Source organism: Lichenostomus cassidix, unplaced genomic scaffold (genome assembly GCF_008360975.1).
Source record: "Lichenostomus cassidix isolate B80296 unplaced genomic scaffold, HeHo_3.0 HiC_scaffold_35, whole genome shotgun sequence".
In the NCBI taxonomy this organism is placed as follows: domain Eukaryota; kingdom Metazoa; phylum Chordata; class Aves; order Passeriformes; family Meliphagidae; genus Lichenostomus; species Lichenostomus cassidix.
This window is the reverse complement of record NW_028147256.1, coordinates 651,776-791,832: the sequence shown is the minus strand read 5'-3', so window position 1 is coordinate 791,832 and position 140,057 is coordinate 651,776. Positions and strand designations below refer to the sequence as shown.

The 140,057-nt window shown below is 48.4% G+C and overlaps 5 protein-coding genes and 1 long non-coding RNA gene across 17 annotated transcripts in view; 2 read left to right on the top strand and 4 right to left on the bottom strand.

Moving 5' to 3' along the window:
* LOC146423987 (signal-induced proliferation-associated 1-like protein 3) overlaps positions 1 to 19,496 on the bottom strand; it is a 79,347-nt gene extending 59,851 nt beyond the window's left edge. Inside the window, exons 1-7 of the mRNA XM_085044009.1 lie at positions 18,046 to 19,496; positions 16,162 to 16,292; positions 11,943 to 12,131; positions 9,944 to 10,118; positions 7,263 to 7,366; positions 4,203 to 4,360; positions 1,231 to 1,852 (exon numbers count right to left, since the gene is read on the bottom strand). Of these exons, the coding sequence (XP_084900135.1) occupies positions 1,231 to 1,852; positions 4,203 to 4,360; positions 7,263 to 7,366; positions 9,944 to 10,118; positions 11,943 to 12,131; positions 16,162 to 16,292; positions 18,046 to 19,189 (2,523 nt within the window). The 5' untranslated portion in view covers positions 19,190 to 19,496. The remainder of the gene's footprint in view (positions 1 to 1,230; positions 1,853 to 4,202; positions 4,361 to 7,262; positions 7,367 to 9,943; positions 10,119 to 11,942; positions 12,132 to 16,161; positions 16,293 to 18,045) is intronic.
* Positions 19,497 to 29,947: 10,451 nt separating this feature from the next.
* BLVRB (biliverdin reductase B) lies at positions 29,948 to 47,727 on the bottom strand. Of its 4 annotated transcripts, XM_085044171.1 has the most exons (7): positions 47,653 to 47,694; positions 44,499 to 44,583; positions 38,662 to 38,835; positions 37,016 to 37,105; positions 35,777 to 35,908; positions 30,846 to 30,874; positions 29,948 to 30,091 (listed from the first exon to the last, which is right to left on the bottom strand). In XM_085044171.1, exons 2-7 carry the CDS (start codon positions 44,578 to 44,580, stop codon positions 29,948 to 29,950), a joined length of 651 nt encoding a protein of 216 aa, XP_084900297.1. In that variant the 5' UTR covers positions 44,581 to 44,583; positions 47,653 to 47,694. The 4 variants fall into 4 exon arrangements, with proteins under 4 accessions (XP_084900297.1, XP_084900298.1, XP_084900296.1 ...); XM_085044172.1 differs by lacking the exons at positions 30,846 to 30,874; positions 47,653 to 47,694 and adding an exon at positions 47,706 to 47,727 and having other exon boundaries at positions 29,948 to 30,120; XM_085044170.1 differs by lacking the exon at positions 30,846 to 30,874 and having other exon boundaries at positions 29,948 to 30,120.
* Positions 47,728 to 52,828: 5,101 nt separating this feature from the next.
* Positions 52,829 to 121,547, top strand: SPTBN4 (spectrin beta, non-erythrocytic 4). 9 transcript variants are annotated; one of them, XM_085044159.1, is made up of 37 exons: positions 52,829 to 53,003; positions 57,706 to 57,857; positions 60,851 to 61,024; positions 62,219 to 62,310; positions 62,398 to 62,478; positions 62,567 to 62,682; positions 63,756 to 63,868; positions 64,599 to 64,786; positions 66,121 to 66,238; positions 66,997 to 67,155; positions 68,283 to 68,585; positions 69,425 to 69,575; positions 70,672 to 71,542; positions 73,412 to 73,549; positions 74,532 to 75,291; positions 76,268 to 76,470; positions 77,813 to 77,903; positions 86,632 to 86,787; positions 93,060 to 93,323; positions 94,128 to 94,352; positions 95,030 to 95,119; positions 95,502 to 95,780; positions 97,651 to 97,781; positions 103,299 to 103,503; positions 105,967 to 106,589; positions 107,553 to 107,691; positions 108,274 to 108,358; positions 109,574 to 109,770; positions 111,169 to 111,542; positions 111,636 to 111,708; positions 112,799 to 113,082; positions 114,502 to 114,675; positions 115,841 to 115,883; positions 119,868 to 120,058; positions 120,581 to 120,602; positions 120,883 to 120,914; positions 120,989 to 121,547. In XM_085044159.1, exons 1-34 carry the CDS (start codon positions 52,868 to 52,870, stop codon positions 120,012 to 120,014), a joined length of 7,335 nt encoding a protein of 2,444 aa, XP_084900285.1. In that variant the 5' UTR covers positions 52,829 to 52,867; the 3' UTR covers positions 120,015 to 120,058; positions 120,581 to 120,602; positions 120,883 to 120,914; positions 120,989 to 121,547. The 9 variants fall into 9 exon arrangements, with proteins under 9 accessions (XP_084900285.1, XP_084900286.1, XP_084900283.1 ...); XM_085044160.1 differs by having other exon boundaries at positions 111,639 to 111,708; positions 120,883 to 121,547; XM_085044157.1 differs by having other exon boundaries at positions 120,883 to 121,547.
* Positions 92,534 to 93,048, bottom strand: LOC146423985 (uncharacterized). The gene is made up of 3 exons (XR_014847193.1): positions 92,985 to 93,048; positions 92,751 to 92,803; positions 92,534 to 92,569 (listed from the first exon to the last, which is right to left on the bottom strand). It is a non-coding gene; the product is annotated as an uncharacterized LOC146423985 (long non-coding RNA).
* Positions 121,548 to 125,884: 4,337 nt separating the features above from the next.
* On the bottom strand, positions 125,885 to 127,545 carry LOC146423983 (uncharacterized). Its single transcript, XM_085044169.1, has one exon. It carries the CDS (start codon positions 127,397 to 127,399, stop codon positions 126,371 to 126,373), a length of 1,029 nt encoding a protein of 342 aa, XP_084900295.1. The 5' UTR covers positions 127,400 to 127,545; the 3' UTR covers positions 125,885 to 126,370.
* Positions 127,546 to 131,438: 3,893 nt separating this feature from the next.
* Positions 131,439 to 136,437, top strand: LOC146423982 (uncharacterized). The gene is made up of 3 exons (XM_085044167.1): positions 131,439 to 131,541; positions 133,749 to 133,827; positions 134,006 to 136,437. The coding sequence occupies exons 2-3, from the start codon at positions 133,776 to 133,778 to the stop codon at positions 136,018 to 136,020; spliced, it is 2,067 nt and encodes a 688-aa protein (XP_084900293.1). The 5' UTR covers positions 131,439 to 131,541; positions 133,749 to 133,775; the 3' UTR covers positions 136,021 to 136,437.
* The last annotated feature ends 3,620 nt before the right edge of the window (positions 136,438 to 140,057 follow it).

Genomic DNA, 140,057 nt, shown 5'->3' with positions numbered 1-140,057 from the left:
GGAGATTTTGGGGTAGGAGAAGAGGTTTTGGGGTGGGATGAGGGATTTTGGGGTGGGATGGGGAGGTTTTAGGGTGAGGTGAGGGAGTTTGGGTTGGTATCAAAGATTTTGGGGTGGGGTGGAGGGATTTTTGGGTGAGATTAAAGATTTTGGGGTGGGGTGGGGAGAGTTTGGGGTGAGATAGGGAGATTTTGGGGTGGAATGGAGAGATTTTGGGGTGAGGTGAGGGGATTTTGGGGTGAGGTGAGGGATTTTGGGGTTAGGCAATGGTTGGGGTTGGCCAAGGGTTGGGATCAACCAACTCTTGGGGTCCTTCAATTCTTGGAATCCCAAATTTTCCCCCCATTTTTCCCCATTTCCCTTCATTTTTCTCCAATTTTTCCCCCATTTTCCTCCCATTTTTATGCAATTTTTGTGCAATTTTTGTGCAATTTTTCCCCAGTTTTCCCCATTTTCCCATTTTTCTCCATTCCCCCCATTTTCCCCCAATTTTTCACCATTTTTCCCAATTCCCCCAATTTTTTACCATTTTTCACCATTTCCCCCCAATTTCCTCCCCAATTCCCCTGTTTTCCCCAATTCCATTCCCCACATTTTTCCCCATTTCTCCCCAATTTTTCCATTTTTCCCACTCCCCATTTTTCCCAATTCCCCCTTTTTTTCCATTTCTCCCATTTCCCATTTTTCCCAATTCCCCAATTTTTCCATTTCTCCCAATTCCCCCAATTTTTTCCACTTCTCCCATTTCCCATTTTTCCCAATTCTCCCAATTTTTCCATTTCCCCCATTTTTTCCCAACTCCCCCAGTGTTTCCATTTTTCCCATTTCCCCCCAATATTTCCAATTTCCCCCAATTTTTCCCCCATTCCCCCCATTTCCATCCCAATTTCCCCCCAAATTTCCCCATTTTTACCCAAATTTCCCCCAATTTCCCTCAATTTTCTCCATTTCCATCCCAATTTCCCCCCAAATTTCCCCATTTTTGCAATTTCCCCAATTCCCCCAATTTCCCTCAATTTTCTCCATTTCCATCCCAAATTCCCCCAAATTTCCCCATTTTTACCCAAATTTCCCCCAAATTCCCCCAATTTCCCTCAATTTTCCCCATTTTTCCCCCAATTTCCCCAAATTTCCCCCAATTTCCCTCAATTTTCTCCATTTCCATCCCAATTTCCCCCCAAATTTCCCCATTTTTACCCAAATTTCCCCCAATCCCCACCCATCACTCACCTTCAACCTCTGCACGATCTCCCTCACCTCCTCCGCTCCTCCCTCTCCCTCCGCCGCTCCCGAAATTCCCAAAATTCCCGGAGAGATTCCCGCCCTGACGCTGACCAGGTCGCCGCGGCCGTGGTAAATCCTCAGCGCCGCGCCCTCGGCGCTCCAGCCAATCACATCCCCCGTGAAGCAGTTAAACACAACCTCCTTCGCCCCCAAATCCATCAGCACCACGAACTCGTTGGAAATCCCCAACACGCAGGGAATCTCCTCCCCTCTCCCGAAATCCGTGGCGGAAACCCTCCAGGAGACAGCGCCGGCGCTCTCCAGCTCCGCCCAGGGCCGCGCTTTGCACTTCTCCTTTTTTTTGGAAGCCAAAGAGATCAAGTTGAACTTCCCCGCCGTGTCCAGCGGGGTGTTGGTGACGTAATTTTCCGCCAAATCCCGCAGGTACTCCTGGCGGGTGCGAGTGGCCATGGCGCGGAATTTCTGGGATTTCTGGGCGGCGTTCTCGGCGTTGATGGCTTTGGCCAGCAGGAAGGCGCGGAACAGGTCGGAGCGGCGGAAGGTGACGCCGGCGGGTGGCACCGGGGGGCCGAAGGGGGGGACGTCCTTGGAGCGGGTGACGGCCACGCTGCGGGGGGAACGAGGGAAATTTGGGGTTGGAAGAGTTGGGATTGTTCAAGATTTGGGGTTGACCAATCTTTGGGTTTCCCCAGGTTTTGAGATCCTTCAATCTTTAGGATCATCAAACTCTTAGGATCATCCAAATCTTGGGATCTTTCAACTTCTGGGGTCCTTCAGTTCTTGGGATCATCCAGTCTTTGGGATCACCCAACTCTTGGGATTCTCCAACCATTGGGAGATCAGCTAATTTCTGGGATTGGTCAATCAATCTATTTCTGGGATTCTCCAACCAGTCTTTGGGATTCTTCAACTCTTGGGATCAACTAATTTCTGGGATTAATTAATTTCTGGGATCAACTAATTTCTGGGATTAATTAATTTCTGGGATCAACTAATTTCTGGGATTGGTCAATAAATCTCTTAAGATTCTCCAACCAACCTTTGGGATTCTTCAACTCTTAGGATCTCCTAATTTTCGGGATCACCTAATTTCTGGGATCACCTAATTTCTGGGATTAACTAATTTCTGGGATCTTCCAACCAACCTTTGGGATTCTTCAACTCTTGCGATCAACTAGTTTCTGGGATCAACCAATTTCTGGGTTTGGTCAATAGATCTTTGAGATTCTCCAACCAATCTTTGGGATTTCCCAAGTTTGGAGATCCTCCAACCCTTTGGATCATCCAAATCTTGGGATTCTTCGACTTTTGGGATCCTCTAACCCCTGGAATCCTACAAATCTTGGAATCCTTCAACTTATGGGGTTGTTCAAGATTTGGGATTAGTTAATCTTTGGGATTCCCCAAGTTCTGAGATCCTTCAAACCTTGGGATTCTTGGACTCTTGGAATCCTACAAATCTTGGGATCCTTCAACCCCTGGGATCCTTCAAATTTTGGGATCCGTCAATTCTTGGGGTTCTTCAACCCCTGAGATTCTCCGATCTTTGGGATCCTTCAACCCTTGGAATCCCATAAATTTTGGGATTCTCCAATCTTTGGGATCACCCAATTTTTGGGATCATCCAACCCCTGGAATCCTACAAATTTTGGGATTCTTCAACTCTTAGGATCCTTCAATTCTTGAGATCGTTCAACTCTTGGGATCACCCAAATCTTGAGACCACAGAATTCCTTCTCCAATTCTTTCCCCAAACTCCTCCAACACCAGTAACTTTTTGGGATTCCTTCCCAATTCCTCCCCAGTTCCTTCCCAAATTCCTCCCCAATCCCAAATCCAACAAATCCCCAAAAAATCCCATTTTTTCCCAGATTTTCCCACCTGTATGACACATTTTCGGAGCAGGGCTGGTGTGCGCGGACGATGATGAAGATTTGGGATTTTCAGGATTCCTTCCCCAATTCTAACCCCAAAAAATCCCAACCCCAACAAATCCCAAAAAATCCCCAAAAAATCCCCAAAAATCAAAAAAAAATCCCCAAAAATCCCCCCAAAAAATCCCTAAAAAATCTCAAAAAAACCCTCAAAAATCCCCAAAAATCCCAAAAAATCCCCAAAAATCCCCAAACTCTCCCACCTGTATGAGATGTTCTCGGAGCAGGGCTGGTGTGCGCGGACGATGATGAACATTTGGGATTTTTGGGATTCCTTTCCCCATTTTCCCCATTTTTCGAACCTTTCCCCATTTTTTGAATCCTCCTCCATTTTTCCCATTTATGAACCTTTCCCAATTCTGAATTCTCCCATTTTCCCTATTTCTGAACTCTCCCGAGCTCCTCCAACCCCAACAACTTTTTGGGATTCCTTTCCCAATCCCAACAGATTTCTTTCTCAATCCTAACCCCAAAAAATCCCAAAAATTCCCAAATTTCCCCACCTGTAGGACACATTTTCAGGGCAGGGCTGGTGTGCGCAGACCATGATGAACATTTGGGATTTTTGGGATTTGGGATTTTTGGGATTTGCAATTTGGGATTTTTGTGATTTTTGGGATTTGCGATTTGGGATTTTTGGGATTCCTTTCCCCAATTTCCCCGTTTTTTCCCATTTTTCTCCCAAATTTCTCACCTGTAGGACACATTTTCGGAGCAGGGCTGGTGCGCGCGGACGATGACGAAGATTTGGGACTTTAGCGATTTTTGGGATTTACGATTTGGAATTTTTGGGATTCCTTTCCCCATTTTCCCCCATTTTCCCCCCAAATATTCCCAAATTTCTCACCTGTAGGACACATTTTCAGAGCAGAGCTGGTGCGCGCGGACGATGATGAAGATTTGGGATTTTTGCAATTTTTGGGATTTACGATTTGGGATTTTTGGGATTCCTTTCCCCATTTTCCCCCCATTTTCCCCCCATTTTTCCCCCAAATTTCCCCCAAATATTCCCAAATTTCTCACCTGTAGGACACGTTTTCGGAGCAGGGCTGGTGCGCGCGGACGATGATGAAGACGTGCTGGAAGTGGGAGCGCACGTTCTGCGGGGTGAAGGGCAGCGCGCCCGGCTCTTGGAAGATGATGGTGACGATGTCGTTGCCGATGTGCCGCTTGCGCAGCAGCTGGGAATTGGGGAATGGGATTTTGGGGGAAAATAGGGGATTGGTGAGTTTTGGGATTGATTGGGTTTTGGGATTAATTGGGTTTTGGGGTCGTTGCCGATGTGCCGCTTGCGCAGCAGCTGCGAATTGGGGAATGGGATTTTGGGGGGAAATAGGGGATTGGTGAGTTTTGGGAATAATTGGGTTTTGGGATTAATTGGGTTTTGGGGTCGTTGCCGATGTGGTGTTATCGCAGCAGGTGGGAATTGGGGGATGGAATTTTGGGGGGAAATAGGGGATTGGTGAGTTTTGGGAATAATTGGGTTTTGGGAATAATTGGGTTTTGGGATTAATTGGGTTTTGGGATTAATTGGGTTTTGGGGTCGTTGCCGATGTGGTGTTATCACAGCAGCTGGGAATTGTGGGATGGGATTTTGGGGGAAATAGGGGATTGGTGAGTTTTGGGAATAATTGGGTTTTGGGAATAATTGGGTTTTGGGGTCGTTGCCGATGTGGCGTTATCGCAGCAGCTGGGAATTGGGGGATGGAATTTTGGGGGGAAATAGGGGATTGGTGAGTTTTGGGATTGATTGGGTTTTGGGATTGATTGGGTTTTGGGATTGATTGGGTTTTGGGGTCGTTGCCGATGTGCCGCTTGCGCAGCAGCTGCGAATTGGGGAATGGGATTTTGGGGGAAAATAGGGGATTGGTGAGTTTTGGGATTGATTGGGTTTTGGGATTAATTGGGTTTTGGGGTCGTTGCCGATGTGCCGCTTGCGCAGCAGCTGGGAATTGTGGGATGGATTTTTGGGGGGAAATAGGGGATTGGTGAGTTTTGGGAATAATTGGGTTTTGGGATTGATTGGGTTTTGGGATTAATTGGGTTTTGGGGTCGTTGCCGATGTGGTGTTATCACAGCAGCTGGGAATTGGGGGATGGATTTTTGGGGGGAAAATAGGGGATTGGTGAGTTTTGGGATTAATTGGGTTTTGGGATTGATTGGGTTTTGGGATTAATTGGGTTTTGGGGTCGTTGCCGATGTGCCGCTTGCGCAGCAGCTGCGAATTGTGGGATGTGATTTTGGGGGAAAATAGGGGATTGGTGAGTTTTGGGATTGATTGGGTTTTGGGATTAATTGGGTTTTGGGATTAATTGGGTTTTGGGGTCGCTGCCGATGTGGTGTTATCGCAGCAGCTGCGAATTGGGGGATGGATTTTGGGGGAAAATAGGGGATTGGTGAGTTTTGGGATTGATTGGGTTTTGGGAATAATTGGGTTTTGGGATTAATTGGGTTTTGGGATTAATTGGGTTTTGGGATTAATTGGGTTTTGGGATTAATTGGGTTTTGGGATTAATTGGGTTTTGGGGTCGTTGCCGATGTGGCGTTTGCGCAGCAGCTGCGAATTGGGGGATGGATTTTGGGGGGAAAATAGGGGATTGGTGAGTTTTGGGATTGATTGGGTTTTGGGATTGATTGGGTTTTGGGATTAATTGGGTTTTGGGGTCGTTGCCGATGTGCCGTTTGCGCAGCAGCTGCGAATTGGGGGATGGGATTTTGGGGGAAAATAGGGGATTGGTGAGTTTTGGGAATTATTGGGTTTTGGGGTTGATTGAGTGATTTGGGGTTGTTTGGTTATTGGGGTTTTTTAGCTCTTGGGATTGTTTAATTCTTGGGATTAACCAACTTTTGGGATTGACTGAGTGAGATTTGGGGTTGTTTGGTTATTGGGGTTTTTTAGCTCTTGGGATTGTTTAATTCTTGGGATTAACCAACTTTTGGGATTGACTGAGTGAGATTTGGGGTTGTTTGGTTATTGGGGTTTTTTAGCTCTTGGGATTGTTTAATTCTTGGGATTAACCAACTTTTGGGATTGACTGAGTGAGATTTGGGGTTGTTTGGTTATTGGGGTTGTTTGGTTATTGGGATTTTTTTCTGGGATTTTCCAGGATTCTCCGAATTCCCAAATCCCCCAAATTCCAGGATTCTCCTGGTTTTTCCAGAGTTCTCAGAATTCCCAGATCCCCCAAATTCGGGGATTCTCCAGGATTTTTTTCTAGGATTTTCTGAGATTTTTTTCTGGGATTTTCTGGGACTTTTTTCTGGGATTCTCCGGGATTTTTTCTGGGATTTCTGGGATTTGCGGGGATTTTTTTCCGGGATTTTCTGGGATTCTCCGGGATTTTTTTCCAGGATTATTTTCTGGGATTCTCAGGGATTTTTTTCTGGGATTTTCTGGGATTTTTTTCTGGGATTTTCTTCTGGGATTCTCTGGGATTTTTTCCGGGATTTTTCGGGATTTTCCAGGATATTTTCTGGGATTTTTTTCCAGGATATTTTCTGGGATTTTTTTCCAGGATTCTCCGGGAATTTTCTGGGGTTCTCAGAATTCCCAAATCCCCCAAATTCCTGGGTTTTTTTCTGGGATTTTCTGGGATTTTTTCCTGGGATTTTCTGGGATTTTTTCCTGGGATTTTTTTGGATTTTCCAGGATTTTTTTCTGGGATTTTTTCCCGGGATTCTCCAGGAATTTTCTGGGGTTCTCAGAATTCCCAAATCCCCCAAATTCCAGGATTTTTTTCTGGGATTTACTGGGATTTTCCAGGATTTTTTTCTGGGATTCTCTGCGATTTTCTGGGATTTTTTTCCGGGATTCTCCGGGATTTTTTTCCGGGACTTTCCGGGATTTTTTCCGGGACTTTCCGGGATTTTTTCTGGGATTTTTTCCGGGATTTTCTGGGATTTTTTTCTGGGATTTTCTGGGATTTTTTTCTGGGACTCTCCAGGATTTTTTTCTAGCATTTTCTGGGATTTTTTTTCTAGATTCTCCGGGATTTTTTTCTAGATTCTCCGGGATTTTTTTCCTAGGATTTTCCAGGATTTTTTCCGGGATTTTCCGGGATTTTCCCGGGGATTTGGGGTTACCTGCTGGCGGTTGTTGGGGGTGTAGGGCAGCATGGTCGACACGTGGAACATGATCTCGTAGTCCTGGTAGGTCGTGTAGAGAGAGTGAGTGCCTGTGGAGTCGGCTGGGAAAACCGGAAAAAACATCAAATTACGGTGGAATTCCCGTGAAATTCCCATGAAACTCTCGTGACATTCCCGTGACACTCTGGCGAAATTTTGGTGAAATTCCGGTGGAATTCCAGTGAAATTCCGGTGGAATTCTGGTGAAATTCTGGTGGAATTCTTGTGGAATTCTGGTGGAATTCCCGTGAAATTTCTGACGGAATTCCAGTGAAATATCAGTGAAATTCCGGCGAAATTTTGGTGAAATTCCAGTGAAATTCTGGTGAAATTCCGGCAAAATTCCAATGAAATTCCGGCAAAATTCCAATGAAATTCTGGTGGAATTCCAGTGAAATTCCAGCAAAATTCCGTGAAATTCTGGTGAAATTCCAGTGGAATTCCGGGGAAATTCTTGCAGAATTCCAGGGAAATTCCAGCGAAATTCCGGTGGAAATTCCTTTGAAATTCCAGTGAAATTCCAGGGAATTCTGTGAAATTCCAGTGGAATTCCACGAAATTCTGGGAAATTCCAATGAAATTTCGGTGAAATGACAGTGACATTCCAGTGAAATTCAAGGAAATTCCGGTGAAATGCCGGCAAAATTTCGGTGAAATTCTGGTGAAATTCCAGGGAAATTCCAGTGGAAATTCCCAAGAAAATCTGGTGGAATTCCAGTGAAATTCCGGTGGTATTCCGGGGAAATTCCAGGGAAATTCCAGTGAAATTCCCGCAAAATTCCAGTGAAATTCTGGTGGAATTCCGGGAAATCGTGGATTTTGGGAATGACGCGATGGGGAAAAAACACCAAAAAAATTTAGTGAGTTTTTGGGATTATGGAAGTTTTGGGATTATGGAAGTTTTGGGATCATCCAATTTCTGGGATCCCCTGAATTTTGGGATCATCCAAATTTTGGGATCATCCCACCCTTGGAATTCTCCAAGCAACCTTTGGGATCCTCCAAGCCATTTTTGGGATTGTCCAAATTTCAGGATCGTCTAAATTTTGGGATCCTTCAACCAGTTTTTGGGATCCTCCAACCAAATTTTAGGATCTCCCAACCAACTTTTGGGATCACCAAATCCAATTTTTGGGATCATCCAAATCCACTTTTTGGGATTTCTCAATCTTTGAAATCACCCAACTCTTGAGATCCTCCAACCAATTTTGGGATCAATCAACTCTTGGAATCCTCCAACCAATTTTTGGGATCCTCCAAATTTTAGGATCATCCAACCAACCAATTTTTGGGATCCTCCAAATTTTAGGATCATCCAACCAATTTCTGGAATCACCCAACCAATTTTTGGGATCATCCAGATTCTGGGATCAACCAACTCTTGGGATCCTCCAACCAACCTTTGGGATTCCTCCGACTCTCAGAATCTTTCAATTCTTCAGATTCTCCAACCAATTTTTAGGATCTCCTAATTTTTACGATCCCCCACCCCAAATTTCAGGATCTCCCAGCCCCAGCCAGACTCACTCTTGGTGTCGAGCTGGGCGGCGTACTTGCTGAAGGCTTTCAGGGACACTTTTTCCCCCAGCAGGGTGAGGAACTCGTCGAGCGCAGCATGAATTGGTTGGGATCCTCCAGCCAAATTTTGGGATGATCCAACCAAATTTTGGGATCCTCCAGCCAAACTTTGGGATGACCAAATCCAATTTTTGGGATCTCTCAACCTTTGAAATCACCCAACTCTTGAGATCCTCCAACCAACCTTTGGGATCTCCCAATTTTTGGGATCCTCCAATTCTTGGGATCACCAAACTCTTGAGATTCTCCAACCAATTTTTGGGATTCTCCAACTCTTGGAATCCTTCAACTCTTGAGATTCTCCAACCAATTTTTAGGATCTTCCAAATTTTAGGATCAACCAATTCTTAGGATCTTCCAAATTTTAGGATCAACCAATTCTTAGGATCTCCCCATTTTTGGGATCAACCAAATCCCAGGATCATCCAAACTTCATGATCAACCAACTCTTGGGATCAACCAACTCTTGGAATCCTCCAACCGAATTCTGGGGTCAACCAACCCAACTTTTGGGATCACCAACCCAATTTTGGCCACACTCACTCTTGGTGTCGAGCTGGGCGGCGTACTTGCTGAAGGCTTTCAAGGACACTTTTTTCCCCAGCAGCGTGAGGAACTCACCGGACAAATTGGTTGGGATCTTCCAACCAAATTTTGGGAACCTCTAATGAATTTTTGGGATTCTCCAACCCAAATTTTGGGATCATCCAACCCATTTTTGGGATCCTCCGACCAACTCTCCAACCCAATTTTTGGGATCTCTCAACCTTTGAAATCACCCAACTCTTGAGATCCTCCAACCAATTTTTGGGATCCTCCAACCAACCTTTGGGATCTCCCAATTTTTGGGATCCTCCAATTCTTGGGATCACCGAACTCTTGGGATTCTCCAACCAATTTTTGGGATCTCCCAAATTCCAGGATCATCTAACCATTGGAATTCTCCAACCAATTTTTGGGATCTCCCAAATTCCAGGATCATCTAACCATTGGAATTCTCCAACCAATTTTTGGGATCCTCCAACCAAATTTCGGGATCTCCCAACCCCGGCCACACTCACTCTTGGTGTCGAGCTGGGCGGCGTACTTGCTGAAGGATTTCAGGGACACTTTTTCCCCCAGCAGCGTGAGGAACTCGTCGAGCGCCGGCCCCGACTCCTCGTTGTTGTACATCTCCTCCTCCGAGCTCTGCCCAGCCTTGCAGTACAGGATCCCCACCTTGTGCCGCCGGCACAGCTGCGGAATGAGGGATTTGGGGTTAATTTGGGATTTTGGGAATTTTGGAGGGGGAATTGGGGAATTTGGAAAAAATTGGGAAAACATTGAGAAAATATTGGGGGAAAATTGGAGAAAAATAGGGGGAAAGGGGGGAAAAAGGGGGAAAAATTGGGGAAAATGGGAATTGGGAATTTGGGGAATTTGGGGAAATGGGAATGTTGGGGGGAAATTGGGGAAAAATAGGGGAAAAAGGGGGAAAAATGTGGGGAAAATTGGGGAAAATGGGGAAATTGGGAATTCGGGATTTGGGGAAATAGGGGAATTGAGGGAATGGGGAAATGGGGAAACTGGGGGAAATTGGGAAAATGGGGAGAAAATTGGGGGGAAAAAGGGGAAAATGTGGAAATATGGGATTTTGGGGAATTTTGGGAAATGGGGAAATGGGAATGTTGGGGGATATGGAAATGGGGGAAATTGGGGGAAAAAGGGGAAAAATTTGGGGAAAATGGGGGAAATTGAGGAGGAAAATGGGGAAAATTGGAGAAAATTTGGGGAAAATTGGGGGAAATTAAAAAAAAAAATCCCTCAAAATTCCCCAAAAAATTCCCAAAAATAAAAAAAAAATCCCCTAAAAATCCCCCCCCAAAATAAAAAAATCCCCAAAAAATCCTAAAATTACCCAAAAATCCCCCAAAAAATTCCCCAACACCTCAAAAAAATCCCTAATAATCCCAAAAAAATCCCAAAAAAATTCCCAAAAAACCCAAAAAATTCCCAGAATCCTCACCCCCTGCTCGTCCAGCTTGAGGAGCTGCTCGGTGACCTTTGGGGTGCTGCAGGCCAGCCGCAGGCAGTGCAGCTTCAGCTCTGGGATGAGGAACTCCAGAACGTCCCGCAGGGGAATTCCCCAAAAGTCCCCAAAAAATCCCTAAAAAATCCCAAAAAAATCCCTAAAAAAAAAGCCAAAAAATGCCAAAAAAATCCCTAAGAAATCCCCAAAAAATAAAAAAAAATCCCTATAAAATCCCTAAAAAAATTCCAAAAAAAGCCCTAAAAAATGCCAAAAAATCCCCCAAAAATCCTGAAAAATTCCTGAAAAACCCCAAAAAATCCCTAAAAAATCCCAAAAAATCCCCCAAAAAATCCCTAAAATAAATCCCAAAAAATCCCCAAAAAATCCCTAAAATCCACCAAAAAATCCCGCAAAATCACAAAAAAAACGCAAAAAAATTGCAAAAAAATCGCAAAAAAATCGCAAAAAAATCCCCAAAATATCCCCAAAATCCCCAAAATGCTCACCCCTTGTTCATCCAGCTTGAGGAGCTGCTCGGTGACCTTTGGGGTGCTGCAGGCCAGCCGCAGGCAGTGCAGCTTCAGCTCTGGGATGAGGAACTCCAGAACGTCCCGCAGGGGAATTCCCAAAAGTCCCCAAAAAATCCCCAAAATTACCCGAAAATCCCAAAAAAGATCCCTAAAACAATCCCAAAAAAATCCCTAAAAAATCTCCCCAAATTCCAAAAAAAATTCCTAAAATATCCTAAAAAAATCCCTAAAAAATCCCCCAAAATCCTCCAAAAACTCCCCAAAAAAACCCCTAAAAAATCCCAATAAATCCCTCAAAAATTCCTGAAAAACCCCAAAAAATCCCTAAAAAATCCGTAAAAAATGCCCCCAAAAAATCCCTAAAAATAAAAAAAAAATCCCCCAAAAAATCCCCAAAAAATCCTAAAAATCCCCTAAAAATCCAAAAAAAATCCCAAAAAATCCCCAAAAAATTCCCCAAAAATCCCCAAAAAATTCCTAAAAATCCCAAAAAATCCCAAAAAATCCCCAAATGCTCACCCCTTGTTCATCCAGCTTGAGGAGCTGCTCGGTGACCTTTGGGGTGCTGCAGGCCAGCCGCAGGCAGTGCAGCTTCAGCTCTGGGATGAGGAACTCCAGAACGTCCCGCAGGGGAATTCCTCGCACTGAGCCGCCCTTGGAGGTGCTGGGAATGGCATCTTCCAGGATGGAGCCTCGGAGAGTCACCAGCTGGGGAGAAAGAACCAAAATTTGGGGTTATTTGGGGGAAAAATGAGATTTGTAGCCCAAAAAATGGGATTATTTGGGGAAAAAATCAGATTTTTAGCGAGAAAAATGGGATTTTTATGTAAAAAAATGGGGTTTTTAGCAAGAAAAATGGGATTTTTACGTGAAAAAAATGAGATTTTTGTCCCAAAAATGGGATTTTTATGTAAAAAAATGAGATTTTTAGCAAGAAAAATGGGATTTTTATGTAAAAAAAAAGGGATTTTTATGTGAAAAAATGGGATTTTTAGTGAGAAAAATGGGATTTTTATGTATAAAAATGAGATTTTTTAGCAAGAAAAATGGGATTTTTATGTGAAAAAATGAGATTTTTACGTGAAAAAAACGAGATTTTTGTCCCCAAAATGGGGTTATTGCAGGAAAAAATGAGATTTTTATCCCAAAAATTTTTCCCAGATTTTTCCTTGATTTTTCCCACTTTTTCCTCATTTTTCCCGTACCCGAGCGGTGTGGAAGATGAGGTGCAGCTGAACTGAGCTCCCAACATTCTCCCAACATTTCTCCCACATTTTCCCAGAATTTTTCCATTATTTCCCTGGATTTTTCCCAGATTTTTCCCGGATTTTTCCCATTATTTTCCAGGATTTTTCCCAGATTTTTCCTGTTATTTTCCCCGGAATTTTCCTGTATCTTTCCCATTATTTTCCCAAAATTTTCCTGGATTTTTCCCGTTATTTTCCCTAGAATTTCCCTGGATTTTTTCCATATCTTTCCCGTTATTTTCCGGGATTTTTCCTGGATTTTTCCCAGATTTTCTGGAACATTCCATACCTGAGCGGTGCAGAAGATGAGGTGCAGCTGAACTGAGCTCCCAACATTCTCCCCATATTTGCTCAGATTTTTCCCATTATTTTCTGGAATTTTTCCCAGAATTTTCCCAGATTTTTCCTGGAACTTTTGTGTAATTTTTGCATAATTTTCCCAGATTTTTCCCGGAATTTTCCCCATATCCTCCCCATATTTTCTTGGAATTTTCCTGGATTTTTCCTGCTATTTCCCGGGATTTTTCCTGGATTTTTCCCGTTATTTTCCGGAACATTCCATACCTGAGCGGTGCGGAAGATGAGGCACAGCTCAGCTGAGCTCCCAACATTCTCCCAACATTCTCCCATATTTGCTCAGAATTTTCCCAGATTTTTCCCGGATTTTTCCTGTTATTTTCCCAGAATTTTCCCAGATTTCTTGCGCAATTTTTGCATAATTTTCCCAGAATTTTCGCGTAGTTTTCACATAATTTTCCTGGATTTCTCCCAGAATTTTCCCATTATTTTCCCGGATTTTTCCCGTATCTTTCCCATTATTTTCCCAGATTTTTCCCAGAATTTCCCCAGATTTTTCCTGGAATTTTCACGTAATTTTCGCGTAATTTTCCCTGGAATTTTCGCGTAATTTTCATGTAATTTTCCCAGATTTTTCCCAGAATTTTTGCGTAATTTTCCCAGATTTTTCCCGGAATTTTCCCCACATTCTCCCCATATTTTCTCAGATTTTTCCCATTACTTTCCCAGTATTTTCCCAGCTTTTTCCTCGAATTTTCCCAAAATTTCCCCAGATTTTTCCTGGAATTTTCGCGTAATTTTACAGGAATTTTCCCCACATCCTCCCCATATTTTCCCGGATTTTTCCCGGATTTTTCCCAGTATTTTCCCGGATTTTCCGGAACTTTCCCCACCTGAGCAGTGCGGAAGATGAGGCGCAGCTGGAACGGAGCTCCCAATATTCTCCCAACATTTCTCCCATATTTTCCCAGAATTTTTCCATTATTTCCCTGGATTTTTCCCAGATTTTTCCCGGATTTTTCCCATTATTTTCCAGGATTTTTCCCAGGTTTTTCCTGTTATTTTCCCCGGAATTTTCCTGTATCTTTCCCATTATTTTCCCCAAAATTTTACTGGATTTTTCCCGTTATTTTCCCCAGAATTTCCCTGGATTTTTTCCATATCTTTCCCATTATTTTCCGGGATTTTTCCTGGATTTTTCCCAGATTTTCCGGAACATTCCATACCTGAGCGGTGCGGAAGATGAGGCACAGCTGGAACTGAGCTCCCAACATTCTCCCCATATTTGCTCAGATTTTTCCCATTATTTTCTGGAATTTTTCCCAGAATTTTCCCAGATTTTTCCTGGAACTTTTGCGTAATTTTTGCATAATTTTCCCAGATTTTTCCCGGAATTTTCCCGGAATTTTCCCCACATCCTCCCCATATTTTCTTGGAATTTTCCTGGATTTTTCCTGTTATTTCCCGGGATTTTTCCTGGATTTTTCCTGGATTTTTCCCGTTATTTTCCCGGAATTTCCCCATTATTTCCCGGGATTTTTGCCGGATTTTTTCCGGGATTTTCCTGTACCTGTGCTGTACAGAAGATGAGCTGCAGCTGAACTGAGCTCCCAACAGCTTCCCAAAACTTTCCCAATATTTCCCCAATACTTTCACACCATGTTCCCGTTATTTCCCTGGATTTTTCCCGGAACTTTTCTGTAATTTTCCGGGATTTTTCCCGGATTTTCCGGAAGTTTCCCCACCTGAGCGGTGCGGAAGATGAGGTGCAGCTGAACTGAGCTCCCAACATTCTCCCAACATTTCTCCCATATTTTCCCAGAATTTTTCCATTATTTCCCTGGATTTTTCCCAGATTTTTCCCATTATTTTCCAGGATTTTTCCCAGATTTTTCCTGTTATTTTCCCCGGAATTTTCCTGTATCTTTCCCATTATTTTCCCCAAAATTTTCCTGGATTTTTCCCGTTATTTTCCCTAGAATTTCCCTGGATTTTTTCCATATCTTTCCCATTATTTTCCGGGATTTTTCCTGGATTTTTCCCAGATTTTCCGGAACATTCCATACCTGAGCGGTGCAGAAGATGAGGCACAGCTGGAACTGAGCTCCCAATACTCTCCCCATATTTGCTCAGATTTTTCCCATTATTTTCTGGAATTTTTCCCAGAATTTTCCCAGATTTTTCCTGGAACTTTTGTGTAATTTTTGCATAATTTTCCCAGATTTTTCCCGGAATTTTCCCCACATCCTCCCCATATTTTCTTGGAATTTTCCTGGATTTTTCCTGTTATTTCCCGGGATTTTCCCGGGATTTTTCCTGGATTTTTCCTGGATTTTTCCTGGATTTTTCCCGTTATTTTCCCGGAATTTTCCCATTATTTCCCGGGATTTTTCCCGGATTTTTTCCGGGATTTTCCTGTACCTGTGCTGTACAGAAGATGAGCTGCAGCTGAACTGAGCTCCCAACAGCTTCCCAAAACTTTCCCAATATTTCCCCAATACTTTCACACCATGTTCCCGTTATTTCCCTGGATTTTTCCTGGAACTTTTCTGTAATTTTCCGGGATTTTTCCCGGATTTCCCGGGATTTTCCCCACCTGAGCGGTGCGGAAGATGAGGCGCAGCTGGAACGGAGCTCCCAACATTCTCCCCATATTTGCTCAGATTTTTCCCAGAATTTTCCCAGATTTTTCCTGGAACTTTTGCGTAATTTTTGCGTAATTTTCCCAGATTTTTCCCGGAATTTTCCCGGAATTTTCCCAACATCCTCCCCATATTTTCTTGGAATTTTCCTGGATTTTTCCTGTTATTTCCCGGGATTTTTCCCGGATTTTTTCCGGGATTTTCCTGTACCTGTGCTGTACAGAAGATGAGCTGCAGCTGAACTGAGCTCCCAACAGCTTCCCAAAACTTTCCCAATATTTCCCCAATACTTTCACACCATGTTCCCGTTATTTCCCTGGATTTTTCCTGGAACTTTTCTGTAATTTTCCGGGATTTTTCCCGGCTTTCCTGGGATTTTCCCCACCTGAGCGGTGCGGAAGATGAGGCGCAGCTGGAACGGAGCTCCCAACATTCTCCCCATATTTTCCCAGATATTTCCCGTTATTTTCCCGGATTTTTCCTGTTATTTCCCCAACATTTTCCCGGATTTTTCCCATTATTTTTCCCACATTTTTCCCAACTTTCCCGTACCTGAGCGGTGCGGAAGATGAGGCGCAGCTGGAACGGAGCTCCCTGCTCTCTGCTCTCCTCCACTCTCTCCCTCCTGACGCTCAGAGCCACAGCGCCCAGCTTGTCATCCACCCCGAAATAGTTGGAATGTTCTGGAAAAAATGGGAAAATTTGGGATTTCAGGAGGAATTCAGGGGGTTCAGGGGGAGATTTGGGGATTTTGGGGAGAAAGATTGAGGAAAATGTAGGAAAAAATGGAGAAAAATAGGGAAAAAATGGAGAAAAATTCAGGAAAAAATGGGGAAAATTCAGGAGAAAACAGGAAAAAATGGGAGAAAATGGGGGAAAAAATCCAGGAAAATTCAGGAAGAAATGGGAGAAAATTCAGGAATATTCAGGAAAAAATGGGGGAAATAGGGAAAAAATTGGAAGGGAATTCTAGAAAAAATGGAGAAAAATTCAGGAAAAAATGTGGGAAAATTCAGGAAAATTCAGGATAAAATGGGGGGAAGTTCAGGAAAATTTAGGAAAAAATGAGGAAAATGAGGAGAAATTCAGGAAAAAATGGAGAAAAATTCAGGAAGAAATGGGGCAAAATTCAGGAAAATTCAGGAAAAAATGGGAAAAATTCAGCAAAAAATGGGGGAAAATTCAGGAAAAAATGGGGGGAAATTGGGGGAAAATAGGCAAAAAACAGGGGAAAATTCAGAGAAATTTAGGAAAAATTGGGGGAAAATGGGGGAAATTGGGGAAAATGCAGGAAAATGGGAGAAAATTCAGGAAAATTGAAATTGGAGGAAAATGGGAAAAATGGAAAAAATGAATGAAAATGAGGAAAAATGGGGAAAATGGGGGAAAAATGGGGGGAAATTGGGGGAAAAATGGGGTAAAAAATGGGGGGAAAATGGGGGGAAATTCAGGAAAAAACGGGGAAATAGGGAAAAAATGGGGGAAAATTCAGGAAAATTCAGGAAAAAATGGGGAAATTCAGGAAAAAATTAGGAAAATTGTGCAAAATTAGGCAAAATTTTGGGGGAAAATGAGGGAAATTGGGGGAAATGGGAAGAAATTCAGGAAAAATGGGGGGAAATTTCAGAGAAATTTAGGAAAAGTAGGGGAAAAATGGAAGGAAAAATGGTGGGAAATGGGGAAAAATGGGGGGAAAATTGGGGGAAAAATAGGCAAAAACTGTGGGGAAAATTCAGGAAAAAATGGGGGAAAATTGGAGGAAAATGGGAGAAAAATGGAAAAAAATTAATGAAAAATGAGAAAAATGGGGAAAAATTGGGGGAAATTGGGGGGAAATTGGAGGAAAATTGGGAAAAGGAGAAAAAATGAATGAAAATGAGGAAAAATTGAGAAAATTAGAAAATGGGAAAATGGGGAAAAAATGGGGAAAATGGGAAAATGGGGAAAATGGGGAAAATGGGGAAAAATGGGGAAAAATGGGGGAAAATTGGGAAAAAATGGGGAAAAAAGAGAAAAATTGGGGGAAAATGGGAGAAAAATGGGAGAAAAATGGAGGAAAATTGGAGGAAAATTGGAGAAAAATAGAAAAAAATGAATGAAAAATGAGGAAAAATGGGAAAAATGGGGGAAAATGGGGGGAAATGGGGGAAAATGGGGGAAAATGGGGGAAAATGGGGGAAAATGGGGGAAAATGGGGGAAAATGGGGGAAAATGGGGGAAAATGGGGGAAAATGGGGGAAAATTGGAGGAAAATTGGAGGAAAATTGGAGGAAAATTGGAGGAAAATGAATGAAAAATGAGGAAAAATTGGGGGAAAATGGGGAAAAAATTAGAGAAAAATGGGAAAATTGGGAAAAAAGTTAAAAAGCTGAAAAAAAATAATTGAAAACCCAGGAATTCAGGAATTCCAGGAGAGGAAAACCCCACCCAGCCCACCTTTGCCCAGGAAATAATCGCGGTAGTATCTCGCCCCCAGATCCGCGTGCTCCACGCTGTAATTCCTCAACCTCTCGGGATTCCTCTGCTGCTCCCTGGGAACCTCCAGCACCGAAATCCCGGCGTTGGTCGTTTTCCCGACGGGAAAAATCCCTTCAGATCCCAAAATCCCCGCAGAGATCCCGCCAGAAATCCCGGGAGAACCTTTGGAAAACCTGACATCCCTCTCGCCGCGATCGCCGCCGATCTCGTTGCGGAAATGAGGACAACTTAATAATAATTCATTGCTGGTGTTGTCACCCAGATCCTGCTCCAGGTTCTCCTTGGAGTTGAGATCCTCCGTGCTGCTGGAGCAGCCGGGCTCGGCGCCGGCGGAGGCGGCCGAAGCGCCGGTGGTGACGTTGCGGCGGCGGCTGCCGGAATTGCCGCGGAGCGCGGCGGGGTTGAGGTCGAACAGGATGCTCTGGGCGTCGTAGTGAGCGAAGCCTTTGCGGCAAATCCAGGACTGCTGGGGGTCGGGAGGTCGGCATTCCTCGGCATCTTTGGGTTCTGGGTCGTTGCGGGAATTCCGGAGCTTTCTGAAGATGGATTCCTCGTTCTTCTGGCACCTCCGGCGCGGCTTCTCCTTGCATTCGTCGCGGTTTTCCTCGCGGTTTTCATCGCGATTGTCAGGATTTGTCGCCAAATCGGGTTTTTTGTTGCGGAACTCGTTGAGCATGTCGAAGAAGCTCTGCTCAGAGATGCCCTGGATGTCGATGGAGGAGGTGCTGCCGTACTCGCGGAACAGGCCGGGGTTGGAGCCGCGGCATTCCGAGCTTTCCTCGGGATCGCACTCGCTCAGGGTCACCTCGCTGCTGCTCCTCTGCCTCAGCGGAGGAGAGATCCCCGAATTCCAACCCTCCTGGAACTCCACGTCCTTGGAGCGGCGGCGAGCCAGGCGGTGCAGAGCGCGGAGAGCCACTTGGGGGTGGGGAGGGGCCGAGAAAATCCGGGGATTTTGGGGAGGATTTGGGGAATTTTGGGAATTTTGGGGGCTCTCCTTGGCCCTGGGAGGCCACTCGGCCACTCGGGCTCTGACACCCATCTTGGGGACGTTGGGGGAAATCCAGGAGGGGGGAGAGATGGTGGGGAGTTGGGAATTCATGGGTTAAAAATTGGGAATTTGGGAATTTTGGGATGAGGAGGATGAGGATGGAGATCATGGTTGGGGTGAGGAGGAGTTGGGTGGAGTTTTGGGAGGCATTTTTGGGATTGGGGAATTTGGATTCCTGTGGAGAGAAAAAGAGGAAAAGGTTAGTGGGGTGAAGGAAATTCCTTAAAAAGTCTTGGATTTGGGGGAAATTAGGGGAAAATTGGAGCAAAATTGGAGGAAAACTGAAGGAAAATTGGAAGAAAATTGGAGGAAAAATGGAGGAAAAATGGAAGAAAATTTGGGGAAAATTGGGGGAAAACTGGAGGAAAATTGGAGAAAATCGAAAAAAAATGGAAGAAAAACGAGAAAAAAGGGGGAAAATTGAGGGAAAACGGGAAGAAAATTGGAGGAAAAATGGAAGAAATTTAGAAGAAAATTTGGGGAAAATTGGATGAAAATTGGAGGAAAATTGGAGGAAAATGGGGAAAAAAAAGGAAAAAAATGGAAGAAAAATGAGGAAAATTGGAAGAAAAATGGGGAAAATTGGAGGAAAAATTGGAGGAAAAATGGAAGAAAATTGGAGGAAAAATGGAGGAAAATTGGAGGAAAATTGGAGGAAAATTGGAGGAAAATTGGAAGAAAAATGGAGAAAAATGGAGAAAAATGAGAAAAAATGGGGGAAAATGGAGGGAAATTGTAGGAAAATTGTGGGAAAATTGGAAAAAAATTAGAAGAAAATTGAAGGAAAATGGGAGAAAAACGGAAAAAACGGAAAAAACCGGAAGAAAAATGGAAGAAAAATGGGGAAAAATTGGAGGAAAAATGGAAGAAAATTGGAGGAAAACTGGAGGAAAATTGGAAGGAAATTGGAGAAAAAAATGAAGGAAAAATGGGGGGAAATTGAAGGAAAATTAAAAGAAAATTGGAGGAAAATTGGAGAAAAACAGAAAAAAGATGGAAGAAAAATGAGGAAAAATGGAAGAAAATTGGGGGAAAATTGGAGGAAAAATTGGGAAAATTGAGATTTGGGATTTTGGGATTCCTGTGGAGAGAAAGAGGATTAGTGGATGAATCAAATTCCCCAATTTTTGGGATCAAATTCCTCAATTTTTGGGATCAAATTCCCCAATTTTTGGGATCAAATCCCTCATTTTTTATGATAAAATCCCTCAGTTTTTGTGATAAAATCCCTCAATTCTTGGGATTTTCCAGCTCAAAATTTGGGATTTTCCAGCTCAAAAAATGGGATTTTCCTGCCCAAAAATTGGGATTTTCCAGACCAAAAATCTATGGAAAAGTGAAGGGAAAGAGGGAAAAAGAGGGAAAAAGATCCTAAAACGGCAAAAGTGAGAATAAAATTAAGGAATTAATTAATTAAGGAGTTGGGAAGTTTGACATTAATTAATGAGGAATTAACTCTCATTAATTAGAAATGAAAATGTTGTGGAAAAAAAGGGAAAAAAGGGGAAAAAACATGGAAAAACTGGAAGGAAAAAGAGGGAAAATTAACTCAAAAATGGCAAAAAATGGGAAAGAAATTAAGGAATTAATTAATTAAAAAGTTGGGAACTTTGGGATTAATTAAAGAGGGATTAATCCTCGTTAATTAGGGATAAAAATGTGGGAAAAGGAGGGAAAAAAGGGGAAAAAACATGGAAAAACTGGAAGGAAAAAGAGGGAAAATTAACTCAAAAATGGCAAAAAATGGGAAAGAAATTAAGGAATTAATTAATTAAAAAGTGGGGAAGTTTGGGATTAATTAATGAGGAATTAATCCTCATTAATTAAGGATAAAAATGTGGGAAAAAAGAGGGAAAAAAGGGGAAGAAAAGCAGGAAAAATCCGGATAATCCAAAGGCCTGCTGAGGCTTTTCTCTCTGCCAGCTCTGAGTTAATTAACACTAATTAACACTAATGAAGCACCAAATGTCGTTAGGATTCCCAAAGCCTAACGAATTCCAACTTGCCTGAATTCCAAGGATTCTGAAGTTGTTGGGAAAAAGTCCAGAGGAGGAAAAAAAACCCAAAATTTGGGGGTTTTTGGGGGAAGAAATGAGAAGTTCGTTAGCTGCAGCTCGTTAATGATCCCATTGCTGGTAATGAGGAGATTCCTGGAGAATTAATTGCTGGAGAATTCTGGAATTCTGGAGTTGGAGGGAAAAAGGGAGAAAAAAAAGAGAATTTAAGGATTTTTTGGGGTTTTTTGAGGATTTTTTGGGTTTTTTTTTTTTTAAGGATTTTTGGGAAAATTTAAGGATTTTTTTTGTGTTTTCTTAAGGATTTTTTTGGTTATTTTAAAGGATTTTTTGGGGTTTTTTTAAGGATTTTTGGGAAATTTAAGGATTTCTTGGTGTTTTTTAAGGATTTATTGGTGGTTTTTTTAAGGATTTTTGGGGAAAAGTAAAGATTTTTTTGGTGTTTTTTTAAGGATTTTTGGGGAAATTTAAGGATTTTTTTTGTTTTTTGAGGATTTTTAAAATTTTTTTAAAGATTTTTCTTCGGTTTTTTAAGGATTTTTTTGGTGTTTTTTTAAAGGATTTTTGGGGAATTTTAGGGATTTTTTGGGGTTTTTAAAGGACTTTTTGATATTTTTTTAAGGATTTTTTGGGAAAATTTAAGGATTTTTTGGTGTTTTTTTAAGGTTTTTTTGGGAAATTTAAGGATATTTTGGGTTTTTTTAAGGATTTTTTATTTTTATTTTTTAAGGATTTTGGGGGAAATTTAAGGATTTTTTTGGTGTTTTTTAAAGGATTTTTTTGGGATTTTTAAGGATTTTTGGGGAAAATTTAAGGATTTTTTTGTATTTTTTGAGTATTTTATGGGGTTATTTTACGGATTTTTGGGGAAAATTTAAGGATTTTTTGGGGGGTTTTTAAAGTTTTTTTGGGTTTTTTAGGGATTTTTTGGGGTTTTTTTAAGGATTTTTGGGGTATTTTTAAAAGGATTTTTGGGGGAAATTTAAGGAATTTTTTGGGGTTTTTAAAGGATTTTTTGGTATTTTTTAAGGACTTTTTTGGTATTTTTTAAGGATTTTTTTTAAATTTAAGGATTTTTTGGGGGTTTTTTAAAGGATTTTTTGGGGAAATTTAAAGGATTTTTTTGTTTTTTTAAAAGACTTTTTGGGTATTTTTTTAAGGATTTTTTTTGTTTTTTTAAGGATTTTTTGGGAGAATTTAAGGATTTTTTGGGGTTTTTTTAAGGATTTTTGGGGAAATTTAGGGATTTTTTGGGGATTTTTAAAGATTTTTCTGGAATTTTTTGAGGATTTTTTTGTTTTGTTATTTTAAGGACTTTTGGGGAAATTTAAGGAGTTTTTTTGAGGATTTTTTTTTTTTGGATTTTTAAAGGATTTTTGGGGTATTTTTAAAGATTTTTAAAGGATTTTTGGGGGGTTTTTAAAGGATTTTTTGGGGAAATTTAAGGATTTCTTTGGGGTTTTTTTGAGGATTTTTTTGATATTTTTAAAGGATTTTTGGGGAAAACTTAAGGATTTTTTGGTGGGTTTTTTAAGGCTTTTTTTGTGAAATTTAAGGAATTTTTTGTTTTTCTTTAAGGATGTTTTGGGGAAAATTAAGGATTTTTTTGGGGTTTTTTAAAGGATTTGTTTGGGATTTTTTAAGGATTTTTGGGGAAATTTAAGGATTTTTTTTGGTATTTTTTGATGATTTTTTAAAATATTTTTTTAAGGATTTTTGGGGAAATTAAGGATTTTTTTGGTTTTTTTTAAAGACTTTTTTGGTATTTTTTAGGGATTTTTTTTGAAATTTAAGGATTTTTTTGGCGTTTTTTTAAAGGATTTAAACAAAAAGAATTAGGTCAAGCTGAGAGTTCGTTAATGAGGAATTAATTAATCCCTAATTAGAGAGGCCAGGGGGTGGAACTGCTGAGGAGTTTGGGGGGAAAAAGTGGGAAAAAAGGGAAAAAATGAACCCAAAAATTCAGTTTATTTGCATGACGGTAATTAGGGGAGTTTTTGGGGGATATTTGGAGGGTTTGGGGGATTTTTGGGGGGATTTTTGGATTTTTTGGGGATTTTTGGGATTTTTTTGGGGTGATTTTGGGAATTTTTGGGATCTTTGGGGTTTTTTTGGGAATTTGGGGGAGATTTTGGGATTTTTTTGGGGGGAATTGTGGGAATTTTGGGCGGTTTGGGGGAACTTTTGGGATGATTTTGGGAAATTTTGGATTATTTTGGGAATTTCTGGGGTTTTGGGGAATTTTTTGGGGTGATTTTGGGAAATTTTGGGGATCTTTGGGGTTTGTTTGGGAATTTTGGGGTGATTATGGGGGAACTGTGGGAATTTCTGGGGGGGTTTGGGAAACTTTGGGGTGATTTTGGGAATTTTTGGGGATTTTGGGGGGATTTGGGGAATTTTTGGGATCGTTGGGGGGTTTTGGGGAATTTTGGGAGTTTTGGGGGGATTTTGGGGGGATTTTTGGGTGTTTTTTTATTTTTGGAGGGATTTGGGGATTTTTGGGGTGATTTTGGGATCTTTGGGGTGATTTTGGGGGAATTGTGGGAATTTCTGGGAGACTTTGGGAAACCTTGGGGTGATTTGGGGAATTTTGGGATTTTTTGGGGTGATTCTGGGGGAATTTTGAGGGAGTTTTGGGAATTTTTGGAACATTTTAACATTTTGGGAATTTTTGGGGTGATTTTCGGGAATTTCTGGGGTGATTTTGGGAATTTTTGGGGTGATTTTGGGAATTTCTGGAGTGACTTTGGGGGATTTTGAGGGATTTTTAGGAGTTTTTGGGGTGATTTTGGGAAGTCTGGGATTTTCTTGCCTGTAAATTAAATTTAAACATTGAAAATTTCAAATTTTCCAGGCGTTTTACAGAAATTGTAAGGTTTTTGGGAAGAATCTGAATTTTTTGGGGGGTTTCAAGGTTTTTTTTTTTTAGTTGGGAATTTGGGTGATTTTTGGGAGAATTTGGGTGATTTTTTGGGGAGAATTTGGGTGATTTTGGTGTAAATTTCCAATTTTTATGGGTAAATCTCCCCTAAATCACAATTTTTCTCTTTAATTACAACCCCAGAGTCCCTCAGGGACCCCAAATGACAATAAATCACAATTTTTCTCTCAAAAAATAACCACAGAGGCCCCAAAAATCACAATTTTCCCCACAAAACAACCCTAGAGCTCCTCAGGGACACCAAATCTCCCCAAAATCATAATAAATCACAATTTTCTCCTCAAAACACAACCCCAGAGTCCCTCAGAGATCCCAAATGTCCCTAAAATCACGATTTTCCCCTCAAAACACAACCCCAGAGCATCTCAGGGACCAAACTCAAAATTATTTCCCCAAACCACAGTCCCAAAGCCCCTCAGGGACCTCAAATCCCACTAAAATCACAATTTTTGCCTCAGAAAACAACCCCAGAGCCCCTCAGGGACCCCAAATCCCCCCAAAATCACTTTTTTTGCCCTCAAAACACGAACCCTGAGCCCCTCAGGGATCAAAATCCCCCTAAAATCACGATTTTCCCCTCAAAAGACAACCGCAGAGTCCCTCAGGAATCCCAAATCCCCCCAAAATTACAATTTTTCCCTCAAAACAGCCCCAGAGCCCCTCAGGGACTCCAAAGCCCCTCAGGGATCAAAATCGCCCTAAAATCACAGTTTTTCCCTCAAAAGACAACCGCAGAGCCCCTCAGAAATCCCAGAGTCCCTCAGGGACACCAAATCCCACTAAAATCACAATTTTTCCCTCAGAAAACAATCTCAGAGCACCTCAGGCACTCCAAAGCCCCTCAGGGACCGCAAATCCCACTAAAATCACAATTTCCCCCTCAAAACACAACCCCAGAGCCCCCAAAATCACAATTTTTCCCTCAAAACACAACCCCAGAGCCCCTCAGGGATTCCAAATCCCCTCAGGCACCATAAATCCCCCTAAAATCACGATTCCCCTTCAGAAAACAACCCCAGATCCCCTCAGGGACTCCAAAACCCTCAAGCACCGCAAATCCCCCAAAATCCCCATTTTCCCCCTCAAAACAACCCCAGAGCCGCTCGGGGACTCCAAATCCCCTCAGGCACCGCAAATCGCCCAAAATCCCCGTTTTTCCCCTCAAAACACCCCCTCCAGCCCCTCCCCTCCCTCAGGGCCTCTCCCCCTCCCCACCCCGGAACTACAACTCCCGGCAGCGCCCGGCGGGCACCGGGGGGAAAAAGAAAAAAACCCCGGGGGAGATTCCCGAGGGTTCCGGGGCCTCTCTTGCCTTCCTAATTCAAGGCCTAAACCACTCCGCGGGCCTTCCAGGCGGGCCTTACCCGGTGGCGGCGGTGCGGCGGCAGCGCGGGGGGTTCCCTCCCGCCGCCCCCGCGCCCGGCGGGGGTCTGAGGGCTGAGGGGGGTCGCTCGGTTGTCACTCAGCGGCGGCGCGAGCGCGGCGGCCGATGGGGGGGGGCGGCGGAAGCGGCGCGAGCGCTGCGGCCAATGGGGGGGGGCGGCGCGAGCGCGGCGGCCAATGAGGGCGGGGCGGGGCTGGCGGAAATAGCCGAGCGGGGCGCGAGCGCGGCCGAAGGGGAGAGTGGGAGGGGTTTGGGAAAATGGGCGGGAAGACCTCCGAGCCGCTAGGGGGCGCTGCGGGGTGGTGAGGGGAGGAAACTCGGAAAGGCGAAGGATGTGAGGTTTATGAGGGGAAAATGGGCGGGATTGGGGTGAACCTTGAATTACGTGAGGGGAAAAGGGGCGGGATTGGGGTGAATCTTGAATTACGTGAGGGGAAAAGGGGCGGGATTGGGGTGAACCTTGAATTACGTGAGGGGAAAAGGGGCGGGATAGGGGTGAATCTTGAATTACGTGAGGTTTGTGAGGGGAAAATGGGCGGGATTGGGGTGAATCTTGAATTACGTGAGGGGAAAATGGGCGGGATTGGGGTGAACCTTGAATTGGGGAGGTTTGTGAGGGGAAAATGGGCGAGATTGGGGTGAATCTTGAATTACGTGAGGTTTGTGAGGGGAAAATGGGCGGGATTGGGGTGAATCTTGAATTACGTGAGGGGAAAATGGGCGGGATTGGGGTGAACCTTGAATTGGGGAGGTTTGTGAGGGGAAAATGGGCGAGATTGGGGTGAATCTTGAATTACGTGAGGTTTGTGAGGGGAAAATGGGCGGGATTGGGGTGAATCTTGAATTACGTGAGGGGAAAATGGGCGGGATTGGGGTGAACCTTGAATTGGGGAGGTTTGTGAGGGGAAAATGGGCGAGATTGGGGTGAATCTTGAATTACGTGAGGTTTGTGAGGGGAAAATGGGCGGGATTGGGGTGAATCTTGAATTGGGGAGGTTTGTGAGGGGAAAATGGGCGGGATTGGGGTGAATCTTGAATTGGGGAGGTTTGTGAGGGGAAAATGGGGTGAACCCCGAACTGGGGAGGTTCGTGAGGGAAAAATGGGCGGGACTGGGGGTGAACCCCAAATTACGTGAGGTTTGTGAGGGGAAAACTCAAAAAAAAATCCCAAACTGGGATCTCCCCCTCAAACTGGGACTCGCCCCAAACTGGGATCTCCCCTCAAACTGGGACCCCAAACTGGGATCTCACCCTCAAACTGGGACCCCCAAACTGGGATCTCCCACCAAACTGGGACCCCAAACTGGGATCTCCCCTCAAACTGGGACCCCCAACCTGGGATCTTCCCTCAAACTGGGATCCCAAACTGGTTTCTCCCCCCAAACTGGCCCCCATTAATAAACCAGCATCCCCAAACTGGGATCTTCCCCTCAAACTGGGATCCCAAACTGGGATCTCCCCTCAAACTGGGACCCCCAAACTGGGATCTCCACGTCAAACTGGGATCTCCACCTCAATCTGGGCCCCCATTAATAAACCAGCACCCCCAAACTGGGATTTCTCCCTCAAACTGGGATCCCCAAACTGGTTTATCCCCCCAAACTGGGATCCCCAAACTGGTTTCTGCCCCCAAGCTGCCCTCCATTAATAAACCAGCACCCCCAAACTGGTTTCTCCCCTCAAACTGGGATCCCAAACTGGGATCTCCCCTCAAACTGGGATCCCAAACTGGTTTCTCCCCCCAAACTGGCCCCCATTAATAAACCAGCATCCCCAAACTGGGATCTCCCCTCAAACTGGGACCCCCAAACTGGGATCTCCACGTCAAACTGGGATCTCCACCTCAACCTGGGCCCCCATTAATAAACCAGCACCCCCAAACTGGGATTTCTCCCTCAAACTGGGATCCCAAACTGGGATTTCTCCCTCAAACTGGGATCCCCAAACTGGGATCTCCCCTCAAACTGGGATCCCAAACTGGGATCTCCCCTCAAACTGGGATCTCCCCTCAAACTGGGATCTCCACGTCAAACTGGGATCTCCACCTCAACCTGGGCCCCCATTAATAAACCAGCACCCCCAAACTGGGATTTCTCCCTCAAACTGGGATCCCAAACTGGGATTTCTCCCTCAAACTGGGATCCCCAAACTGGGATCTCCCCTCAAACTGGGATCCCAAACTGGTTTCTCCCCCCAAACTGGCCCCCAATAACAAACCAGCACCCCAAACTGGGAATCCGCCCGGCGCCGCCTCATTTGCATACAGCCCCGCCTTGGCCAATCAGCGGCCACCGCAGAGCCGCGCGCAGCCAATAAGAAGCCGCGTCACCCCCACGGCAGCCAGCCCCGCCCACCGCAGCGGCGCGGCCAATCAGAGGGGACGGCGGGGAGCTCATTTGCATACCGGGCGGGTAGCCTGCTTTATTTGCATATTGCGCGCGTTCATTTGCATATTGCGCGGGTTCATTTGCATATAGGGCGCGGAGGGAGAACCCAAATTTTAGGTGATCCCAAAATTGCTCCAAAATCCCCTCAGGACCCAAAAAAACCCAAAATTGCCCCAAAATCCTCTCAGGAAACCCAAAAAACTCCAAAATTGCCCCAAAATCCTCTCAGGACCCAAAAAACCCCAAATTTGCCCCAAAATCCTCTCAAGGATTTCCCAAAAAAACCCAAAATTGCCCCAAAATCCTCTCAGGACCCAAAAAAACCCCAAATTTGCCCCAAAATCCTCTCAAGGATTTCCCAAAAACACCCAAAAATTTCCCCAAAATCCTCTCAGGACCCCAAAAAAATTCCAAAATTGCCCCAAAATCCTCTCAGGACCCAAAAAACCCCCAAAATTGCCCTAAAATCCTCTCAAGGATTTCCCAAAAACACCCAAAATTGCCCCAAAGTCCTCTCAGGACCCCAAAAAAAACCCAAAATTGCCCCAAAATCCTATCAGGATCTCCCAAAAACTCTCAAATGACCCCAAAATCCTCTCAGGACCCAAAAAAAGCCCAAAATTGCCTCCAAATGCCCTCAAAGATCTCCCAAAAAAAACCCAAAATTGCCCCAAAATCCTCTCAGGATCTCCCAAAAAACCCCAAATTGCCCCAAAATTCCCTCAGAACCCCAAATTTTTTTCCCTTTTGACACCAAGAATGAGATCCAGGTTGGGAAAAATGTGAATTTAATATCTCTGGAATTGTGGGAAATCCTAAATTATCCCAAATTTTCGGGATAATCCCAAAAGAAGAATCCCAAAGGATTCCCAAAAATGAAGGAAAAATTGGGGGGAAAATGGGAAAAAATGGGGGAAATGGAGGAGAAAAATGAAGGAAAAATTGGTGGAATTGGAATGAAAATTGGAGGGAAAATTGAGGGAAATTGGGAAATAATTGGAGGAAAATTAGGGGAGAATGGGAAAAAAATTGGGATAGAAAAATCAGGATGAAAAGGTTGGGAAAGGGAGGAAAAATCATGGAGAAAATGGGGAAAATTGGGGAAAAATCAGGAAAAATTTGGGAAAGAGGAAAAATTTGAGGATATTGGGGAAAATTGAGGGAAAATTGAGGGAAAAATCGGGAAAAAATGGGAAAAAATTTGGGGAAAAATGGAAAAAAATTGGGGAGGAGAGGAAAAACTGGGGGAAAACGTGGGGAAAACTTAGGGAAAAATCAGGAAAAATGGGGGGAAATCGGGAAAAAATCAGAAAAAATCAGAAAAAATGGGGGAAAACTGGCAAAAAAATCAGAAAAAATGGGGAAAAATTGGGGAAAAATCAGGAAAAATGGGAAAAAATTCTGAAAAAGTCAGGAAAAATCAGGCAAAAATGGGGAAAATTGGGGAAAAAAATCAGAAAAAATGGGGGAAAATTGGGGAAAAATTTGAAAAACAATCAGAAAAATGGGGGAAAATCGGAAAAAAAATCAGAATAAATGGGGAAAAAATCCAGGAAAATGTCCTGATTTCCCAAAATTCCCAAAAACCCCCAGAACTCCCTACTCCTTGGGGTAATTGGGGAAAAATTGGGGGAAAATGGGAAACAATTGGGGGAAGAGAAGAAAAATTAGGAGAAAAATTGGGGAAAAAATTGGGGAAAAATCAGGAAAAAATCAGAAAAAATGGGGAAAAAATTGGGGAAAAATTGGGGAAAAAATTGGGGAAAAATTGGGGGAAAAATCAGAAAAAATGGGGAAAAATTGGGGAAAAAATCAGAAAAAATGGGGAAAAATCGGGAAAAATTGGGAAAATCCAAAAAAAATGGGGGAAAATTGGGGAAAAAATCAGAAAAAATGGGGAAAAATTGGGGAAAAATTTGAAAAAAATCAGAAAAATGGGGGAAAATTGGGAAAAAAATCAGAATAAATGGGAAAAAATTCTGAAAAAATCAGGAAAAATCAGGGAAAAAATCAGAAAAAAATGGGGAAAAATCCAGGAAAATCTCCTGATTTCCCAAAATTCCCAAAAACCCCCAGAACTCCCTACTCCTTGGGGTAATGCTGACTGACATAAACACTTTTCCCATCGAACTCAGATGTTTTCAGGCAGCTGAGCATGAAGTGTCCCAAATCCTTGGCGGAAATCACTCGGGAAGCTCCAGGACCTCCTGCAACTCCCACAGAAACCTCGTAGGAACCTGTGAGAGGTTTGTCCTCTGGGGAAAAAATGGGAAAATTGGAGTTTTCCTTTTTTTATTGGGGTTTTTCCACAGTTTTCCCCCATTTTTTGCCGTTTTTTCATAATTTTCTCCTTTTTTCCTGATTTTTTGCTAATTTTTCCTCCATTTTTCCCCATTTTTTCCCATTTTCTTCTGAACTTTTCCTGGTTTTCCCCAATTTTCCCCCATTTTCCCCCATTTTCCCCATTTTTTCCCATTTTTTGTCCCAATTTTCCCCATTTTTTGGTCCAAATTTTTCCCAATTTTTCGTCCTAATTTTTCCCCATTTTTCCTATTTTTCTTCTAGTTTTCCCATTTCTACCCAATTTTCCCCATTTTTCTTCCCATTTTCTTCCCATTTTTCCCCAATTTTCCCCCATTTTTTTCCTCAATTTTCTTCCCAACTTTTCCCAATTTTCTCCATTTTTCTTCCAATTTTTTCCCATTTCTCCCCAATTTTCCCCCAAATTTTTCCCATTTTTTCACATTATCCCCCAATTTTCTCATTTTCTTCCCAATTGTTCCCATTTTCCCCAATTTTCTCCCATTTTTTCCATTTTTTCCATAATTTTACCCTAATTTTCTCCAATTTTTCCACAATTTCTCCCCAATTTCTCCCCAATTTTCTCCCCAATTTTCCTCCCAATTTTTCCCCAATTTCCCCAAATCCTTGGCAGAAATCCCTCAGAAGCTCCAGGAGCTCCAGGAATTCCCACAGAAACCTCATAGGATCCTGTCAGGGGTTTGTCCTCTGGGGAGAAAATGAGAAAATTGGAGAGATTGGAGAGAATTCCTATTTTTTTCTGGTTTTTTCTGGGTTTTTTCTGTGGTTTTTCCACATTTTTTGCCATTTTTTCATCATTTTCTGTGCTTTTTTTCTGATTTTTTGCCAATTTTTCCTCCATTTTCCTCCATTTTCCTCCATTTTCCTCCATTTTTCCCCATTTTTCCCCACTTTTTCCCATTTTTGTCCCAATTTTCCCCCATTTTTTATCCTAATTTCCCCCCATTTTTCCCTATTTTTTCTCCATTTTTCAAATTTTCCTTCCCAATTTTTCCCATTTTTTTACCTCCAAATGTTCCCATTTTTCTTCCCCATTTTTCTTCCCAATTTTTCTGCATTTTTCCCTCCAAAATTTCCCATCTTCCTTCCCAACTTTTCCTGGTTTTCCCCAATTTTCCCCCATTTTTCCCCATTTTCCTTCCAATTTTTCCAATTTTTCCCATTTTTCCCCAGTTTTTCTCCAAATTTTTCCCATTTTTCTTCCCAATTTTCCCATTTTTCTCCCAATTTTTCTCCCAATTTTTTCCATTTTTTCCACAATTTCTCCCTGATTTTCCTCCAAATTTGTCTCATTTTCCCCAATTTTTCCACAATTTTGGAAACCTCATAGGAACCCATGAGGGGTTTGTCCTCTGGGGAGAAAATGGAATAATTGGAGAGATTTCCTATTTTTTTCCATTTTTTCCATTTTTTTCTGTGGTTTTTCCATATTTTTTGCTGTTTTTTCATCATTTTCTACGATTTTTTTCTGATTTTTCACCAATTTTTCCTCTATTTTCCCCTATTTTCCCCCATTTCCCCCCATTTTTCCCTATTTTCTTTCCCATTTTTCTCATTTCCACCCTTTTTTCCCAATTTTCCTCCAACTTTCCTCTGAATTTTCCCATTTTTCTTCCCAATTTTTCCCATTTTCCCCCACTTTTCCTTCGACTTTTTCACATTTTTCACATTTTCCCCAATTTTCACGTTTTTCTTCCCAGTTGTCCTCTGGGAAAAAAATGAGTTTTTCTGCTTTTTTCCAGTTTATTCCACAGTTTTCCCACATTTTTTGCTGTTTTTTCATCATTTTCTGCTATTTTTTTCTGATTTTTTGCCAATTTTTCCTCCATTTTCCTCCGTTTTTCATCCATTTTTTCCCCATTTTCCTGATTTTTCACCCAATTTTTTTCCCTTTTCTCCCATAATTTTCCCCATAATTTCCTGTTAATTTTTTTCCCAATTTCCCATTTTTTCTCCCCAATCTCACCAGCGATTTTCCCATAATTTTTCCCATTTTTTCCCCATTTTTTCTCATTTTCCCCCCAAATTTTTCCCTTTTCTCCTGGAATTTTTTCCCCTTTTCTCCCACAATTTTCCCCATAATTTCCTGTTAATTTTTTCCCCAATTTCCCATTTTTTCTCCCCAATCTCACCAGCGATTTTCCCATAATTTTCCCCATTTTTTCCCCATTTTTTCCCAATTTTTCTCCCAAATTTTTTCCCTTTTCTCCCACAATTTTTCCCCATTTTCCCCTCAATTTTCCCCATGATTTTTTCCCATTTTCCCATTTTTTCTTCCCAATCTCACCAGCAATTTTCCCCCAATTTTTCCCTTTTTTTTCTCCATTTTCCTGATTTTTCCCCCTTTTTTTCTCATTTTTTCCCCAAATTTTTCCCCTTTTCTCCCGGAATTTTTTTCCCTTTTCTCCCACCATTTTCCCCATAATTTCCTGTTAATTTTTTTCCCAATTTTCCATTTTTTCTCCCCAATCTCACCAGCGATTTTCCCATAATTTTTCCCATTTTTTCCCCATTTTTTCCCAATTTTTCCCCCAAATTTTTTCCCATTCTCCCACAATTTTCCCCATAATTTCCCCATATTTTTCCCCATGATTTTTTCCCATTTTCCCACTTTTTCTCCCCAATCTCACTAGTGATTTTCCCATAATTTTCCCCATTTTTCCCCCATTTTTTCCCAATTTTTCCCCAAATTTTCCTCCCAATTTTCCCCCAAATTTTCCCCAATTTTTCCCATTTTCCACTCACAATTTCCCCCAATTTTTCCTCCATTTTTTTTCTCATTTTCCCTCCAATTTTCCCCCATTTTTTCTCATTTTCCCCCCAATTTTTTCCCCATTCTCCTGGAATATTTTCCCCTTTTCTCCCACAATTTTCCCCATAATTTCCCCATATTTTCCCCATGATTTTTTCCCAATTTCCCAGTTTTTCTCCCATTTATTCTCTCACTCTCCAGCACTATTCAGCACATCACCAACTCTCAGCTCACCCAGAACTCCTAAGCATTTCCTCCATCCGGATCTCATTCACTCTCTCTGCATTTTCCCATTTTTCCCCTAAATTTCCTCCAATTTTCCCCAAATTTTCCCCCAAATTTCCCCAAATTTTCCCCAATTTTTCCCATTTTTCACTCCCAATTTCCCCCAATTTTTCCTCCATTTTTTTCTCATTTTCCCTCCATTTTTCCCCATTTTTTCCCCAAATTTTTTCCCTTTTCTCCCACAATTTTCCCCATAATTTCCCCATAATTTCCTGTTAATTTTTTTCCCAATTTTCCATTTTTTCTCCCCAATCTGACTAGCGATTTTCCCATAATTTTTCCCATTTTTTCCCCCATTTTTTCCCAATTTTCCCCCCAAATTTTTTCCCTTTTCTCCCGGAATTTTTTCCCTTTTCTCCCACAATTTTCCCCATAATTTCCCCATATTTTCCCCATGATTTTTTCCCCAATTTCCCATTTTTTCTCCCCAATCTCACCAGCGATTTTCCCCTAATTTTTCCCATTTTTCCCCCATTTTTTCTCATTTTCCCTCTGAATTTTTTCCCTTTTCTCCCGGAATTTTTTCCCCATTTGTCCCATATTTTTTCCCACGATTTTTTCCCAATTTCCCAGTTTTTCTCCCATTTTTCTCCCCAGCAATGTGAGGAGGCATCACCAACTCTCAGCTCACCCAGAGCTCCTCAGGATATTTTCCATCCGGATGTGATTTGCTGTCACTGAATTTTCCCCATTTTTCCCTCAATTTCCTCCAATTTTCCCCAAATTTTCCTCCCAATTTTCCCCAAATTTTCCCCAATTTTTCCCATTTTCCACTCCCAATTTCCCCCAATTTTTCCTCCATTTTTTTCTCATTTTCCCTCAAATTTTCCCCCATTTTTCCTCATTTTTCCCCCGAATTTTTCTCCTTTTCTCCCGGAATTTTTTCCCTTTTCTCCCACAATTTTCCCCATAATTTCCCCATATTTTCCTGTTAGTTTTTTTCCCAATTTCCCATTTTTTCTCCCCAATCTCACCAGCGATTTTCCCATAATTTTCCCCATTTTTTTCCCCATTTTTTCCCAATTTTCCCCCCAAATTTTTTTCCTTTTTCCCGGAATTTTTTCCCCATTCTCCCACAATTTTCCCCATAATTTCCCCATAATTTCCTGTTAATTTTTTCCCAATTTTCCATTTTTTCTCCCCAATCTCACTAGCGATTTTCCCATAATTTTCCCCATTTTTTCCCCATTTTTTCCCAATTTTTCTCCCAAATTTTTTCCCTTTTCTCCCCCAAATTTTCCCCATTCTCCCCTCGATTTTCCCCATGATTTTTTCCCAATTTCCCATTTTTTCTCCCCAATCTCACCAGCAATATTCCCGTAATTTTTCCCATTTTTCCCTCGTTTTCCCAATTTTTCCCCTGAATTTTTTCCCTTTCTCCTGGAATTTTTTCCCCATTCTCCCACAATTTTTCCCCATTTCCCCCTCGATTTTCCCCATGATTTTTTCCCATTTTCCCAGTTTTTCTCCCCAATCTCACCAGCGATTTTCTCCTAATTTTTCCCATTTTTTCCCCATTTTTCCTCATTTTCCCCCAAATTTTTCCCTTTTCTCCTGGAATTTTTTCCCCTTTTCTCCCACCATTTTCCCCACAATTTCCTGTTAATTTTTTTCCCAATTTCCCAGTTTTTCTCCCCAATCTCACCAGCGATTTTCCCATAATTTTCCCCATTTTTTCCCCATTTTTTCCCAATTTTTCTCCCAAATTTTTTCCCTTTTCTCCCCCAATTTTTCCCCATTCTTCCCTCAATTTTTCCCATGATTTTTTCCCAATTTCCCAGTTTTTCTCCCCAATCTCACCAGCGATTTTCCCCTAATTTTTCCCATTTTTTCCCCATTTTTCCTCATTTTCCCATAATTTTTTCCCTTTTTTCCTGGAATTTTTTCCCCTTTTCTCCCACAATTTTCCCCATAATTTCCCCATAATTTCCCCATAATTTCCTGTTAATTTTTTTCCCAATTTTCCATTTTTTCTCCCCAATCTGACTAGCCATTTTCCCATAATTTTTCCCATTTTTTTCCCCATTTTTTCCCAATTTTCCCCCCGAATTTTCCCCTTTTCTCCCGGAATTTTCTCCCATTTCTCCCACAATTTTCCCCATAATTTCCCCATATTTTTTCCCACGATTTTTTCCCAATTTCCCAGTTTTTCTCCCATTTTTCTCCCCAGCAATGTGAGGAGGCATCACAAACTCTCAGCTCACCCAGAACTCCTCAGGATGTTCTCCATCCAGATGTGATTTGCTCTCACTGAATTTTCCCATTTTTCCCCTAAATTTCCTCCAATTTTCCCCCTGAATTTTTTCCCATTTCCCTCGAATTTTTTCCTATTTTCTCCCTTTTATTATTTCCCATTTTCCCATATTTTTCCTCATGAATTTTTTCCCTTTTTTTTACTCATTTTCCCAGATTTTTTCCTATTTTTTTCCCGTGTCTTCCTGATTTTTCCCCCGAATTTTTCCCCTTTTCTCCCACAATTTTCCCCATAATTTCCCCATTATTTCCTGTTTGTTTTTTTCCCAATTTCCCATTTTTTCTCCCATTTTTCTGACCAGCAATGTGAGGAGGCATCACAAACACACAGCTCAGCCCAGAGCTCCTCAGGATTTGCTCCATCCGGATGTGATCAGCTGTCACTGCCCGCAGACGTTCCGGAACCTTCTCGGGATCCCACAGCAGGAAAGCTGGGAAATTTGGGGAGAAATTTGGGGATTTTGGGAAAATTTGGGGGAAATTTGGGGAAAATTTGGGGGAAATTGGGGGAAAAATGGGGAAAAATAGGGAAAAAAATGAAGGAGATTGGGGGAAAATGGGGAAAAATTGGGGGAAAATTTGGAGGAAAAATGGAGAAATTAAAGGGGAAATTTGAGGGAAATTGGGGATTTTGGGAAAATTTGGGGATTTTGGGAAAATTTGGGGGAAATTGGGAAAATTTGGGGGAAATTGGGGGAAAATTGGGGAAAAATAGGGAAAAAAATGAAGGAGATTGGGGGAAAATGGGGAAAAATTGGGGGATTTTGAGAAATTTTGAGGTGAAATTGGGGGAAAAATGAAGGAATTATAGAGGAAAATGGGGAAAATTGGGGTGAAATTGGGAAAAAATAGGGAAAAAAATCCAGAAAATTGGGGGAAATTGGGGAAAAATCGGGAAAAAACCAGGAAAACTTGGGAAAAAATCAGGAAAAATTGGGAAAATTTGGGAAAAGCTTTTGGAATTCCCAAATATTTTTTGGGAAATCTCATCTGAGAGACAAGAGACGACTTTGGGGAAATTGGGGAAAAATCAGAGAAAATTGGGGGAAAATCAGAGAAAATTGGGGTAAAATTTGGGAAAAATCAGGAAAAATCGAGAAAATTGGGGAAAATTGGGAAAATTTGCAAAAAATTGGGGAAAATTGGGGGAAATTTGGGGAAAACTGGCGAAAAATTCAGGAAAAACTGGGGAAAAATGGGAAAAAATTGTGAAAAATTGTGAAAAATTTGTTGGAAAATTGGGAAAAATTGTGAAAAAAATGTGGGAAAATTGGGAAAAATCAGGAAAAATCAGGAAAAATTTTGGAAAAAATTGGGAAAAAATTGGGAAAAATTTGTGGGAAAAATCGGGAAAATTTGAGAAAATTTTTGGAAAAATCGGGAAAAATTTAGGGAAAATGAGAAAAAATTGTGAAAAAATGTGAAAAATTGGGAAAAAATTGTGGGAAAAATTGGGAAAAATCAGGAAAAAATCAGGAAAAATCAGGAAAAATCAGGAAAAATATTTTGGAATCTTCAAATTTTTTGGGAAATCTCACCTGAGAGACAAGCGACGACTTTGGGAACTCCATGGGATTTCATTGCCTCAACAATGTTCTTGGTTCCCTCAGACATCACCGTGGTGGGACCTGCAGGGGGAAAAATTGGGGAAAAAATGGGGAATTTGGGGAGAAATCCCCAAAATTTGGGGAGAAATTGGGGAATTTTAGCGAGAAATTGGGGATTTTGGGGGAGAAATCCCCAAAGTTTGGAGAGAAATTGGGGAATTTTGGGGAAAAATTGGGAATTTAGGGGAGAAATCCCTGAAATTTGGGGAAAAATCCCCGAAATTTGGGAAGAAATTGGGGATTTTGCGGTAAATTGGGGGATTTTGGGGAAAATTGGGAATTTTAGGGGCAAATTTGGGATTTTGGGGAGAAATTGGGGAATTTGGGGGAGAAATCCCCAAAATTTGGGGAGAAATTGAGGCATTTTGGGGAGAAATTTGGGAATTTTGGGAAAAATTGGCGAAATTTGGGGAGAAATTGGGGAATTTTGGGGAGAAATTGGGGAAATTTGGGAATTTTGGGGAGAAATTGGGGATTTTGGGGAGAAATCCCTGAAATTTGGGAAGAAATTGGGGATTTTGGGGAGAAATTTGGGAATTTTGGGGGCAAATTTGGGATTTTGGGGAGAAATTGGGGAATTTTCAGGAGAAATTGGGGAATTTTGGGGGAAATTGGGAATTTTGGGGGGAAATTGGGAATTTTGAGGAGAAATCCCTGAAATTTGGGGAAAAATCCCCGAAATTTGGGAAGAAATTGGGGATTTTGGGGAGAAATTTGGGGAATTTTGGGGAAAATTGGGAATTTGGAGAGAAATTGTGGAATTTTTGGGGAAAAATCCCCGAAATTTGGGGAGAAATTGGGGATTTTGGGGAGAAATCCTGGGATGGGCTGGGGGTCCCCAAATGGGGTCAAAGGTCAAGAGGGGGAGGGGAAATTCACCCCAAAAGAGGTCAAAGGTCACCAGGGGTTCCCCAAAGTGGGGTCAAAGGTCACAAGAAGGTCCCCAAAGGAGGTCAAAGGTGAATGAGAATCCCAAAATGGGGTCAAAGGTCAAGTGGGAAATGGAAAATTCCACCTCAAAAGGAGGTCAAAGGTCACCAGGGATTCCCCCAAAATGGGGTCAAAGGTCACTTTGAGGGTCCTCAAATTGGGTCAAAGGTCACTGGAAGGTCCCCAAATTTGGGACAAGGGTCAATTCGGATTAGGTCAAAGGTCGCTGAAAGGTCCCAAAATGGGGTCAAAGGTCACTGGGGGGATGGGAAATTCCACCTCGAATGAGGTCAAAGGTCAAGGGCATCCCAGACAAGGTCAAAGGTCACGAGAATGTCCCCAAAATGGGGTCAAAGGTCACTTTGAGGATCTGAAAATGGGGTCAAAGGTCATTGAGGGTCCTAAAACTGGGTCAAAGGTCACTGTGGGGGTCCCAAAATGGGGTCAAAGGTCACTGGGGGGATGAGAAATTCCCCTGAAATGAGGTCAAAGGTCACAAGAAGGTTTCCTGAAAAAAGGTCAAAGGTCACGTGAAGGACCCCAAATGGGGTCAAAGGTCACCCAGGGGCTGTGAATTCTCCCCCCAAAGGAGGTCAAAGGTCACTGTGGATCTCCCAAAATGAGGTCAAAGGTCACCGAGGTCTCACCGAGGTCACTTCCTGTCCCCAGCAGGATCAGCACCCCCTGCTGGCCAATCACAGCCTCCGCCACGGCCACGTGATCTCTGACGTCACCGGTGAGCACGCGGGGGGGGGAGGGGCCGGCGGGGAGGGGGGAGGGGAGGCGAGAGGGATCTCGGACCAGAGCTGTGACCTGGAACCCTGGGCAGGAAGGGGTTAAAAATGAACCGAATTCACCCGAAATTCACCCGAAATTTGCCCAAAAAATCACACAAAATTCACCCAAAATTTACCCCAAAATCACCCAGAGAAACCTGGGGAGGAAGGGGTTAAGCATTCACCAAATTCACCCCAAAATTTACCCAAAATTTACATGAAATTCACCCAAAATTCACCTAGGGAAACCTGGCAGGGAAGGGGTTAAAAATTTAACCGAATTCACCCCAAATTCACCCGAAATTTACCCAAAATTTACAAAAATTTTACCCAAAATTCACACAAAATTTACCCAAAATTCACACAAAATTTATCCAAAATTTACCCAAAAGTCACCCAAAATTTACCCAAAATTCACACAAAATTCACATAAAATTCACACTAAATTCACACAAAATTTACCCAAAATTCACCCAAAATTCACCCAAAATTCGCACAAAATTTACCCAAAATTCACACAAAATTCACCCAAAATTCACCCAAAAGTTACCCAAAGTTCACCCAAAATTTACCCAAAATTCACCCAAAATTGACACAAAAATCCCAAAATTCACCCAGGGAAACCTGGCAGGGAAGGAAGGGGTTAAAAATGGGGGATTCGAACAGAATTTACAAAATTTGCACAAAATTCACCCAAAATTCATGGAATTCAACCTGAAATTTACCCAAAATTCCTGAATTCTTACAGGGAAATCAGAAATTCACCCAAAATTTGCACTGAGAGAACCAAAATTCACCCAAAATTCACCCAAAATTCCCAGAATTCTCCCCAAAAAAACCCCAAAATTCACCCAGAATTCCCAAAATTCACCCTGGGAGACCAAAATTAACTGAAAATTCATCCAGAATTCACCCAAAATTCACCCAAAATTCACCCAGGGAAACCCAAATTCTCCCAGGGAGATCCAAAATTCACAGAAAATTCCCAGAAAAACCCAAAATTCAGCCTGGGAGCCACAAAATTCTCACGGGGAAACCCAAAATTCACCCCAAATTCACACCAGAGTTCCCAAAATTCACCCAAAATTCATCCAAAATCCACTCCAGGACCCCAAAATTCACCCTGGAATCCCAAAATTCACTCCTGGAGCCCCAAAATTCACCCTGGAATCCCAAAATTCACCCAAAATCCACCCTAGGAGACCCAAAAACCACCCAGGGAAACCTAAAATTCACCCAAAATTCACCACAGGAGGCCAAAATTCACCCCAGAAACACCAAAATTCACCCCAAAATTCACCCCGGGAACCCCAAAATTCACCACAGGAGCCCCAAAAACCACCCAGGGAAACCTAAAATTCACTCTGGAGCCCCAAAATGCACCCTAGGAACCCCAAAATTCACCCAAAATTCTCCCAGGGAGACCGAAATTCACCCAAAATTTACCCCAGGAGACCCAAAAACCACCCAGGGAAACCTAAAATTCACTCTGGAGCCCCAAAATGCACCCAGAAATCCCAAAATTCACCATGGAACCCCAAAATTCACCCAAAATTCTCCCAGGGAGAACCAAAATTCACCCAAAATTCACTCCAGGAGACCCAAAAACCACCCAGGGAAACCTAAAATTCACCCTGGAATCCCAAAATCCACCTCGGGAGACCCAAAATTCACCCAGAATTCACCCTAGAAGACCCAAAATTCACAAAATTCACCCCAGAATTCCCAAAATTCACCCTGGAATCCCAAAATCCACTCAGGGAACCCCAAAATTCACACAGAAATCCCAAAATTCACCCCAAGAACCCCAAAATTCTCCCAGGGAGAACCAAAATTCACCCAAAATTTACCCCAGGAGACCCAAAAACCACCCTGGGACCCCAAAATTCATCCTGGGAACCCCAAAATTCACCCCAAAACCCCGAAGTTCACCCCAGGAGACCCAAAATTTACCCAGAAACCCCAAAATTCCCCCTAGAACCCCAAAATTCACCTCGGGAGACCCAAAATTCACCCAGAAACCCCAAAATTCTCCTGGGAAGAACCGAAATTCACCCAAAATTTACCCCAGGAGACCCAAAAACCACCCTGGGAAACCTAAAATTCACCCAAAATTCCCAAAATCCACCCTGGGAACCCCAAAATCCACCCAGAAACCCCAAAATTCACCCCAAAACCCGCTCAGGGGACCCCAAAATTCACCCCAGGAACCCCAAAATTCCCCCTGGAACCCCAAAAACCACCAAAATTCACCCCAAAATTCACCCAAAATTCTCCCAGGGAGAACCGAAATTCACAAAAAATCCACCCCAGGAGACCCAAAAACCACCCTGGAAAACCTAAAATTCACCCTGGAATCCCAAAACTCACCCCAGAAACCCCAAAATTCACCACAGGAACCCCAAAATTCACCTCAGGAACCCTAAAATTCACCCCGAAATCCACCCTGGGACCCCAAAAGTCTTCCAGGGAGACCCAAAATTCACCCAAAATCCACCCTAGGAGACCTGAAAACCACCCAGGGAAACCTAAAATTCACCCAAAATTCACCCAAAATCCACCACAGGAGCCCCAAAATCCACCCTGGGATCCCCAAAAACCCCAAAAACCACTCAGGGTACCCCAAAATTCACCCAGAAACCCCAAAATTCACCCCAGGAACTCCAAAATTCACCCAGGGAAACCTAAAATTCACCCAAAATTCATCCCTGGAACCCCAAAATTCACCCCAGAAACCCCAAAATTCTCCAAAAACCCTTCCCATCCCCCCCAAACCCTTATCAGCTCCCCAGATCCCCTAAAACTCCACCCGAAACCCTTATCAGCCCCAAAACCCACACCCACCCCACCCAAAAAACCCCAAAATCCTAATCAGCTCCGCCAGGCTGTTTGTCTCCTTCCCCCCATTGCCCCAAAACCCCAAATCCCAAATTCCTGCTGGTCCCAAAATCCCAAATTCCCTGAAAATCCCAATGATTCCCTAAAATCCTAAGGATTTCCTAAAAATCCCAATGATCCCCCAAAAATCCCATTGATTCCCCAAAAATCCCAGTGATTCCCCCAAATTCCTGTGACCCCAAATTCACGGAACTTCCCCCAAAAATCCCAATGATTCCCTAAAATCCTAATCATTCCCCCAAAAATCCTAATGTTTCCTTGAAAATCCCAGTGATTCCCCAAAAATCCTAATGACTCCCTAAAATCCTAAAGATTCCCTAAAAATCCTAATGATTCCCCCAAATCCCAAAGATTCCTCAAAATCCCAATAATTCCCAAAAAATCCCAATGATTCCCCAAATCCCAATAATTCCCAAAAAATCCCAATGATTCCCCCAAATCCCAAAGATTCCCTAAAAATCCCAAAGACTCCCCCAATTTCCCAGAAAACCCCAAATTCACAGAACTTCCCCCAAACCCCCAAAGATTCCCCCAATTCCCTGTGACCCCAAATTCCCAGAAAAAACCCCAAATTCCTCTAACCCCAAATTCACGGAACTTCCCCCAAAATCCCAATGATTCCCCCAATTCCTCATTTTCCCCAAATTTGGGATTTCCCCCATTTTTGGGATCCCCAAATCCCCAAATTCCTGCATTTTTATGGAGTCCCCAGTCACCCCAAATCCACCATTTTTGGGGATCCCAAATTACCCCATTTTTGGGATCCCAAAATCCCCCATTTTTGGGATTTTCCTCCCCATTTTTGGGGTTTTTTTTTCCCACTTTTGGGATTTTCCTCCCCATTATTGGGGTTTTTTTTTCCCCAATTTTTGGGATTTTCCTCCCCATTTTTGGGGTTTTTTTTTCCCACTTTTGGGATTTTCCTCCCCATTATTGGGGTTTTCCCCAATTTTTGGGGTTTTCCTCACCATTTTTGGGGGTTTTTTCCCACTTTTGAGGTTTTCCTCCCCATTTTTGGGGTTTCCCTCCCCATTTTGGGGTTTTTTTTCCATTTTTGGGGTTTCTCTCCCCGTTTTGAGGTCCCCAATCCCATTTCTGGGGTCCCAAATCCCCAATTTTGGGATTTTTCCCCATTTTGGGGGTTTTCCTCTCCATTTTTGGGGTTTTCCTCCCCATTTTTGGGTTCCCCGATCCCATTTTTGGGGTCCCAAATCTGCAATTTAGGGTTTTTTTCCCATTTTTGGGGTTTCCCTCCCCATTTTTGGGATCCCAAATCCCCAGTTTTGGGGTTTTTCCCCCATTTTGGGGGTTTTACTCCCCATTTTTGGGGTTTTACTGCCCATTTCTGGGTTTTTTCCCCATTTTTGGGGTTTCCCTCCCCATTTTGAGGTCCCCAATCCAAATTTTGGGGTTTTTTCCCAATTTTGGGGTTTTTCCCCACTTTTGGGGTTTTCCTCCCCATTTTTGGGTTCCCATCCCTATTTTTGGTTCCCCGATCCCATTTTTGGGGTTTTCCCCGATTTTTTGGGCTCCCAATCCCATTTTTGGGATCCCAAACCCCCAATTTTGGGGTTTTTCCCCATTTTGGGGTTTTTTCCCCATTTTTGGGGGTTTTTCCCCCATTTTTGGGGTTTCCCTCCCCATTTTGAGGTCCCCAATCCCATTTCTGGGGTCCCAAATCCCCAATTTTGGGGTTTTTTTCCCTATTTTTGGGGGTTTTCCTCTACATTTTTGGGGTTTTACTCCCCATTTTTGGGTTCCCAATGCCATTTTTTGGGTCCCAAATTCCCATTTATGGGGTTTTCTTCCCCATTTTTGGGGTTTTTTCTCCATTTTTGGGGTTTCCCTCCCCATTTTTCAGCTCCCATCCCCATTTTTGGGTTCCCCAATCCCAATTTTGGGGTTTTTTCCCCATTTTTAGGGTTTTTCCCCCATTTTTTTGGTTTCCCTCCCCATTTTTTGGGTTCCCAATCCCATTTTTGGGATCCCAAATCCCCGATTTTTGGGTTTTTTCCCCAATTTTTGGGTTTTTTTCCATTTTTGGGGTTTCCCTCCCCATTTTGAGGTCCCCAATCCCATTTCTGGGTTCCCAAATCCCCAATTTTGGGGTTTTTCCCCATTTTGGGGGTTTTCCTCTCCATTTTTGGGGTTTTACTCCCCATTTTTGGGTTCCCCAATCCCATTTTTGGGGTCCCAAATCTGCAATTTAGGGGTTTTTTCCCATTTTTGGGGGTTTTCCCCCCATTTTTTGGTTCCCAAATCCCCAATTTTGGGGGGTTTCCCCACTTTTGGGGGTTTTCCCCCCATTTTTGGGTTTTTCCCCCATTTTTTGGTTCCCAAGTCCCCAATTTTGGGGTTTTTCCCCATTTTTGGGGGTTTTTCCCCATTTGTGGGTTCCCAAATCCCCAATTTTGGGGTTTTTTCCCATTTTTTGGGGTTTTTTACCCATTTTGGGTTCCCCAATCCCATTTTTTGGGTTCCCATCCCCATTTTTTGGTTCCCAAATCCCCATTTTTGGGTTTTTCCCCCCAGTTTTGGGTTTTTTCCCCGATTTTAGGTTTTTCCCCGGTTTAGAGTTTTTCCCCATTTTGGGGTTTTTTCCCCATTTTTTGGTTCCCAAATCCCCAATTTAGGGTTTTTTTCCCCCATTTTTGGGTTTTTTCCCCATTTTGAGGTCCCCAATCCCATTTTTGGGTTCCCTGATCCCATTTTTGGGGTTTTTCCCCATTTCTGGGTTCCCCAATCCCATTTTTTGGTTCCCCAATCCCATTTTTGGGGTCCCAAATCCCCATTTTTGGGGTTTTCCCTACCCTGCTCCAGCGCCAACCCCAAAGTTGCTTTTCCAGTCCTTCCGGTTGCCCCAAAAATGGCGATTTTCATCCCATCAGCCATCGCCTGGGGAGCGAGCGGGATTTGGGATTTTGGGGGTTTGGGATTTGGGATTTTGGGGGGTTTGGGATTTGGGGTTTGGGACTTGGGCTTTGGGGGTTTTGGGGTGTTTGAGGGATTTGGGGGGTTTGGGGTTTGGGATTTAGGGATTTAGGGATTTTGGGGTTTTGGGATTTGGGATTTTGGGGTTTTGGGGTTTGGGATTTGGGATTTGGGATTTGGGATTTTGGGATTTTGGGGGTTTGGGGGGTTTGGGGTTAGGGATTTGGGGTTTTGGGATTTAGGATTTTAGGGTTTGGGATTTGGGGTGTTTGGGGTTTGGGGTTTGGGATTTGGGGTTTGGGACTTGGGGTTTGGGGGTTTTGGGGTGTTTGAGGGATTTGGGGGATTTGGGGTTTGGGATTTAGGGATTTTGAGATTTTGGGGTTTTGGGATTTTGGGGTTTGGGGTTTGGGGTTTGGGGTTTGGGATTTTGGGGTTTGGGATTTGGGGTTTGGGGTTTTGGGGTTTGGCGTGTTTGGGATTTGGGATTTTGGGGTGTTTGGGATTTGGGATTTGGGATTTTGGGATTTTGGGATTTTGGGGTTTTGGGATTTGGGATTTTGGGATTTGGGATTTGGGGTTTGGGATTTGGGATTTGGGGTTTGGGATTTGGGATTTTGGGGTGTTTGGGGTTATTGGGATTTGGGATTTTGGGATTTGGGGTTTGGGGATTTTGGGGGTTTGGGGTTTGGGATTTGGGGTTTGGGATTTGGGGTTTGGGATGTTTGGGTTTGGGATATTTAGGATTTGGGGTTTGGGATTTGGGATTTTGGGGTGTTTGGGGTTATTGGGATTTGGGATTTTGGGATTTGGGGTTTGGGGATTTTGGGGGTTTGGGGTTTGGGATTTGGGGTTTGGGATTTGGGGTTTGGGATGTTTGGGTTTGGGATATTTAGGATTTGGGGTTTGGGATTTGGGATGTTTGGGGTTTGGGGTTTGGGATTTGGGGTTTGGGATTTGGGGTTTTGGGGGGTTTGGGGTTTAGGATTTTGGGGTTTGGGATTTGGTGTTTGGGGTGTTTGGGGTTTGGGATATTTGGGATGTTTGGGATTTGGGGTTTGGGATTTGGGACTTGGGGTTTGGGATTTGGGATTTGGGGATTTGGGGTTTGGGATTTGGGATTTTGGGGTGTTTGGGATTTGGGATTTTGGGATTTTGGGATTTTGGGGTTTTGGGATTTGGGATTTTGGGGTTTTGGGATTTGGGATTTTGTGATTTGGGGTTTTGGGATTTTGGGGTTTGGGGTGTTTGGGGGATTTGGGGTGTTTGGGGTTTGGGATTTTGGGATTTTGGGATTTTGGGGTTTTGGGATTTTGGGGCTTTGGGATTTGGGATTTTGGGGTTTGGGATTTAGGATTTTGGGATTTGGGATTTGGGGTGTTTGGGATTTGGGGTTTGGGGGGTTTGGGGTTTGGGATTTGGGGTTTGGGATTTGGGGTTTGGGATTTGGGGTTTGGGATTTCAGGATGTTTGGGGTTTGGGATGTTTGGGGCGTTTGGGATTTGGGGTTTGAGGTTTGGGATTTGGGATTTGGGATGTTTGGGGTTTGGGGTTTGGGATTTTGGGGTTTGGGGTTTTGGGGTTTTGGGATTTTGGGATTTGGCGTTTGGGGTATTTGGGATTTGGGATTTGGGATTTTGGGGTTTGGGATTGTGGTCGCGACTGGGACTTGTACTGGACCAGAACTCGGATTGGATCAGGATTGGGATTGGGGTTAGGGTCGGGATTGGGGTCAGGACTGGCCAGGGATTTGGATCAATATTGGGATTGGGGTTGGGGTCAGGATTGGGATCGATATTGGGATCGATATTGGGGTCAGGATTGGGATCGATATTGGGATCGATATTGGGATCAATATTGGGATCAGGCTCTGCACCGGGACAGGGACCGAGAGCAAAACCGAAACAGGGACTGGGATTGGGGTCGGGATCGGACTGGGATCGGGATCGGGATCGGGACTGGACCGGCTGCACCGGGATCGGGATTGGGATCGGGATTGGGATTGGGATCAGGGGCTGCACTGGAATTGGGATGGGAATTGGGACCAGATTGGGATCGGCAGTAGGACCGGGAGCGGGATTGGGATTGGGATCAGAGCTGGGATTGGGATGAGGGTTGAAACCAGAACCGGGATCGGGATCGGGGTTGGGATTGGGATCGGGATCGGGATCGGACCGGGATTGGGATCAGCACGGGGACTGGGGTCGGGATTGGGGTCGGGGTCGGGGTCAGGTTTGGGATCGGGGTGAGAGTCGGGATTGGGGTCGGGTCTGGGGTCGGGATCGGCACCGGGACAGGGACTGAGAGCGAAACTGGGACTGGAACCGAGATTGGGATCGAAACCGGAACCGAGACCGGGATTGGGGTCAGCGCCGGGATTGGGATCGGGATCGGGATTGGGATTGAGATTGGGATTGGGATTGGGATTGGGATTGGGATTGGGATTGGGATTGGGATTGGGATCGGGATTGGGATTGGGATCGGGATCGGACCGGGATTGGGATCGGCACCGGGATTGGGATTGGGATTGGGATTGGGATTGGGATTGGAATCGGGGCAGAGATCAGCACCGGGACCGGAGCGGGAGTGGGATTGGGATTGGGATCGGGATCGGACCGGGGATCGGGATCGGGATCGGGACCGGAGCTGGGATCGGGGTTGGGGTCCAGATCAGATCGGGGTTGGGGTCGGGATCAGGATTGGGATTGGGTTTGGGATCGGGATTGGGATCGGCACCAAACCGAGGCGGGATCGGGATTGGCGGGTCGGGATTGGGGTCGGGATCAGCACCTGATTGGGACCGGGATCGGGATCGATACCGGGATCGGGGTCAGGATCGATACCGGGGTCGGGGTTGGGATCGAAACCGGATTGGGACCAGAATCGGGATCGATACCGGGATCGGGGTTGGGATCAGATCGGGATTGGGATCGGGAGCGGAGCTGGGATCGGGGTTGGGATCGATACTGGGATCGGGATCGGGATTGGGATCGATATCGGGGTCGGGATCAGGATCGGGATCAGGATCGATACCTGTATTGGGATCGATATCGGGATCAGGATCAATACCGGCTCAGGATCAATACCAATATCGCGATCGCTGTCGCTGCCGCGACTGCTGTGAGTTTCGGTCACAGCAGGGGCGGAACTGGGATAAACTGGGCGGGACTGGGAGGGGATTGGGAGGGACTGAGATAAACTGGGAGGGAACTGGGCGGGACTGGGAGGGAACTGGGCGGGACTGGGAGGGAACTGGGCGGGACTGGGAGGGACTGGGCGGGACTGGGAGGGAACTGGGAGGAACTGGGCGGCACTGGGCGGCACTGGGAGGGAACTGGGATGAACTGGGAGGGACTGGGAGGGAACTGGGAGGAACTGGGAGGGACTGAGATAAACTGGGAGGAACTGGGATGAACTGGGCGGCACTGGGCGGTTCGTATCGCGCCGCTCCAGCCTGGTGTGATCTTCTCGGGGCTCTGAATGATCCCAGCGCGGTTTGTCCCAGTTTATCCCAGTTTATCCCAGTTTATCCCAGTTTATTCCAATCCACACAATCCCAGTTTATCCCAGTTGATCCCTGTTGATCCCAGTATCATCCCAGTTTATCCCAGTATGATCCAATCCACACAATCCCAGTTTATCCCAGTTTGATCCGAGTTTATCCCAGTTTATCCCAGTTTATCCCAGTTTATCCCAGTATGATCCAATCCACACAATCCCAGTTTATCCCAGTTTGATCCCAGTTTATCCCAGTTTATCCCAGTTTATCCCAGTTTATCCCAGTGTGATCCAATCCACACAATCCCAGTTTATCCCAGTATGATCCCAGTTTATCCCAGTTTATCCCAGTGTGATCCCAGTTTATCCCAGTTTATCCCAGTTGATCCAATCCACACAATCCCAGTTTATCCCAGTTTATCCCAGTATGATCCAATCCACACAATCCCAGTTTATCCCAGTTTATCCCAGTTTATCACAATCCCAGTTAGTCCCACTGGGTGGGAAATCCCAACCCTGTAAGGGAACACTGGGAATGGGATAGACTGGGAAAACTGGGATAATGGGGAAAATTATAATGGGGAAAATGGGATAACTGGGATGCGGGAAAATGGGGGAAACTGGGATAATGGGGAAAATGGGAAAATGGGATAACTGGGATAATGGGAATAATGGAATAACAGGGGAAATGGGATAATGGGGAAACTGGGATAATGGGAATTCCGGGATAATGAGGAAATTGGGATAACAGAAGCTCCAGGATAAGAGAAATTTGGGATAAGAGAAATTTGGGATAATGAGGAAATTCTGGGATAACGAGGAAATTTGGATAATGGGAATTTGGGGATAACAGAAATGTGGGGATAATGGGAATTTTGGGATAATGAGGAAAATATAAATTCCGGGATAACAGAAACACCAGGATAGTAGGAATTTCAGGATAATGGGAATTTCGGGATAATGAGGAAATTTGGATAACAGGAATTCCAGGCTAATAGGAATTCCGGGATAATAGGAATTCTGGGATAATGGGAATTTTGGGATAACGAGGAAATTGGGATAACAGAAATTTGGATAACAGGAATTTCGGGATAATAGCAATTCCAGGCTAATGGGAATTTCGGGATAATGGGAATTCTGGGATAACGAGGAAAACTGAAATTCTGGGATAACAGGAATTCCAGGATAATGGGAATTTCGGGATAATGAGGAAATTGTGATAACAGAAATTTGGATAATAGGAATTTCGGGATAACAGAAATTTGGACAATGGGAATTTCGGGACAATGGGAATTTCGGGCTATCGAGCAAACCAGAAATTTTGGGATAACAGCAATTCCAGCCTAACCCAATTCCCGGGATTTCGGGATCCCAATTCCCAATCCCATCGATTTTTTGGGGAGGCTCAGGGGCGGGAAGGGGGCGTGGCCAGGCGGTGGGCGTGGCCAGATGGGCGTGGCCAGGCGGTGGGCGTGGCCAAAGCGGCGCGCTCGGCCCGGCAGGAGCGGCAGCGACCCCTCCCCCCTCCCCTCCCCCACCCCCAAAATCCGGTGAGTCTCGGAACCCCCCCGGCGCCCCTCCCCCACCCCGCCATTCCCCAAAAATTCCCAAAAAAAAAAAAAAAAATTCCCGAAATTCCCGAGAAATTCCCGAGAATTTCCCATCATCCCCCGCGCTTTTCTTCCTCCTCCCGGGCAGGTGATGCTGCGGGGGGATGGGCGGAGGGTTCGGGGGGATTTGGGGGATTTTTGGGGAGTTTTTGGGGTTTTTTGGGGGTTTTGGGGGTTCCGGGGTCTTTCAAGGTGACCGGGGAGGGGCAGGGCCTGGCGGAGGGAAATTTGGGGATTTTGGGGAATTTGGGGATTTTTTTTTGATTTTTGGGGAAATTTGGGGATTTTGGGGATTTTTTGGGAATTTGGGGGATTTTTGGGGAAATTTTTGGGGATTTTGGGGGAGTTTTGGGGTATGGTGGTTTGGGGGAATTTTGGGAGGATTTTGGGGAAATTTGGAATTTTCAGGGATTTCTGGGGATTTTAGGGAATTTTGGGGATTTTTTGGGGATTTTGGGGAAATTTCGGATTTTTGGGGATTTTGGGGTCTCTGGGGTCGTTTGGGGAATTTTGGGGAGGATTTAGGGGGATTTTGGGGATTTTTGGGGAATTTCGGGGATTTTGGGGCTTTTGGGGGTCTAGGGTGGTTTGGGGGAATGTTGGGGAAGATTTTGGGAGGATTTGGGGAATTTTGGGGGATTTTTGGGGATTTTGGGAATCCTGGGGTCTTGGGGGTTTTTTTTGGGGAGATTTTGGGGGATTTTTGGGGATTTTTGGGTTTTTTTGGGGATTTTGGGGATTTTTGGGGATTTTTGGGGTTTTTTGGGGATTTTGGGGGATTTTGGGGGATTTGGGGGATTTTGGGGAATTTCTTGGGATTTTTGGGGGATTTTTGGGGATTTTGGGGTCCTGGGGGCCTTGGGTGATTTAGGAGGTTTTGGAATTTTTGGGATTTGGGGAATTTTTGAGGGAATTTTGGGGGATTTTGGGGGTCGGGGGGAACTTGGGGGATTTTGGGAGATTTTTGGGGGGTTTTGGGGAATTGAATCCTGGGGTCTTGGGGGTTTTAGGGATTTAGGGTTTTTTGGGGTTTTAGGGGGATTTTGGGGTTTTTTTGGGAATTTTGGGGTTTTTTGGGGGTATTTGGGGGTCTCAGGGGGTTTGGGGGAATTTTAGGGGATTTTTGGGACATTTTGGGGGATTTTGTGGCTCCTGGGGGTTTTTTGGTGGGAATTTTGGGGTTTTTTTTGGAGATTTTGGGCATCTTTGGGGGGATTTTGGGGGGATTTTTGGGGAATTTTGGGGGGATTTTGGGGGAATTTGGGGCTCTCAGGGGATTTTTGGCGTCTGTGAGGAGATTTGGGGGATTTTTGGGACCTTCTGAGCTCATTTTGGGCTCATTTTCCCCAATTTTTGGTTTATTTCTCTCCCAATCTCTTCCAGGACATTTTTTTGGGGTGAATTCCCCAATTTTGGGGTCATTTTTCTCCAACTTTTGGATAATTTCTCCCCAATTTTGGTTCATTTCTCTCCCAAATCTTTTCCAGGTGTGATTTTGGGGTGAATTCCCCAATTTTGGTTAATTTCTCTCCCAAATCTCTCCAAATATCTCTTCCAGGTCTCATTTTTGGGGTGAATTCCCCGATTTTTGGCGTGAATTCCCACAATTTTGGGGTGAATTCCCCAGTTTTTGGGTCATTTCTCCCCAGTTTTGTTTCATGTCTCTTCCAGGACATTTTTTTGGGGTGAATTCCCCGATTTTGGGGTCATTTTTCTCCAACTTTTGGATAATTTCTCCCGAATTTTGGTTCATTTCTCTCCCAAATCTCTTCCAGGTCTCGTTTTGGGGTGAATTTCCCCAATTTTGGTTAATTTCTCTCCCAAATCTCTCCAAATATCTCTTCCAGGACATTTTTTTGAGGTGAATTCCCCAATTTTTGGGTAATTTCTCTTCCAAATCTCTTCCAGGTCTCATTTTTGGGGTGAAATCCCCAATTTTTGGGGTCATTTTTCTCCAATTTTGTGTTCATTTCTCTCCCAATCTCTCCCAGGTCTGATTTTGGGGTGAATCCCCCAATTTTGAGCTCATTTCTTCCCAATTTTGGGGTCATTTCCCCCAATTTTTGGGTAATTTCTCCCCAGTTTGTGTTAATTTCTCTCCCAAATCTCTCCAAATATTTCTTCCAGGACATTTTTTTGGGGTGAATTCCGCCAATTTGGGGTCATTTCTCCCCAATTTTGGTTAATTTCTCTCCCACTCTCTCCCAGGTCTCATTTTGGGGTGAATTCCCCAGTTTTTGGGGTCATATTCCCCTATTTTTGGGGTGAATTCCCACAATTTTGGGGTGAATTCCCCAATTTTTGGGTCATTTATCCCCAATTTTGGGTCATTTCTCCCCTATTTTAGATGATTTCTCCCCAATTTTTGGTTAATTTCTCTCCCAAATCTCTTCCAGGTGTGATTTTGGGGTGAATTCCCCCAATTTTAGGGTGAATTCCCGAAATTTTTGGGTCATTTCTCCCCAATTTTGTTTCATTTCTCTCCCAATATCTCTTCCAGGACATTTTTTTGGGGTGAATTCCCCGATTTTGGTGTCATTTTTCTCCAACTTTTGGGTCATTTTTCTCCAACTTTTGGATAATTTCTCCCCAATTTTTGGTTAATTTCTCTCCCAGTCTCTTCCAGGTCTGGTTTTGGGGTGAATTTCCCCAATTTTGGTTAATTTCTCTCCCAAATCTCCCAAAATATCTCTTCCAGGACATTTTTGGGGTGAATTCCCCAATTTTGGGGTCATTTTCCTCCCAGTTTTGGGTCATTTTTCTCCAATATTTGGATAATTTATCCCCAATTTTGTGTTAATTTCTCTCCCAGTCTCTCCCAGGTGTGATTTTGGGGTGAATTCCCCAATTTTTGGGATGAAATCCCCCAATTTTGTGTTCATTTCTCTCCCAAATCTCTCCAAATATCTCTTCCAGGACATTTTTTTGGGGTGAATTCCCCAATTTTGGGTGATTTCTCCCCAGTTTTGTTTCATTTCTCTCTCAAATCTCTTCCAGGTCTCATTTTTGGGGTGAATTCCCCGATTTTGGGGTCATTTCTCCCCTATTTTGGATAATTTCTCCCCAATTTTTGATTAATTTCTCTCTCAAATCTCTTCCAGGTCTCATTTTTGGGGTGAATTCCCCGATTTTTGGGGTCCATGGCCGCCGAGGTGGACAATGCCGACGCCTCCCCTCCCCCCAACAACAACAACGGCCCCTGGGAGCCCCCCGAGCCCCGGGGGGGGTGGGGAGACCCCAAAATCTTCGAGTGCTCCAGGATCAAGGCTCTGGCCGGTGGGTGAAGGGAAATCCCAAAAAACGGGAAAATCCCGGAAAAAACCCCAAAAAAATCCCTGAAAAATGGGAAAATCCCAAAAAAAAAACTCCCAAAAAGGGGAAAATCCCGAAAAAAACCTCCCGAAAATGGGAAAATCCCAAAAAACCTCCCGAAAAGGGGAAAATCCCGAAAAAAAACCCAAAAAAATCCCTGAAAAATAGGAAAATCCTGAAAAAAATCCCCCAAAAATGGGGAAATCCCGAAAAAAACTCCCAAAAAACGGGAAAATCCCGAAAAAAACCCCAAAAAAATCCCTGAAAAATAGGAAAATCCTGAAAAAAATCCCCCAAAAATGGGAAAATCCCGAAAAAAACTCCCAAAAAGGGGAAAATCCAAAAAAAAAAACCCCAAAAAAACACCCCAAAAAAATCCCTGAAAAATGGGAAAATCCCGAAAAAAATCCCCCAAAAAAGGGAAAATCCCGAAAAAAACTCCCAAAAAAGGGAAAATCCCAAAAAAAAAACCCCAAAAAATCCCTGAAAAATAGGAAAATCCTGAAAAAAATCCCCCAAAAATGGGAAAATCCTGAAAAATCAGACATGAAAAATGGGAAAATCCTGAAAAAAATTCCTGAAAAATGGGAAAATCCCCCCCCAAAAAAATCCCCCCAAAATGGGAAAATCCCCTCCAAAAAATCCCCCAAAAATGGGGAAATCCCAAAAAAAAATCTTCCAAAAAGGGGAAAATCCCAAAAAAAATCCCTGAAAAATGGGAAAATCCCAAAGAAAATCCTCCCAAATGGGAAAATCCAAAAAAAATTCCTGAAAAATAGGAAAATCCCCCCCAAAAAGACATGAAAAATAGGAAAATCTCCCCAAAAAAGATGCAAAAAATGGGAAAATCCCCCAAAAAATCTCCCAAAAAGGGGAAAATCCCCAAAAAAACCCAAAAAAATCCCTGAAAAATAGGAAAATCTTGAAAAAAATCCCCCAAAAATGGGAAAATCCCGAAAAAAACTCCCAAAAAGGGGAAAATCCCAAAAAAAACCCCAAAAAAATCCCTGAAAAATGGGAAAATCAAAAAAAAAAAACCCAAAAAAGGGAAAATCCTGAAAAAAACTCCCAAAAAGGGGAAAATCCCGAAAAACAGACATGAAAAATGGGAAAATCCCCCCCCAAAAAATCCCCCAAAAATGGGAAAATCCCCTCCAAAAAAATCCCAAAAATGGGGAAATCCCCAAAAAAAAATCCTCCAAAAAGGGGAAAATCCTCAAAAAAATCCCCCAAAAAATCCCTGAAAAATAGGAAAATCCCAAAGAAAATCCCCCAAAAATGGGAAAATCCGGAAAAAAACTCCCAAAAAGGGGAAAATCCAAAAAAAACCCCCAAAAAAATCCCTGAAAAATGGGAAAAAAAATACCCCAAAAAGGGGAAAATCCCAAAAAAAATCCCCCAAAAGGAAAAATTAAAAAAAAAAAAAAAATCCTGAAAAATGGGAAAATCCCCAAAAAAAAGATGCAAAAAATGGGAAAATCCCCCAAAAAAATCCCCAAAAAGGGGAAAATCCCCCAAAAAATCCCTGAAAAATGGGAAAATCCCAAAGAAAATCCTCCCAAATGGGAAAATCCAAAAAAAATTCCTGAAAAATGGGAAAATCCCCCCAAAAAAGACATGAAAAATAGGAAAATCCCCCAAAAAAAGATGCAAAAAATGGGAAAATCCCCCAAAAAATCTCCCAAAAAGGGGAAAATCCTCAAAAAAATCCCCCAAAAAATCCCTGAAAAATGGGAAAATCCCAAAGAAAATCCTCCAAAAATGGGAAAATCCCGAAAAACAGATGTGAAAAAAGGGAAAATCCAAAAAAAAGACATGAAAAATGGAAAAATCCCCAAAAAAAAACCCAAAAAATCCCTGAAAAATGGGAAAATCCCAAAAAAAAGACAAGAAAAATGGGAAAATCCCCCCAAAAAAACCCAAAGTGCTCTGAACTTCCCCAAAAAAAAAAAAATCCCAAAAAATCCCCCCAAAAACCAGCCAGACCCCTCCCCCAAAAACCCCAAAATGCTCAGAAATTTAAAAAAAAAGCAAAAAAATAACCAAAATGCCCAGAAATCCCTAAAAAACCCCTTGGACCCCACCCCAAAAAAACCCCAAAAACCCCAGAAATCCCACAAAAACCCCCTGGACATCCTCTCAAAAAAAAAACCCCAAAAAAACCCCCAAAAATCTTGTATTCCACAAAAAACCTCCCAAATTCCCCCCACAAAAAAAAACCCAAACGCCCAGAAATCCCACAAAAATTTGGGGTTCTGGGGTGGATTTGGGGTGGATTTGAGGTAGTTTGGATGTCCCATGGTGGATTTGGGGTGGATTTGGGATGGTTTTGGGGTCTCAGGGTGGATTTGAGGTGGTTTTGGGATCCCATGGTGGATTTGGGGTGGATTTGGGATGCTTTTGGGATCTCAAGGAGGATTTAGGATCCCATGGTGGATTTGGGGTGGATTTTGGATGGTTTTGGGATCTCAAGCTGGATTTGGGGTGGTTTAGGTGTGGATTTGAGGTCCCAGGGTCGGATTTGGGGTGGATTTGGGGTGGATTTGGGATCTCGAGGTGGTTTTGGTGTCCCAGGTTGGTTTTGGGATCCCATGGTGGATTTGGGATGGTTTTGGGATCATTTTGGGATCTCAAGGTGGATTTGGGATGGTTTCAGGATGGTTTTGGTGTCCTATGGTGGATTTGGGATGGTTTTGGGATCATTTTGGGATCCCATGGTGGATTTGGGGTGGATTCGAGGTGGTTTTGGGGTCTCATGGTGGATTTGGGGTGATTTAGGTGTGGATTTGAGGTCCCAGAGTCAGATTTGGGGTGGATTTGAGATGGTTTTGGTGTCTCAGGGTGGTTTTGGGATAGTTTTGGTGTCCCATGGTGGATTTGGGGTGGATTTGAGGTAGTTTTGGATCTCAAGGAGGATTTAGGATCCCATGGTGGATTTGGGATGGTTTTGGTGTCCCATGGTGGATTTGGGGTGGTGTTGGGATCATTTTGGGATCTCAAGGTGGATTTGGGGTGGATTTGAGGTGGTTTTGGGATCCCGTGGTGGATTTGGGGTGGTTTTGGGATGGTTTTGGGATCTCATGGTGGATTTGGGGTGGATTTGAGGTGGATTTGGGATCTCGAGGTGGTTTTGGTGTCCCAGGTTGGTTTTGGGATCCCATGGTGGATTTGGGATGGTTTTGGGATGATTTTCGGGTCTCAGGATGGTTTTGGGATAGTTTTGGTGTCCCATGGTGGATTTGGGGTGAATTTGAGGTAGTTTTGGGATCCCGTGATGGATTTAGGGTCTCATGGTGGATTTGGGGTGGATTTGGGATGGTTTTGGGATCTCAAGGAGGATTTGGGATCCCGTGGTGGATTTGGGATGGTTTTGGGATGGTTTTGGGGTCTCTGGATGGATTTGGGGTGGTTTTGGGATAGTTTTGGGATCTCGAGGTGGATTTAGGATCCCATGGTGGATTTGGGGTGGTTTGGGGATAGTTTTGGGATCTCAAGGTGGATTTAGGATCCCATGGTGGATTTGGGGTGGTTTGGGGATAGTTTTGGGATCCCATAGTGCATTTGGGGTGAATTTGAAGTGGTTTTGGGATCCCATGGTGGATTTAGGGTGGATTTTGGATGCTTTTGGGATCTCAAGGTGGATTTGGGGTGGTTTAGGTGTGGATTTGAGGTCCCAGGGTCGGATTTGGGGTGGATTTCAGGTGGATTTGGGATCTCGAGGTGGTTTTGGTGTCCCAGGTTGGTTTTGGGATCCCATGGTGGATTTGGGATGGTTTTGGGATGATTTTCGGGTCTCAGGATGGTTTTGGGATAGTTTTGGTGTCCCATGGTGGAATTGGAGTGAATTAGAGGAAGTTTTGGGGTCTCATGGTGGATTTAGGATCCTGTGGTGGATTTGGGGTGGATTTGAGGTGGTTTTGGGGTCTCAGGGTGGATTTGGGGTGGATTTGGGATGGTTTTGGGATCCCATGGTGGATTTGAGGACATTTTGGTATGGTTTTGGTGTCCCATGGTGGATTTGGGGTGGATTTGGGGTCTCGGGGTGATTTTGGTGTCCCAGGTTGGTTTTGGGATCCCATGGTGGATTTGGGGTGGATTTGAGGTGGTTTTGGGATCCCATGGTGGATTTGGGGTGGTTTTGGGATAGTTTTGGGATCTCAAGGTGGATTTAGGATCCCATGGTGGATTTCGGGTGGATTTGAGGTAGTTTTTGGATCTCAAGGTGGATTTAGGATCCCATAGTGGATTTGGGGTGGTTTTGGGATGGTTTTGGGATGGTTTTGGGGTGGTTTTGGGATGGTTTTGGGATCCCATGGTCGATTTGGGGTGGATTTGGGATTTTTTTGGTGTCCCAGGTTGTAATTAGGATCCCATGGTGGATTTGAAGTGGATTTGAGGTGTTTTTGGGGTCTCAGGGTGGTTTTGGGGTGGTTTTGGTATCTCCCAGACGAACGTGACGCGGTGCAGAAGAAGACCTTCACCAAGTGGGTCAATGTCCACCTGGGGGATCTCAAGGTGGTTTTGGGATCTCAAGGTGGTTTTGGGATCTCAAGGTGGTTTTGGGGTGGATTTGGGGTAGTTTTAGGATCTCAAGGTGGTTTTGGGATCTCAAGGTAGATTTGGGATGGATTTGAGGTGGATTTGAGGTGGTTTTGGTGTCCCCCAGACGAACGTGACGCGGTGCAGAAGAAGACCTTCACCAAGTGGGTCAACGCCCACCTGGCCCGTGCCGCCTGCCGCGTCAGCGACCTCTACTCGGACCTGCGCGATGGCTTCGTGCTCACGCGGCTGCTGGAGGTGCTCTCGGGGGAGACCCTGGTGAGGAGAGACACCGCGGGGCCTTCATCGCCATCGTCATTGTCCTCATCATCGTCATTGTCCTCATCATCATCGTCATCGTCATAATCTGATTGTCATCGTCATCATCATCGTTGTTGTTATCCTGTCATCTTCATCGACGTCATCATCGTCATCGTCATCATCATGGTCATCGTTGCCATGAGTGGCATAATTGTCATCATCGTTCTCTACTATTGTCATCATCATCTTCGTCATCATCATCATCATCGTCCTCATCATCGTCACTGTCATCATCGTTATTATCATTGTCATCATCGTTATCATCATTGTCATCATCGTTATCGTCATTGTCATAATCTGATTGTCATTGTCATCATTGTTATCATCGTTATCATCATGAGCATCGTGATCGTCTACCATCATCATCATCATCATTGTCATTGTCATTGTCCTCATCATTATCGTCATCGTCATAATCTGATTGTCATCGTCATCATCATCGTTGTTGTTATCCTGTCATCTTCATCGACGTCATCATCGTCATCATCATCATCATGGTCATCGTTGCCATGAGTGGCATAATTGTCATCATCGTTTTCTACTATTGTCATCATCATCTTCATCATCATCATCATCATCATCCTCATCATCGTCACTGTCATCATCGTTATCGTCATTGTCATCATCGTTATCGTCATTGTCATCACCATGATTTCATTGTCATCACCATTATCATCATCATTGTCGTTGTTATCTCATTGTCATCGTGAGCGTCGTGATCGTCTACCATCATCATCATCATCGTCATTATCATGATCATCATCGTTATCATCGCCATCTTCATTTCACTGTCATCATCATTATTATCCTCATCATCATTGTCATTGTTATCGTTGTTATCTCGTTGTCATTGTGAGCGTTGTGATCATCTACCATCATCATCATCGTCATCGTCATTATCATTATCATAATCATCACCGTTATCATCATCTTCATTTCACTGTCATCGTCATTGTTATCCTCATCATCATCGTCATCGTTATCGTTATCTCATTGTCATTGTGAGCGTTGTGATCATCTACCATCATCATCATCGTCATCATCGTCATCGTCATTATCATTATCGTTATCATCATCGTTATCATCGCCATCTTCATTTCACTGTCATCATCATTGTTATCCTCATCATCATCATCATCATTGTTATCTCATTGTCATCATGAGCATCCTGATCGTCTACCACCATCATCATCATCATCGTCATTCTTGTTATCATCATCATCATCGTCATCTTCATTTCATTGTCATCGCCATTATCTTCCTCATCATCATCATCGTTGTTTTCTCATTGTCATCATGAGCACCGTGATCATCTACCGTCATCATCGTCATTGTCATCGTCATTGTCATCGTCATTCTCATTATCATCGTCGTCATCATCTTCTTCATTTCACTGTTGTCATCATTATTATCCTCATCATCATCATTGTCATTGTTATCTCATTGTCATCGTGAGCATTGTGATAATTTACCATCATCATCGTCATTCTCATTATCGTTATCATCATCGTCATCATCGCCATCTTCATTTCACTGTCATCGTCATAATTATCCTCACCATCGTCATCGTCATCGTTGTTATCTCATTGTCATCATGAGCATCGTGATCATCTACCGTCATCATCGTCATCTTCATTTCATTGTCATCATCATTGTTATCCTCATCATCATCGTCATCGTTATCGTTATCTCATTGTCATTGTGAGCGTCGTGATCGTCTACCATCATCATCATCGTCATTCTCATCGTCATTCTCATCGTCATCCCATTATCATCGTTATCATCATCCTTGTCATCATAATTTCATTGTCATCACCATTATCCTTATCATCATCATCATCATCATTATCTCATAGTCATTGTGAGCATCGTGATCATCTACCATCATCATCATCATCATCGCTGTTATCTCATTGTCCTCGTGAGCATCGTGATCATCTACCATCATCATCATCATCATCATTGTTATCTCATTGTCATCATGAGCATTGTGATCATCTACCATCATCATCATCATCGTCATGTCATGCCCATTATCATCGTTATCATCATCATCGTCATCGTAATTTCATTGTCATCACCATTAGCTTCATCATCATCATCATCGTTATCTCATTGTCATTGTGAGCGTCATGATCGTCTACCGTCATCATCATCATCGTCGTCATTGTCATCATCACCATCATCACCACCGTCGCCATCATCATCATCATCATCGTTGCCATGAGGAACATCGTCATCATCATTGTCATGGTCATCATCACCATCATCATCATCACCATCATCAACATCATCATCACCATCATCATCACCATCATCACCATCACCATCACCATCATCACCATCACCACCATCACCACCACCATCACCATCACCACCATCACCATCATCACCACCATCACCACCATCACCATCATCATCATCACCACCATCATCACCATCACCACCATCACCTTCACCACCATCATCATCATCACCATCACCACCATCATCACCATCACCACCATCATCACCATCACCATCACCATCACCATCACCATCATCACCATCACCATCATCATCACCATCACCACCATCATCACCATCACCACCATCACCATCACCATCACCATCACCATCACCATCACCATCACCATCATCACCATCACCACCATCACCATCACCACCATCACCACCACCATCACCATCACCATCATCACCACCATCACCATCACCACCATCACCATCATCACCATCACCACCATCACCATCATGACCACCATCACCATCACCATCATCACCATCATCATCACCATCACCACCATCACCATCACCATCATCACCATCACCATCACCACCACCACCATCACCATCACCACCACCACCATCACCACCAATCTGGATCCAGTCCAGGCCATGGTGGGGTGGCAGGACCTTCTCCAAGCCGGACCTCCCTGTGTCCATCTGTCCAGCCCAAGCCCACGCGTGGCCGGATGAGGATCCACTCGCTGGAGAACGTGGACAAAGCCCTGCAGTTCCTCAAGGAGCAGCGCGTCCACCTGGAGAACGTCGGTTCTCACGACATCGTGGATGGAAACCACCGCCTGACGCTGGGGCTCATCTGGACCATCATCCTGCGCTTCCAGGTGCTCCAGCTGTCCGGCTGTCCGGCTGTCCATCTGTCCTTCTGTCTGTCCATCTGTCCATCATCCTGAGCTTCCAGGTGCTCCAGCTGTCCATCATCTGTCCATCTGTCCATCTGACTATCTGTCCATCACCTGTCCATCTGTCCATCATCCTGCGCTTCCAGGTGCTCCGGCTGTCCGGCTGTCCGGCTGTCCTTCTGTCTGTCCATCTGTCCATCATCCTGTGCTTCCAGGTGCTCTGGCTGTCCATCTGTCCATCTGTCTGTCATATGTCCATATGTCCATCATCCTGCACTTCCAGGTGCTCCGGCTGTCTGGCTGTCCATCTGTCCATCTGTCTGTCCATCTGTCCTTCTGTCCATCATCTGTTCCTCTGTCCATCTGTCCATCATCCTGCGCTTCCAGGTGCTCCATCTGTCCATCTGTCTGTCCATCTGTCCATCATCCTGTGCTTCCAGGTGCTCCATCTGTCCATCTGTCCCTCTGTCCATCTGTCCATCATCTGTCCATCTGTCTGTCATCTGCCCATCTGTCCATCTGTCCCTCTGTCCATCATCCTGCACTTCCAGGTGCTCCGGCTGTCCATCTGTCCATCTGTCCATCATCTGTTCATCTGTCCATCTGTCCATCATCCTGCGCTTCCAGGTGCTCCGGCTGTCCATCTGTCCACTTGTCCATCTGTCTGTCCATCATCTGTCCATCTGTCCATCTGTCCATCATCCTGCGCTTCCAGGTGCTCTGGCTGTCCAGCTGTCCATCTGTCTGTCATCTGTCCATCTGTCCATCTGCCTGTCCATCTGTTCATCATCTGTCCATCTGTCCATCCATCAGTCCCTCTGTCCATCTGCCGATCATCTGTCCATCCATCCATGTCTATCCATCCGTCTGTCCATCATCTCTCTGTCCATCTGCCCATCCATCTGTCCATCATCCATCCATCTGTCCAGCTGACCATCCATCTATCCATCCATCCGTCCTTCTGTCCATCATCTGTTTTTCTGTCCGTCTGTCCCTCTGTCCATCTGTCCCTCTGTCCATCTGTCCCTCTGTCCATCTGTCCCTCTGTCCATCTCTTCCTCTGTCCATCCATCCATCCCTCTGTCCATCTGTTCCTCTGTCCATCTGCCCATCCATCCATCTGTCTGTCCATCTGTCCACCCACCGCTGACCTCCGGCCGCCGCGCTGTCCGGCAGATCCAGGTGATCAAGATCAAGACGGAGGACAACCGTGAGACGCGCTCGGCCAAGGACGCCCTGCTGCTCTGGTGCCAGATGAAGACGGCAGGGTGAGGACCACCCTGGTGACCATCAGTGACCATCAGTGACCACAGGTGACCACAGGTGACCACCGGTGACCTCCATGTCCTCCACAGCTACCCCGAGGTGAACATCCAGAACTTCACCACCAGCTGGAGGGACGGCCTGGCCTTCAACGCCCTCATCCACCGGCACCGGTCAGCGCCGGGGTGGACATGGGTGACCTCCCTGATGTCCCGAGGGTGACCTCAGGGTGGTCAAGGTGACAATGTCCACTCTCGGCAGGCCGGATCTGATCGACTTCCACAAGCTGACCAAGTCCAACGCCACCTACAACCTGCAGCAGGCCTTCAACACGGCCGAGCAGCACCTGGGGCTCAGCAAGCTGCTGGACCCCGAGGGTACGGACAGGAGTGACCGGCCGGACAGCTGTCTGTCTGTCCGGCTGTCTGTCTGTCCGGCTGTCTGTCTGTCCAGCTGTCTGGTTGTCCAGCTGTCTGGCTGTCCATCATCTGTCCAGCTGTCTGGTTGTCCAGCTGTCCGTCTGGCTGGCTGTTCATCTGTCCATCAGTCTGTCCATCTGTCCAGCTGCCTGTTCATCTGTCCATCAATCGGTCCACCTCTCTGTCCATCAATCTGTCCACCTGTCTGTCCATCTTGTCCAGCTGTCTGTCCATCTGTCTGTCCAGCTGTCTGGTTGTCCAGCTGTCCAGCTGTCTGGTTGTCCAGCTGTCCATCTGTCCGTCTGTCCATCAATCTGTCCATCTGTCTGTCCGTCCATCGGTCTGCCCTTCTGTCCATCACCTGTCCACCTGTCCATTCATCCGGCTGTCCATCTGTCCATCTGTCTGGCTGTTCATCTGTCCATTCGTCCATCTATCCATCTGTCCAGCTGTCCTTCTGTCTGTCCAGCTGTCTGTCCATCTGTCCAGCTGTCCATCATCTGTCTGTCTGTCCATCCATCTGTCCATCATCTGTCCATCTGTCCACCTATCCAACTGTCCATCCATCCATCCATCCATCCGTCTGTCCATCACCTGTCCATCTGTCCATTATCTGTCCGTCCATCCATGTCTCCATCCATCCATCATCTGTCCATTTGTCCGTTTGTCCACCTGTCCAACCATCCATCCCTCTGTCCATCCATCCATTGTCCATCTGTCCATCTCTCCGGCCACGTGGTGTGGGGTGTGTCCACCCCCGAGTGCTTTTTTGGGAGGAGTTTGGGTTTTTGGGAGGATCAGGGTTGTAGGGTCAGCCTGACCTTGGTGGGACCATCCTTGGTGGGACCATCCTTGGTGGGACCATCCATGGTGGGACAATCCCTGGTGGGACCATCCATGGTGGGACAATCCATGGTGGGACCATCCATGGTGGTCCATGGTGGAGGTTTAGAAGGTCAAGGTTGAAGGATCAGCCCATCCCTGGTGGTCCATGGTGGTCAGGGGTGGCCTTGACCTTCTGCCCCCACCAGATGTCAACATGGAGGACCCCGACGAGAAGTCCATCATCACCTACGTGGTCTCCTTCTACCACTACTTCTCCAAGATGAAGGCTTTGGCCGTGGAGGGGAAACGCATCGGGAAGGTGGGAATTGACCTGAGGTGTCCAGGAGATGTCCATCCTTCTGTCCACTCCTGTGTCCATCCTGTGTCCACAAGATATCCATCCCTCTGTTCATCCCTGTGTCCATCCCTTGTCCATCGCTCTGTCCATCTCACCCTCATGGACCTCTCCATGGTGGATCTCAGGAGGTTCCTGCAGGAACCAAACCACACCCTGGTGGATCTCAGGAGGCTCCTACAGGATCTCCAATGTCTAACCTTGGTGGATCTCAGGAGGTTCCTGCAGGACCTCCAACCCCAAATCAGCCCCTGGTAGATCTCAGGAGGTTCCTGCAAGAACCAAACCACACCTTGCTGACCTCTCCATCCCCTGGTGGATCTCAGGAGGTTCCTGCAGGACCTCCAATGTCTAACCTTAGTGGATCTCATGAGGTTCCTGCAGGACCTCCAAGCTCCACCCCAAATCACATCCTGGTGGATCTCATGAGGTTCCTGCAGGACCTCCAACCTCCACCCCAATCACACCCTGCTGGATCTCAGGAGGTTCCTGCAGGACCTCCAACCCAAACGACATCCTGGTGGATCTCAGGAGGTTCCCACAGGAACCAAACCACTCCCTGATGACCTCTCCATCCCCTGGTGGATCTCAGGAGGTTCCTACAGGAATCAAACCACTCCCTGATGACCTCTCCATCCCCTGGTGGATCTCAGGAGGTTCCTGCAGGACCTCCAACCTCCACCCACCCCCCCAGGTCCTGGACCAGGTGATGGAGATCGCAGCCATCACGTCTCGTTACGAAGCTCTGGCCGCGGAGCTCCTGGCCTGGATCCACCACACCATCACCATCATCACCAACCAGAAGTTCGCCAACTCGCTGACAGGAGTCCAGCAGCAGCTCCAGGCCTTCACCGCCTTCTGCACCCTGGAGAAACCGGTCAAGTGAGGACCTCCTGCGCCTCGTGGTCACCCTGGTGGTGGTGGGGAGGTCCTGGTTTGGCTCAAACTGGTGGTGGTGGGGCTTGGAGATGGTGGGGATGGTGGTGGTGATGACGGTGGTGGTGGTGGGACCTACTGGTGGTAATGGTGGGGATGAGAAGGTCCTAATTTGGCCCAAACTGGTGGTGGTGGAACCTGGTGGTGGTGGTGGGGAGGTTCCAGTTCAGCCCAAACTGGTGGTGAGACCTAGTTGTGGTGGGACCTGGTGGAGATGGTTGTGGTGGTGATGGTGGGAAGGTCCTGGTTTGGCCCAAATGGTGGTGGTGGTGGTGGGACCTGGAGGTGGAGATGGTGGTGGTGGTGAGGAGGAGGTCCTCGTTTGGTCCAAATTGGTCATGGTGGGACCTGGCGGTGATGATGGCGATGGTGGTGGAGATAAGAAGGTCCTGGTTTTGCCCAAACTGGTGGTGGTGGGACCTGGTGGTGATGATGGTGGTGATAGTGGTGGTGGTGAGAAGGTCCCAGTTTGGCCCAAACTGGTGGTGGTGGGACCTGGTGGAGATGGTTGTGGTGGTGATGGTGGGAAGGTCCTGGTTTGGCCCAAATGGTGGTGGTGGTAGTGGGACCTGGAGGTGGAGATGGTGGTGATGGTGGGGAGGAGGAGGTCCTCGTTTGGTCCAAACTGGTCATGGTGGGACCTGGCGGTGATGATGGCAATGGTGGTGGGGATAAGGAGGTCCTGGTTTGGCCCAAACTGGTGGTGGTGGTGGGACCTGGTGGTGATGATGGTGGTGGTGGTGGTGGTGGTGAGAAGGTCCCAGTTTGGCCCAAACTGGTCATGGTGGGACCTGGAGGTGCTGGTGATGGTGGTAGTGGTGGCGAGGTCCTGGTTTGGCCCAAACTGGTGGTGGTAGTGGGACCTGGAGGTGGAGATGGTGGTGATGGTGGTGAGGAGGAGGTCCTCATTTGCTCCAAACTGGTCATGGTGGGACCTGGTGGTGATGATGGTGGTGATGGTGGTGGTGGAGATGGTGGTGGAGATGGTGGTGGGGAGGTCCCAGTTTGGCCCACACTGGTCATGGTGGGACCTGGTGGTGGTGATGATGGTGGTGAGAAGGTCCTGGTTTAGTCCAAACTGGTCATGGTGGGACCTGGAGGTGGTGATGGTGGTGTTGAGGAGGTCCCAGTTTGGCCCCCACTGGTCATGGTGGGACCTGGAGGTGCTGGTGGTGAGAAGGTCCCAGTCCACCCAACCTGGTCTCACTGGGACCTGAGGCACCACGCTGCCATCCCAGCTGCCTGTGGAGATGCCAGAGGAGCTCTGGTGTCACCCGCAGGTTCCAGGAGAAGGGCAACCTGGAGGTTCTGCTCTTCACCATCCAGAGCAGACTGAGGGCCACCAACCGCAAGCTCTACGTGCCCAGCGAGGGCAAGAGCATCTCGGACATCAACAAGGTGGGCACGTGGGGATGGAGGTCCACCACCCTGAGGGGACACCTGGTGGGGATGGAGGTCCACCAGCCTGGAGTGACTTCTGGTGGGGATGGAGGTCCACCAGCCTGGAGGGACTTCTGGTGGGGTTAGGGACCTCCATGAGCAGCCCATCAGCAAGGTGGGGATGTGGGGATGGAGGTCCACCACCCTGAGCGGACATCTGGTGGGGATGGAGGTCCACCACCCTGGTGGGGTTGGTGACCTCGGTGACCAGCCCAGGAACAAGGTGGGGACGTAGGGATGGAGATCCACCACCCTGAGGGGACACCTGGTGGGGTTGGTGACCTCGGTGATCAGCCCAGGAACAAGGTGGGGATGTGGGGATGGAGATCCACCACCCCAAGGAACACTGATGGAGTTGGTGACTCCATGACCAACCCATCACCAAGATGGACACGTAGGGATGGAGATCCACCACCCCGAGGAACGGTGAGGGTTGGATTGGGGACATAGGGATGGAGATCCACCACCTTGAGGGGACATCTGGTGGGATTAGGGACTACCATGGTGGGGTTAGGGACTCCATGAAACAAGGTGGATACATAGGGATGGTGATCCACCACCCCGAGGAACCCTGAGGATGGGGTTAGGGACGTAGGGATGGAGATCCACCACCCCGAGGAACCTTCCAGCCTAGCCCAGCACCAAGATGGACACATAGGGATGGAGATCCACCACCCCGAGGAACCCTCCATCCCCACCCTGTCCCACCCCACCAGGCCTGGAGCTGCCTGGAGAAGGCGGAGCACGAGCGAGAGGTCGCGCTGAGGAACGAGCTGATCCGGCAGGAGAAGCTGGAGCTGCTGGCCCAGCGCTTCGACCACAAGGCTGTCATGAGGGAGACGTGGCTGAACGAGAACCAGCGGCTGGTGTCACAGGTGGGTGGGGTGGGGAGGTCACCCAGGGCTTGGTGGAACATGGGAGGGTCAGTCAAGGCCTTGGTGGACCATGGAAAGGTCAACCCAAGGTCTTGGTGGAAAAAGGTCAACCCGAGGTCTGGATGGACTATGGAAAGGTCAATCAAGGTGTTGGTGGACCATGGAGGGATGGTGGGACCTCATTGAGTTCTTCATTGACCATGGAGGGATGGTGGGACCTCCTTGACCATGGAGGGATGGTGGGACCTCCTTGATCATGGAGAGGTGGTAGAATCTCATTGTGGATGGTGGGACCACCTTGACCTCTTCCTTGACCATGGAGGGCTGGTTGGACCTCCTTGACCATGGTGGGACCACCTTGACCAGGAAGGGGGGGTTGGACCTCCTTGAGGATGGTGGAACCTCCTTGATCATGGAGAATTGGTGGAACCTCCTTGACCATGGTGGGCTGGTTGGACCTCCTTGACCATGGTGGAACCACCTTGACCATGGAGAGATGGTAGAACCTTCGTGACCATGAATGGCTGGTAGAACCTCCTCACCCATGGAGAGGTGGTGGAACCTCCTTTACCATGGTGGGACCTCCTTGACCATGGTGGGAACCACCTTGACCATGGTGGGAACCACCTTGACCATGGAGAGATGGCAGAACCTTGGTGACCATGAATGGCTGGTAGAACCTCCTCACCCATGGAGAGGTGGTGGAACCTCCTTGACCATGGTGGGACCTCCTTGACCAGGAAGGGGGGGGTTGGACCTCCTTGGGGATGGTGGAACCTCCTTGACCATGGTGGGCTGGTGGGACCTCCTTGACCATGGTAGAACCACCTTGACCATGGAGGGCTGGTTGGACCTCCTTGACCATGGTAGAACTACCTGGACCACGGAAAGGTGGTAGAACCTCCTTGACTATGGTGGGACCTCCTTGACCATGGTGGAACCACCTTGACCGTGGTGGAACCTCCTTGATCATGGTGGAACCACCTGGACCACGGAAAGGTGGTAGAACCTCCTTGACCATGGTGGGACCACCTTGACCACGGAGAGGTGGTAGAACCTCCACAACCACAACAGAACCTTCTCAACCACGATGGGACCTCCCTGACCAACAAGTCCCTCACCCTCAGGACAACTTCGGCTACGACCTGCCGGCGGTGGAGGCGGCCATGAAGAAGCACGAGGCCATCGAGGCGGACATCTCCTCGTACCAGGAGCGCATCCAGGCCGTGGTGGAGCTGGCGGCCGAGATGGAGTCCGAGGGCTACTACGACGCGCGGCGCATCGGCGCCCAGAGGGACAACATCCTGCGGCAGTGGTCACTGCTGACCGAGCTGGTGGGAGCTCGCCGGGCCAGGCTGGAGCAGAACCTGGCCCTGCAGAAGATCTTCCAGGAGATGGTCTACATGATCGACTGGATGGAGGAGATGCAGGTTGGCTGGTGGTGGTGGAGATGGTGGGTGGAGGTCTGGGGTGGGAGGAGGTCCTGGGTGGTGGGGATGGTGGGAGGAGGTCCTGGATGGTGGAGATGATGGGTTGGAGAAGGTCTGGAGTGATGGAGATGATGGATTGGAGAAGGTCTGGGATGATGGAGAGGATGGATGGGAGAAGGTTTTGGGTGGTGGAGATGAGGGATGGGTGATGGAGACCATGGATGGGTGGTGGAGACGATGGGTTGGAGAAGGTCCTGGGAGGTAGAAATAGGTTGGAGAAGTTCTGGGGTGGTGGGGATGGGTGGGAGAAGGTTCTGGATGATGGGAATGGGTGGCAGAAGGTCCTGGGTGGTGGTCACCAAGATCTTTGGGTGGTGGGGATGGGTTGGAGAAGGTTTTGGGTGGTGGAGATGATGTGTGGGAGGAAGTCCTGGGTGATGGACCTGGGTTGGAGAAGGTCCTGGGTGGTGGAAATAGGTTGGAGAAGATCTTGGGTGGTGGGAATGGGTGGGAGAAGGTCCTGGGTGATGGAGACAATGGATGGGTGATGTGGATGGATGGGTGGGAGAAGGTCCTGGATGGTGAATTTGGGTTGGAGAAGGTCCTGAGTGGTGGGAATGGGTGAGAGAAGGTTTGAGGTGGTGGAGATGATGGGTGGGTGGTGGAGATGATGGGGGGGAGATCTTGGGTGGGAGAAGGTCCTGGTTGGTGTGAATGGGTGGGAGAAGGTCCTGGTTGGTGGATTTGGGGGACAGAAGGTCCTGGTTGAGGAGAATGCCAAATATTTTTGACCAAAACCCACATTTTGCTCCAAACACCACCGTTTGCTTCTCCTCCAGGTCCTCCTGGTCTCCAAGGACCTTGGCAAGCACCTCCTGGAGGTGGAGGACCTCCTGCAGAAGCACGGTCTCCTGGAGGCAGACATCTCCGCCCAGACCGAGCGCGTCCAGGCGCTCAACGCCGCCGCGCTAACCTTCTCCGAGCTCCAGGGTAACGGCGGCCACGGCCGGGGTGGACATTGGGAGGGTCAGCTGAGGTCCTGGTGGACATTGGGAGGGTCAGCTGAGGTCCTGGTGGACATTGGGAGGGTCAGCTGAGGTCCTGGTGGACCTTGGAAAGGTCAGCTGTGGTCTTGGTGGACCATAGGAGGGTCAACCCAAGGTGTTGATGGACAATGGCAGGGTCAGCCAAGGTCTTGGTGGACCTTGGGAGGGTCAGCCGAGGTCCTGGTGGACCTTGGAATGGTTAGCTGAGGTGTTGGTGGACCATGGAAAGGTGAACCCAAGCTTCTGGAGGACCACAAAATGGTCAACCCAAGGTCTTGATGGACCATGAAATGGTCAACCCAAGCTCCTGGTGGATCATCTCCAAGAATCCCCCAAGAACCACTGCAGCTGCAGAAGCTCTCTGAGATCTTTGTGTCCAACCCAACCCAACCCACCGACACCTTGGGTTGTCCTCCCACCATCTGACCATCTTCTCCCTTGGCTTGTCCATCCCACCATCTGACCACCTTCTCCCTCCCACCATCTCACCAACTTCTCCCTCGGCTTGTCCCACAGTCTCACCATCTTCTGCTTTGGGTTGTCCCACCATCTGACCGTCTTCTCCCTTGGGTTGTCCATCCCACCATCCGAGAATCTTCTCACTTGTGCTGTCCATCCCACCATCTCACCATCTTCTCCCTCCCACCATCTGACCATCTTCTCCCCGGGGTTGTCCCACCACCTGACCACCATCTCACCATCTTCTCCCATGGCTTGTCCCACCATCTGACCACCTTCTCCCTCCCACCATCTCACCATCTTCTCCCTTGGCTTGTCCATCCCACCATCTGACCATCTCCTCCTTTGGGTTGTCCAACCATCTGACTATCTTCTCCCCGGGGTTGTCCCACCACCTGACCACCACCTGACCATCTTCTCCCATGGCTTGTCCCACCATCTCACTATCTTCTCCTTTGGCTTGTCCCACCATCTGCCCACCTTCTCCCTCTCACCATCTCACCATCTTCTCCCTTGGGTTGTCCATCCCACCATCTGACCATCTTCTCCCTCCCACCACCTGACCACCTTCTCCCCACCAGGCTACCAACCCTGCGACCCTCAGGTCATCTGCAACCGGGTCAACCACGTCCAGACGTGCCTGGAGGACCTGCAGGAGCTGGCGGCCAAGCGGCGCAAGGAGCTGGAGGACTCTCGCCAGCTCTGGACCTTCTTCCAGGAGATGGAGGAGGCCGAGGCCTGGATCGGCGACAAGGAGAAGATCCTGGCGGCCAAGAGCTGCGGCCGCGACCTCAGCAGCGTCCTCACCTTGACCACCAAGCACAAGACCATGCTGGGCGAGCTGGGCAACCGCCGCGCTCTGCTCCACCAGACCATGAAGAAAGGCGAGAAGATCCTGGCCAAGAAGTCCTTCAGCTCGGCCGGCGTCCAGGAGAAGATGCGCCACGTGTGGCTGAGGTGGAAGAAGCTGGAGGAGATCACGGGGCTCCACCAGCAGCGCCTGGAGGACTCCTTGAACTTCTTCCAGTTCAGCGCCGAGACGGACGACCTGGTGGCCTGGCTGCAGGACATCTACCGCATCGTGTCCAGCGACGACTTCGGCCACGACGACTACTCCAGCCAGGCCCTCCTGAAGAAGCACCGGGCGGTGGTGGACGAGGTGGAGAAGCACCGGCCGGCCGTGATGTCCCTCCGGAAGCAGCTGGCCCTGCTGGCCGCCGACCACCGGCAGGGCGTGGACGTGCAGATCCGCGTGGTGGAGGTGGAGCAGCTCTACGGCGAGGTGGCCGAGGTGGCCGTGCTGCGGACGCAGTGGCTGCAGGACGCGCTGGCCGTGTACCGCATGTTCAGCGAGGTCCACGCCTGCGAGGTGTGGCTGGACGAGAAGGAGCAGTGGCTGGAGAAGATGGACATCCCCGAGGAGCTGGATGAGGTGGAGGTGGTGCAGCACAGGTGGGTGGAGAAGGTCCTGGGTGGTGGAGATGATGGTTTGGAGATGGAGATGATGGGTGAGAGAAGGTCCTGGCTGTGGTGGAGATGATGGATGGGTGATGGAGATGATGGATGGGAGAAGGTCCTGGGTGGTGGAGATGATGGTTTGGAGATGGAGATGATGGATTGGAGATGGAGATGATGGGTTAGAGAAGGTCCTGGGTGGTGAAGATGATGGATGGGTGATGGAGATGATGGATGAGAGAAGGTCCTGGGTGGTGGTAACGGTTTGTAGAAGGTCTTGGGTGGTGGGAATGGGTGGGAGAAAGTCCTGGATGGTGGAGACCATGGATGGGTGATGGAGGTGATGGATGGAAGAAGATCCTGGTTGGTGGGAATGGGCTGGAGAGGATGGAGGTGCCTGAGGAGCTGGATGAGGTGGAGGTGATGCAGCACAGGTGGGTGGAGAAGACCTTGGGTGGTGGAGATGATGGTTTGGAGATGGAGATGATGGGTGGAGAAGGTCTTGGGTGGTGGAGATGGGTGGAGAAGGTCGTGGTGTGGTGGGCTGGAGAAGATGGAGATCCCTGAGGAGCTGGATGAGGTGGAGGTGGTGCAGCACAGGTGGGTGGAGAAGAAGGTCCTGGATGGTGGAGATGACGGATTGGTGATGGAGATGATGGATGAGAGAAGGTCCTGGGTGGTGGGAATGGGCTGGAGGAGATGGAGATCCCCAAGGAGGTGGGTGAGGTGGATGTGGTGCAGCACAGGTGGGTGGAGAAGACCTTGGGTGGTGGAGATGATGGATTGGAGATGGAGATGATGGGTGAGAGAAGGTCCTGGGTGGTGGAGATAGGTGCAGAAGGTCTTGGGTGGTGGAGACAATGAGTGGAGAAGGTCGTGGTGTGGTGGGCTGTAGAGGATGGAGGTGCCTGAGGAGCTGGATGAGGTGGAGGTGATGCAGCACAGGTGGGTGGAGAAGACCTTGGGTGGTGGAGATGATGGATTGGTGATGGAGATGATAGGTGAGAGAAGGTCTTGGGTGGTGGAGATGGGTGGAGAAGGTCTTGGGTGGTGGAGATGATGGGTGGAGAAGGTGCTGGATGGTGGAGAACAATGGATGGGTGGTGGAGATGATGGATTGGTGATGGAGATGATTAGTGGAGAAGGTCTGGGGTGGGGGAGATAGATGGAGAAGGTCTTGGGTGGTGGAGATGGGTGGAGAAGGTCCTGGATGTGGTGGGCTGGAGAAGATGGAGATCCCTGAGGAGCTGGATGAGGTGGAGGTGGTGCAGCACAGGTGGGTGGAGAAGAAGGTCTTGGATGGTGGAGATGACGGATTAGTGATGGAGATGATGGATGAGAGAAGGTCCTGGGTGGTGGAGATGATGGATGGCTGATGGAGGTGATGGATGGAAGAAGGTCCTGGGTGGTGGGAATGGGCTGGAGAAGATGGAGATCCCCAAGGAGCTGGGTGAGGTGGATGTGGTGCAGCACAGGTGGGTGGAGAAGGTCCTAGGTGATGGAGATGACAGGTGGAAGAAGGTCTTGGGTGGTGGGAATGATTTGTAGAAGGTCCTGGGTGGTGGGAACGGGTGGGAGAAGGTCCTGGGTGGTGGAGATGATGGATGGGTGATGGAGATGATGGATGGGAGAAGGTCCTGGGTGGTGGGAATGGTCTGTAGAAGGTCCTGGGTGGTGGGAATGGTCTGTAGAAGGTCCTGGCTGGTGGGAACAGGTGGGAGAAGGTCCTGGCTGTGGTGGGCTGGAGAAGATTGAAGCTCCCCGAGGAGCTGGATGACCTCGAGGAGGTCCAGCCCAGGTGGCTGTGGACAAGGCTGGACCTCGAGGTCCCTCAGGCCGTGGTGGACACAGCCATGTCCACCTCAGGTTCGAGAGCCTGGACCAGGAGATGAACAGCGTCATGGGGAGAATCCTGGACGTCAACCAGGTGGTGCAGCAGCTGCTGGACGGTGGTCACCCCAGCTCCGAGGAGGTCCGCTCCTGCCAGGACCACCTCAACAGCCGGTATGGCCTGGGGGGACCTGAGGTGGACGTGGACCTTCTCGGGGTCTCCTTGGTGGGAGGAACCAGCTGTGGGGTCACCTGGAGATCTCCAGCCTGTGGTTGTCCAGTGGTGGGACATCTCCATGGGGTCCACCTCTTTGGGACAATGGTCCAAGTCCATCCTGAGGGTTCCAAGGTGGACCTGGACCTTCTCAGGGTCTCCTTGGTGGGAGGAACCATCTCTGGGGTCACCTGGAGACAACAATCCTGTGGTTGTCCACTACTGGGACATCCCCATGGGTTTCTCCTCTCCAGACCAACATTCCCAGCCCTTCCTGGTGGTCCCAAGGTGGATCTTGACCTCCTTGAGGTCTCCTTGGTGGGAGGAACCAGCTGTGGGGTAACATGGAGACCTCCAACCTGTGGTTCTCCAATGGTTGGACATCTCCGTGGGATTCAGATCTCCAGTGGAATGGTCCAAGTCCATCCTGAGGGTTCCAAGGTGGACCTGGACCTTCTCGGAGTCTCCTTGGTGGGAGGAACCATCTCTGGGGTCACCTGGAGACCTCTGGTTCTCCACTTCTGGGACATCCCCATGGGTTCCACCTCTCCAGAGCAACATTTCCAGCCCATCCTGGTGGTCCCAAGGTGGACCTGGACCTCCTTGAGGTCTCCTTGGTGGGTGGAACCATCTCTGGTATCGCCTGGAGACCTCTGGTTCTCCAGTGGTGGGACATCTCCATGGGGTTCAGGTCTCCAGTGGAATGGTCCAAACACATCCTGGGGCTCCCAAGGTGGACCTCAACCTTCCTGAGGTCTCCTTGGTGGGAGGAACCATCTGGGGAGTCACCTGGGGACCTCCCATCCATAGTTCTCCAGTGGTGGGACATCCCCATGGAACTTCACCTCTCCAGACCACCCTTCCCACCCCACCCCAGACCCCTGCTCAGCCATTCCCACCCCACCCCACCTCAGAAGAAGACCTCTTTTCTCCCCACCCCAGCTGGAACCGCGTGGTGGAGCTGGTGGAGTCCAAGAAGCTCCAGCTGAGCTCCGTGCTGAAGATCCAGAACTTCCTGCTGGAATGCTCCGAGATGAAGTCCCAACTCCGCGACAAGCGGAAAGCCATCGAGGCCACCCAGTCGGGCGGAGGAGGTGACCTGGGCGGTGTCCTCGCCCTCCAGCGCCGCCTGTCCACCATGGAGGCCGCGCTGGTGGCATTGGAGCCTCGGCTGGTGGAGCTCCAGCAGGAGGCCGAAGCTCTGGCCGCCGCCCACCCCGGCCGCGCCCTGGACGTCCTGGTGACCTTCGAGGACATCGGCCGCGAGTGGGACAACCTGAAGGTGACCCTGCGGGGCTGCGAGGACACCTTGACCGTGGCCGGACGTCTCCAGCAGTTCATCCAGGACCTCGACGACTTCCTGGCCTGGCTGGTGAAGACCCAAGCGGCCGTGAGCTCCGAGGAGATCCCCACCAGCCTGGCCGAGGCCGAGAAGCTCCTCAACGTCCACGTGGCCCTCAAGGAGGACATCAACGGCCACGAGGAGGACTACCTGAAGATCCAGGCGGCCAGCGAGCTGCTGGCCCTGGAGGAGCTGGAGGTTCCTCACGTGTCTCTCCAGCAGTGGCTCCACAAGCTGGACGCCGGGTGGACGAAGCTCCTGCAGAGCTGGGATGACCGCAGGGAGGTCCTGGTGGAGTCGCACGTCTTCCACCTCTTCATGAGGGACGTGGAGCAGTGCAGGAGCTGCCTGGGCAACCAGGTGGGGTGGTGGGGATGGTGGGAGAAGGTCCTGGGGAGTGGGGATGGGTTGGAGAAGGTCCTGGGTGGTGGAGACGATGGATGGGAGAAGGTCCTGGATGATGGAGATGGGTTGGAGAAGATGTTGGGTGGTGGAGATGATGGGTTGGAGAAGGTCCTGGTTGGTGGGAATGGGTGGGAGAAGTTCTGGGGTGGTGGAGACGATGGATGGGAGAAGATCCTGGTTGATGGATTTGGGTTGGAGAGGATCTTGGGTGATGGGAATGGGTGGGAGAAGGTCTTGGGTGATGAAGATGATGGGTGGGAGAAGGTCCTGGATGATGGATCTGGGTTGGAGAGGATCTTGGGTGATGGAGATGATGGATGGTGAGAAGGTCTTGGGTGATGAGGTTGGGTAGGAGATGCTCTTGGGTGGTGGAGACCATGGATGGGTGATGGAGATGATGGGGTGGAGAAGGTCCTGGTTGGTGGATCTGGGTTGCAGAAGGTTCTGGGTGGTGGGAATGGGTGAGAGAAGGTCTTAGATTATGGAGATGGTAGGTGGGAGGAGGTCCTGTGTGGTGGATTTGGGTGGTGGAAGGTCCTGGTTGGTGGTGGGAATGGATGGGAGAAGATCTTGGATGGGAGAAGGTCTTGGATGGTGGAGACCATGGATGGGTGATGGAGATGATGGGTGGGAGGAGATCCTGGATGGTGGGGATGGGTTGGAGAAGGTCCTGGATGGAGATGATGGATGGGAGAAGGTCCTGGATGATGAGGTTGGGTTGGAGAAGATCCTGGTTGGTGGATCTGGGTTGGAGAAGGTCCTGGTTGGAGATGATGGGTTGGAGAAGATCCTGGATGGTGGATCTGGGTGGGAGAAGATCCTGATTGGTGGATCCGGCCGTGACCACCTCCTCACCGGTGGATCCTGGTTGGTCCACCTCCCCCTGGACCTCCCTGGCCTGGAGGTCACCTGTCCACCCCACCCCACCCAGGAGGCCACGCTGAGCCGCGCCGAGCTGCCCGAGTCGGTGGAAGGAGCCAGCAAAGCCCTGAAGAAGCACAAGGACTTCTCCACCAGCCTGGAGCTCAACCTGCAGAAGGTCCAGCTGGTCCTGCAGGCTGGAGAAACCCTCAGGCGCCAGGGCAACCTCCATGCGGACCTGGTGGCCAAGGCCATGGAGGAGCTCCAGGCCAGGTAGGTGAGCAGGAGATGGGGAGATCTTGGAGGTCCCGGGAGGTCCTGGGAGGTCCTTGGAGGTCCTGGGAGGTGAAAAATCACCGAAAACCCCAAAAAAATCATCCAAAACCTCAAAAAAAATCACCTAAAACCCAAAAAAATCATCCAAAACTCCCAAAAAATCATCCGAAACCTTAAAAAATTCACCCAGAACCTTAAAAAACCTCATGGGAACTCCAAAAAACCTCAGAGGAACCAAAAAAATCATCCAAAACGCCCCAAAAAAATCACCCAAAACCGTAAAAAACCTCATGGGAACTCCAAAAAACCTCAGAGGAATGCAAAAAATCACCCAAAACTCAAAAAAAAATCACCCAAAACCCCCAAAAATTCACCCAAAACCTCAAAAAACCTCACAGGAACTCCAAAAATTCACCCAAAACCTTAAAAAAACCTCACAGGAACTCCAAAAAACCTCAGAGGAGATACCAGGAGGTCCTGGGGAAAATCACCTAAAACCCCAAAAAATCACCCAAAACCTTAAAAAAACTTCTCAGGAAGCCCAAAAATCATCCAAAACTTCTAAAAAATCACCCAAAACCTTAAAAAAACCTCACAGGATCCCAAAAAAACACAGAGGAATCAAAAAAACCATCACAGAAACCCAAAAAAAATCACCCAAAATCTTTAAAAAATCACTCAAAACGTTAAAAAATCCTCACAGGAACCCAAAAAACCTCACAGGAACCAAAAAATCTCACAGGAACCCAAAAAATCTCACAGGAACCCAAAAAATCTCACAGGAACCCAAGAAAATCTCACAGAACCCCCAAAAAAAACCTCACAGGACCCCAAAAAACCTCACAGAAATCCCAAAAAACCTCACAGGAACCAAAAAAACCTCACAGGAACAAAAAAATCTCACAGGAACCCCAAAAAACCTCACAGGAACCCAAAAAAATCTTACAGAAACCCAAAAATCCTCACAGGAACCCAAAAAACCTCACAGGAGACACCAGGAGGTCCTGGGAGGCCAAAAAAGCTCAGAGGAACCCAAAAATTCACCCAAAAACCTCCAAAAAACCACCCAGGAACCCAAAAAATCATCCAAAACACCCAAAAATTCACCCAAAACCTTAAAAAATAATCACCCAGAAAACCCGAAGGGGTTAATTAGGAGTTAACGAAGGGTTAATTACGGATTAATAAATGGTTCATTTGGGTTTATTAGGGATTAATTAATGAAGGGTTGGTTTGGGGTTAGAAAGGGTTAACTGGGGGTTATCAAGGGTTAATTGGGAGTTATAAAGGGTTAATTAGGGGTTGATTAATTAGCGATTAATTAATAATTTCCTCGCAGGAGCAAAAGGAATCAGCAGCTGGCCGAGGAGAGGACAGAGAGGCTGCAGGAGCAGCTGGAGCTGCAGAGCTTCCTGCAGGAGTGTCGGGAGGTCAGGGACCCAAAAAACCCCAAAATCAACCCAAAATCACCCAAAATCACCCCAAAATCACCCAAAATTACCCCAAATCCACCCAAAATTACCCCAAATCCACCCAAAATTACCCCAAATTAAACCAAATCCACCCCAGGAGCAGCTGGAGCTGCAGAGCTTCCTGCAGGAGTGCCGGGAGGTCAGGAGCCAAAAAACCCCAAAATCACCTGAAAAAAACCCAAAATTATCCCAAAAACCTCAAAAAACCAAAAAATCACCCAAAAATCACCCCAAATCCACCCGAAATTAAACAAAATCCACCCAAAATTACCCCAAATTAAACCAAATCCGCCCCAGGAGCAGCTGGAGCTGCAGAGCTTCCTGCAGGAGTGCCGCGAGGTCAGGGACCCAAAAAAACCCCAAATCAACCCAAAATCATCCCAAAATTATCCCAAAATCACCCAAAATTACCCCAAATCCACCCGAAATTAACCAAAATCCACCCGAAATTACCCCAAATTAAACCAAATCCACCTCAGGAGCAGCTGGAGCTGCAGAGCTTCCTGCAGGAGTGCCGCGAGGTGAGAGACCCAAAAAACCCCAAAATCACCCCAAAAAAACCCAAAATTATCCCAAAATCACCCCAAAAACCACAAAAAACCCCAAAAACCACCCAAAATCCACCCGGAATTATCCCAAATTAAACCAAATCCACCCCAGGAGCAGCTGGAGCTGCAGAGCTTCCTGCAGGAGTGCCGCGAGGTGAGAGACCCAAAAAACCCCAAAATCAACCCAAAATCATCCCAAAAACCTCAAAAAACCAAAAAATCACCCAAAATTACCCCAAATCCACCCGAAATTACCCCAAATTAAACCAAATCCACCCCAGGAGCAGCTGGAGCTGCAGAGCTTCCTGCAGGAGTGCCGCGAGGTCAGGGACCCAAAAAAACCCAAAATCAACCCAAAATCATCCCAAAAAACTCAAAAAACCACAAAATCACCCCAAAATCATCCCAAAAACCCCAAAATCACCCCCAAAACCCCAAAATCACCCTAAATCCACCTGAAATCACCCCAAATCCACCCAATATTAACCAAAATCCACCCGAAATTACCCAAAATGACTCAAAATTACCCCAAAATCTGCAGGAGTGCCACGAGGTCAGAGAGCCAAAAAATCCCAAAATCACCCTGAAACCCCCAAAATCACCCCAAAAAACCCCAAAAATCACCCCAAATCCACCCAAAATCATCCCAAAACCACCCAAAATCCACCCGAAATTACCCCAAATTAAACCAAATCCACCCCAGGAGCAGCTGGAGCTGCAGAGCTTTCTGCAGGAGTGCCGGGAGGTGAGACCCAAAAAACCCCAAAATCACCCCAAAATCATCCCAAAACCACCAAAAACCCACAAAATCACCCAAAAATCACCCCAAAATCACCCAAAGCCCACCCAGAATTAACCAAAAACCACCTGAAATCACCCAAAATTAAACCAAAATCACCTGAAATCACCCTAAATCCACCTGAAATTATCCCAAATTAAACCAAATCACCCAAAAAACCCCAAAATCAACCCAAAATCATCCCAAAATTACCCAAAATCCACCCGAAATCACCCCAAAATTACCCCAAATCCACCCGAAATTAAACAAAATCCACCCGAAATTATCCCAAATTAAACCAAATCCACCCCAGGAGCAGCTGGAGCTGCAGAGCTTCCTGCAGGAGTGCCGCGAGGTCAGGGACCCAAAAAACCCCAAAATCAACCCAAAATCATCCCAAAATTATCCCAAATCCACCCAAAATCACCCAAAATCCACCCGAAATTACCCAAACTCCACCTGAAATTACCCCAAATTCACCCGAAATTATCCCAAATTAAACCAAATCCACCCCAGGAGCAGCTGGAGCTGCAGAGCTTCCTGCAGGAGTGCCGCGAGGTGAGACCCAAAAATCCCCAAAATCAACCCAAAATCATCCCAAAATTACCCAAAATCACCCAAAATCCACCCGAAATCATCCCAAAATTACCCAAAATCCACCCGAAATTATCCCAAAATAAACCAAATCCAGCCCAGGAGCAGCTGGAGCTGCAGAGCTTCCTGCAGGAGTGTCGGGAGGTGAGACCCAAAAATCCCCAAAATCACCCCAAAAAACCCCAAAATTATCCCAAAATCACCCCAAAAACCACAAAAAACCCCAAAATTAACCAAAATCCACCCGAAATTATGCCAAATTAAAGCAAATCCACCCCAGGAGCAGCTGGAGCTGCAGAGCTTCCTGCAGGAGTGCCGCGAGGTCAGGGACCCAAAAAACCCCAAAATCAACCCAAAATCATCCCAAAAAACTCAAAAAACCACAAAATCACCCCAAAATCATCCCAAAAACCCCAAAATCACCCTAAATCCACCTGAAATCACCCCAAATCCACCCAAAATTAACCAAAATCCACCCGAAATTACCCAAAATGACTCAAAATTACCCCAAAATCTGCAGGAGTGCCAGGAGGTCAGAGAGCCAAAAAATCCCAAAATCACCCTGAAAACCCCAAAATCACCCCAAAAAACCCCAAAAACCCCAAAAATCACCCCAAAAAACCCCAAAAACCCCAAAAATCACCCCAAATCCACCCAAAAAACCCCCAAAACCACCCAAAATCCACCCGAAATTATCCCAAATTAAACCAAATCCACCCAAAACCGTCCTGGAGCTGCAGAGCTTCCTGCAGGAGTGCCGCGAGGTCAGGGACCCAAAAAACCCCAAAATCACCCCAAAATCATCCCAAAAACCTCAAAAAACCCCAAAATCACCCCAAAAAACCCAAAATCACCCCAAAATCCACCCGAAATTACCCCAAATTAAACCAAATCCACCCCAGGAGCAGCTGGAGCTGCAGAGCTTCCTGCAGGAGTGTCGGGAGGTGAGAGACCCAAAAAAACCCAAAATCACCTCAAAAACCCCAAAATTATCCCAAAAACCCCAAAATCACCCCAAAATCATCCCAAAAAACCCCAAAATCCACCTGAAATTACCTAAAATCCACTAAAAATTACCCCAAATTCACCCAAAATTACCTCAAAATTACCCCGAAGTTAGCTCAAATCACCCAAAATTACCTAAAATTACTCTTAATCCACCCAAAATTACCCAAAATCCACCCAAATTACCTCAAATCCACCTGAAATTACCCAAAATTACCCAAATTCACCCCAAATTTCCCTTAATGACCCAAAACTACACCAAAGCCACCCAAAATTACACCAAAATCCACTCGAAGTCACCCCAAATTCACCCAAAATTACCTGAAATCACCCAAAATTACGCCAAATCCACTCAAAATTTCCCCAAATTCACCCCAAATTACCCTAAATCACCCCAAAATTTCCCCAAATCCACCCAAAATTACGCCAAAACCACCTAAAATCACCCCAAAATCACCCCAAAAACCCCCAAAATCACCCAAATTACCAAAAATCACCAAAAATCCACTAAAAATTACCCCAAATCGCCCCAAAATTACCCCAAATCGCCTCAAAATTACGCCAAAATCCCCTCGAAATTACCCAAAATTACCCCCAAATCACCCCTAAATTTGCCCAAATCACCCAAAATTACCTAAAATTACTCCTAATCCACCCAAAATTACCCAAAATTCACCCAAATTACCTCAAATCCACCCGAAATCACCCCAAAATCACCCAAAATTACCCCAAATCAGCCAAAATTACCCCAAATTCATCCAAAATCACCTCAAATCCACCCAAAATTACCCAAAATCACCCCAAAATTACACTAAATCCACTTAAAATTTCCCCAGCATTTTAGGGTTTTTTTTCCCCCCAGGATTTTGGGGTTTTTCCCAGGATTTTGGGCTTTTTTTCTGGGATTTTTGGGGTTTTTTTCCGGGATTTTGGGGCTTTTCTCCTAGATTTTGGGGTTTTTTCCCCAGATTTTGGGGTTTTTTATCCTGGGATTTTGAGGTCATTTCCTGGGATTTTGGGGGTTTTTTATTTCTTGGGATTTTGGGGTTTTTTCTGAGATTTTGGGCTTTTTTTCCCAGGATTTTGGGGTTTTTTCCCCAGGATTTTTGGGCTTTTTTCCAAGGATTTTGGGGTTTTTTCCCAGGATTTTTGGGCTTTTTTCCAAGGATTTTGGGTTTTTTCCTGGTATTTTGGGTTTTTTTCCCCAGGATTTTGGGGAAGAGTTTCTCAGGATTTTGGGGGTTTTTTTCTGGAATTTTTGGGCTTTTTTCCGGGATTTTGGGGCTTTTCTCCTAGATTTTGGGGGTTTTTCCCCCAGATTTTGGGGTTTTTTATCCTGGGATTTTGAGGTCATTTCCTGGGATTTTGGGGTTTTTTTATTTCCTGGGATTTTGGGGTTTTTTCTGGGATTTTGGGCTTTTTTTCCCAGGATTTTGGGGTTTTTTCCCCAGGATTTTTGGGCTTTTTTCCAAGGATTTTGGGGTTTTTTCTGGGATTTTGGTTTTTTCCCCAGGATTTTGGGGAAGAGTTTCTCAAGATTTTTGGGTTTTTTCCTGGAATTTTTGGGCTTTTTTCCGGGATTTTGGGGCTTTTCTCCTAGATTTTGGGGTTTTTTTCCCCCAGATTTTGGGGTTTTTTATCCTGGGATTTTGAGGTCATTTCCTGGGATTTTGGGGTTTTTTTATTTCTTGGGATTTTGGGTTTTTTTCTGGGATTTTGGGCTTTTTTTCCCAGGATTTTTGGGTTTTTTCCCCCAGGATTTTGGGGAAGTTTCTCAGGATTTTGGGGTATTTTTTCTGGAATATTTGGGCTTTTTCTCTGGGATTTTAGGGTTTTTTTCCCAGGATTTTGGGTTTTTTTTCCCAAGGATTTTGGGTTTTTCCCCCAGATTTTAGGGTTTTTTCCCCCAGATTTTGGATTTTTTTTTCCTAGGAATTTGGGATTTTTTTCCCAGGATTTTGGGGTTTTTTTCCCAAGGATTTTGGGTTTTTCCCCCAGATTTTAGGGTTTTTTCCCCCAGATTTTGGATTTTTTTTTCCTAGGAATTTGGGATTTTTTTCCCAGGATTTTGGGTTTTTTCCCAGGATTTTTTCTGCACTCCATCCCTGCGATTTTGGGTTGCATTTCCCGATATTCCAGCTTTTTTTTCCCGGATTTTGGGTCGATTTCCCGGGATTTCGGGTCTCCCCCACTCCGGAATTTTTGGGCATTTTTTGCCGTTTTTTTAGCTTTTTCCCCAGATTTTTTTGGCTTTTTCCCGGGATTTTTTTTTTCTCTTTCCCAGGATTTTTTCTGCTCTCCATCCCCACAATTTCGGGTTTCCTTTCCCAGAATTTCGGGATTTTTTCCCCGGATTTTGGGTCGATTTCCCGGGATTTCGGGTCTCCCCACTCCGGAATTTCGGGCTTTTTTCCCGGTTTTTTCGGACTTTTTTCCGGGATTTTTTGGCTTTTTTCCCAGGATTTTTTCTCCTGGTTCGAGAAAAAATTTCTCCACGATTTCGGGTTTCCTTTCCCAGAATTTTGGGCTTTTTTCCCCCGGATTTTGGGTCGATTTCCCGGGATTTCGGATCTCCCCCACTCCGGAATTTTGGGCTTTTTTCCTTGGACTTTTTTGCTTTTTTCCCAGTTTTTTTTTTCTCTTTCCCAGGATTTTTTCTGCTCTCCATCCCCGCGATTTCGGGTTTCCTTTCCCAGAATTTCGGGGTTTTTTTCCCGGATTTTAGGTCGATTTCCCGGGATTTCGGGTCTCCCCCACTCCGGAATTTTGGGCTTTTTTTCCGATTTTTTTGGCTTTTTTCCCGGAATTTTTTTGCTTTTTTCCCGGGATTTTTCCTCCGGTCAATCTCCAGCATTTGGGTTTTTCCCCCCCGGTATTCCAGCTTTATTTTCCCCGGATTTTGGGTCGATTTCCCGGGATTTCGGGTCTCCCCCACTCCGGAATTTTGGGCTTTTTTCCTTGGATTTTTGGGCATTTTTCCCAGATTTTTTTTTCTTTTTCCCAGTTTTTTTTTCTCTTTCCCAGGATTTTTTCTGCTCTCCATCCCCGCGATTTCGGGTTTCCTTTCCCAGAATTTCGAGCTTTTTTTTCCCGGATTTTGGGTCGATTTCCCGGGATTTCGGGTCTCCCCCACTCCGGAATTTCGGGCTTTTTTCCTTGGATTTTTGGGCATTTTTCCGGTATTTTGGGCTTTTTTTCCCAGTTTTTTTTTTTTCTTTTTTCCCGGGATTTTTTCTCCGGTCAATCCTCAGCACTTCGGGTTTCCTTTCCCAGAATTTCGGGATTTTTTTCCCAGGATTTTGGGTCGATTTCCCGGGATTTCGGGTCTCCCCCACTCCGGAATTTTGGGCTTTTTTCCCGGTTTTTTTGGGTTTTTTCCCATTTTTTTGCTTTTTTCCGGGATTTTTTGGCTTTTTTCCCGGGATTTTTTCTGCACTCCATCCCCAGCATTTGGGTTTTTCCCCCCCGATATTCCAGCTTTATTTTCCCCGGATTTTAGGTCGATTTCCCGGGATTTCGGGTCTCCCCCACTCCGGAATTTTGGGCTTTTTTCCTTGGATTTTTCGGCTTTTTTCCCAGGTTTTTTTTTTTCTCTTTCCCAGGATTTTTTCTGCTCTCCATCCCCGCGATTTCGGGTTTCCTTTCCCAGAATTTCGGGATTTTTTTCCCGGATTTTGGGTCGATTTCCCGGGATTTCGGGTCTCCCCCACTCCGGAATTTTTGGGCATTTTTTGCCGGTTTTTTAGCTTTTTCCCCAGATTTTTTTGGCTTTTTCCCAGTTTTTTTTTCTCTTTCCCAGGATTTTTTCTGCTCTCCATCCCCGCGATTTCGGGTTTCCTTTCCCAGAATTTCGGGCTTTTTTTTCCCGGATTTTGGGTCGATTTCCCGGGATTTCGGGTCGCCCCCGCCGCAGCATTCCGCCCCGGATCCTCCTCGCTCTCCGCGCTGGATTTGCTGCATCACCGCCGAGCTCCTTCCTCCTCCTTCCTCCTCCTCCTCCTCCTCCTCCTCACCTTCGGCCTCTTTCTTCCTCCTTTCCCACCTTTGCCATCCTCCTCTTCCCTCCTCATCCTCATTCCCGATCATTTCCATCCTCATTTTCCTCGGTTTTTGGGATTTTCATCCTCATTTCCTCCTCCATCCTCCTCCTCCTCCTCCTCCTCCATCTTCACCTTCTCGGCATCTTCATCTTCCTCCTCCTCCTCCTTTCCCATCCTCCTCCTCCTCCTCCTCCTCACCCCCCCGGGGCTTCCCGACCCCAAATCTCCGCCTTTTTTGGGGTTTTTTTTTTGGGTTAAAAAAAAAAAAAATCGCCGCGGGGGGAGCGCCTTCCTCCCCTCCCCCTCCTCCGGTTTTTGGGGATTTTTTGGGATTTTTTTTTTGTTGTTTTTAGGGTTTTTTTGGGAAAAAAATCACCGCGGGGGGAGCTGCTTCCTCCCCTCCTCCTCCTCCTTTTTTGGGATTTTTTTGGGTTTTTTTTCCCGGGAAAATCGCTTCTTCCTCCCCTCCCCCTCCTCAGTTTTTTGGGATTTTTTTAGGATTTTTTTTAGGATTTTTTGGGTTTTTTGGGGGGAAAATCGCCGCGGGGGGACCTGCTTCCTCCCCTCCCCCTCCTCCGTGTTTTGGGATGTTTTTGGGATTTTTTTAGGATTTTTTGGGGTGGTTTTTTTTGGAAAATCACCGCGGCGGGAGGGGGAGCTCCTTCCTCCCCTCCCCCTCCTCCTTTTTTTGGGATTTTGGACGATTTTTTGGGGGTTTTTTTTCCGGGAAAATCGTTCCTTCCTCCCCTCCCCCTCCTCCTTTTTTTGGGATTTATCTTGGGGAAAAAAAAGCCCTAAAATCTCCGCCGTTTTGGGATTTTTTTTTTTTTTCTGGAAAATCGCTTCTTCCTCCCCTCCCCCTCCTCCTTTTTTTGGGATTTTTTTTTGGGAAAAAAGCCCTGAAATCGCCGCAGTTTTTGGGATAAAAAAGCCCTAAAATCGCCGCAGTTTGGACTATTTTTTCCCCTTTTTTTTTGGTTTTTTTCCCCGGGAAAATCCCTCTTTTCTCCCCTCCCCCTTCCTTTTCTCCCGGAGATTTTTTTGGGGTAAAAAATCCCTAAAATCGCCTCCGTTTGGGTTTTTTTTTCCCGCATTTTTGGTTTTTTTTTTTCTGGAAATTACCTCTTTCCTCCCCTCCCCCAACCCGTTTTTCCCGCGGATTTTTTTGGGGCGAAAAATCCCTAAAATCGCCGCAATTTGGACTATTTTTTTCAGGGGGAAAAAAATCCCTAAAATCGCTGATCGTTTTGGGATGAAAAATCCCTAAAATCGCCTCATTTTTTTGGGATAAAAAAGCCCTAAAATCGCCGCCATTTGGAGTATATTTTGCTTTTTTTTCTTATTTTTTCGGGGAAAATCTTTCCATCCTCCCCTCCCCCCAATCTATTTTTGGGGATTTTTTTGGGGATGAAAAATCCCTAAAATCGCCTCCTTTTTTGGGGATTAAAAACCCCTAAAATCGCCGCACTTTGGACTATTTTTCTGCTTTTTTTTGGGTTTTTTTCCTGAGAAAATCGCTCCATCCTCCCCTCCCCCCAGCCCGATTTTTTTGGGATTTTTTTGGGGGGAAAAAGCCCCAAAATCGCCGCAGTTTGGACTATTTTTCTGCTTTTTTTTGGGTTTTTTTTCCTGAGAAAATCGCTCCATCTCCCCTCCCCCCAGCCCGATTTTCCCGGGGATTTTTTTTGGGGTGAAAAAGCGCGATTTGGGGGTTTTTCCAGCTCGATGGGTGGATCCGCGAGAAGGCGCTGATGGCCGCAGACCCGAGCCGGGACCCGCCGGTGTGCTCCCGGGGAGCCCCGAAACCCTGGCTGCAGCACCCCGCGTTCCTGGCCGAGCTGGCGCAGAACCGGGAGTGGCTGGAGAGGATCGAGAAGGTGAGAAATGGGAAGAAAACGGGAAAAAACGGGAAAAAAAGGGGAGAAACGGGGAGAAAATGGGGAAAAAATGGCGAAAAATTGTGAAAAAACGGCAAAAACCGGGTGAAAAATGGTGAAAAAAGGGGGAAAAGGGCGAAAAAGTGGCTGGAGAGGATCGAGAAGGTGGGAAACGGGGAGAAAACGGGAAAAAACGGGGAGAAAATGGGAAAAAACGGGGAGAAAATGGGAAAAAATGACAAAAAATTGTGAAAAAACGGCAAAAAACTGTGAAAAAAGGGTGAAAAATGGTGGGAAAAGGGGGAAAAGGGCGAAACAGTGGCTGGAGAGGATCGAGAAGGTGAGAAATGGGGAGAAAATGGGAAAAAACGGGGAGAAAATGGGAAAAAATGGGGAGAAACGGTGAAAAAATGACAAAAAATTGTGAAAAAAACGGTGAAAAAAGGGTGAAAAATGGTGAGAAAAGGGGATAAAAGGGGGGGGAAAAGTGGCTGGAGAGGATCGAGAAGGTGAGAAATGGGGAGAAAATGGGAAAAAAAGGGGGGAAACGGCGAAAAAACGGGGGGAAAATACAAAAAAATGGCAAAAAACGGGGGGGAAATGGGGAAAAAGAGTGAAAAAATGGGGGGAAAGGGGAAAAATTGGGGGAAAAGGGTGAAAAAAGGGGCTGGAGAGGATCGAGGAGGTTAGGAAATGGGGAGAAACGGGGAGAAAATGGGAAAAACATGAAAAAACGTGGAGAAAATGGGAAAAAACGGGGAGAAAATACAAAAAAACGGCAAAAAATGGGGGGAAATGGGGAGAAAATGGGAAAAAACGTGAAAAAACGGGGAGAAAATGGGAAAAAACGGGGAGAAAATGGGAAAAAACGGGGAGAAAATGGGAAAAACGGCAAAAAACGGGGGGGGAATGGGGAAAAAATGGCGAAAAAATGGGGAAAATGGGGAAAAAGGGCGAAAAAGGGGCTGGAGAGGATCGGGAAGGTGAGAAATGGGGAGAAACGGGGAGAAAATGGGAGAAAATGGGAAAAAACGGGGAGAAAATGGGGGAAAAAAGGCAAAAAATTGTGAAAAAACGGCAAAAAACGGTAAAAAAAGGGTGAAAAATGGTGAAAAAAGGGGGAAAAGGGAGAAAAAGTGGCTGGAGAGGATAGAGAAGGTGAGAAATGGGGAGAAAACGGGAAAAAATGGGGAGAAACGGGAAGAAAATGGGAAAAAAAGGCAAAAAACGGGGGGGAAATGGGGAAAAACAGTGAAAAAATGGGGAAAAAGGGGAAAAATTGGGGGAAAAGGGTGAAAAAAGGGGCTGGAGAGGATCGAGAAGGTTAGGAAATGGGGAGAAATGGGAAGAAAATGGGAAAAACATGAAAAAACGGGGAGAAAATGGGAAAAAACGGCAAAAAACGGTGCAAAAATGGGGGGAAAAAAGGGGAAAAAGGCGTTCCTGGCGGAGCTGGCGCAGAACCGGGAGTGGCTGGAGAGGATCGAGAGGGTGAGGAATGGGGAGAAAATGGGAAAAAACGGGGAGAAAATGGGAAAAAACGGGGAGAAACGGTGAAAAAATGACAAAAAATTGTGAAAAAATGGTGAAAAAAGGGTGAAAAATGGTGAATAAAGGGGATAAAAGGGGGGAAAAGTGGCTGGAGAGGATCGAGAAGGTGAGAAATGGGGAGAAAATGGGAAAAAAAGGGGGGAAATGGCGAAAAAACGGGGGGAAAATACAAAAAACCGGCAAAAAACGGGGGGGAAATGGGGAGAAAATGGGAAAAAAGGGGGAAAAGGTGTTCCTGGCGGAGCTGGTGCAGAACAGAGAGTGGCTGGAGAGGATCGAGAAGGTGAGGAATGGGGAGAAAATGGGAAAAAACGGGGAGAAACGGTGAAAAAATGACAAAAAATTGTGAAAAAATGGCAAAAAACGGTGAAAAAAAGGGTGAAAAATGGTGAAAAAAGGGGGAAAAGGGCGAAAAAGTGGCTGGAGAGGATAGAGAAGGTGAGGAATGGGGAGAAAATGGGAGAAACGGGGAGAAAACGGGAAAAAATGTTGAGAAAATGGGGAGAAACGGGGAGAAAATACCAAAAAATGGCAAAAAACGGGGGGGAAATGGGGAAAAACAGTGAAAAAATGGGGGGAAAGGGGAAAAATTGGGGGAAAAGGGTGAAAAAAGGGGCTGGAGAGGATCGAGAAGGCTAGGAAATGGGGAGAAATGGGGAGAAAATGGGAAAAACATGAAAAAATGGGGAGAAAATACGAAAAAGCGGCAAAAAATGGGGGAAATGGGGAAAAATGGCAAAAAATGGTGAAAAAATGGGGAGAAAATGGGGTGGAAAAGGGGGAAAATGGCGAGAAAGGGGCTGGAGAGGATCGAGAAGGTGAGGAAATGGGGAGAAACGGGGAGAAAATGGGAAAAAAACGTGAAAAAACGGGGAGAAAATGGGGAGAAACGGGCAGAAAATACAAAAAAACGGCAAAAAAACGGGGGGGAAATGGGGAGAAAATGGGAAAAAATGGGGGGAAAAGGGCGAAAAAGGGGCTCGAGAGGATCAAGAAGTTGAGGAAATGGGGAGAAACGGGGAGAAAATGGCAAAAAACGGCGAAAAAACGGGGGGAAAATACCAAAAAACCGGCAAAAAACAGGGGGAAATGGGGAAAAAACACAGAAAAAAGGGGGAAAAAGGTGTTCCTGGCGGAGCTGGTGCAGAACCGGGAGTGGCTGGAGAGGATCGAGAAGGTGGGAAATGGGGAGAAAATGGGAAAAAACGGGGAGAAAATGGGAAAAAACGGCAAAAAATGGTGAAAAACGGGGGAGAAATGGTGAAAAATGGGGGGGAAATGGGGGAAATGGGGAAAAACGGTGAAAAAAGGGGGGAAAGGGCGGAAAAGGGGCTGGAGAGCATCGAGAAGGTGAGGAAATGGGGAGAAACAGGGAGAAAATGGGAGAAAATGGGAAAAAACGTGAAAAAACAGGGAGAAAATGGGAAAAATGGCAAAAAACGGGGGGGGGAATGGGGAAAAAATGGCGAAAAAATGGGGAAAAAGGGCGAAAAAGGGGCTGGAGAGGATCGAGAAGGTGAGAAATGGGGAGAAAACGGGAGAAAATGGCAAAAAAGGGCGAAAAAACGGGGGGAAAATACCAAAAACCGGCAAAAAACGGGGAAATGGGGAAAAAAACATGGAAAAAAGGGGGAAAAAGGTGTTCCTGGCGGAGCTGGCACAGAACTGAGAGTGGCTCGAGAGGATCGAGAAGGTGAGAAATGGGGAGAAACGGGGAGAAATGGCGAAAAAAATGGCAAAACACGTGAAAAAATGGGAGAAATGGTGAAAAAACGGGTGAAAAAATGGGGGAAAAGGGGAAAAATTGGGGAAAAAGGGTGAAAAAAGGGGCTGGAGAGGATCAAGAAGGTGAGAAATGGGGGAAAACAGGGAGAAAATGGGAAAAAAACTGGGAGAAAATGGAAAAAAATGGCAAAAAACGGTGAAAAAATGGCTAAGGTGGAAAAAAGGGGGGAAAAATGGGGAAAAAAGGGGGAAAAAGGTGTTCCTGGCGGAGCTGGCACAGCTGGCTGGAGAGGATCGAGAAGGTGAGGAATGGGGAGAAACGGGGAGAAAATGGGGAAAATGGGGGAAAAATGGCAAAAAACGGTGAAAAAATGGCGGAAAATGGGAGAAAAATGGGGAAAAAATGGGAAAAAATGGGGAGAAAATGGGGAAAAATGGGGAAAAATGGGGAAAAATGGGGAAAAAGTGGGGAAAATGGGGAAAAAATGGGGAAAAAGGTGTTCCTGGTGGAGCTGGCACAGAACAGAGTGGCTGGAGAGGAGAGAGAAGGTGAGGAAATGGGGAGAAAATGGGAAAAATGGGGAGAAAATGGGGAAAAATGGGGAGAAAATGGGAAAAAAAGAGAAAAAAATGACAAAAAACCTGAAAAAATGGTGAAAAATGTGAAAAAAATGGGGGAAAAAGGACGAAAAAGTGGCTGGAGAGGATTGAGAAGGTGAAGAAATGGGGAGAAACAGGGAGAAAATGGGAAAAAATGGGGAGAAAATGGGAAAAAATGGGAAAAAAACGGGGAGCAAATGCAAAAAATCAGGGGAAAATGGTGAAAAAACGGCAAAAAATGGGGGAAAAAAGGGGGAAAAGGGTGAAAAAAGGGGTTCGAGAGGATCGAGAAGGTGAGGAAATGGGGAGAAACGGGGAGAAAATGGGAAAAAATGGGAAAAAATGGGGAAAAATGGGGAAAAATGGGGAAAAATGGGGAAAAACGGTGAAAAAACGGGACAAATGGTGAAAAACAGTGAAAAAATGGGGAAAAAAGGGGGGAAAACGGTGAAAAAAGGAGCTCGAGAGGATCGAGAAGGTGAGGAAATGGGGAGAAACGGGGAGAAAATGGGAAAAAATGGGGAGAAAACGGGAGAAAATGGGAAAAAAAAGTGAAGAAATGGTGAAAAACGGTGAAAAAAGTGAAAATATGGTGAAAAATGGGAAAAAAAGGCGAAAAAATGGGGGGAAATGGCAAAAAAGTGGGGGAAAAATGTGGGGAAAAATGTGAAAAAAATGGGGGGGAAAAATGGGGGAAAATGCCAAAAAATGCGGAAAAAATGGGGGATAGAGTGGGGAAAAAGTGAAAAAATGGGGAAAAAGGTGAAAAAATGGATCAAAAATGGGGAAAAATGGGGGAAATCGGGAAGGAAATGGAAAATTTGGGGAAAAAAGGGGTGGGGGAGGGGATGGGGTGGGGGAGGGGAGGGGAGGGTTGGGATCGTCGCCCCTCCCCCCTCTTTGGTGACGTCATGAGGCTCGGCAGCCCCTCCCCCACCCTCCCCCTCCCCCCTCCCCAAATTGTCACCCAAATTGTCACCCAAATTGTCACCCCAAACCTCTCTGTGACCAATTTTGGGGTCCAACTTTGACCCCAAATCACCCCAGGAAGTCTCCATCACCCCAAACCTCCTCGAGATGGACTTTGGGGTCTCCAAACCTCCTCCTGACCCCAAAACCACCTCAGGAAGTTCCACCAACATCTCCCCAAACCTCTCGAGGTGGATTTTGGGGTCTCCAAACCACTCTAGATGCATTTTGGGGTCTTCAAACCTTCTCGAGATGGACTTTGGGGTCTCCAAACCTCCTCCTGACCCCAAAACCACCTCAGGAAGTTCTACCAACATCTCCCCAATCTTCTCGAGATGAATTTTGGGGTCTCCAAATATCTCATGGTGGACTTTGGGGTCTCCAAACCCCATCCTGACCCCAAAACCTCCATATGAAGGTCAGGAGCTCCACCAACATCTCCCAAACTTCTCGAGATGGATTTTGGGGTCTCCAAACCCCTCGAGATGCATTTTGGGGTCTCCAAACTTCTCGTGATGGACTTTGAGGTCTCCAAACCTCATCCTGACCCCAAAACCTTCATAAGAAGGCGAGGAGCTCCACCAACATCTTCTCTAGCATCCCAACCTCCTCGAGATGCATTTTGGGGTCTCCAAACCTCCTTGAGATGCATTTTGGGGTCTCCAAACCCCCTCCTGACCCCAAAACCACCTCAGGAAGTCTCCACCACCCCAAACCTTCTCAAGATGCATTTTGGGGTCTCCAAACCTCCTCGAGATGCATTTTGGGGTCTCCAAATCTCCTCTTGACCCCAAAACCACCATAAGAAGGTGAGAAGCTCCACCAACATCTCCCCAACCTCCTCGGGATGCATTTTGAGGTCCAACCTTGACCCCAAACCCCCCAAGAAGTCTCCACCACCCCAAACCTCTCAAGATGCATTTTGGGGTCTCCAAACCTCCTCCTGACCCCAAAACCACCTCAGGAAGTTCCACCAACATCTCCCCAAACCTCCTCGAGATACATTTTGGGGTCTCCAAACCTCGTCGAGATGCATTTTGGTGTGCCCAAACCTCATCCTAACCCCAAAACCCCTCCAGGGAGGCGAGGACCTCCACCAACATCTCCAACATCCCAACCTTCTCTAGATGCATTTTGGGGTCTCCAAACCTCTCATGATGCATTTTGGGGTCTCCAAATCTCCTCTTGACCCCAAAACCACCATGAGAAGGTCAGGAGCTCCACCTACATCTCCTCCACCATTCCAACCTCCTCGAGATGCATTTTGGGGTCTTTAAACCTCCTTGAGATGCATTCTGGGGTCTCCAAACCCCCTCCTGACCCCAAAACCACCACGAGGAATTCTCCACCACCCCAAACCTTCTCAAGAAGCATTTTGGTGTCCCCAAACCCCCTGCTGACCCCAAAACCACCACCGCGTCCCCCAGGAAGGCGAGGAGCTGGTCCAGGCCAAGCCGGAGCTGAGCGGCGCCGTGCGGCGGCAGCTGGAGGAGCTGAGGAGATGCTGGGTGGAGCTGGAGAGCACCAGCCAGGCCAGGAGCAGACGGCTGGCCGAAGCGGCGGCGGCCGAGCGGCTGGCCAGGAGCTACGCCGACATGGAGACGCGGCTGGGCCGGCTGGAGGAGCAGCTGGAGAGCGTGGGCGGCGGGGCTGACCTGCGCAGCATCAGCCGCCAGCTCAAGAGGCTGCAGGTGGGGACTGGGGACACTGTGGGGGACATCAGGGGGACATTGGGGACATCAGGTCTTGGGGGGATGTTTGGTCTTGGATGGACATTGGGCCTTGGGGACATCACGTCTTGGATGGACATTGGGTGTTTGGGAGATGTAGGTTATGGAGAACATCAGGTCTTGGAGAACATCAGGCCTTGGAGAACATCAGGCCTTGGGGTGACATGAGGTTATGGAGGACACCAAGTTACGGGTGAACATAGGAGTTTGAGGGACACCAGATTATGGGGGCAACACATTATGGGGAGGACACCAGGTTATGGTGGACACCAAATTATGGTGCACATCACACTATGGTGCCACCATGTTTCTGGTGGATTGCTCCACACTGCCTGCCCGAGGTCCCACCTCCATCTCTATCTCCACCCCATCCATCTCCATCCATCTCCACCTCCACAACCATCTCCATCTCCAACCATCTCCACTTCCACCTCCATCTCCACCTCATTCATCTCCACCCCATTCATCTCCACCCCATCCATCTCCATCTCCACCTCCATCTCCATCTTCACATCCACCTCCACATCCACCCCATGCATCTCCATCTCCATCCATCTCCACCTCCATCCATCTCCACCTCCACCTCCACCTCCATCTCCACATCCATCTCTACCTCCATCTCCACCTCCATCTCCACCCCATCTCCATCTCCATCTCCATCCCATCTCATCTCCACCCCATCCATCTCCACTTCCACCTCCATCTCCATCTCCACCCCATGGCCATCTCCACCCCACGCCCACCACCTCCGCCGTGTCCCCGCAGACGATGGAGACGCAGGTGGAGGAGTGGTACAAGGAGGTGGGCGAGCTGCAGGCGCAGGCGGCGGCGCTGCCGGCCCAGGCGGCCGGGCGGGACGTGGTGGGCGAGCGGCAGAGCGCGGTGGGGACACGGATCGTGAGGCTCATTGAGCCCCTCAAGGAGCGCAGGAGGATCCTGCTGGCCTCCAAGGAGGTCCACCAGGTCAGCCACGAGCTGGAGGATGAGGTGGTGAGTATTGCGGTGCGGTGGGGTGGAGTGGAGATGGGGATGGATGGGGTGGAGATGGGGTGGAGATGGAGATGGAGATGGAGATGGAGATGATGGAGATGGAGATGGAGATGGAGATGGTGGAGATGGAGATGATGGAGATGGAGTGGAGGTGGAGGTGGAGATGGAGATGATGGAGATGGAGATAAGGGGGAGATGTCAATGGATGGGGTGGAATTGGGATGGAAATGGAATGGGGTGGAGATGGAGATGGATGGGGTGGCGATGGATGGAGATGGAGATGATGGAGATGGAGATGGAGATGAATGTGGAGATGGAGATGGAGATGGATGTGGAGATGGATGTGGAGATGGATGTGGAGATGCAGATGGAGATGAATGGGGTGGAGATGGGGTGGACATGGAGATGGAGATGGAGATGGAGATGGAGATGGAGATGGAGATGATGGAGATGGAGATAGAGATGATAGAGATAGATAGAGATAGAGATAGAGATAGAGATAGAGATAGAGATAGAGATAGAGATAGAGATAGAGATGGAGATGGATGGAGTCAAGATGGAGATGGGATGGGATGGAGATGAGATGAAGATGGAGATGGAGATGGAATGGACATGGAGATGGACATGGAGATGGAGATGGGGACAGAGCTGACACCGAGGCCCATCCCTGTCCCCAGATGTGGGTCCAGGACCGCCTGCCCTTGGCCACGCTGAAGGACCATGGCACAAACCTCCAGACAGTCCAGCAGTTCATCAAGAAGAACCAGGTCAGGACACCAGGTTATGGTGAACACCAGGTTATGGTGGACACCAGATTATGGAGGAACACAATTATGGTGGACACCACATTACGGAGGAACACCAAATTAGGGTGGACACAAAATTATGGGGAACACAAGTATGGTGGACACCAAATTATGGTGAACATCACATTATGGGGGACACCACATTATGGAGAAAGACCAAGTTAAGGTGGACACCAAATTATGGAGGAACACCAGATTATGATGGACACAGCATTATGGACAACACCACATCATGGTGGACACCACATCATGGTCCCCCCACATTTTTTTGGGGACAACACTCCACACGGGGGTCCCAGATTTCCCACCCACCCTGATCCCCCACCCACCTCCACCCCTGCAGAACCTCCGCCGCGAGATCCAGGTGCACCGACCCCGCGTGGACGAGGTGCTGGAGCGCGCCGCCGCCGTGGCCTCCATCAAGAGCCCCGAGGCCGAGGGCGTCCGGTGCCTCCTGGAGCGGCTGGGGACCATGTGGGCGGAGCTGCAGGAGCAGACGGAGCGGCGGCAGCAGGCCCTGGACGCCACCTACCAGCTGGAGCAGTACTACTTCGACGTGGCCGAGGTGGAGTCGTGGCTGGGAGAGCAGGAGCTGCTGCTGATGAACGAGGAGAAGGGGAAGGTGACCTGGGGGTGGGGCTGGGGTGGTTGGTTGGTTGAGTGATTGGTTGGGTTGAGTTGTTGGGTTGGGTTGGTTGAGTTGGTTGGTGGGTTGGGTTGGTTCAATGCTTGAGTTGGGTTGGTTGGGTTTGGTGGTTGAGTAGTTGGTTGAGCAGTTGGGTTGGGTTGGGTTGGTTGGGTTGAGTTTCTTGGTTGGTTGGGTTGGTTCAATGGTTGAGTTGGGCTGGTTTGGTGGGTTGGGTTGATTTGGTTGAGTAGTTTGGTTGACTTTATTGGGTTTCTTGGTTGGTTGAGGTTGTTGGGTTTCTTGATTGGTTGGGTTGGTTGGATTGGTTGGATTACTTGAGTTTGTTGTGTTCCTTGGTTGGGTTGGTTGGTTGAGTTTTCTGGTTCCTTGGTTGGTTGAGGTTGGTTGAGTGTTTTTGGTTCCTTGGTTGGTTGGCTTGGTTCCTCGGTTGGTTGAGTTGGTTGGGTTGGTTGGGTTGGTTGGATTGGTTGGTTGGGTTTGTTGGTTCCTCTGTCAGTTGGGTTGGTTGAGTTTTTTGGGTTTCTTGGTTGGATTGGTTGGTTGGGTTGGTTGGATTGGTTGAGTTTGTTGAGGTTCTCGGTTGGTTGGATTGGTTGAGTTTGTTGCATTCCTTGGTTGGTTGAGTTTGTTGGTTGGTTGGTTCAATGGTTGAGTTGGGTTGGTTTGGTGGGTTGGGTTGGTTTGGTCGAGTAGTTTGGTTGACTTTATTGGGTTTCTTGTTTGGTTGAGTTGGTTGAGTTTGTTGGGTTTCTTGGTTGGTTGAACTTTGGATTTGGTTCCTTGGTTGGTTGAGGTTGGTTGAGTTTGTTGAGGTTCTTTGTTGGTTAGGTTGGTTGAGTTAGTTGAATTTGTCAGGTTTCTTGGTTGGTTGAACTTTGGTTGGATTTAATTTCCTGGTTGGTTAAGTTTTTTTGGTTCCTTGGTTGGTTGAGTTGGTTGGTTCCTCGGTTGGTTGGGTTGGTTGGTTGGTTGGGTTGGTTGAGTTGGTTGGGTTGGTTGGTTGGTTGGGTTGGTTGAGTTGGTTGAGTTTTTTGGGTTCCTTGGTTGGTTGAGGTTGGTTGAGTTTGTTGAGGTTCTTGATTGGTTGGGTTGGTTTGGTTGGTTGGGTTGGTTGAGTTGGTTGGGTTGGGTTGGTTGGTTGGTTGAGTTTGTTGGTTCCTCAGTTGGTTGGATTGGTTGGATTGGGTCTGTTGGGTTGGTTGAGGTTGATTGAGTCTGTTGAGGTTCTTCGTTGGTTGGGTTGGTTGGGTTGGTTGAGTTCATTGGTTCCTCGGTCGGTTGAGGTTGGTTGGATTGGTTGGTTGGATTTGTTGAGTTTCTTGGGTTCCTCAGCCGGTTGGGTTGGTTGGTTGGGTTGGTTGAGTTGGTTGAGTTAGTTGGGTTGGTTGGTTGGGTTGGTTGGTTGAGTTTGTTGGTTCCTCGGTTGGTTGGGTTGGTTGGGTTGGTTGGTTGGGTTGGTTGGGTTGGTTGGTTCCTCAGTTGGTTCCTTGGTTGGGTTGAGTTGGTTGGGTTGGTTGAGTTGGTTGAGTTGGTTGAGTTGGTGGGTTGGTTGGCTCCTCGGCCAGCCGGGTCGGTCAGGTTGGTTGGGTTGGTTGGTTGGGTTGGTCGGTTGGGTTGGTTGGGTTGGTTGGTTGAGTTGGTTGAGTTTGTTGGTTCCTCGGCCGGTTGGGTTGGTTGGATTGGTTGAGTTTGTTGGTTCCTTGGTTGGTTGGGTTGGTGAGTTGGTTGGGTTGGTTGGGTTGGGTTGGTCGGTTCCTCGGCCGGCCGGGTCGGTTCTCTTCTCTCTGATCTCCTCCCCGCCGAGGTCCTCACCACTCCACTCCACCCCACCCCACCCCACCAGGACGAGCAGAGCACCCTGCAGCTCCTCAAGAAGCATCTGCTGACCGAGCAGACGGTGGAGAACTACGAGGAGACCATCGCCCAGCTGTCCCGCCAGTGCCGCGCCCTGCTGGAGCTCGGCCACCCCCAGAGGTGCGACGCCACCGGGAACCGGGGAGGGGCCGGGGCACCCCGAAACTGCCCAAAAAATCCCAAAACTACCCAAAAAATCCCAAAAACACCCCAAAACCCCCTGAAAATATCCCAAAAACACCCTGAAACCCCCCGAAAATCCCAAAAACACCCCAAAACCTACCAAAAAACACCCAAAAAAATCCCAAAAACCACCCCAAAAATCCCAAAACTCCCCAAAAAATCCCAAAAACACCTAGAAACTCTGAAAATATCCAAAAACACTAGAACCCCTGAAAATATCCAAAACACCCTGAAACCCCGAAAATCCAAAACATCCCGAAACTCCCCAAAAAATCCCAAAAACACCCCAAAAACTACTGAAAACCACCCAAACCACCCAAAACCACCCCAAAAATCCCAAAACTCCCAAAAAAATCCCAAAAATACCCCGAAACCCCCCGAAAAATCCCCAAAACACCCCAAAACCCGCCAAAAAATCCCAAAAAACACCCCAAAACCTCCCGAAAAATCCCAAAAACACCCCAAAACCTACTGAAAACCACCCAAAACACCCAAAAAACACCCAGAAACCCCCTGAAAAATCCCAAAACCACCCCAAAACCTACCAAAAAATCCCCAAAAAACACCCTGAAACCTCCCGAAAAATCCCAAAAACACCCCAAACCTACTGAAAAACACCCAAAATATCCCAAAAACCACCCAAAACACCCAAAAAACACCCCGAAACCCCCCGAAAAATCCCCAAAACACCCCAAAATCCTCCGAAAAATCCCCAAAATACCCCAAAACCTACTGAAAACACCCAAAATATTCCAAAAACACCCAAAAAATAAAAAAACCCACCCCAAAACCTCCCGAAAAATCCCAAAAACACCCCAAAACCTACCGAAAAAATGCCAAAAACCACCCCAAAACCTCCTAAAAAAATCCCATAACCTCCCAAAGAAATCCCAAAAAACACCCCAAAACCACCCAAAATCTCCCAAAAAACATCCAAAACCTCCCAAAAAAACCTCCCAAAATCAGCCAAAATATCCCAAAAACCACCCAAAATCTCCCAAAAAAAATCTCAAAAAATACCCCAAAACCTCCCAAAAAACACTCCAAATCTCCCAGAAAACACCCAAAATCTCTCAAAACCACCCAAAACCTCCCAAAAAACACCCAAAATCTCCCAAAAAAGATCCAAAATATCCCAAAAAATACCCCAAAACCTCCCAAAAAACCCCAAAATCTCTCAAAAACCACCCCAGAACCTCCCAAAAAACACCCCACAACCTCCTAAAACACATCCAAAATCTCCCAAAAACCACCCCAGACCATCCCGAAACCCAAAAAAATATCAGGGACACCTAAAAACCTCTGAAATGGAATTAAAACCTCCCAAAAAACACCCAAAACCTCCCAAAAACACCCAAAACCTCCCAAAACCACCCCAAAACCTCCCAAAACCACCAAAACCTCCCAAAAAACACCCCAAAACCTCCCAAAACACCCCAAAACCTCCCAAAAAAACACCCAAAGTATCCCAAAACTGCCCAAAACCTCCCAAAAAATCCCAAAAAACACCCCAAAACCTCCCAAAACCACCCAAACCTCCCAAAAAACACCCCAAAACCTCCCAAAAAAATCCCCAAAACCACCCAAACCTCCCAAAAAAATCCAAAAACCCACCCCAAAACCTCCCAAAACCCACCCAAAACCTCCCAGGAACACCCAAAATCTCCCAAAAACACCCCCAAAACCCCCCAAAAAATCCCAAAAAACCCCCCAAAACCTCCTAAAAAAATCCCAAAACCTCAAAAAAAAAAAAATCCCAAAAAACACCCCAAAACCTCTCATAAAACACCCAAAATCTCAAAAAAATTCACCCCAAAATATCCCAAAAAACACCCAAAAACCTCCCAAAATCCCAAAAAATTGATCAGGGACACCTAAAAACCCCTGAAAACCTCCCAAAAAACCCCCAAAATCTCCCAAAAACCACCCCAGGATCTCCCAAAAACCACCCAAAACCTCCCAAAAAACACCCCAGAACTTTCCAAAACCCCAAAACCAGATCGAGGACACCTAAAACACCCCAAAATGGAATTAAAAGTTCCCAGGAACCTCCCAAAAAAACACCAAAACCTTCCAAAACCCCAAAAAACTGATCAGGGACACCAAAAACCTCTGAAATGGAAATAAAACAGACCATGTGCCACCTTAAAACCGTCCAAAAACAGCTCAGGGACCCCTGGAACCACCCAAAAATGGGGCCAAACCCCCCAAATTTGGGTCAAAACCCCCTAAAACCCCATGAAACCGATCAGGGACCCCACAAATCCCCCAAAATTGGGAGGAGATCCCTAAAAGGTCAGCAGGTGGCAGTCACAGGTTGACCAGCTGGACCTCCTAGGAACCTCCAGAAATTGGGCCAAAACCCCCAGAAATTGGATCAAAACACCCCAAAATGGGACCAAAACCCCCCAAAATTTGGAGAAAAACCCCAAAACGCCCCAAAATTTGGGACAGGCCCCTAAAAGGTCTGTGTTGTTGCCCAGCCAACAGGTCAGCAGGCAGCAGTCGCAGGTTGACCAGCTGGACCTTCCAGGAACCCCCAGAAATTGGGCCAAAAACTCCAAAATTGGGCCAAAACCTCACAAAATTGGGTCAAAACCCCCTAAAAACCCCCAAAAACGTACCAGGGACCCCAAAAAACCCCAAAACTGGGACAGGCCCCTAAAAGGTCCGTGTTGTTGCCCAGCGAACAGGTCAGCAGGCAGCAGTCACAGGTTGACCAGCTGGACCTACTAGGAACCTCCAGAAATTGGTCCAAAACTCCCCAAAAACGGGACCAATGCCCTAAAACTCCCCAAAATGGGACAAAATTCCCCCAAAATTTGGTGAAAAACCCCAAAATTTCCTAAAAGGTCCGTGTCATTGCCCAGCCAACAGGTCAGCAGTCAGCAGTTGCAGGTTGACCAGCTGGACCTTCCAGGTGTCCCCAAAATTTTGGCTAAAACACCCAAAATAGGTTCAAAACCCCCCAAAATTTGGAGAAAAACCCCAAAAAGCCCAAAATTGAGACAGGTCCCTAAAAGGTCCGTGTCGTTGCCCAGCGAACAGGTCAGCAGGTGGCAGTCGCAGGTTGACCAGCTGGACCTCCTAGGAACCCCCAGAAATTGGATCAAAACCCCACAAAATTGGGTCAAAACCCCCTAAAACCCCATGAAACCTATCAGGGGCCCCCAAAATCCTCCAAAATTCGGAGGAGATCCCTAAAAACGTCCGTGTCGTTGCCCAGCAAACAGGTCAGCAGGTGGCAGTCACAGGTTGACCAGCTGGACCTCCTAGGAACCCCCAGAAATTGGGCCAAAAACTCCAAAATTGGGCCAAAACCCCACAAAATTGGGTCAAAACCCCCTAAAACCCCATAAAACCAATCAGGGACCCCCAAAAACCCCAAAATTGGGAGGAGATCCCTAAAAGGTCCGTGTCGTTGCCCAGCGAACAGGTCAGCAGGCAGCAGTCACAGGTTGACCAGCTGGACCTCCTAGAAACCTCCAGAAATTGGGCTAAAGTCCCCAAAATTTGGTCAAAACCCGCTAAAACCCCATAAAACCAATCAGGGACCCCAAAAAACCCCAAAATTGGGAGGAGATCCCTAAAAGGTCTGTGTCGTTGCCCAGCGAACAGGTCAGCAGGCGGCAGTCGCAGGTTGACCGGCTGGACCTTCCAGGAGACCCCAAAAATTGCTCCAAAACCCCCAGAAATTGGGTCAAACCCCCCTAAAAACCCCCAAAAACGTATCAGGGACCCCCAAGAAAACCCAAATTTGGGACAGACCCCTAAAAGGTCCGTGTCGTTGCCCAGCGAACAGGTCAGCAGGCGGCAGTCGCAGGTTGACCAGCTGGACCTCCTAGGAACCCCCAGAAATTGGGCCAAAACCCCCAGAAATTGGATCAAAACACCCCAAAATGGGACCAAAACCCCCCAAAATTTGGAGAAAAACCCCAAAATGCCCCAAAATTTGGGACAGGCCCCTAAAAGGTCTGTGTTGTTGCCCAGCGAACAGGTCAGCAGGCGGCAGTTGCAGGTTGACCAGCTGGACCTCCTAGGAAACCCCAGAAATTGGGCCAAAACTCCCCAAAAACGGGACCAATGCCCTAAAACTCCCCAAAATGGGACAAAATTCCCCCAAAATTTGGTGAAAAACCCAACATTTCCTAAAAGCTCCGTGTCATTGCCCAGAGAACAGGTCAGCAGGTGGCAGTCACAGGTTGACCAGCTGGACCTCCTAGGAACCCCCAGAAATTGGGCCAAAAACTCCAAAATTGGGCCAAAACCCCACAAAATTGGGTCAAAACCCCCTAAAACCCCATAAAACCAATCAGGGGCCCCAAAATCCCCCAAAATTCGGAGGAGATCCCTAAAAGGTCCGTGTCGTTGCCCAGCGAACAGGTCAGCAGGCGGCAGTTGCAGGTTGACCAGCTGGACCTTCCAGGTGTCCCCAAAATTTTGGCTAAAACACCCAAAATAGGTTCAAAACCCCCCAAAATTTGGAGAAAAACCCCAAAACGCCCCAAAATTGGGACAGGCCCCTAAAAGGTCCGTGTCGTTGCCCAGCGAACAGGTCAGCAGGTGGCAGTCGCAGGTTGACCAGCTGGACCTTCCAGGAACCCCCAGAAATTGGGCCAAAACCCCCTAAAACCCCATAAAACCAATCAGGGACCCCAAAAAAACCCAAAACTGGGACAGATCCCTAAAAGGTCCGTGTCGTTGCCCAGCAAACAGGTCAGCAGGTGGCAGTCACAGGTTGACCAGCTGGACCTCCTAGGAAACCCCAGAAATTGGTCCAAAAACCCCCAAAATTGGGTCAAAACCCCCTAAAACCACCCAAAATATGGAGAAAAACCCCAAAAACCCCAAAACTGGGACAGGCCCCTAAAAGGTCCGTGTCGTTGCCCAGCGAACAGGTCAGCAGGCGGCAGTCGCAGGTTGACCAGCTGGACCTCCTAGGAACCCCCAGAAATTGGTCCAAAAACTCCAAAATTGGGCCAAAACCCCACAAAATTGGGCCAAAACCCCCTAAAACCCCATAAAACCAATCAGGGACCCCAAAATGCCCCAAAATTGGGAGGAGATCCCTAAAAGGTCAGCAGGAGGCAGTCGCAGGTTGACCAGCTGGACCTCCTAGGACCCCCCAGAAATTGGGCCAAAACCCCCAGAAATCGGGTCAAAAGCCCCTAAAACCCCCCAAAATTTGGAGAAAAACCCCAAAAACCCCAAAATTGGGAGGAGATCCCTAAAAGGTCCGTGTCGTTGCCCAGCGAACAGGTCAGCAGGCGGCAGTCGCAGGTTGACCAGCTGGACCTCCTAGGAACCTCTAGAAATTGGTCCAAAAACTCCAAAATTGGGCCAAAACCCCACAAAATTGGGCCAAAACCCCCTAAAACCCCATAAAACCAATCAGGGACCCCAAAATCCCCCAAAATTGGGACAGACCCCTAAAAGGTCCGTGTCGTTGCCCAGCGAACAGGTCAGCAGGCGGCAGTCGCAGGTTGACCGGCTGTACGTGTCTCTGAAGGAGCTGGTGGAGGAGCGCAAGGTGGCCCTGGAGCAGCAGTACTGGCTCTACCAGCTCAGCCGCGAGGTGGGCGAGCTGGAGCACTGGATGGCCGAGAAGGAGGTGGTGGCCACCTCGCCTGAGCTGGGCCAGGACTTCGAGCACGTCACGGTGAGGGTGGAGGGCGTTGGGGACTTTGGGGGTGTCCCAAAAAATGTCCAGGTTGTGGTGCATCGCTGAAAGTGTCCATGTTTTGGTTCATCCCAAAAAATGTCCATGTCTTGGTCCATCTTGAAGAACCATTTTTTGGTCCATCTCAAACGTCCATGTGTTGGTCCATCTCAAGAATCCATGTTCTGGTCCGTCTTGAAGATCCATGTTCTTGTCCATCTCCACATCCTGGTCCATCCCAAAAAATGTCCATGTCTTGGTCCATTTTGAAGATTCATGCTCTGGTTCATCCCAAAAAATGTCCATGTTCTTGTCCATCTTGAAGATTCATGTTCTGGTCCATCCCAAAAAATGTGCATGTCTTGGTCCATCTTGAAGATTCATGTTCTTGTCCATCTTGAAGGTCCATGTTTTGGTCCATCTTGAACATCCATGTCTTGGTCCATCCTGATCATCCATGTCCATCTCAAAGATCAACATCCTTGTCCATCTTAAAAATCCATCTCCTGGTCCATCTCAAAACTCCATGTTCTGGTTCATCTCAAAAATCAGCATCCTTGTCCATTCTGAAGATCCTTGTCCTGGTCCATCTTGAGGATTCAAGTTCTTGTCCATCTTGAAGGTCCATGTTTTGGTCCATCTCAAACATCTACATCATTGTCCATCTCCAAAGTCCATGTCCCGGTCCATCCCAAAAAATGTCCATGTTTTGGTCCATCTTGAATATCTACATCCTTGTCCATCCCAAACATCCATGACCTTCTCCATCCTGAAGATCCATGTTCTTGTCCATCTTGAAGATCCATGTTCTTGTCCATCCCAAAAATCCATCTCCTGGTCCATCACAAATGTCCATGTTTTGGTGCATCTCAAACATCAACATCCTTGTCCATTCTGAAGATCCATGTCCTGGTCCATCCCAAAAAATGTCCATGTCTTGGTACATCTTGAAGATCCTTGTCCTGGTCCGTCTCAAAGATCGACATCCTTGTTCATCTCAAAAATCCATGCCCTGGTCCATCTTGAAGATCCATGTTCTTGTCCATTTCAAAGATCCATGTCCTGGTCCATCTCAAAGATCTGCATCCTTGTCCATCCTAAATTTCCATGCCCCTGTCCAACCCAAACATCCACGTCCTGGTCCATCCCGATCATCCATGTCCATCCAGAAGATCCATGTCCTCCTCCATCCCAAAGATCCACATCCTGGTCCATCTCATAATCCATGTCCTTGTCCACCCTGAACATCTAAGTCTTGGTCCATCCCAAAGGTCCATATTCTGCTCCATCTCAAAGACCTACGTTCTTGTCCATCTCAAACATCTGTGTCCTGGTCCATCCTGATCATCCATGTCCATCCAGAAGATCCACATCTTGGTCCATCCCAAACATCCACATCCTGGTCCATCCTGAAGCTCCATGTCCTTCCTGGTTTTGAGGGGGTTGCAGAAGATGGGGACCATGGTGAGGGTTGTGGTGGAGCTTTGGGGTTGTGGTGGGGTCTTGGTGGGGTTCTGGGGACCTTCCCTGACCTGTGGTGGGGTCTTGGCCACCATCCTGGGTGTCCTGGACACCATCCTAGTGGTCCTGGCCACCACCCATGGTCCATGATGAGTGTCCTGGTGGCCTTGGCCACCATTTGGGGTCTATGATGAAGGTCCTGATGCCATCCTGGTGGTCCTGGACACCACCCATGGTCCTGGGCACCATCCATGGTCCAGGATGAGCATGCAGGCCACCACCCTGGTGATCTTGACCACCACCCATGGTCCATGGTGATGGTCCTGGACACCATCTATGGTCTTGCTCACCATCCATGGTCCATGATGAGTGTCCTGGACACCATCCTGGTCATCCTGGACACCATCCTGGTCCCATAGTGGTGGTCCTGGACACCATCCCTGACCTGTGGTGGAGGTCCTGGGTACCATCCATGGTCCATGATGAGTGTCCTGGACACCATCTATGGTCCTGAACACCATCCATGGTCCATGATGAAGATCCTGACACCATCCTGGTGGTCCTGGACACCATCCATGGTCCATGATAAAGGTCCTGACACCATCCTGGTGGTTCTGGACACCATCCATGGTCCATGATGACTGTCCTGGTGGCCTTGGCCACCATTTATGGTCCATGATGAAGGTCCTGATGCCATCCTGGTGGTCCTGGACACCACCCATGGTCCTGGGCACCATCCATGGTCCACAATGAGCATCCAGGCCACCACCCTGGTGATCTTGACCACCATCCATTGTCCATGATGAGGATCCTGGACACCATCCTGGTGGTCCTGGACACCATCCATGGTCCATGATGAGTGTCCTGGACACCATCCGTGGTCCTGGACATCATCCATGGTCCATGATGAGTGTCCTAGACACCATCCGTGGTCCTGGACATCATCCATGGTCCATGGTGAGTGTCTTAACCCCACCTTGGTGGTCCCACCACCCACCGCAGCTCCTTCAGGAGAAGTTCCTGGAGTTCGCCAGCGAGACGGGCAGCGTCGGCCAGGAGCGCATCGCCGCCGTCAACCAGATGGTGGACGAGCTGATCGACTACGGCCACTCGGACGCGGCCACCATCGCCGAGTGGAAGGACGGCGTCAACGAGGCCTGGGCCGACCTGCTGGAGCTCATGGAGACGCGCGGCCAGATGCTGGCGGCGTCCCACGAGCTCCACAAGTTCTTCAACGACTGCAAGGAGGTGCTGGGGCAGATCGAGGAGAAGCGGCGGCGGCTGCCCGAGCTGGCGGCCAGGGACGGCCGGACGTCGGCCGGAGCGCTGCAGAGGGCGCTGGGGGCGTTCGAGCACGACGTGGAGGTGCTGGTGGCCCAGGTGAGGCAGCTGCAGGAGGGCGCGGCGCAGCTGCGGACGCTCTACGCCGGGGACAACGCCGAGGCCATCGCCGGCCGCGAGCAGGAGGTGCTCAGGGCGTGGAAGGAGCTGCTGGCCGCCTGCGAGGAGTGCCGGCTGCACGTGGCCAGCGTGGCCGAGAAGATCCGCTTCACCACGGCCGTCAGGGACCTGCTGGCGTGGATGGAGGGGGTGATGCAGCAGATGGCGGCTGGGGAGAAGCCCAGGTGGGTCAAGGTCATCTGCGGGTGGGGTGGGGTGGGTCATCGCAAGGTCACGTGGCCTGGTCCATCCCAAGGACCACATGGTGTCCCACCATGGAGCCCAGGACCGTGGCCTGGTCCATCTCGAGGTCCCATGGCCTGGTCCATCTGAGGACTCGGGTCCTGTCCCACCATGGCCTGGTCCATCTCGAGGTCCTGTGGGTTGGGTCATGTCTAGGTCACATGGCTTGGTCCATCTCAAGGGCACATGTCTTGATCCATCTCAAGGATGGATCTGTCCCATGGTCCTGTCCCACCATGGAGCCAAGGACCATGGCCTGGTCCATCCCAAACATCCATGTTCTTGTCCATCCTGAAGATCCATCTCCTGCTCCATCCCAAGCTCCACATCCTCATCCATCCTGAAGATCCACATCTTGATCCATCCCAAGTTCCATCTCCTGCTCCATCCAGAAGATCCATGCCCTGATCCATCCCAAAATTCCACATCCTGCTCCATCCCGAAGCTCCATCTGTTGCTCCATCCCAAGCTCCATCTCCTGCTCCATCCAGAAGATCCACACCCTGATCCATCCCAAAATTCCACATCCTGCTCCATCCTGAAGCTCCACATCCTGCTCCATCCCAAAGCTCCATCTCCTGCTCCATCAGAAGAACCCCCATCCTCCTCCATCCCAAGCTCCATCTCCTGTTCCATCCAGAAGATCCACATCCTGCTCCGTCCCAAAGCTCCATCTCCTGGTCCATGCAGAAGCTCCACATCCTGCTCCATCCTGAAGCTCCATCTCCTGCCCTATCAGAAGAACCCCATCCTCCCCCACCCCAATGTCCCCTCCTGGCCACCAAAGTCCCCTTCCGGCCACCAGTGTCCTCTCCCGGCCACCAGTGTCCCCTCCCGGCCACCAGTGTCCCCTCCCGGCCACCCCACCACGCTGGGCTGTAGGACCACCCCACCCTCCCCCCCAGGGACGTGTCCTCGGTGGAGCTGCTGATGAATGACCACCAGGCCCTCAAGACCGAGATGGAGGCTCGGGCCAAGAACGTGGCCACCTGCCTGGAGCTGGGCAAGACCTTGATCCTCAGCAAGAGCCCCGCGGCCGACGAGGTGACCAGGGGTGGCCGAGGTGGCCAGGGGTGGCTGAGGTGACCAGGGCGTGGCTGAGGTGACATGGGGTGGCTGAGGTGACCAGGGGTGGCCGAGGTGGCCAGGGGATGGGCGAGGTGACCAGGGGTCAGCGAGGTGACCAGGGGTCAGCAAGGTGGCCAGGGGGTGGCCGAGGTGACCAGGGAGTGGCCGAGGTGGCCATAGGGTGGCTGAGGTGGCCGGGGGTGGCTGAGGTGACCAGGGGGTGGCCGAGGTGGCCAGGGGGTAGCTGAGGTGACCAGGGGTGGCCTAGGTGACCAGGGGGTGGCTGAGGTTGCCAGGGGTGGGTAAGGAGACCACGGGTGAGCGAGGTGACCAGGGGCAGCCGAGGTGGCCAGGGGGTGGCCGAGGTGGCCATAGGGTGGCTGAGGTGGCCAGGGGGTGGCTGAAGTGGCCAGGGGTGGCTGAGGTGGCATGGGGATGGCCGAGGTGACATGGGGATGGCTGAGGTGGCCAGGGGGTGGCTGAGGTGACCAGGGGGTGGCCAAGGTGACCAGCGGGTTGGTGGGACTTGTGGGATGTCCTGACCCACGTGTCCTGCAGATCAAAGCCAACATGGAGAAGCTGCTGGCCAAGAAGAAGGAGGTGACGGAGAAGTGGGACAAGCACTGGGAATGGCTGCAGCAGAGTGAGTGGCGGCGTGGGGACAGCAGCTGGTGGGGACAGCAGACCATGGGGGACAGCAGGTTATGGGGATCACCAGGTTATGGAGGTCACCAGGTTGTGGGGGACAGCAGACCATGGGGGGACATCAGGTTGTTGGGGACATCAGACCATGGGGGATAGCAAGTTGTGGGGGACATCAGGTTGTGGGGATCACCAGGTTATGGAGGTCACCAGGTTATGGAGGTCACGAGGTTGTGGGGTACATCAGACCATGGGGGCCATCAGGTTATGGGGGAAAGCAGTTTGTGGAGGTGACCAAATTCTGGGTGACACCAAATTCTGGGGAACAGCAGATCATGAGGGACACCAAGTTCTGGGGAACACCAGACTATGGGAGGCACCAAATTCTGAAGGACACCAGATCATGAGGCACAGCAAACTGTGGGAAAACACCAAATTCTGGTGGAACACCAAATTCTGGGTGACACTAGATGGTGGCAGACACCAAATTATGAGTGACACTAAATTCTGGGACACATCAAATTGTGAAGGACATCAGATCATGAGGGTCACCAAATTACGGGAGACACCAAATTCAGGGTGACACTGAATCATGAAGGACACCAAATCATGAGGGACACCAAACTATGGGAGACACCAAATTCTGGGTGACACCAAACTATAGGAGACACCAGATCATGAGGGACACCAAATCCTGGGAGATACCAAATTATGGGGAACACCAGACTATGGGAGACACCAAACCATGAGTGACACCAAAGTATGGGAGACATCAAATTGTGGGTGACACCAAATCCCGAGTGACACCAAGTTATGGAGGAACACCAAATCACGGGTGACACCAAATCATGAACCAAATTCTGAGTGACACCAAATCACGAGGGACACCAAACTAGGGGTGACACCAAATCATGAACCAAATTCTGGGCGACACCAAATTATGGGAGACACCAAATCACGAGGGACACCAGACTGTGGAAGACACCAAATCACAAGGACACCAAATTGTGGGTGACACCAAAGTATGGGAGACACCAAATTGCGGGTGACACCAAATCCCGGGTGACACCACGTCATGGGGAAACCCCAAATGGTGGGTGACACCAAATCCCGGGTGACACCAAATCACGAGGGACACCAACTCCTGAAGGAGCCTGACTCCGGGTGGCCGCGGCCGGCGGCGGCGGTGACGGGTGACCCCGTGGCTGTGCCGCAGTGCGCGAGGTGCACCAGTTCGCGCAGGAGGCCGTGGTGGCCGACGCGTGGCTGACGGCCCAGGAACCTCTGCTGAAGAGCCAGGAGCTGGGCAGCAGCGTGGACGAGGTGGAGCAGCTGATCCGGCGGCACGAGGCGTTCCGCAAGGCGGCCGCCGCCTGGGAGGAGAGGTTCAGCTCCCTGCGGCGGCTCACCACGGTACGGCCACGGCCGTGGGGTGGGGTGGAGATGTCCTTGGAGTGGAGATGGCCTCAGGGTGGAGATGGCCTCAGGGTGGGGTGGAGATGTCCTCGGGGTGGAGATGGCCTTGGGGTGGAGATGGCCTTGGGGTGGAGATGGCCTCAGGGTGGAGATGGCCTCAGGGTAGGGTGGAGATGGCCTCGGTATGGGGTGGGATGGCCTGAGGGTGGAGATGGCCTCAGGGTGGGGTGGAGATGGCCTGAGGGTGGAGATGGCCTCGGGGTGGAGATGGCCTTGGGGTGGAGATGGCCTCAGGGTAGGGTGGAGATGGCCTCAGGGTGGGGTGGAGATGGCCTCAGGGTGGAGATGGCCTCAGGGTGGAGATGGCCTCGGGGTGGAGATGGCCTCAGGGTGGAGATGGCCTCGGGGTGGAGATGGCCTTGGGGTGGAGATGGCCTCAGGGTAGGGTGGAGATGGCCTCAGGGTGGGATGGAGATGTCCTCGGGGTGGGATGGGGTGGAGATATCCTCGGGGTGGGGTGGAGATGTCCTCAGGGTGGGATGGAGATGTCCTTGGGAGGGGTGGAGATGTCCTCAGGGTGGGGTGGAGATGTCCTCAGGGTGGGGTGGAGATGTCCTCAGGGTGGGGTGGAGATGTCCTCAGGGTGGGGTGGGATGTCCTCAGTGGGGTCAGCAGGAGTTTCTTCTGATCTGAGGTTGATCTGGGTCCTGTTGGTGTTTGTGTCTTCATTCTGGGCTTGTTGGTGTCTCCATCGGTGTTTTCATCTGCACCTTCAACTCCATCGTCATCTTCTTCATTTCCATCTTCATTTCCATCTTCATTTCCATTTCTATCTTTGTTTTCGTGTTCATCTCCATCTCCATCTTCATCTTCATCTCCATCTTCATCCCATCTCCATCTCCATCTCCATCCCCATCTCCATCCCCATCTCCATGTCCATCTCATCTCCATCTCCACCATCTCCACCTCCATCTCCATCTCATCTCCCCCTTATCCATCTCCATCTCTATCTCCATCTCCATCCCAATCCCACTCCATCCATTTTCATCTCCATCCTTATCTCCATCTCCATCTCCATCTCACCCCAACCCCATCTTCATCCTCATTCTCCTCTCCATCATCCCCATCATCTCCACTTTCACCTCCACTTTCACCTCCACCTGCACCTCCACCTCCACCTATCTCAATCTCCATCCCACCTCCACCTCCACCTCCACCTCCACCTCCACCTCCATCATCTCCATCTCCATCTCCACCTCCACCTCCACCTCCATCATCTCCATCTCCATCTCCATCTCCATCTCCATCTCCATCTCCATCTCCATGATCTCCACCTCCATCATCTCCATCTCCATCTCATCACCACCATCTCCACCTCCACCATCCCCACCACAGCTGGAGAAGCTCAAAGCCGAGCAGAAGCAACAACCTCCCACACCCCTGCTGACCCGCAAGTTCCTCGCTGACCCCCCTGGCGCCACGCCGGACGCTCGGCGGCCGGAGCCCCGCGTGGCCTATGTCCGGCACGAGCTGCGGCCGGAGCGCCTGCAGCCCAAGCTGGACCGCGTCCAGACGCCCCCCGGTGACACGGCGACGATGACAGAGCCACCTCCGGCCGCCGTCGCCGCCGCGGAGCCACCGGTCACCCCCAAGGCCGAGGAGTCCAGTGAGGTCCGGCCGGAGAGACGCCGGGAGCGCCGGGAGCGCCGGCTGGAGCGGCAGGAGTCCAGCGAGCCGGACGCTCCGCGGCACGACGGGAAGGGCGGCGGGTGAGTGACCGGGGGACGGCGGGGACGTCGGGGACGCGGCGGGGAGGGGACGGGGCTGAGGTGGTCCTGCTGTGGTCATCTGGTGTCCCTCAGCAGCAAAGCCACCCTGGCGGACATCGTGGAGCAGCTGCAGGAGAAGGAGGCGGGCGGCACCGGGCCGGCGTCGGTGAGTGTGGGGTGGCACCTTGGTGGCCTCCTGGTGGCACCTTGGTGGCCTCCTGGTGGCACCTGGGTGGTCTCTTGGTGGCCCCTTGATGTCCCCTGGGATTGCCCTTGGTGGACCCTTGGTGTCCCCCCAGTGTCCACTCCATGTGGGGAGTGGAGATCCCTCTGTGTCCACTCAATGTCCACTCAGTGTCCTACTGGACATTCTCTCAGTGTCCACTCAATGTCCCCTCAAGGTCCCCTCATTGTCCCCTCAGTGTCCCCTCAGTGTCCCCTCAGTGTCCTACTGGACATTCCTTCATTTTCCTTTCCATGTCCTACTGGAGATCCCTCAATGTCCACTCCATGTCCCCTCACTGTCCCCATGTCCCCAGCCCCATGATCATGACTTCCCGGCCCATCTCCCCACTGTCCACTCAGTGTCCCCTCACTGTTCCACTGGAGATCCTTCAATGTCCCCTCACTGTCCCCTCACTGTCCCCATGTCCCCCCCAGCCCCGTGACTCCCCGGCCCATCTCCTGGCCGGCCCCAAAGAGAACATTGATGTCCACTCAATGTCCCTTCACTGTCCCCTCGCTGTCCTCAGCCCCGTGACCGCGACTCCCCGGCCCGTCTCCACTCAATGTCCACTTGATGTCCCCAATGTCCCCTCACTGTCCCCTCGCTGTCCCCAGCCCCGTGACCGCGACTCCCCGGCCCGTCTCCCAGCCGGCCCCTCACTGTCCACTCAATGTCCCCAATGTCCCCATGTCCCCAGCCCCATGACCGCGACTCCCCGGCTCCTCACTGTCCCCTCACTGTCCCCATGTCCCCAGCCCCGTGAGCGCGAGTCCCCAGCCCGTCTCCCGGCCGGCCCCAATGTCCCCTCACTGTCCCCTCACTGTCCCCTCACTGTCCCCTCACTGTCCACTCACTGTCCCCATGTCCCCAGCCCCGTGAGCGCGAGTCCCCAGCCCGTCTCCCGGCCGGCCCCAATGTCCCCTCACTGTCCCCTCACTGTCCCCTCACTGTCCCCAGTGTCCCCTCACTGTCCCCTCACTGTCCCCAGTGTCCCCTCACTGTCCCCTCACTGTCCCCTCACTGTCCCCAGCCCCGTGAGCGCGAGTCCCCGGCCCGTCTCCCGGCCGGCCCCGAGGCTCTCCCTGACCGCACTCCCCGGCCGGACCGTCCCCGCGCCCGTGACCGGCCCAAGCCGCGGCGCCGGCCGCGCCCCAAGGACAGCTCGGGAGGTCCCGGAGAGCCGCGGCGCTCGCGGTCAGCGCCGGCCCAGGGCAGCGTCCCACCGCCGCCACCTCCTGCCCACACCGTCAGCCACGAGGGCTTCCTGCTCCGGAAACACGAGCTGGACGGCGCGGGGAAGAAGGCGTCCAACAGGTGGGACATGGGGACATCGAGGGTTCTCCAGGGGTTGAGGTTCTCCAAGGGTTGAGGGTTCATCAGTGGTGAGGGTTCTCCAGGGGTTGAGGTTCTCCAAGGGTTGGAGGTTCTTCAAGGGTTGAAGTTCTCCAGGGGTTGAGGTTCTCCAAGGGTTGGAGGTTCTTCAAGGGTTGAAGTTCTCCAGGGGTTGAGGTTCTCCAAGGGTTGCAGGTTCTTCAAGGGTTGAGGTTCTCCAAGGGTTGAGGTTCTCCAAGGGTTGGAGGTTCTTCAAGGGTTGAGGTTCTCCAAGGGTTAAGAAGCATCAAGGGTTGAGGTTCTCCAAGGATTGAGGTTCTCCAAGGGTTGAGGGGCATCAAGAGTTGGAGGTCTATCAATGGCGATGGTCCTCCAAGGGTTGATTTTCTCCAATGGTTGGAGGTTCTCCAAGGGTTAAGAAGCATCAAGGGTTGGAGATTCTCCAGGGGTTGGGGTCCATCAAGGGTTGAGGTTCTCCAAGGGTTGGAGGTTCTCCAAGGGTTGGAGGTTCTCCAAGGGCTGGTGCTCTCCAAGGGTTGGAGGTTCTCCAAGGGTTGGGGTTCTCCAAGGGTTGAGGGGCATCAAGGGTTGGAGGTCCATCAATGGTGAGGGCTCTCCAAGGGCTGAGGGTCCACCAAGGTTGGGGTTCCATCAGTGAAGTTCCATCACAATTTGGAGTTCCACCATGGTTTGGAGTTCCTTCAATGATGGAGTTCACCAGTCAAGAAGCTCCACCAGAATTTGGGGTTCCACCAAGGTCTGGAGTTCCTTCAGTGATGGAGTTCACTAGTTGAGAAGCTCCACCAAAACCTGGAGTTCCACCATGATTTGGGGTTCCTTCAATGATGGATTCACCAACCGAGGAACTCCACCATGCTTTGGGGTTCCACCAAGGGTTGGGGTGTCCATCACTGAAGAACCTCCACCAAAGCATGGAGTTCCACCAGAATTTGGAGTTCCACCAGTGGTTGGGGTGTCCATCAATGAAGAAGCTCCACCAGAGTCTGGTGTTCCACCACAATTTGGGGTTCCTTCAATGATGGAGTTCACTAGTTGAGAAGCTCCACCAGAATTTGGAGTTCCACCATGATTTGGGGTTCCTTCAATGATGGTTCACCAATCAAGGAGGTCCACCAGTGGTTAAGGTGTCCATCAATGAAGAACCTCCACCAAAACCTGGAGCTCCACCATGATTTGGGGTTCCACCAGTGGTTAAGGTGTCCATCCATAAAGAACCTCCACCAAAACCTGGAGCTCCACCATGATTTGGGGTTCCACCAGTGGTTAAGGTGTCCATCCATAAAGAACCTCCACCAAAACCTGGAGCTCCACCACCGCCCCACTCCTCCCACCACCCCAAAGCCCAACCCTGAAGTTCTCCCCACCTCCCACCCCGAGCAGATCCTGGGTCAACCTCTACTGCGTCCTGGCCAAGGGTGACCTTGGCTTCTACAAGGACGCCAAAGGTCCTGCTGCTGGTGCCACCCACGGTGGAGAACCCCTGCTGAGCCTCCACCGAGCCACCAGCGAGGTGGCCAACGACTACAAGAAGAAGAAGAATGTCTTCAAGCTCAAGTGAGTTCTCAGGTGGCCTTGGGAGGTCCTTGAGGTCCATCCTGATTTTGGGGTGGCCTTGGGAGGTCCTTGAGGTTCTTGGGGTGGCCTTGGGAGGTCCTTGAGGTTCTTGTGGTGACCCTGGGAACTCCTGGAAGTTCTTGGGGTTGTGGTGGGAATGTCTTGGAGGTCAAGTGAGTTCCTGGGAGGTTCTTGAAGTTCTTGGGGTGGTCCTTGGGAGGTCCATCCTGGTTCTTCAGGTGGCCTTGGGAGGTCCTTGAAATTCTTGGGGTGACCTTGGAAGGTCCTTGAGGTTCTTGTGGTGACCCTGGGAGCTCCTTGAAGTTCTTGGGGTGGCCTTGGGAGGTCCTTGAGGTTCTTGGGGTGGTCCTGAAGTTCTTGGGGTCGTGGTGGGAATGTCTTGGAGGTCAAGTGAGTTCCTGGGAGGTTCTTGAAGTTCTTGGGGTGACCCTGGGAGGTCCCTGAGGTTCTTGGGGTGACCTTGGGAGGTCCCTGAGGTTCTTGGGGTGACCTTGGGAGGTCCACAAAATTCTCGGGGTCATGGTGGGAACAACTTCGAGGCCAAGTGAGTTTTGGGGTGACCTTGAGAGGTCCTTGAAGTTCTTGTGGTGACCTTGGGAGGTCCACAAAGATCTTGAGGTGGCCCTGGGAGGTCCTTGAAGTCCATCCTGGTTTGGGGTGGCTCTGGGAGGTCCCCAAAGTTCTTGGGGTGATGGTGGGAACATCTTGGAGCTCAAGTGAGTTCTTACGTGGTCTTGGGAGGTCCTTGAAGTTCTTGAGGTGACCCTGGGAGGTCCCTGAAGTCCATCCTGGTTCTTCAGGTGGCCCTGGGAGGTCCATCCTGGTTCTTCAGGTGGCCTTGGGAGGTCCTTGAAGTTCTTGGGGTGACCCTGGGAGGTCCCTGAAGTCCATCCTGGTTTCTGGGGTGACCTTGGGAGGTCCATGAGGTCCATCCTGGTTTTTGGGGTGGCCCTGAGAGGTCCCTGAAGTTCTCGGGGTGACCTCTGGAGATCCCTGAGGTCCATGCTGGTTTTGGGGTGACCTTGGGAGGTCCCTGAGGTCCATGCTGGTTTTGGGGTGACCTTGGGAGGTCCATCCTGGTCCATCCTGGCTCTGGGATGTCCCCAAGCTGTGGGGCGATGGTGACAATGTCCCTGGTTTGTAGGACTGGAGATGGCAGTGAGTTCCTGCTGCAGGCCAAGGACGAGGTGAGGCTTCGGGGTGTCCTGGGAGGGAATTTGGGGTTTTTGGAGGGAATTTGGGATTTTTGGGGTTTTTGGAGGATTTTTGGGGTCTTTGGAGGGAATTTTGGGGTTCTTGGAGGGTTTTTTTGGTTTCATGGTGCTTTTGAGGGATCCCATGGTGGTTTTGAGGGATCTCATGGTGGTTTTGAGGGATCTCATGGTGGTTTTTGGGGTTTTCACAGAGATTTTGGGGTGTCCTGGGAGGGATTTTAGGGTCTTTAGAGGGAATTTTTGGGTTTTTGGATGGAATTTTGGGGGCTCATGGTGATTTTTGGGGTCTTTGGAGGGATTTTTAGGGTCTTGTGGTGGTTTTTTTGGGGTCTTTGGAGGATTTTTTGGGGTTTCGTGGTGGTTTTTTGGGGTTTCATGGGGATTTTGGGGCATCTGAAGGTGATTTTGAGGTTCTGATGAGGTTTATTTGGGTTTCAAGGTGCTTTTGAGGGATCTCATGGTGGTTTTGAGGGATCTCATGGTGGTTTTGAGGGATCTCATAGTGGTTTTGAGGGATCTCATGGTGGTTTTTGGGGTTTTCACAGGGATTTTGGGGTGTCCTGGGAGGGATTTTGGGGTCTTTGGAGGGAATTTTTGGGTTTTTGGAGGGAATTTTGGGGGCTCATGGTGATTTTTGGGGCCTTTGGAGGGATTTTGGGGTCTTGTGGTGGTTTTTTGGGGTCTTTGGAGGATTTTTTGGGGTTTCATGGTGGGTTTTTTGGGGTTTCATGGTGGTTTTTTGGGGTTTCCTGGTGGTTTTTGGGGGTTTCATGGGGATTTTGGGGCATCTGAAGGTGATTTTGAGGTTCTGATGAGTTTTTTTTGGGTTTCAAGGTGATTTCGAAGGATCCCATCATGGTTTTGAGGGATCTCATGGTGGTTTTGAGGGATCTCATGGTGGTTTTTGGGGTTTCCACAGGGATTTTGGGGTGTCCTGGGAGGGATTTTAGGGTCTTTAGAGGGAATTTTGGGGTTTTTGGATGGAATTTTGGAGTCTCGTGGTGATTTTTGGGGTCTTTGGAGGATTTTTTGGGGTTTCATGGTGATTTTGGGGTTTCATGGTGGTTTTTTGAGGTTTCATGGTGATTTTTTGGGGTATCTGATGGTGATTTTGAGGTTCTGACGGGTTTTTTTTTGAGATCTCATGGTGGTTTTGGGGTTTTCACGGTGATTTTGGGAGTTCTGAGGTAATTTTGGGTTTTCATGGTCGTTTTGGTGTCTCATGGTGTTTTTTTGGGGTTTCGTGTTAGTTTTGGTGGTTCTGATGATGGTTTTGGTGTATCTAACACAACTTTCGAGATACCTAAGCCCATTTTTTTTCACTCCAATCCCATTTTTTCCCGTTTTCACCCCATTTTTTTTAAATTCTAACCCAAATTTTGGGATTTCTGACCCATTTTCAGGAGGAGATGCAGGGCTGGCTGTGCTCTGACCTGCAGCATCCAGGAACATCTCTGGGGTGTTTCTGACCCCATTTTCTGCTGTTTTCACCCCATTTTTTTGTGTTTTCACCCCATTTCTTTTCACTCTGACCTCATTTTTTTCGTTCTAACTCCATTTTTCAGTGTTTTCACCCCATTTTATTTCTCTCCAACCCCATTTTTTTCCTTTTAACCCCATTATCGGTGGTTCTAATCCCATTTTCGTCACCCCAACCCCATTTTTTTTCCTTCTAACCCCTTTTTTTTGTGTTTTCACCCTGGTTTTTTGGGTTCTAACCCCATTTTTTTAGGTTCCAATCCCATTTTTTTCCCGTTTTCACCCCAAATTTTCCCATTCCAGGAGGAGATGCAGGGCTGGCTGTGCTGCAGTGCCCAAGAACATCTTTGGGGTGTTTCTGACCCCATTTTTTTCTTTTTTCACCCCATTTTTTTTCATTCTAACCCCATTTTTTCATGTTTTTGCCCCATTTTTTTCCATTCCAACCCCATTTTTGGTGGTTCTAACCCCATTTTTTCTTGTTTTCACCCCATTTCTTTTCACTCTGACCTCATTTTTTTCATTCTAACTCCATTTTTTTGGTGTTTTCACCCCATTTTATTTTGCTCCAACCCCATTCTTTTCACTCCAACCCCATTTTTTTGTGTTTTCACCCCATTTTTTGTGTTTTCACTCACTTTTTTTGTGTTTTCACCCCATTTTTTTCATTCTGACCCCATTTTTTGGTGTTTTTACCCTGTTTTTTGTGTTCTAACCCCACTTTTGGTGGTTCTAACCCCACTTTTTTCATTCTAACCTCTTTTTTTTGTGTTTTCACTCCATTTTTTGCTGTTTTCACTCCATTTTTTTGTGTTTTCACTCCATTTTTTGCTGTTTTCACTCCATTTTTTGGTGTTTTCACCCCATTTTTTTCCATTCTAACCCCATTTTCGGTGGTTCTAACCCCATTTTTTTAGGTTCCAATTCCATTTTTTCGTGTTTTCACCTCATTTTTTTCCCGTTTTCACCCCAAATTTTCCCATTTCAGGAGGAGATGCAGGGCTGGCTGCGCTGCAGTGCCCAGGAACATCTTTGGGGTGTTTCTGATCCCATTTTTTCGTGTTTTCACCCCATTTTTTTCCACTCTGACCTCGTTTTTTTCATTCTAACTCCATTTTTTTGGTGTTTTCACCCCATTTTATTTTGCTCCAACCCCATTCTTTTCACTCCAACCCCATTTTTTTGTGTTTCCACCAAATTTTTTGTGTTTTCACTCACTTTTTTTGTGTTTTCACCCCATTTTTTTTCATTCTGACCCCATTTTTTTGTGTTTTTACTCTGTTTTTTGTGTTCTAACCCCCTTTTGGTGGTTCTAACCCCACTTTTTTCATTCTAACCTCTTTTTTTTGTGTTTTCACTCCATTTTTTCGTCTTTTCACTCAATTTTTTGGTGTTTTCACCCCATTTTTTTCCATCCTAACCCCATTTTTTCTTTTTTTCGCCCCATTTTTTTTCCACTCTGACCGCGTTTTTTTCATTCTAACTCCATTTTTTGGTGTTTTCATCCCATTTTATTTCTCTCCAACCCCATTTTTTGGTGCTTACACCCCATTTTTGGAGATTCTAACCCCATTTTTTTAGGTTCTGACCCAAATTTTTTCATCCTAACCCCATTTATTTAGGTTCCAATCCCATTTTTTCCCGTTTTCACCCCAAATTTTCCCATTCCAGGAGGAGATGCAGGGCTGGCTGCGCTCTGACCTCCAGCACCCAGGAGAACATCTTTCACCCCATTTTTTTCGTTCCAATACCATTTTTTGGTGGTTCCAACCCCATTTTTTTCACTCTGACCTAATTTTTTTTCATTCTAACCCCATTTTTTGTGTTTTCACCCCATTTTATTTCACTCCAACCCCATTTTTTTGGTGCTTTCACCCCATTTTCAGTGGTTCTAACCCCATTTTTTTCATTCTGACCTCATTTTTTTCCATTCTAACCCCATTTTTTCATGTTTTCACCCCATTTTTTTAGGTTCTGACCCAATTTTTTTTCATTCCAACCCCATTTTTGGTGGTTCTAACCCCATTTTTTGGTGTTTTTACCCCGTTTTTTTTCACTCAAACCCCATTTTTTTAGGTTCCAATCCCATTTTTCCATGTTTTAACCCCAAATTTTCCCATTTCAGGAGGAGATGCAGGGCTGGCTGCGCTGCAGTGCCCAGGAACATCTTTGGGGTGTTTCTGACCCCATTTTTTGCTTTTTTCACCCCATTTTTTTTCACTCTGACCTCATCTTTTTCATTCTAACTCCATTTTTTTTGTGTTTTCACCCCATTTTATTTTGCTCCAACCCCATTTTTTTGTGTTTTCACCAAATTTTTTGTGTTTTCACTCACTTTTTTTGTGTTTTCACCCCATTTTTTTTCATTCTGACCCCATTTTTTGGTGTTTTTACCCCGTTTTTTTTCACTCAAACCCCATTTCTTTAGGTTCCAATCCCATTTTTCCATGTTTTAACCCCAAATTTTCCCATTTTCAGGAGGAGATGCAGGGCTGGCTGCGCGCTCTCACCTCCAGCGCCCAGGAGCACGCCGAGCTCGCCAGGTGGAACCAAACCCTCCTCACCACCTCCTCCACCGACGAAGGTCTCCCCCGGCGCGACCCCGACCGGCCCAGGAGGAAGTGAAAAACCCAAAAAACCCCAAAAAACCCCAAATTTGGGGCTTTTCGGTTCCCCCGACCGGCCCAGGCGGAAATAAAAAACCCAAAAAACCCCAAAAAATCCCAAATTTGGGGCTTTTCGGTTCCCCCGACTGGCCCAGGCGGAAATAAAAAACCCAAAAAAACCCCCAAAAAAACCCCAAATTTGGGGCTTTTTGGGTTCTCCTGACCGGCCCAGGCGGAAGTGAAAAACCCCCCAAAAAAACCCCCAAAATATCCCAAATTTGGGGCTTTTCGGTCTCCCCTGGCGCGACCCTGATGGAAGTGAAAAACCCCAAAAAAACCCCAAATTTGGGGCTTTTCGGTTCCCCCGACCGGCCCAGGAGGAAGTGAAAAACCCAAAAAAACCCCCAAAAAATCCCAAATTTGGGGCTTTTTGGTTCCCCCGACCGGCCCAGGTGGAAATAAAAAACCCAAAAAAAACCCCAAAAAATCCCAAATTTGGGGCTTTTCGGTCTCCCCCGGCGTGACCCTGACTGGCCCAGGCGGAAATAAAAAACCAAAAAAATCCCCAAATTTGGAGTTTTACAGTTTTCCCCCGGCGCGACCCTGATGGAAGTGAAAAACCCCAAAAAAACCCCAAATTTGGGGCTTTTCAGTTTCCCCCGACTGGCCCAGGTGGAAATAAAAACCCAAAAAAACCCCCAAAAAATCCCCAAATTTGGAGTTTTTCGGTTTCCCCCGACTGGCCCAGGTGGAAATAAAAAACCCAAAAAAACCCCCAAAAAAACCCAAATTTGGGGCTTTTCAGTTCCCCTGACCGGCCCAGGAGGAAGTGAAAAACCCAAAAAATCCCAAAAAACCCCAAATTTGGGGCTTTTCGGTTCCCCCGACCGGCCCAGGCGGAAATAAAAAACCCAAAAAAACCCCAAAAAATCCCAAATTTGGGGCTTTTCAGTTTCCCCCGACTGGCCCAGGCAGAAATAAAAACCCAAAAAATCCCCAAATTTGGAGTTTTTCGGTTTTCCCCCGGCGCGACCCTGATGGAAGTGAAAAACCCCAAAAAAACCCCAAATTTGGGGCTTTTCAGTTCCCCCGACCGGCCCAGGAGGAAATAAAAAACCCAAAAAACCCCAAAAAAACCCCAAATTTGGGGCTTTTCGGTTCCCCCGACTGGCCCAGGCGGAAATAAAAACCAAAAAAAACCCCCAAATTTCTGGATTTTCGGTTTCCCCAGCGTGACCCCGACCGGCCCAGGTGGAAATAAAAATCCCAAAAAACCCCGAAAAGCCCCAAATTTGGAGTTTTTTGGTTTCCCCCGACTGGCCCAGGTGGAAAAAAACCCCAAAAATCCCCTAAAAGCCCCAAATTTGGGGTTTTTCAGTTTCCCCGTTGCGACCCCGACCGGCCCAGGTGGAAATAAAAACCCCAAAAAACCCCTAAAAGCCCCAAATTTGGGGTTTTTCGGTTTCCCCCCAACCCCAGCACAAGCCATAGCGCCAGGGGGGAATCCTGGTCGTTGTACAAATGTAATAAAGCACCTGCTGCACCCTGAAAATGGCTTTTTGGGAATTTTTGGGGATTTTTGTGGGGTTTGGGATTGATTTGGGAGAGTTTTGGGTCAATTTCGGGAGGTTTGGGATCGATTTGGGGGAGTTTTTGGGGGATTTGGGGGGTTTGGGATTGATTTGGGGGATTTTTGGGTCAATTTCGGGAGGTTTGGGATCAATTTGGGGGAGTTTTGGGGGGATTTGGGGTAGATTTGGGGAGTTTGGGGAGAGATTTGGGATCAATTTGGGAGGTTTAGGATCAACTTGGGGGGATTTAGGGTCAATTTGGGGAGTTTGGGGTCAATTTGGGGAGTTTGGGGTCAATTTGGGGTCAATTTGGGAGGTTTGGGATCAATTTGGGGGATTTTTGGGGCAATTTGGGCAGGTTGAGGTCGATTTGGGGTGTTTGGGATGGATTTGGGGCAGTTTAGGATCAATTTTGGGGCATTTGGGATGAATTTGGGGAGTTTGGGATCAATTTTGGGGATTTGGGATGGATTTGGGGGAGTTTGGGATTGATTTGGGAGGTTTGGGATCAATTGGGGGATTTTGGGATCAATTTTGGAGAGTTTGGGATTGATTTGGGGAGTTTTGGGAGAGATTTGGGATTAATTTGGGGGGATTTGGATTGGTTTGGGCGGTTTGGGGGAGTTTTCGAGGAGTTTTGGGAGATTTGGGATCAATTTGGGAAATTTGGGATCAATTTGGGGAATTTTGGGATCAATTTGGGATTGATTTGGGGAGTTTTGGGAGAGATTTGGGATCAGTTTGGGAGGTTTAGGATCAACTTGGGGGGATTTAGGGTCAATTTGGGGAGTTTGGGGTCAATTTGGGGAGTTTGGGATCAATTTGGGGTCAATTTGGGAGGTTTGGGATCAATTTGGCAGATTTTTGGGTCAATTTGGGCAGGTTGAGGTCGATTTGGGGAGTTTGGGATCGATTTTGGGGCAGTTTAGGATCAATTTTGGGGCATTTGGGATGAATTTGGGGAGTTTGGGATTGATTTGGGAGGTTTGGGATCAATTGGGGGATTTTGGGATCAATTTTGGAGAGTTTGGGATCGATTTGGGGAGTTCTGGGAGAGATTTGGGATCAATTTGGGAGGTTTAGGATCAACTTGGGGGGATTTAGGGTCAATTTGGGGAGTTTGGGGTCAATTTTGGGGAGTTTAGGTCAATTTGGGGGTTTGAATGGATGGAATTTGGGATTGATTTGGGGAGTTTTGGGTTCTATTTGGGGGATTTTTGGATCAATTTGGGAGGTTTGGGATCGATTTTGGGGATTTGGAATCAATTTGGAGGAGTTTGGGATCAATTTGGGGGATTTGGGATTGATTTGGGAGGTTTGGGATCAATTGGGGGATTTGGGGTAGATTTTGGGGAGTTCGGGAGAGATTTGGGATCAATTTGGGGGGTTTGGGATCGATTTTGGGGAGTTTGGGATCGATTTTGGGGACTTTTGGGAGAGTTTTCAGGGAGTTTTGGGATTGATTTGGGAGGTTTGGGATCAATTGGGGGATTTTGGGGTCAATTTTGGGAAGTTGGGATAGATTTGGGGAGTTTTGGGAGAGATTTGGGATTAATTTGGGGGAATTTGGATTGATTTGGAGAGGTTTGGGGGAGTTTTCGAGGAGTTTTGGGAGATTTGGGATCAAGTTGGGAAATTTGGGATCAATTTGGGGAATTTTGGGATCAATTTGGGGAATTTGGGATTGATTTGGGGAGTTTTGGGAGAGATTTGGGATCAATTTGGGAGGTTTAGGATCAACTTGGGGGGATTTAGGGTCAATTTGGGGAGTTTGGGGTCACTTTTGGGGAGTTTGGGGTCAATTTGGGAACAATTTGGGGGTTTGAATGGATGGAATTTGGGATTGATTTGGGGAGTTTTGGGTTCTATTTGGGGGATTTTTGAATCAATTTGGGAGGTTTGGGATCGATTTTGAGGATTTGGGATCAATTTGGAGGAGTTTAGGATCAATTTGGGGGATTTGGGATTGATTTGGGAGGTTTGGGATCAATTGGGGGATTTGGGGTAGGTTTTGGGGAGTTCGGGAGAGATTTGGGATCAATTTGGGAGGTTTGGGATCGATTTTGGGGAGTTTGGGATCGATTTTGGGGACTTTTGGGAGAGTTTTCAGGGAGTTTTGGGATTGATTTGGGAAGTTTGGGATCAATTTGGGGGAATTTTGAATCAATTTTGGGAAGTTGGGATAGATTTGGGGAGTTTTGGGAGAGATTTGGGATCAATTTGGGGGGATTTGGATTGATTTGGAGAGGTTTGGGGGAGTTTTCAGGGAGTTTTGGGAGGTTTGGGATTGATCTGGGAAATTTGGGATCGATTTGAGGGATTTTTGGATCAATTTGGGGAGTTTTGGGACAGATTTGGGATCAATTTGGGGTACAGACAGCCACCCTAAGCCTCTTATCATTATTTGTACTCTGAAAAAAGAGTGAATAAACTCTTTCAAAAGTTTAAGTCGTGAGGTGACATTTCTCACACCCAGTATCCCAGTTTCCCCATTATCCCACCATCCCAGTTATCCCAGTTCCAGTCTCCCCATTATCCCAGTTTACCCATTATCCCAGTTATATCCCCATATTCCCAGTCTATCCCAGTTTCCCCATCATCCCAATTTCCCCAGTATCCCAGTATTCCCAGTTTATACCATTATCCCCACTATCCCAGTTTCTCCATTATCCCATTATCCCAATTTCCCAGTATTCCCAGTCCATCCCATTATTCCCCATTTTCCCAGTTTCCCCATCATCCCAATTTCCCCATTATCCCAGTATTGCCACTATCCCACTATACCAGTCAACCCCATTATCCCAGTTTCCCCATCATCCCAATTTCCCCATTATCCCAGTATTCCCAGTTTATCCCATTATCCCCATCATCCCAGTATTCCCAGTCCATTCCATTATTCCCCAATTATCCCAATTTCCCCATATCTCAGTTTCCCCACATCCCCATATTCCCAGTTTCCCCATTATCCCACTATCCCAGTTTCCCCAGTTATCCCATTATCCCAGTTTCCCCATTATCCCAGTATTCCCAGTTTATCCCATTATCCCAGTTTCCCCATTATCCCAGTATTCCCAGTTTCCCCACATCCCCATTATCCCAAACTCCCCATTATCCCAGTATTCCCAGTCTACCCCGTTATTCCCCACTATCCCAGTTTCCCCATTATCCCAATTTCTCCATTTTCCCAGTATTCCCATTATCCCAGTTATCCCAGTTTCCCATTATCCCAGTTTCCCCATTAACCCCATTAACATCCCAATGTCCCCATATCTGTTTGCCCACATTCCCATTATCCCAGTTTCCCCATTATCCCAGTTTCCCAGTCTATCCCAGTCTACCTCTTTATCCCAGTATTCCCATTATCCCATTATTCCCGATTATCCCAGTTTCCCAATTATCCCATTATTCCCCATTAATCCCAGTTTCCCCATTATTCCCGATTATCCCAGTTCCCCATTATCCCATTATTCCCCATTAATCCCAGTTTCCCCACTATCCCATTATCCCAGTTCCCCATTATCCCATTATTCCCCATCATCCCAGTTTCCCCATTATCCCGTTATCTTGTTATCCCAGTCTATCACATTATCCCCATTTCCCCAGTATTCCCATTATCCCACTATCCCCATTATCCCAGTCTATCCCAGTATTCCCCATTATCCCAGTATTCCCAGCCTATCCCAGCATTCCCCGTTAATCCCAGTATTCCCAGTTTATCCCATTATCCCCCCTATCCATCCCAGTATGCCCATTATCCCAGTTTCCCTATTATCCCAGTATTCCCAGTTTATCCCACTATCCCCAGTTTCCTCATTATCCCAGTATTCCCAGTTTATCCCATTATCCCCACTATCCCATTATCCCCATCATCCCAGTATTCCCAGTCCATTCCATTATTCCCCAATTATCCCAATTTCCCCATATCTCAGTTTCCCCACATCCCCATATTCCCATGAAAGAAAGAAAAGAAAGAAAAGAAAAAGAAAGAAAAGAAAGAAAAGAAAGAAAGAAAAGAAGGAAAAGAAGGAAAAGAAGGAAAAGAAAGAAAAGAAAGAAAAGAAGGAAAAGAAAGAAAAGAAAGAAAAGAAAGAAAAGAAAGAAAAGAAAGAAAAGAAAGAAAGACCAAGGGCAGAAACTGGGACAGACAACCAGGATTCCTGGAGAGCAGATGGGCTCAGGTGGACATGTTCTGCCACCACAGCTATGGGATCGTCACCCCGTTCCCTGGCCTGGGCAGCCCCAGAACACCCAAATCCGCATTAATTTTCCCCTGAACCCCAAATTCACTCCCAACTCCCCAAGTCACTCAGTAAAATGGTGCAGCTTTACATCTCTTTGTTAAATTTCCTTTATTTTACCCCAACTTTGGTTCTTCTGACAGGATGAAGAAGGAAATTATTTAGATTGGAAAAGACCTCCAAGATCACCCAGCATTGCTTGATGACACCAGAAGAAACAATTACACAGCAGGTGAGATGTTTTAGGGTGTAAATTCAATAAATCAGCTCTTCCCAATGAATTTCCAGTGTCGATCTGAGTCCCGATGGATGTTCCTGCAACTGTGCTTGTCCAGGTGGCCACAGGGAATCAGGAGGACATGGAAGCCACCAGCCAGGGGTCTTCGCAGTGTTGGTCACTGGGAGTGAGGGTCACCAGGGCTCTTCCCAGTGTGGCTCCTCTGATGGGGGATGAAGTTGGAGCAGCACATGAAGCTCTTCCTGCACTTGCAGGGCTTCCCTTACCGGTGGCTCCGTTGGTGTTTGGTCAGGTTACAGCTCTGGGTGAAGATCTTCCCACACTCGGATCACTCATAGGGTCTCTCCCCGGTGTGGATGCGCCGGTGCCTGATGAGGTGGGAGTTCTGTTTGAAACCCTTCTTGCACTCAGGGCAGCGGAAAGGCCTCTCGTCTGTGTGAATCACCTGGTGCTTGAGGAGATTGGAGCTGCTCTGAAACATCTTCCCACACTCAGGACACTCATAGGGTCTCTCCCCAGTGTGGATGCGCCGGTGCCTGACGAGGTTGGAGTTGTCATTGAAGCTCTTCTTGCACTCCGGGCAGCGGAAAGGCCTCTTGTCTGTGTGAATCACCTGGTGCTGGAGGAGATCTGAGCTGACTGGAAACCTCTTCCCACATTCGGAACACTCGTAGGGTCTCTCCCCAGTGTGGATCCTCTTGTGGACAACCAGGCTGGAGCTCTGCCTGAAGCTCTTCCCACATTCTCCACACTCATAGGGTCTCTCCCCAGTGTGGATGCGCCGGTGGATGATGAGGTGGGAGTTCTTTCTGAAGCCCTTCCTGCACTCAGGGCAGCGGAAAGGCCTCTCCTCTGTGTGAATCACCTGGTGCTGGAGGAGATCTGAGCCGGTCACAAACCACTTCCCACACTCAGAACACTCGTACGGTCTCTCCCCAGTGTGGATCCTCTGGTGGATGATCAGGTGGGACCTGTTAATGAAGCTCTTCCCACATTCCCCACACTCATAGGGTCTCTCCCCAGTGTGGATGCGCTGGTGGCAGATCAGGTGGGATCTCTGCCTGAAGCTCTTCCCACATTCCTCACACTCATAGGGTCTCTCCCCAGCGTGGATTCTCTGGTGGCAGATCAGGTTGGATCTCTGGCTGAAACTCTTTCCACACTCCAAGCACTTGTGGGGCTTCTCCCCATCATGAAGCTGCTCAGGAACCTGCAGTTCTGAACTCTGATTAAGGCTCTGATTGCCTTCCTGGCTCAGGGTGGCTCTTTGCTCCTCAGAGCACCCTGGGCTGGGTTTGCAGTCCCTCCTTGTGCAGCATCTCTGGGCCTTTTCCTCCCTCTTCAATTCCTGGCTCATGGAGCTGCTCAAAACAGCCTCTTCCACGACGTTCTGCTGCAAGGATTTGTCCTCCCTGGTCTCCACCCTTAGCTCACTGCCTGGGGGAGGAAGGACAAGGAGAGGATTTGGGATTTGCCTCCATGCCAGAGGGAAGGGGAAGGAGATCCCCCCAGTCCATCCTCCAACAGCAGCAGGGCTGTCCTGCAGCCAGGGGTGATGCTGGGCTGGGAGATGGAGGAGAAGAGAGGGGGAAAGGGGCAGTGACTTCCTCCTCACCTGCCTGGGGGTCCTGAGGCATTTTCCTCTTCCTCACAGCTTCCTCCTCCATCCAGCCGAGGTTTGGGAATGGGAAATCCTGGTTTGGGGAAAAACAAGGAGTGACTACCTTGGCTTTGAAGGTCACCCTGTCCAATTCATCTCTAGAAGTCACCAGGGCTTTGGGGTTCATAAAAACCTCCAGACCACCAGGATTCAGCACTACAAAAGACTCTCCCAGCAGTTCTCCCTCTCTGGCCTCTCCACTCTGGGGTTCTGGCTTTCCCTCTGTCAGGGCTGCAGGGGTCCCATGTCTACTGGGGGTTCCCCTCTCCAGCATCCCCACTCTCCCCAGACTGATTGAGGTCCCAGCAATCCCAGGGCTTCCCCCTCTCCAAGTTCCCCACTTTGGGCTTCTGGGGGTCTCCTCTCTCTGGGGTCCTGCTCAGGGGAGTCAATGGGTTTGGGGGTCCCAGGGATCCCCTCTCCCCTGTTCTCTCACCACGCTGCCAGGGGTTCCCCAGCTCTGCCATTGCCCCTCTCCATTCTCCCCTCCCATGGCTCTCCCAGGACTCCCCAAAACCAGTGTCCCCCACCCCCCACTGGGTCCCACATGGTCCCCACGTGACCCCAGGCAGAGCCCAACCCCCACCACGCTGGGGATCCACATCCCCCCACCCCCCACCGGGGCTCTGCCAGCACCGCCATGGGAACCCCCAAAAACACCTCCTGGGGACACCCCAATGTCCCCCCGAGGGGCATTTGCATCACCTGACTGGGGCTTACTGGGACCATGTGGGGAGGAAACTGGGGACACACTGGGAGCAACTGGGATCATACTGGGAGCAACTGGGACCATACTGTGGGCAACTGACTGAAACTGGGGTCATGCTGGAGGCAACTGGGAGTAACTGGGAAAGACTGGGATCATTCTGCGGGAACTAGAACCTTACTGGGGCAGCTGGGAGTGCCTGGCAATGACTAGGAGCATGCTGAGGGCAACTGGGATATACTGGGAATGTCTGGAACCATACTGGGCTGACTGGAACCACACTGGGAACAGTTGGGACCATGCTGGGGGCAACTGGGAGCAATTGAGAGTGTCTGGGGCCACCCTGGGCAGGACTGGGACTATAGCAGGAGCCAATGGGGGCAAGTGGGATCATACTGGGAGGAAATGGGAACAACTGGAACTATGCTGGGGGCAACTGGGATCATACTGGGATCACAGTGGGAGCAGCTGGGCCCACGCTGGGAGAGACTGGAATTATACTGGGATTGACTGGGAGTGGCTGTGGGCAACTGGAATGATGCTGAAAGCAACTGGCAGAAAGTGGGAATGACTGGCAGCATGCTGAGGGCAACTGGGATATACTGGGAGAGACTGGGAGACACGGGGATCATACTGGGAGCTACTGGGCTCATGCTGGCATTGACAGGGAGCAACTGGGATCACACTGGGGCCACTGGCGTCATACTGGGAGGAACTGGGATCATACTGGGATTACAGTGGGTGTCAATGGACTCTGACTGGGGCTTACTGGGAGCTACTAGGCCCATGCTGGGAGCCAACTGGGGATACACTGGGAGCAACTGGGAATGACAGGGTGCATGCTGGTGACAACTGGGATCTACTGGCAGTGACTGGGATAACCCTGGGGGCAACTGAACCATGCTGAGGTAACTGGGAGTGTCTGGGAATGACTATGAGAATGCTCAGGGCTACTGGGATATACTGGGAGTGCCTGAGACCATGCAGGTGGTGACTGGGACCATACTGGGAGTGACTGGGAATGTGCTGGGGGAAACTGGGACCATACTGGGGGCAAGTGGGAGTGACTGGGGCCCTGCTGGGAGAGACTGGCATCATCCTGGACTCATACTGGGATTGTACTGGGAGTGACTGTGACTATGCTAGGGGCTACTGGGAGAACTGGGAACACACTGGGCAGAAGAGGGAGGAACTGGGAGCAACTGGGACCGTGCTGGGGGCAAATTGCATCATAATAGGGAATGAGTGGGAGTGACTGGGTTCATACTGGGAGCAACAGGGATCCTAGAGGGAGTGAGGGGAAGTGACCAGGATCAGACTGGGATAGACTGGGCTCATACTGGGAGTGAGGAGGAAACTGGAACCACACGGGGCGGGGGCTGGGGGGGGCAACTGGGCTCCTACTGGGAGTAGCCACTTGCAGGACCCGGGAGCCCTGAGCCCCTTTCCCGGCCATCCTGCCCCCAAGCCACCACACTCCCCCACCAGGGCTCCCAGCAATCCCAGGCATTGCCCCTCCCGGATTCCCCGCTCCGGGCTGCTGGCGCTCTCCTCTCCCTGCGCTTCTGCTTAGACAAGCCGCGGCTCCCGGAGCTCCCCAAAAGCCGCTGTCCCCCCCTCCCCCGCCGGTCACCCGCTGGCCCCGGGCAGAGCTTGGAGGGCCCGGGCAGAGCCCAACCCCCACCGCGGGGGGACCCGCATCCCCCTGCCCCCCATCGGGGCTCTGCCCGCACCGCCACCGGGACCCCCAAAAACACCTCCCGGGGAACCCCCCATGTCCCCCCGAGGGGCAGCTGCGGCTCGGCTTTGGAGTCCCGAAAACTCCAAACATCCCCAAAAACCCCAAACGCAGGGACCCCCCGGATATTTGGGGCGAGCTCCCCCTCCCCGCTCACCTGCGGGATGGGGGCGGCGATGCTCCAGGGGGGCTGCGAATTCAGGGAGACCCAAACCGCGTGGCTCCTCACCGATCCTCCTTTGGCCCTCCTCTTCCTCTTCCTCCCGCTCTGTCTCTCCTCCTCCTTCCCCGCCCTAATCCCACCTCCTCCTCCTCCTTGCCCCAATCCCTTCTCCCGCTCCTCCTCCTCCCTGCTCCTCCTCCGCCGTTGCCGAGTCGCTCGCAGGCCGCGGGAGGAGCGGGGATGCAGCCGGGACAGCTCGGCATGGGCAGCGCGGGGCTCTCGGCTGCTGCCAGCCCAGCGCTGGGGACAGGGGGAGCCCGGCCTGGGGAAAAGGAGAGGGAAACAGGGAAAACTGGGGGCTGCAGATCCACAGTGGCCTTGCTGGGGAGCCTGGGCAGGGAGTTGCAGCCCTTGGGGCTCCTGTGGGGAGCCTGGAGATGCGGGAGGGGGGAACGCAGAGAGGGGTGGGGGATCCCAGCAGTGCAGCACTGGAGTGACTGGGCTGTACTGGGATCATACTTGGATCGTACTGGGATCGTACTGGGATCATACTGGCAATGACTGGGCTGTACTGGGGCACCTGGAACCTTCCTGGGAGTGACTGGGCATGACTAGGAGCATGCTGAGGGCAACTGGGATATACTGGGAATGTCTGTAACCATACTGGGCTGACTGGAACCACACTGGGAAAAACCAGGACTATGCTGAGTGGAACTGGGACCACACTGGGAGCAACTGGGAGCGAATGGGAGTGACTGTGTCTGCACTGGGGACAACTGGGCATGACTGGGACCATGCTGGGAGGGACTGGGATGATACCAAGGGCTGCAACTCCCTGCCCAGGCTCCCCAGCAAGGCCACTGTGGATCTGCAGCCCCCAGTTTTCCTTGTTTCCCTCTCCTTTTCCCCAGGCCGGGCTCCCCCTGTCCCCAGCGCTGGGCTGGCAGCAGCCGAGAGCCCCGCGCTGCCCATGCCGAGCTGTCCCGGCTGCATCCCCGCTCCTCCCGCGGCCTGCGAGCGACTCGGCAACGGCGGAGGAGGAGCGGGAGAAGGGATTGGGGCAAGGAGGAGAAGGAGGTGGGATTAGGGCGGGGAAGGAGGAGGAGAGACAGAGCGGGAGGAGCGGGAGGAAGCGGAAGAGGAGGGCCGAAGGAGGATCGGTGAGGAGCCACGCGGTTTGGGTCTCCCTGAATTCGCAGCCCCCCTGGAGCATCGCCGCCCCCATCCCGCAGGTGAGCGGGGAGGGGGAGCTCGCCCCAAATATCCGGGGGGTCCCTGCGTTTGGGGTTTTTGGGGGATGTTTGGAGTTTTCGGGACTCCAAAGTCGAGCCGCAGATGCCCCTCGGGGGGACATGGGGGGTTCCCCGGGAGGTGTTTTTGGGGGTCCCGGTGGCGGTGCGAGCAGAGCCCCGATGGGGGGCAGGGGGATGCGGGTCCCCCCGCGGTGGGGGTTGGGCTCTGCCCGGGCCCTCCAAGCTGTGCCCGGGGCCAGCGGGTGACCGGCGGGGGAGGGGGGGACAGCGGCTTTTGGGGAGCTCCGGGAGCCGCGGCTTGTCTAAGCAGAAGCGCAGGGAGAGGAGAGCGCCAGCAGCCCGGAGCGGGGAATCGGCGAGGGGCAATGCCTGGGATTGCTGGGAGCCGTGGTGGGGGAGTCTGGTGGCTTGGGGGCAGGATGGCCGGGAAAGGGGCTCAGGGCTCCCGGGTCCTGCAAGTGGCTACTCCCAGTAGGAGCCCAGTTGCCCCCCCACCCCCCGCCCCGTGTGTTTCCAGTTTCCTCCTCACTCCCAGTATGAGCCCAGTCTGTCCCAGTCTGACCCTGGTCACTTTCCCTCACTCCCCCTAGGATCCCTGTTGCTCCCAGTATGAACCCAGTCACTCCCACTCATTCCCTATTATGGTGCAATTTGCCCCCAGCACGGTCCCAGTTGCTCCCAGTTCCTCCCTCTTCTGCCCAGTGTGTTCCCAGTTCTCCCAGTTGCCCCTAGCATAGTCACAGTCACTCCCAGTACAATCCCAGTATGAGTCCAGTATGATGCCAGTCTCTCCCAGGAGGGCCCCAGTCACTCCCACTTGCCCCCAGTATGGTCCCAGTTCCCCCCAGCACATTCCCAGTGTTTCCCAGTATGCTCCCAGTCACCACCTGCATGGCCTCAGGCACTCCCAGTATATCCCAGTTGCCCTGAGCATTCTCATAGTCATTCCCAGGCACTCCCAGTTACCTCAGCATGGTTCAGTTGCCCCCAGGATTATCCCAGTCACTGCCAGTAGATCCCAGTTGTCAGCAGCATGCACCCTGTCATTCCCAGTTGCTCCCAGTGTATCCCCAGTTGGCTCCCAGCATGGGCCTAGTAGCTCCCAGTAAGGCCCAGTCAGAGTCCATTGACACCCACTGTAATCCCAGTATGATCCCAGTTCCTCCCAGTATGATTCCAGTGGCCCCCAGTGTGATCCCAGTTGCTCCCTGTCAATGCCAGCATGAGCCCAGTAGCTTCCAGTATGATCCCCGTGTCTCCCTGTCTCTCCCAGTATATCCCAGTTGCCCTCAGCATGCTGCCAGTCATTCCCAGGCACTCCCAGCTGCCCCAGTAAGGTTCTAGTTCCCTCAGAATGATCCCAGTCTTTCCCAGTTACTCCCAGTTGCCTCCAGCATGTTTCCCCAGTTTCAGTCAGTTGCCCACAGTATGGTCCCAGTTGCTCCCAGTGTGATCCCAGTTTGTCCCAATGTGTCCCCAGTTTCCTCTCCACATGGTCCCAGTAAGCTCCAGTCAGGTTATGCAAATGCCCCTCGGGGGGACATTGGGGTGTCCCCAGGAGGTGTTTTTGGGGGTTCCCATGGCGGTGCTGGCAGAGCCCCGGTGGGGGTGGGGGGATGTGGATCCCCACTGTGGTGGGGGTTGGGCTCTGCCTGGTGTCACGTGGGGACCATGTGGGACCTAGTGGGGGGTGGGGGACACTGGTTTTGGGGAGTCCTGGGAGAGGCATGGGAGGGGAGAATGGAGAGGGGCAAAGGCAGAGCTGGGGAACCCCTGGCAGCGTGGTGAGAGAACAGGGGAGAGGGGATCCCTGGGACCCCCAAACCCATTGACTCCCCTAAGCAGGACCCCAGAGAGAGGAGACCCCCAGAACCCCAAAGTGGGGAACTTGGAGAGGGGGAAGCCCTGGGATTGCTGGGACCTCAATCAGTCTGGGGAGAGTGGGGATGCTGGAGAGGGGAACCCCCAGTAGACATGGGACCCCTGCAGCCCTGACAGGGGGAAACCCAGAACCCCAGAGTGGAGAGGCCAGAGAGGGAGAACTGCTGGGAGAGTCTGTTTTGGGGCTGAATCCTGGTGGTCTGGAGGTTTTTATGAACCCCAGAGCCCTGGTGACTTCTAGAGATGAATTGGACAGGGTGACCTTCAAAGCCAAGGTAGTCACTCCTTGTTTTTCCCCAAACCAGGATTTCCCATTCCCAAACCTCGGCTGGATGGAGGAGGAAGCTGTGAGGAAGAGGAAGATGCCCCAGGAGCCCCAGGCAGGTGAGGAGGAAGTCACTGCCCCTTTCCCCCTCTCTTCTCCTCCATCTCCCAGCCCAGCATCACCCCTGGCTGCAGGACAGCCCTGCTGCTGTTGGGGGATGGACTGGGGGGATCTCCTTTCCCTTCCCTCTGGCATGGAGGCAAATCCCAAATCCTCTCCTTGTCCTTCCTCCCCCAGGCAGTGAGCTAAGGGTGGAGACCAGGGAGGAGAAATCCTTGCAGCAGAACCTCGTGGAAGAGGCTGTTTTGAGCAGCTCCATGAGCCAGGAATTGAAGAGGGAGGAAAAGGCCCAGAGATGCTGCACGAGGAGGAGCTGCAAACCCAGCCCAGGGTGCTGTGAGGAGCAAAGAGCCACCCTGAGCCAGGAAGGCAACCAGAGCCTTAATCAGAGTTCAGAACTGCAGGTTCCTGAGCAGCTTCATGATGGGGAGAAGCTCCACCAGTGCTTGGAGTGTGGGAAGAGCTTCAGCAAGAGATCCAACCTGATCTGCCACAAGAGAATCCACACTGGGGAGAGACCCTATGAGTGTGAGGAATGTGGGAAGAGCTTCAGGCAGAGATCCCACCTGATCTGCCACCAGCGCATCCACACTGGGGAGAGACCCTATGAGTGTGGGGAATGTGGGAAGAGCTTCATTAACAGGTCCCACCTGATCATCCACCAGAGGATCCACACTGGGGAGAGACCCTACGAGTGTTCCGAGTGTGGGAAGAGGTTTGTGACCAGCTCAGATCTCCTCCAGCACCAGGTGATTCACACAGACGAGAGGCCTTTCCGCTGCCCTGAGTGCAGGAAGGGCTTCAAACACAACTCCCTCCTCATCATCCACCGGCGCATCCACACTGGGGAGAGACCCTATGAGTGTCCTGCGTGTGGAAAGAGCTTCAGCCAGAGGTCCCGTCTGGTTGTCCACAAGATGATCCACACAGGGGAGAGACCCTACAAGTGCCCTGAGTGTGGGAAGACGTTTCAGACCAGCACCCAGGTCCTCAAGCACCAGGTGATTCACACAGACGAGAGGCCTTTCCGCTGCCCTGAGTGCAGGAAGGGCTTCAAACACAACTCCACCCTCATCATCCACCAGCGCATCCACACTGGGGAGAGACCCTATGAGTGTGGGGAATGTGGGAAGAGCTTCAGCCAGAGGTTAAGCCTGGTTGTCCATAAGAGGATCCACACTGGGGAGAGACCCTATGAGTGTGAAGAATGTGGGAAGAGCTTCAGCCAGAGGTCAAGCCTGGTTCTCCACAAGAGGATCCACACCGGTGAGAGACCCTATGAGTGTGGGGAATGTGGGAAGAGCTTCAGCCACAGGTTAAGCCTGGTTGTCCACAAGAGGATCCACACTGGGGAGAGACCCTATGAGTGCCCTGAGTGTGGGAAGAAGTTTCTGACCAGCTCAGATCTCCTCAAGCACCAGGTGATTCACACAGACGAGAGGCCTTTCCGCTGCCCTGAGTGCAGGAAGGGCTTCAAACAGAACTCCCACCTGATGATTCACCGGCGCATCCACTCCAGGGAGAGACCCTATGAGTGTGGGGAATGTGGGAAGAGCTTCAGGCAGAGCTCCCACCTGATCCGCCACAAGATGATCCACACTGGGGAGAGACGCTATGAGTGTTCTGAGTGTGGGAAGATGTTTCAGAGCAGCACCCATCTCCTCCAGCACCAGGTGATTCACACAGACGCGAGGCCTTTCCGCTGCCCTGTGTGCAAGAAGGGCTTCAAGCACAACTCCCTCCTCATCACCCACCAGCGCATCCACACCGGGGAGAGACCCTATGAGTGTGGAGAATGTGGGAAGAGCTTCAGCCGGAGGTCCTACTTGATCCGTCACAAGATGATCCACACTGGGGAGAGACCCTATGAGTGTTCTGAGTGTGGGAAGAAGTTTCCAATCAGCTCAGATCTCGTCCAGCACCAGGTGATTCACACAGACGAGAGGCCTTTCCGCTGCCCTGAGTGCAAGAAGGGCTTCAGAAAGAACTCCCACCTCGTCACCCACCGGCGCATCCACACTGGGGAGAGACCCTATGAGTGTGGAGAATGTGGGAAGAGCTTCAGCCGGAGCTCCAGCCTGGTTCTCCACAAGAGGATCCACACCGGGGAGAGACCCTATGAGTGTCCTGAGTGTGGGAAGAGCTTCTCCTGCAGTTCTCACTTGACCAAACACCAACGGAGCCACCGGTAAGGGAAGCTCTGCAAGTGCCCCGAGTGCAGGAAGAGCTTCATGTGCTGCTCCAACTTCATCCCCCATCAGAGGACCCACACTGGGAAGAGCCCTGGTGACCCTCACTCCCAGTGACCAACACTGCAAAGACACCTGGCTGGTGGCTTCCATGTCCTCCTGATTCCCTGTGGCCACCTGGACAAACACAATTGCAGGAACATCCATTGGGACTCAGATCGACACTGGAAATTCATTGGGAAGAGCTGATTTATTGAATTTACACCCTAATAAATCTCACCTGCTGTGTAATTGTTTCTTCTGGTGTCATCAAGCAATGCTGGGTGATCTTGGAGGTCTTTTCCAATCTAAATAATTTCCTTCTTCATCCTGTCAGAAGAACCAAAATTGAGGTAAAATAAAGGAAATTGAACAAAGAGATGTAAAGCTGCACCATTTTACTGAGTGAATTGGTGAATTGGGAGTGAATTTGGGGTTCAGGGGAAAATTCATGCGGATTTGGGTGTTGTGGTGAAGCACAGAATTGACTCCACAACTCAGATAGTTATGAAGTAGGTCTGTGTTTATTCCAGCTGGGGTGCATGGCGGGTAGCCCCTCCAAAGGCATGCACACCTCAGCAGCACTTCACTAGGTTTATATCAGGTTACAGATTACATATTCATAAAGTTAGACAAATCCCCTATACATATTCGTTATCTATCCCTGCTTCGGATTATAATGAGTTCAAAGTTCATTTAAATATGCTCGCGCAAGCACAGTTTCTCAGATTAATTGTGGGCGAGGGTCCCAAATGATTAATGACGACGTGATCGATAGTCTTCATCACAATGAACTCTTCACCCCGTTCCCTTGCGCACGCTCCCTTGGTTCTTGGTCCAAGTCCAAGCCTGAGAACCAACTTGTACCAGTTCTGGGGTCCAAGGGCGGGATGCTCGGTTACACTTGGTGGTTTCTCTCAATTATTTGGCTCTCTTCTCTCCATCCTCCCCAATACCAGGTAGGCACATATTCATTAAGTGAATAATAAATGGATTGCAGCAGGCATATCTTAGTAAATCATTATCCAATCTCTGGCTTTCTAAATCAGTTCAAAAATATTATTATTATTATCCAGCTTCTAGTTCTCTTAAATAATTAATTTCTATTTTACCCTAAATCAGGAGGAAAAAATGAGAATTTTGGGGGAAATTTCAGGAAAAAATGGGAATTTGGGGGGAGAAATCCCAAAGTTTGTGGAAAAATATAGAAATCTAGGGGGAAAAATAGGAAATTTGGGGGGAAGATGGGAATTTAGGGGAAAATGGGAATTTGGGAGACAATGGGAAAATTGGGGGAAAATGGGAAATTCTGGGGAAATTCTGGGGGAAAATTTCAGAATTTGGGGAGAAAATGAGAAACTTGGGGAAATAATGGGAATTTGGGGAAATTTGGGGAAAATTGGGGAAAACTGGGGAAAATTGGGGGAAAATGGGAAAATCTGGGAAATTTTGTGGGAAAACTTTGGAATTTGGGGAGAAAATGAGAAACTTGCAGGGAAAAACATTAAAATTTGGGGGGGAAATGGGGAATTTTGGGGAAATAACTTTGGAATTCGGGGACAAAATGGGAAATCTGGGGAGAAATTTCCCAAAATGGGCAATCTGGGGAGCGGGCAAACAGGGGCGCGGCACGTCTCTGAAGTTTGGCGCGGCAGTTCGCGCAGGCAGGACAAGCAGGCAGGGCTGCAGGTTTGCCGCTGGTGGTGGTTTTTTAGTTGTTAGTTGTTGTGCTTTGGTGGTGAATGGTCTTTACAGGATCCAAACCTGGAAATGCTACAAGTGTCTGTAGCCAACCAGAACCCTCCAAAAAGGGTGTGTCTGTCCTGACCCATTCCTGCGCGGAGTGTTTGAGCTCCTCGGCGGTACCCGGGGGCGATGCAGGAGAAGCGTGTTTGCGGTGCGAGCGCGTGGCTAGCGCAGCTCTTTCCCATGAGAATTCCTTCTGTGTTTTATAAATAAAGTTCGGATGTGATTAAAAAAACAGTGTCCCAAGATCTGGACATGTAAATGCTGTAGGAGTTGTAGTTGGTCTTAGATTGGTTGAAGAAGAGTTGAATATTCAACAGAGAAGACAATTTATTGTGTTGTAAACGGCAAATCTCCCCAGTCTGGCCTAGGGGGAGGTTTCTGACTGACCAATCTGGGTGACCTTTGAAAACTCTATATATATATATGATGAAATCAAAGCAATAAAGGTCATTCCTTCTTGCCACTGAGAACTGGTGCATTCATTACTCTGCTAGCTGCTCAACAGCGACATCGGGAGGTTTCTGACTGACCAATCTGGGTGACCTTTGAAAACTCTATATATATATGATGAAATCAAAACAATAAAGGTCATTCCTTCTTGCCACTGAGAACTGGGTTCTTTTCCCTGCTAGCGGCTCAACAGCGACATGAGCAGGTGAACGACCTGCTTTCACTGGTGGCTGAGCTCAGGGAGGAGGTAGAAAGACTGAGGAGTATTAGGGGAAGTGAAAGGGAACTAGACTGGTGGAGCTCTACCCTTCCATCCTTGAGGGAAGCTCACCAGGAGTCAGAGGACTCCTGTGCTTCCCACTGTCAGGCAATAAGAGGACACCTGGGGGATGAAGGGGAGTGGAAATGGGTCCCTGTCACGAGTGGAAACAGAGGGTGGATAGATTTTACCAGTTGCCCAGGCCTATGGCAACTAGTGGCCAAACCTATTCAGAGTGACCAGCACCCCAAAACCCAGTCTCACTCACAAGTTCTTATAAAGACAGCCGATTTATGTCTAATGTAAAATAGATTGTGGTTTATTAGACACAGGTGAGAACGGAACAAAGAACTAGACAATTTTTACTACCCAAAACATGAAAAGCTATTCAAAGCTAAAACAAACATATATATATATTGCCCAAAATAGGGAGATTAAAACAATAGAGCGCTAAAAATGAAAAGGTACCTATTAATATTATTGTAGCTAGCGAAGAAGAGTACAATTTAGGAAACTGAATGCTTCTTACCAAATCCAATTTTTTGGAGCTGGGGATGCACCAGATCCTCTCTCAATCCCTCGGGGAAGTAACCACAGAGCCTGCGTCCAAACTCAAGGGAAAAAGCTTTTACTTCACTCTCCAATGTCCATGTAGAAAGCTTCTGATTTTACCGAGTTTTTCATGGTGTTTTATAGGGAAAAAGAGTGTGGATTTGCGGTCACTTGAAAATTCTTCACATTCTCTCAGTGTCTCGCTCTGAGTTCCAGACGCCAGCACTGATAGTCAGGATTAAGCCATTGGCTTAATCTGAGCCATCGATCTCTGGCCAGCAGTCAGGGAGAGAGAGAAGAGGGAAGAGGTGTTTGTCCTGCCACAGTCCCCACTCCAGGAGGTAACAGAAATTCCTCCCTGCCCGCCTCACCCACCCAGGTGCCACTTCAGAATAGGTATGAGGCCCTGGATGTAGAAGATCAGCTAGAGGACATGGAGGAGAATGATCCCTCCGGTGATCGCCCCGGTTGTTGGGGAAGATGAAATAGGAAAGCCTGATAGATATGTTTTTACAAATATATTAATGACAAAAGGAAGGGCAGGACTGTAAGAATAGACTCCGTGGGGTTTAGTTATGGGGATAAAAATAGGGACAAGAGATCTCTAAGGATGGGTTTCAGAACGTGAGGGTTTATTGCAAAAGAGCGTGAGAGAGAGAGAGAGAAAAAGAGAGTAAAAAGAGAGTAAAAGAGAGCGATTTGTTGTTTACAATGCAATAAATCATCTTCTCTGTTGAATATTCTAATTCCCTTTAACCAATCAGAGACAAGCTACAAACCCTACAGCATTTACATACAGCCTGTAAGAATCATCCCATTACCACATGGGGTTATATTTTGAATATTTTAATTCCCTTTAACCAATCTAGAACAAGCTACAAACCCTACAGCATTTACATACAGCCTATAAGAATTGTCACATTACTATACATGGTTATATTTTGAATATTCTAATTCTCATTAACCAATCTAGAACAAGCTACAAACCCTA

What these genes read in the sequence shown, in the direction of transcription:
- LOC146423983 (XM_085044169.1), bottom strand. Translation starts at nt 127,399, where the DNA reads ATGAGCCAGGAATTGAAGAGGGAGGAAAAGGCCCAGAGATGCTGCACA.
- SPTBN4 (XM_085044159.1), top strand. Translation starts at nt 52,868, where the DNA reads ATGGCCGCCGAGGTGGACAATGCCGACGCCTCCCCTCCCCCCAACAAC. An exon ending in AGGGGAAACGCATCGGGAAG is followed by an intron (nt 63,869 to 64,598) that starts GTGGGAATTGAC and finishes CCACCCCCCCAG; the next exon opens with GTCCTGGACCAGGTGATGGA. An exon ending in GGCTGGAGAGGATCGAGAAG is followed by an intron (nt 86,788 to 93,059) that starts GTGAGAAATGGG and finishes CGCGTCCCCCAG; the next exon opens with GAAGGCGAGGAGCTGGTCCA.
- BLVRB (XM_085044172.1), bottom strand. Translation starts at nt 44,580, where the DNA reads ATGGCTGATGGGATGAAAATCGCCATTTTTGGGGCAACCGGAAGGACT. An exon ending in GGGGTTGGCGCTGGAGCAGG is followed by an intron (nt 38,836 to 44,498) that starts GTAGGGAAAACC and finishes CTTCCTGCCCAG; the next exon opens with GGTTCCAGGTCACAGCTCTG. An exon ending in GATGCCTCCTCACATTGCTG is followed by an intron (nt 30,121 to 35,776) that starts GTCAGAAAAATG and finishes TTTTTTCCCCAG; the next exon opens with AGGACAAACCTCTCACAGGT.
- LOC146423982 (XM_085044167.1), top strand. Translation starts at nt 133,776, where the DNA reads ATGGAGGAGGAAGCTGTGAGGAAGAGGAAGATGCCCCAGGAGCCCCAG. An exon ending in GCCCCAGGAGCCCCAGGCAG is followed by an intron (nt 133,828 to 134,005) that starts GTGAGGAGGAAG and finishes TTCCTCCCCCAG; the next exon opens with GCAGTGAGCTAAGGGTGGAG.